A 144179-nucleotide genomic window follows, 5' to 3' on the forward strand; every position below is an offset into this window, starting at 1 on the left:
CAGAGAGGCCTCGGAAACAGATCGTGTCAGCAATTTCAAAAGGAAATTAGATATTTGGGGAATTGAATCAAGAAGTCATAGTTTTTTTTAGTTATTTTCTCTTTGGGAACAGCCAGACATATTGCAATGATATTTCAAGTCTCGTACCCTGCAATGGCCAGGTAGACATTTAAAAAAGGAAGTTATTTGCTTGTGGCTGTTGCTGCATGGCTGTTATGTTGCTTTATAGTAAACTGACAAAATCCCTTAACTGTTGCAGCACACAGTGTACATTTGAGAGGGCGTGCTTTGTGCATAAACAATACACTGGCTGTTGTTCTTATCCTATTGTGAAACCTGTATACACATTTGTCACATCAATGTCTGTATCCATAAGTACCGGATGTGTTGGTCACAGAACAAAGTTACCGGAGGACAATTGTTGGGAGGGAGCAAATGTACCTCTTTGGGAGGTGCCTGCAATAACCACACTGGCCAGTACTACACTGGGTACCTTGTGATACCTCAGACAGGCATGTCTTGTACCTCATTCGGAGCACACTGACTGATCAGCGGACTCTGTGAACCTGTCTGAAAACTGAAATTATATGCAGTTACATTTGGAGAATAGCTACTTGTAAGCATTTTGACTGGATTTGACGCAGTGACCTTACTTCACCAGTTATTGTGAAATTGGAAGTTTGATATATTGGTGTGAATTTTGTTAATAACAAGAGCAGATATACAATTGAGTGGTAACCATTTGTGGTTTCACTGATTGGGAACAAACTTCCGCTGAGTTATTCCTTCAAATGGACTTGCTAGTTGGACTGCTAAGCAGTCCCAGTTCATGTAGAAATCCTGCCGTGTGTTTACAGTGATAAAATCCTTCCAGCATTGGCTATATGTAGGAGCAGGATTAGATTAACCCACTCTTAGAGTATATGGTATTCACTTTCTCTCTCTCTTCATCACACCAATGCTGCTCATCTCAGATAACAGTGACAGGTCACTTTTATTATTATTATTGCAATCCTTTGATTTCATATACAACAACTTGCATTTATAATAGTGCACTTCTCGCGGGATAGCACCCTGGAGCGCTTGACAGTGGCGGAATTTGACGCCAAGACAGGAGGAGAGTGGGGAGGTGACCGTAAGCACAATCAAAAAGGAAGGTCTTTAGGTGGGATTTGAAGGTGGGGAGGGAGGGGGCAAGGCGGTGGTTTTGAGGGAGAGAGTTCCAGAGTTTTGGGGCGTAGTGCCTGAAGGCATGGCCACCGATGGTGGACCGGAGGGGACAAGGGACAAACAGGAAGTCAGAACCAGCCAAGCGGAGGCAGTGGTTGGTGGATTGGGGTGGGGGGGTAACCAGGTCAATAGGTAATGAGATGCGAGAGGCTGAAGGGATTTGAAAATGAGTGAGAAGATCTTGAAATCAATCTGTTCGGTAATTGGGAGCCAGTGGACCCTGGCAAGGACTGGTGAGATGCGGATACAGAGTTTTATGCGGGTGAGTATCCGGATGCCGGGTTTTGGATTTGTCAAATTTTGTATATGGTGGAACTGGGGAGACGAGCGAGGAGGGCATTGGAATAGTCCAACTAGGAAGTGACTAAGGTGTGGATGAGGGTTTCACCTGTATTGGTAGTGAGACATGGACGGAGGCAGACAATGTGGCAGAGGTGAAAAAAANTTGTCCTGGTCAGGGATTGGAATGTGTGGTAGAAAGGAATGGTAGTGATCAAACCTGATGCCTAAGTTGTGCACAGGTTCAGAGAGTCTGAGGGTGAGCCGGGGGAAGTTGAGGAGTTTAGACCCACAGGAGAGAAGACGTTGACGGGAGCCAAAGAGTATAGTTTATGTCTTGCTAACATTCAGTTACAGGAAATTTGCACTCATCCAGACTTTGGTGTCTGTGAAACAAGCTGACAGGACATCAGCAGACTGGGAATCGCAGCTGGAGGAGGAGAAGTAGATTTGGGTGTTATCAAGTTGACCCCATATCTGTGGATGACATCTCCGAGAGGCAGCATGTAGATGAGAAAAAGAAGGGGGCCAAGGATGAAGCTTTGGGGTTCTCTGCAGGTGATTGGGTGAGGGAGGGAAGAAAAAACATTTGCCGAGATGTAGGTGCTTTGTTAAGTAGAACTCGAACCATATGAGTGCGGTCCCACTAAGGTGATTGAGTTAGGAAAGGTGGGGGAGGAGGATGGGGTGATTGACTGTGTCAAATGCGGCGGAGAGCTCCAGGAGAATAAGGAGGCAGAAAGAGCCCAAGTCACAGAGAGAGAGGGCGTCATTTGTTACTTTGACGAGCACTGTGGGCAGGGCGACTGGAGTGGTTCGAGTAGGGAGTGGAGGGAGAGGGGTGAATGAAGTTGGTTTGCAATTACATGTTCCAAAACTTTGGCCAGGAAGGGCAGGTTTGAGATGGGTCTGAAGTCTGTGAGGTTGGAGGAATTGTGGGTGGGCAGAAGAGGGGGAGTTGAGTGACCAGAAGCTGGATGGGGAGGGGCTTGAGGCAGCAGCCGGTGGGCTCCATATGGGTGATGGTGGGGGAAAGGAAGGAGGGAGAGATGACTGCAAAGGAGTGTAGGATGGGGGCCATGGTGGGAGCTGTGGTAGGCGGTGAGGATGATGAGGAGGCTTGGGGAAGGGTGGGAGGGAGGGTGCAGTAGGAGACATGAGGGAAAGAAGAAGGCAGCCAGGTGGATGTTATCTATCTTAGAGATAAAGAAGTTTGGGACCTCTTCGCACTTAGCATCAGTTATAGCCCCTTTTCACATTGTTGATACGTCTCAAAGCACTTCACAGGATTTATTGTAAAGTGCGATAGAGTATAAGGCCCACATTGCCTTCAGGGTTTAAGAGACTGATGTGTTAGGCAAACTTCCCAATATTTTATCTGGAGGATTCTTGGCCTCACCAAGAGTGGGGTCTTGCATAAACAGTCAAGTTCCTCTGCTGCACTGAAGGTTACAGGTTGCAATAAACACAATGTTTACAATCAGGGAGTTAGAGAGGGGTCGGATAATGGTGCGAAGGGAGCTATAATAATTAATCTGAGCAAGAGGCAAAACTAGCTATCCACACTTAATTAGAGGGGAGAGGATTGCATGTGAGAGACGGACCATTGACTGTGTATTACTCTTAGTATTTTCACAATCAGCCTTTCAAAAAAACAAAATTTTGCTTTATGAACCATGGTAATATTAATACAATAAAGACCAACCACCAGAGTGCTTATATAACAATCTGCTTGCTATTCAGGTCTAAAGAAACAATATTACCTCTTCACCCAGGCTCAGTTGGTAGCATTCTTGCCTCATGGTCAGAAGCTAGGTGTTCAAGACGCACATTGAGTTCCAAGAGTGCTACCACTGATCCAGGCTAATAAGTGTCCCATGCTGCACCCTGGCCTACTAAATCTCCCTCAATCTGAGTTTGGATTGGCTTTTCTGATAGAGAAATGAGAAGTCTTTGTGACTTTAATCTGCTCAATTGTGAGAGCTAAAGAGGGTGTTTTATGGTTCATTTGCAAGCTGGAGTGTGGCCACTGTGGAGTCTAGCCAGACTCAGAGAGATCCAGATTCACCCTCCAGCAAATGGCCTCTGTAAGATCCCTCCAGGCAGTCAATTGTTCCAGCATGAAAGGAACTTGTTTCCAGACAGAGTTAAAAAGTAATCAGATATGGGTCCTTCTGACCTCCCAGGTGCAAGAAGAACCAGCAGGGGAGGGGGTCTTTGGTACTAAACTATGTTTTATTTTGAGCTGCTAGGGGAGGATGTGCTGGCTTTCCATAACTACAACAACAACAAGATTCCATTTATAAAGCGCCTTTCACGTCAGGAGGACGTCCCAAGGCGCTGCGCAGTTGGGTCATGACCCGAGCAGGGGGGAAATGGTCAGGGTGAGGGGAGGGAAGGGAGGGAGCGAGGAGGGGGGAAATGGTCAGGGTGAGGGGAGGGAAGGGAGGGAGCGAGGAGGGGGAAATGGTCAGGGTGAGGGGAGGGAAGGGAGGGAGCGAGGAGGGGGAAGAGAGTCGAGAGGGGAGCTGAAGGCTCGGTCAAAGAGAAAGGTTTTGAGACCGGCCTTGAAGGAGGAAAGGGAGGAGGCGGTGAAGGCACTGGGGATAGAGTTCCAGAGCCTCGGGGCTGAGAGGCTGAAGGCCCGGCCACCGATGGTAGGGCGATTGGGGCGGGGGACGTGGAGCAGACCGGAGCCGGAGGAACGGAGGGTACGGGCAGGTAGGTAGGGGGATAGTAGGTTGGAGAGGTAGGAGGGAACAAGGCCGTGAATGCCTTGTAGGTGAGGATGAGGATCTTGAAATCAATCCTCTGGGGGATGGGGAGCCAGTGGAGGGGAGCGAGGGTGGGAGTGATGTGGTCGCGGTGTCTGGTGCGGGACAGTACATGAGCTGCAGCGTTCTGAATGACCTGCAGCTTGTGGAGGGAGGTGGCGGGAAGGCCGGCGAGGAGAGAGTTCCCATAGTCCAGCCTTGAGGTGACAAAGGCGTGAACCAGGGTTTCAGCAGCGTGAGGGGTGAGGTAGTGCCGTATTCTGGCGATGTTCCGGAGATGATGGAAGGCGGTGCCAGTTGTGGTGCGGATGTGAGGGAGAAAGGACAACTCAGGGTCGAACAAAACGCCAAGGTTCCTGACTGGCTTTGAGAGGTGGAGAGTGCAGCCTTGGATGCTGATGCTGTCAGTGCCTGAGGTGCGGAGGCGCTGACGTGAACCAATCAGGAGGGCCTCGGTTTTTCGCACGTTGAGCTGAAGAAAGTTGTCTCTCGTCCAGGACTCGATGTCGGACAGGCAGACTGTCAGGACATCGGTGGTCGTGGAGTTGAGAGTAGAGGAGGAAAGGTAGAGTTGGGTGTCACCCGCATACATGTGGAAGTTAACTCCATGTCTGCGGATGATGTCACCGAGGGGGAGCATATAGAGGGTGAAGAGGAGGGGACCGAGGACAGAGCCCTGAGGGACACCACATGAGACAGTACGGGGGGTGGAGAAGCCATTCGTCGAGACAAAGTGAAGACAGTGCCTTGAAGGTTGAGGTGGGAGGACAAGCGGTGGAGTAAGATATCGTGGTCGACCGTATCGAATGCTGCCGATAGGTCGAGGAGGACGAGGAGGCAGAGGGAGCCCTGGTCACAGATGGTCAGGATATCATTGGTGACCTTGACCAGGGCAGTTTCTGTGCTATGGGCAGCACGGAAACCTGACTGAAGGGGTTCTAGCTTTACTAGTAAACTAGCTTTACATTTAGAGGTATGGTTGGTTGTGTGTGCGTCCACAGGGGGAGGGGAGTATTTGTCAGCTCTCAGGGCAAGTGCAATGCTCCAGCTATGTTTCAGTTGGACCACAGATTCTGCACATATGAGGAATGAGGAAAGAACTTGTACTTTTATAGCACCGTCTCATGTCAAAACAATTCAAATGCAATGACCATTTTGTAGTTAAATCTGGCAACCATTTAATAATAATTATTATTATTGTGATTATTATTAATATTAATCCTTGCTTTTGGTGTTGTGCCTTTTTTGTTGCGAAGATGTCTCGAAATATTCAGCCCATGTGCGCACAGCAATGCTCTACAAGCAGAACACAACAAAATAACCAAAGACATTGAAAAAAATAGAGTAGACTGACGTGACATAATAATTGTAAAATTGTTTGATAGTCTAATCTGGAGTAGACCCACATGTATCATGCAACAGTTAGACTGCAATGTCAAATTCCTGTTATTTGCTTTTCGTGTCTTTGGTCTTGTCTAGTAAAACCAGTAAAATGTTCATTACAATATACCGTAATGACTACAGTAAACTGATTACAGATTTGGACGTGGGCCAAAGCTCCCTTTGCTAATGAACTGGAGGAGGAATTCGGGAATTATGCTGTTGGGTTTTGCCCAAATTCCTGTGGAGTTGATGGGAAACTTTTTGATATAATTTCCCCGAGAATAAGTCCGAGAATAAGTGTATGATTTCAAAGAGTAAACTGGCAGCAACGTGTCATTCTGAGAATTGGAAGTGGCTGCAGGACCGTGTAACCTGTGCCATTGCCAAAGCCCGGGCTAGTCAGGTCTCCCCAGTGGATCCAGTGACAAATTTAAGGATTACAGATGTTCCTAGTCTCAGGTAAATTGATCTCGGCTTTATCAATTATTGGCATCTTCAAATCTTCAGTGGCAATTCATATGAATGCGACAATTGTGACAATTGATAAGAATGAATGTCTGTTCGTTAGTCTGCTCTCGAATACTCTTTTGTTGGTTTCTGCTTATGACTGTTTGACCGGGACAAGCTTAACATCAAAATAAACAGAAATGATTACTCTTTAAACACACATAACATCGGAAGACAGGTTCCAACGGGTCTTCTTTCTTCCTGTAATTGATGTGGCATTGTCCAGACTCACAAACTGTTTAGTCGGGTTGACAGTTTCTACACTTTCTTTGGTTCTCTGTATACCAATGGAGAAAGCTATCAAACAAAGTACCCTAAAAGAGTGATTCAATTATCTAACATTCACTATGGAAGATATTGTCTGTTGTGGCACTTAAAATTTGTGCAGCCATTGACACTATTCTGGTAAAGCTTTCCTCAACACCACTTAATATGCTTGTCATACAGCTCATATATTGAGGTCACGTAACATCAATGTTTCAAGATCTTTATAATCATTCTACTACCTTTATTTTCTTTTTATCTATCGCTTATTATTTTGCATTTTCATATTACCTATTGCAAACATGCCTTTTTGCAATTAAGTGTGCATGGATTTGACACCAGATTAAGTAGGTGGTATTTAGTATCATAGTAAAATATAAGTGCCACAAACCGAACCTTTACAAGGCAATCGCAACTTGGGAAGAACTTTTTTCAGAATAGTTTTCTGTAGTCCCTGATTTTCTAGCCATTGAAACGTTTAGAGTCTCAAGATTGAAGTGGTCTAAATGGCCCTTCAGAGAGTTCATGACAAGATACATGAATATGATTTAACATCCTAACTTATGGTGTAATGGTAACGCAATGGTTGACATCTCAGCATCATCTTCTCAATGATGTGATAAGGCGCTATATTAAATATATTATATATATTATATGATGAACGCTATAAATGGGTCCTGAGCCTCACAACATGGAAGCTAAAAAGTTAACAAAAAAAACAGAAGGTTCAGATATTTTCTGGTAAAGCAGGAGTTGTAACTTACAATTAAATGATACTCTAAAACATTCAAAAATGTTTTGGGGAGCTTTTGTATGATTTTGAAGGTTTTGTATGTTATTGTTTATTTTTCAAAATGTTTGAAGCAAAACATGTAGCCTTATGTCTCCTAATTCTTCAGAATTCTTGTTTTCTACAATTGCTGTGAAATCTGGTACGTTTTTGCTTGCACCAGATTTTCCATTTGAAATGATGAGTTTGAAAAGCTCCATGTTTGATTGATAGCACATGATGGCACCACTTTAACAGCAAAAAGATGCCAAATATACGGATCAATCTTCATCAAATTAACTGGAAGTGGTTGGTTGACACTGTACAAGGCGTACACAAACTGTAGCTGATCAGAAATATAGGATGAACTGGAGAAATAAAAATCCCTCTAATATTTGGGAGCACCAGCAATGTTCAGGAATCTTCACCCTTCACCTTACTGACTTTTTCTGAGTTGTGTGGAGGGAGGTGGCAGGAAGGCCGGCGAGGAGAGAGTTCCCATAGTCCAGCCTTGAGGTGACAAAGGCGTGGACCAGGGTTTCAGCAGCGTGAGGGGTGAGGTAGTGCGCTCTATAAATGCAATCTTGTTGTTGTTGTTGACTTCACCTATGGCTTGAAGAGATGTCTTTCCCAACCGTCTATTTGCAATTTGTTAGGAAGTGGTCTATCTGTGTGCTGCTTGAGGCTGGGTTCAGGTTCAAGATTATTATGTGATGATGTATTTGGTAATGATGTGTTTTTTTTGTTGCCTCATTACAAAGAACCCAAAACCATTCGTGGTAAACTAATGAGCAAGTCCACGTCACATCTCAGACATGGCTGCGTCAGTCAGCTTGTGAAAGTCAGTACGGATAATGGGGTGATTGAAAGTTCAGGAACATTAGGTTTATTGCAACAAAAAATATCTCATCACTTTACGCCTAGAAACATAGTATATTTATTATATACTAGTCCTGTAGCTCAGTGGTTAGAGCACTCGCTTTGCAAGCGAGAGACCTGAGTTCAATTCCAGGCAGAGGGCGAAACCTTGGGCAAGTTTCCTTACTCCACACAGAGCCTAATAATAATCCCTCCAAAAAAAACAATAATAAATTGGTCATTTTCAATCCATGACTGTTTGTGGGACATTGCTGTGCGCAATTGGCTGCCACGTTTGCCCACAAATATACAGTCAATTCACTTTACAGTGTGTTCTGTGAAGCGTTTTGGGACGTCCTCCCGACGTGAAAAGCGCTATATCAAAATGCAAGGATTATTATTATTATTATGGTACTAATATGTCTTCCCTCCCTCATCCACTTTTTAAAACAACAACAACAAAATTACATTTGTATAGCGCCTTTCACGTCGGGAGAACGTCCCAGGGTGCTGGACAGTCAGAGTTTGGACCGAAGCTGGGGGTCAGGATTGGGGAGGGTGAAGGGCTGGAGGGTGATCGAAAGCATGGTTGAATGGGAATGTCTTGACGAAGATGGGTCTTGAAGGAGGCAGGGGAGGGGGCGAGGCGGAGGACTGTGGGATGGAGTTCCAGAGGGTGGGGACAGAGTGGCAGAAGGTACACCTACCAATGGTGCGCCAAGCGGGGCACATGAAGCAGGCCAGAGCCCACTGAGCGGAGGGAGTGGGCAGGATGGTAGGGAGTTAGGTGGTTGCAGAGGTAGAGGGGAGCAAGACCATGGAGGGCTTTGAAGATGAGGACCAGGATCTTGAACTATATCCTCTGTGTGATGGGAAGCCAGTAGAGTCAGGCGAGGATAGGGGGTGATAGTGTCATGGAACCTGGTGCGGGAGAGGACATGGGCTGCAGAGTTCTTGATGTTCTGCAGCCTATAGAGGGAGGAGTTGGGGAAGCTGACAAGCAAGGAGTTTGAATAATCAAGCCTCGATGTAATGAAAGCATGTTTGAGGGTTTTGGCGGCCTGCGGTGTGAGTGGCGGAGCCGGGAGATATTGCGGAGGTGGGGGAAGGCAGAGTGGGTCATGGCACAAGGAAAATCTGGAAATACTGTCAAATGTTGAGAATTGCGTGAAACCTATTCCTCATATTGCTATTTATTGGAAGCTACTTGCATTCAGCCCCGTTCTTGCAGAAGAGGATGTGAATCATAGCTCTATAATCGATTCCATATACCGATTCTTGAATCAACTCTCCATTAAAGTGTTTTCATTTGTAACGATGCTCTGAGCTGTCAGAAAAATGCATTGTTAACAGGAATTCACGTGGTTAATAGGAATGGGGTTCTGTTGCAATCAGGATAAGCAAAATGTAAGAGATCCTCATATGGTCATGAGGATCTGATGATGCTGATGATCTGATGCTCCTGTTAGATCCACTGTAAACAAACCCACTATATCTCCTCCCCATTGAGCAGTGAGTGGTGAATTTTCAAAAGTCACATCTTTTGTACATATAGACTTTCATATTTGTTTACTGGACCTTTTCATCAAACCGCTTGACCTAACCGCTGTGGTGGTGGGGTGGCTCTCATCACCCGGTCCCCGCTTGGCCTATCCCCTTACTACTTTGGAGCCTTCCCCTCCTTTGAGCACCTTACCCTTTATCACCCCTCCAACATTCATTCCCGACATCTCCACCCTCCTATCTTTCCTTTGTCTTTGTTCTGAACTCCTCATCCTCAGCAACCTCAACCTTCACTTCACCCTCTCCTGCTCTACCTCTACATTTTGTCCATCTGTGACCAGGGCTCCCTCTGCCTCCTCGTCCTCCTTGACCTCTCTGCTGCCTTTGATACCATTGACATCTTTTGTACGTATTCTCCTTCATCGCCTCTCCTCTCACCTCAACCTTCATGGTACTGTTCTTTAACGGTTCAGATCGTACCTCTCACACCGTCTCTACTTAGTCTCCATAAAATGTTTCTCCTCTAGCCCCCGCACCGGCGTTCCTCAGGCCTCTGTCCTTGTTCCCTTCCTCTTCAATATCTTTATGCTCCCTCTTCGTGACTTCATTCACAGGCATGGGGTCAACTTCCACATGTATGCGAATGACACCCAACTCTATTCTCTCTGCCTCCACCCTTGACCACTGTTGTCCTGACAGAAAGGTTGTCAGACATCAATCCTGGATGAGAACTAACTTTCTTCAGTTAAACGTCAACAAGACTGAGGCCCTCTTGATTGGCTCCCGTCAGCACCTGCACACCTCAGGCGCTGACAGCATCACCATCCAAGGATGCACACTCACTCCACCTCACTGAGCCAGTAGGAACTTTGGCATTTTGTTTGACCCTCAACTGTCCTTTCTACCCTACATCTGTGCCATGACCCACTCTGCCTTCCCCCACCTCCGCAACATTGCCCGGCTCTGCCACTGCCTCACCCCTCAGGCTGCCAAAACCTTCATCCATGCATTCATCACATTTAGGCTCATTTATGCCAACTCCCTGCTTGTCAGCCTTCTCAACTCTTCCTTCCACATCCAGAACTCTGCAGCTCATGTCCTCTCCTGCACCAGGCTCCGTGACCCCATCACCCACACCCTCGCCCAGCTCCACTGGCTCCCCATCCCCCAGAAGACAGAGTTCAAAATCCTCATCCTCGCCTTCAAGGCCCGCCACAGCCTTGCCGCTCCCTAACTCTGCGACCTATCAACTTGTCCGCTCCCTTGCTCAGCAGGCTGCAATCTGCTCCACATCCACTCCACCAATGGTGGCCAGGCCTTCAGTCTTTCTGCCCCCACTGTATGGAACTCCATCCCACATTCCCTTTGTCTGAGCCTGAGGCTGAATGCCCGACAGCCAATGAGCGGAGGAAATGGACAAGTCAATACAGTGTTAGCAGGTCACAGAGGTAGGAAGGATAAAGACCTTGAAGAGGAGGATGAGGATTTTGAATTCTATCCTCTGGGGGATGGTGAGCCAGTGTTCTGAATGATCTGCAGCTTGTGGAGGGTTGAGTTCTGGAAGGCCGACAAGCAGGGAGTTGGCATGAGGGGAGAGGCAGTGGTGGAGTCGGGTGATGTTGCAGAGGTGGGGGAAGGCAGAATCGGTCATCATATGGATGTGGGGTAGAAAGGACAGTTGAGGGTCAAACAAGACGCTAAGGTTACGGATTGGCTCAGTGAGGTAGGGTGTGCATGCCAGCTTTAGATGTGGAGGTGCTGAACAGAGCCAATCAGGAGAGCCTCTTGTTGACATTCAACTGGAGAAAGTTAGCTCTTATCCAGGACTTGATGTCTGACAGACATTCTATAATAATAATAATAATAATAATAATAATAATCCTTGCATTTGATATAGCGCTTTTCACGTCGGGAGGACGTCCCAAAGCGCTTCACAGAACACACTGTAAAGTGAATTGACTGTATATTTGTGGGCGAACGCGGCAGCCAATTGCGCACAGCAATGTCCCACAAACAGTCGTAGATTGAAAATGACCAATTTAATTATTGTTTTTAGTTTTGGAGGGATTATTATTAGGCGTGTGGAGTAAGGAAACTTGCCCAAGGTTTCGCCCTCTGACTGGAATTGAACTCAGGTCTCTCACTTGCAAAGCGAGTGCTCTAACCACTGAGCTACAGGACTCCACAGCAGTGGTCCTGGAGTCGAGGGCGGAGGCAGAGAGATAGAGTTGGGTGTGATCTGCATACATAACACATACATAACTACAGTGGAGTTCTGTAGCTCAGTGGTTAGAGCGCTCACCTTGTAAGCAAGAGACCTGGGTTCAATTCCCGCCAAGGCAAAACCTTGGGCGAGTTTCCTTACTCCACACGCCTGATAATAATCACTCAAGAAAAAAACCCAATAATAAATTGGTCACTTCAATCCACGTCTGTTTGTGGGACACTTCTGTGTGCAATTGTCTGCTGCGTTTCGCCCATAAATATACAGTCAATTCACTTTACAGTATATTCTGTGAATCACTTTGAGACATCTAGAATGTAAGGATTATTATTATTTTTTATATTACATGTGGAAGTTGACCCAATGTCTGCAGATCATGTCATCAAGATGGAGCATGTAGATGTTGGGAAAGGATAAAGGACAGAGCCCTGAGGAATGCCGCACGAGACAATGCAGGTGCTGAAGACAAAGTGGAGTCAATGCAAAAGTAGGAAATGAACCAGTACAGTACTTTATTTTAATGATCAAAAACAATCACTATTTTTCCTGCAACCATTGTTTTATTCACCTTAAATTGATTGTATAAACGGTTAGCAGATTTGTTCTGGACTCCTCATGAACTTAATGGGAACATAGGAGAGCCGTAACATAAAAGTGATAATGGTGGCCTCATGGAGTGGAACTGAAGGCATGAATGGGAACTGACAGACTCGTTTCTCAAGTCCTCAATCAAGGCAGTAGGTGGGGCTATTTCCCATCTGAAAATAAAAGTTAGAAATTTTAACCATTTGGCTACAAGTGGTAATATGTGACATTAATAAGTGGTATTCCTATAGAAGTTTTATATATAAGGAGTTACTTTTCAATAACTGAATCAGAATCAAAACACTGTGAATGCTATCCTATGTGGAGGGCGCTAGATAAACACAAGTTGTTGTGACTGTAATACATTCTAACTTCTTGGGTGACAATATCTTCACAGCCACATACACACTTTACAGCAGGATCTTTAAATAGAGATCAGAAGCAGGAATCGTAGCTGATTTTCACCCCTCTAATCCAGGGCTACTAAGACCAATTGTGCTCCAAGTACAGGCATGGGTCTATGATACATTGACTGTTCTTGGGCTGATTATAAAATGATTTTTGATGAAGTTTGAAATTGGAGACAGTCCGGGTCGCCCTGATGGTGTAGACAAAAGTGTAGCAACTTGTGGACCTAGAGCTCACTGGTTCGAATCCTGGTCTGTGCTGAGTTTGCTGGTCTTAGCCAAAGTTGCACTGAGGAGACTAAATTAACCCCAGCCTTTCCCCAGGGTTTGGAAGGGAAAACCGAGCTGCATTACTCGTTCTAACCCCTCTTCTGGTAGTTTTTGTGTGTAGCGGTTGGGTGAAGAGAGAGGCTTGGTTGTGATGTCATCTACGATCAAGTGACTTGTTGACATTCACTGCCAACGTTTACATTTGAACAATGGGCACTTGGGGACAGTATTGAATGACAACCAACCAGGGCCTGTGGAACAGCATTCTGGCATAAAGAGGCTGGTCCCTGGCAGCACAGGCATATGCCAATGGGGGAAAGATTAGAAAAATAATTGGACACAATAATTTTGAAGAATCACTTCCTATATGCTCCCTCTGGGTGATGTCATCTGCAGACATGGGGTAAACTTCCACATGTATGCAGATGACACACAAATCTACTTTGCCTCCTCTAGCTTCAACTCCAGGTCCGCTGATGTTCTATCAACTTGTCTGGCAGACATCAGGGCCTAGATGAGAGTAAACTTCCTGCAGCTGAATGTAGACAAGACGGATGTCATACTTCTCGTCTACTATCAATGTCTTCACTCCTGCGGATCTAAACTTCTCAACCTCCCTGGGGTCTCCCTCAGACTCACTGAACCAGTGAACAACCTAGGCGTCCGGTTCTATCATTCCTTCCTCACATCCAGTCCCTGACCAGGACAACCTTCTTCCACCGCCATCACATTGCCCGCTTCCGACTGTACCTCACCCCAAATGCAGTCAAAACCTTTGTGCATGCTTTTGTCATCTTTCGCTTGGATTACTCCAGTGCACTCCTTGCTGGTCTCCCCAGCTCTACCATTCAATAGATCCAGCTCATTCAAAGCTCTGCTGCCCGCATACTGACCCGGACCAAACTCTGTACCCACATCTCACCAGTTCTGGCTCCCCATCACCGAACGAATTGACTTCAAGATCCTCACGCTTGTGTTCAAATCCATTCACTCCCTGGCACCTCCGTACCTCTCTAACTCCATCACTCCCCAATCCACCACCCAGTGTCTCCACTCGACTGGCACCAGCCTCCTGCTCGTCCCTCGGAGATTACGCTTTCTGCCACTATGCCCCCAAACTCTGGAACACTCTCCCTCAATCCCTCCGCCTTGCCCCCTCGCGCTTCTCTTTCAAGTCCCACCTGAAAACCTTACTTTTAACCATGTTTACGGCCACCTCCCCACTCCCCCCAATTCGGAGTCAGGCTTCACCATTGTTAAGTGCTCTGAGATGCTACCCTGTGTGGAGGGTGCTATATAAGTGCAAGTTATTGTTGTTCTTGTTTTTGGACTTTATTAGTTATCAGATCAACCTCACATTCAGTCATGATAAATCACCTAACTCTGACCTGAACACACTGGTAATAACCAGCAGGAAACAATCATTCCCTGGCAACCAAACTACTACAAATGAGCAGGTGACTCAAACCAACCAACCAATTAGAATAAGCCCTGCACTTCATAGCCTGATGACAACTATGGATCCAATGGTTTTGTTTACTGCTATGAGATACCATCAGGACTTCACTGCTCACCCGTGTGTCTTTAACACATGGTAAGTCAGGCTCTCACTTAGTCTTAGTTTCTAATCGATTCTGAGCTGTGAGATTCATTGTTTGTATAAATATCAATTTACATTCAGAGTCTAAATATCAGAGAGCCATTGAATGTAATATTTACAGTCACCCAAGGTTTAGTGAAGTCCTAACAAAGAGTTGGTGGTTTTTTTGTGGTGGGGGGAGGAGAGAAAACTGACAACAGAAGCAAGACCATGATATTTGTCCAATTCCATTATTGATGCACCTCCATGGCTCAGGTGCCCATTCAGCAGTGTAAACCTCTTTGACATGTCCTTCCAACATGAAAGGGGTTATTTGAATGTAAATTGTATTGCTTTTATTTCCTTGCATCGACTGGTAAATATTACATCCAGTAGATCCAAGGTATGTATAAAAATAAAAAAATTAGGTCCAAAATATACAGTCAATTAACTTTACAGTATATTCTGTGAAGCGCTTTGAGACCTCTAGAAGACATGATAAGGTGGTATATCAAACGCAGGGATTATTTATTATTATTAAATGATATTTCACATGTCCCAAAGTAGATTTATTAAAAAACAACTAATCTTAGTTAAAGCCCTTGCACAAGTTAAGAGAATAGAAGTCACAATAGTCATGAATCAGGATGACTAATTCCTAGCTATAACTTGTTTGCTACTAATTTGCTTGTCCAGTGTAATTGCTGGTTTGTGATGTGTTCTCTATTTTACAGAAATACTGTGAAACAATTTATGCTGACTGTGCCAAGGTTTGCAAGACATGACATCTTCTGCAGTGGGTAAATAACATTTACAAGGTTCACACACAGAAGCTACCCTTGCAATGCATAGACTAGTTCTTAGTAGTAGTGTTACCTGGTGTCTTATGTATGAGTGATGGTGCTGAGGCACACAAAATGCATAACACAAAATAGGTTGACACCGCCTCCCCCATTACCTAGGAATAGATTAACAATGTACAGGGGCTAATGATGAGGAATGAGTTATATAACACCAGATAGGAGTGAGTTTTTAACCCAATGTGTAAATAGGTCTGCATGAGCTGACACCAACACACTAACCCAGGTGTCAGCCTGGCTCAGGTAGATGTTTAAGATCCCATGACACAATTTGAAAAAAGAAGGGAGTTTCTCCCAGTGTTCTGGCCAAAAGTTGTCTCTAGATAAATTGATTATTCATTTCATGTCTCTTTGTGGACCTTGCTGTTTTCAAACTGACTGCCACATTTATCTTTGGAAATAATGTCTAACAAAACAGTAATTAGCAAAATAGTGCTTTGAAATGTTCACCTGATGTTCTCAATTCACCATCCAAGCCCATCCACTTTTTACCATTGATTAAACTCAACATTTATTGAAGTTCTTTCTAAACTATCATCTCCTTTTGACTGAGCAATGCTCAATTTGTTGCTTTCTATTCCTCAAAGGCAGAGTTTCTTCATGTCTTTTGTCTAAACAACTGCTAAACACCATTAAGGTTCAACAGTTCCACTCAATCCTTTTTTGGTTACCGATGTTCTTATCTCAGCAGCCAATCTGATCTCAAATAGAAATCTCACATCCTCTCCTTTACTAAAGCATGTTCCCAGAAGCTTCCTTTTCTCTTTCTATTCAATAGCAATTATTTCCACACACAGCCAAGTTTGTCAAAGACTTCAATCTGGGTATCATATCTGAAGAGACTGTTCCAGATGTTTTTGCACTCTTGGTTAGATAACAAAAAATGCTTGCTCTTATTTATGCCCTCCACCTTTAAACACTCTCTCTGTTTTAACACTAATATGCTCATTGTTTAAATGCTCTGAGATGCCAGCCCACATGAACAGCGCTATATAAATGCAAATTTATAAATAAATTACTTGTTCCCTAAACCTTAGGGTCAGTCACTCTGTACAATCTTTCTCCTTGCTGCACTCTCACTGTATTGAAACCAAGACCCATGACACAATCTCCTAAATCTTGTTTCTAATAATACTAATCCTTGCATTTAATATAGTGCCTTATCACATTGTTGAGATGTCTTAAAATGCTTCACAGAATATACTGTACAGTGAATTGACTGCAAATTTTGTGGGCAAAATGCAATTATTTGATTAATTCCAATATTAATATATTAAACAAATATAATTTTGTTAAGCTAAATAATGTTACTGATGCCTTAGTTATGTCTTTCACCACAGGTTTGCTTAAAATTATTCATTTATTTTATTATTGGATGGGGAGTGGAATAGATAATCAAAATACTCTCACCTTGTTTCAAATCACAACACTCAATATCATTAATTTTCTACGTGCACCACATTCCTAATAAATTGATGCACAACAGTGATCAGCAGGGAGTTCTGCAGCTGCTGGCTTTGGTGTAGCCAACACCTGCTAAGATTATGGTTAATTATCTGGAGAGCTCAGGCACAGATCAGGAACTCAATAAAGTGAAGCTGGAAGTGGTCAATTATCGCCCGTCTCCCACAGCCCATTGAAATCATTCATTCAAGGAACACCATCTGAACAAAACCCAGACTGAAAAGTAATCTGACTTTGAACGTGTGCTTCTGTCTCAGGGGGAATTTAGCACAGGGTTGATTATATTTCAGGCAATTAATAAAAGATAAATGGAAATGGTTTATGTTCATTTCACCAATACTGTACAATGGGCAAGAATGAGAATGGTTATTTTGAAATTTGGAAATGTTTAAAATTTGAGGTTGAATTTTCCGCCTGCAAAGGGAAATATGTCAGTGCTGGGAATAGAGGGATATGATCAGAAGCTGAAAGTTACCAATCAGAGCATTTCCCAATGAATTAAAAAAGTAACTTGGATTTATTAAGTATTTTTCTTTTATTTCCGTGTTTCCTGCAGGGGCAGGATCTAACAGTGACAGCACCAGTCTATCAGAAGGTCTTGTGTCTAGCAACAGCAGCACTAGACTAACAGGAGATCCCAAACTGATCAGTGACGGTACCCAACTAGCAGGAGATCTTGGAGTCATAGTACCAGACTAACTAGCAGTCTCACAAATAGCAGTGTCACTTTCATTCCAACAGGAGATCTCACATCTACCAGGGATAGTACTACTCTAACAGTAGATTTTGCATCTAGCTGTGGCAGCAACAATATTACAGGAGGTCTCAAGTCTAGCAATAACAGTACCTTTCGGATACAAGCTCTTGTGTCTAGTAGTGAAAGTGCCTGACTAACAAAAGTTCTTGCGTCTGGTAGTGATTGCACCTATCTGGCAGTAGATCTCATATCTAGCAGATACTGTCCTAGTCCAACATCAGATCTCACATCTCATAATGATAGCACTAATGTTACAGAAGATCTCAAATCTAGCAGTGGCACCATCAGTCTAACAGGAGGTGTCACATCTGGCAGTGACAGTACCAGTCTAGCAGGTCTCACAGCTCAATGTAGCAGGACGGCCTTGAATCTACCAGTGACTGTACCAATCTTGGGGCCAGCAGTAACCATACCTATCTAACCGGAGGATCTGTATCCAACAGTGCTATTGGTCAGTGACATTTCTAAGAGTGGATGTTGGTTAATTCTCAGTCAAAACAAGAAATCCTAATTTGGTCAGTGAATATTGGAAGTCTGTAATGCTATGTTATGTAAGTTAATAACAATCTAATCTAACAGTGTCCACTGTTGGTTAGTGACAATCCCAGCAAAGTAGCAGATCAAACATTAATCAGTCACAATCATTGTCTAACAGAGGTGCAATATTGAAAGGGACAATTCCAGAACATTGGAGTCAGTCAGTCACAGCTCCAACATACCAGAACCTTGATTCTATCTCAATAATAACCTACAACAAATTACATTTGTATAGTGCCTTTCATGTCAGGAGAACTCCCAACTAATAACCTGATCAGAACAGAAGATCCAGTATTAGAGTAACAGTACATCCAATGTCGATCAATGATAAATCTACCGTAAAAGGCCACTACACAGCGAATCCCTGTAAAAAAGGATTTCAATTGTTGGGTAATGATAAATCTACCCAAACGAAGAGTAAAACATCAATCACTTTAAATCCCAATGCAACAGAACACCGATTGACGATCAGTAATAATCCCAGTTTAAAAGAAGAAACGGCTGTTCATGACGGTCCCAAAGTAACACAAGATCAAACGTCAGTCAGTGACAAACTCATTGAAATAGAGCATCGATTGTCAGCTCGTGGTAAATACACCCAAACCAAAATAAAGACATCATTTAGGGAGAATTCCAATGTAACAGAACATCGATTGCTAATCGATGACAATTCTAATCTAAAACAACACCAAACTTCAGTCAGTGATAATCCCAATGAGACAGAACATCGATCTTTAGTTTGTGGTAAATATATAGGAAACAAAAAAAAGACATCATTCAGTGATAATCCCAATCTAACGGAACATCCATTGTCAATTGATGATAATTCCAGTCTAAAACAAAACCAGACTTCAGTCGACAATAATCCCAATAAAACAGAACATCGATCACCAGTTAGTAATAAATATACTGGAGCAAAAAAAAAGATATCATTCAGTGAGAATTCCAATGCAACACAATATCGTTTGTCACTCAGTGATGACCCAAATGTGAAACATCGTCTGTCAATCAGTGAGAATCCCAACGTGACACATCGATTGTCAGTCAGTGGTAAGTACAGTGGAGCAAAAAAACAAACTTTAGTCAGTGACCATGTCAATGTGACAGAGCATCGATTGTCAGCCAGTGGTAATCCGAGTGCAAAACATCGAACATCGGTCAGTGAGAATCCCAATGTATCAGAAAGCCGATTGTCTGCCAGTCATAACTACACCACATCAACAAGAGAGTCGTCAATTACTGACAATCACAACATAACAGAACGAAAACATCAATTGTTAGTTAGTCATAATTCGAAAATAAAACCAGATCGGACGTCAATCAGTGACAAGCTTAAGTTAACAGAACATCTAGTTGATGATGAAAAAAACATGGTGGAAAATACATATCAAAAGTGGATCAGCAAAAAATTTCATCGAATAAAAGGTCAAATGACAGTCAGAGAGAATCCTGTTCCAATATCACCTAAAAGCACATCAAACTATAATCCCTGCGAACAAGAAAGTCCAACTTTGATTATGGACAGTGCTAGTTTTTCAGAAGATATGCTTCAAAACATTGATTGTAACGTAGCAAAAAGTAAAAGTGTCAATCCCAATCCAGTAGGAAGTCAGATTTCCATTCAAAACAAACCTGCAGTGATGACAAGTGGTGCTCACACTCAATCACAAGGTCCACAGTTAGCAACTGTAAATCGCAGTTCAACAAGAATGTTGAAGAGTTTAAATCACCCTCCAACGAAAAAACAAATGTCAGTCAGCAAAAGCCTCAATGTACAAGATGAAGTAATGTTCAAAAGCAAACATTCCTCCCCACTGCAACATGTATCACAGGTCAATCTGCGTTCAACCCAAAATGAATTGTACAGTTCCAGTTCATCAGAAAATACATTGCAAACACTGGTTAGCAGTCCCCATGTATTGGAACGTGATAATAGCTGTAACACTTTACAGTCAGCAAGTTGCAGCACCAAATCCATTCTAAAAAAACAGAAATCATCATCCAGTCCCAATTTCACTCTAGAAGGACATCAAATATCAATCAGAGACAATCCTGGTCTAATTGGACGTTTAATGCTGCTTAGTAAAAATTGCAGTTCATCAGAATCTCCAAAATTCAGGTATAGTTTTGATGAAACAGAGAGTAAATATTCAGCTAGTTCTGATAGTTTACTAGGAGGTATAAGAGCAATCAGTGCTAGTCCCAGTCTATTTGAAGATCTATCTTCATCAGACAGCAACAATTATTCAATGTTTTCCAGCAAAAATCGTGATGGAAGTCTATCATCAGTTAGTGTCAGTCCCAGTCTATTGAGAGGTCTAACACCAATCATGTCTGATTCTGAAATACCTGATGACCAACCACTAAGAACCAGTCTCAATACTAGCCTCATTCAAGAATTGACCCCAGTAGGTGACAGTCCTAATCTATTACAAAAGCAAATGCCCATCAGTGAAAATTCTAAGCTTATTACAGAAGATAAAATGTCAGTCAGTGGCAATCGTAAACAAAGGTCAAATACCCAGTAAAAATCATCTAATGTCAGTCGTTGAACAAGCTTGGAATAGTCACATTCCAACAAAACTAATTTAGGTCAGATCGTGACATGATACAATACAATACAAATTTACATTGATAGAGCACATTGGGAGGACATCCCAGGCATTGGAGCAGTCCAAGGTTTGCAGCTGAGATGGGTTGCAGGATGAGGGGGTGATGTGTTGAACTGGTTTCATGCCAAACATTGACAAGTTGGATTAGAAATGTGTATATTGTCATTGGTTGGAAAGCTCGTCAGAAAACATTGAGTTACAAAACATTGTAATCACATGCCTAGCATCAGTTTTCCTCCAATTATGAGGCTTATATGGTTCAATGCAATATTGTTGTCTCTAAAACTGATTGATAAAACCCCTTTTTAAAATCTATATCACTCTTGTTACCAGTTTTTGATCTTACTGATAGCGTCTTTTAGGAAAAATAAATTGTAAATTTAAGTACTGTTCCTTTAATTTTTGTAAAACGAAAGCATTTTGATAAGGATGATATTTCAGATGGTAGATTTGTTTTTACTCGTATTCAGCCATAGTAATCATAGGCCAGTCCTGGCAGAGGTGGGAGTTAATATTGCAAGTGGCTCATTTCCTTGCTCATGTGGCAGCTCATTATGATATCATCGTAAGTGTAACAATCAGAGCCGGATAACCCTCACCCCCCCACAGTTATGGCTTTAGTGACTGGACTTACCAGTGCAGAAGGAGCAAAACATTCATTCAGATCCCCCCCCCCCCCCACCACCTTTGTAACGTTTCAAAACGTGTCACTTCTCTCAACTAGTTACACGTCATTGTGTGGTTTATTTTGGAATATGATCAAAATGATGGCCACTCCTGCAGTGATTATTGACAATGGATCTGGGCTCTGCAAATCTGGAATAGTTGGTGATAGCATCCCTACATCAGTCATACCATCTGTTGTTGGCTGCTCTAAAGTCACAAAGGGGTCACGGAGCACCAACCTAAAAGACTATTATGTTGGTAAAGCTGCCCAAGCCAGAAGAGAAGTTCTGTCTTTGAAGTACCCAATTGAGCGTGGCATTGTGATTTGTTGGGAAGAGATGGAGATGATCTGGAGATACATATATGGCTTCGAACTGCATGTGAAATCCAAAGAAAGGCCAGTTTTGCTGACTGCTGCTCCATTAACTCCCTTTTTTAACAGGGAAAGAATGGCTGAGATCATGTTTGAAGGCTTTTCTGTACCAGCCATGTATATAGCCATTCCCGCAACTTTGGCACTTTATACATCAGGGCGCACTCGGGGAATCGTCTTGGATAGTGGGTATGGAGTGACTGATGCTGTGCCCATCTATGAGGGATACTATCTACCTGACGCTGTCAAAAGACTTAACGTGGCAGGTGGGGACATCACTGAAAATATTTGGAGGCTCATGTTGGAGAATGGGCATATCTTTGCTGAGAAAATAGAAACCGAGATCATGCAGGACATTAAAGAGAAACTGTGCTACATCTCCCTGGATCCCAAGTTGGAGAGCAAGAAACCAGTTGAAGAGATCCAAAGGGAGTACAGATTGCCAGATGGAACTCACATTACGATTGAAAACGAGCTCTACGCAGCTCCTGAAATGCTCTTTACTCCAGAGACTATGAGTTCCAAAGAACTTGGAGTGCACCGATTGATGCTGAGCAGTATCACAAAATGTGAACAACGACTACACAAGGAATTGTACAGCAACATGTTGCTGTCTGGCGGCTCCACGCTCTTCCCGGGAATGGAGGAACGGTTGCTTAAGGAGATCAAGTTGCAGACTCCCAGCGGCATACAAGTCAAAGTCATTGCCCCACCAGAAAGAAACTACTCCGTTTGGATGGGGGCCTCCATCTTAACCAGCTTGGCATCCTTCAAGCACATGTGGATCACAGTGAACGATTACAACGACTTTGGGCCATCTGTGGTCAACAAGAGGTGTTTCTAAGAACTGTTTGTCCCAAAGTGTGACTATAGTGATCAAATTTTAAATTGTATGTGATCAAATACTACTTCATAGCTCACAATGTTTTGAGTGGTCAAATCAACAAAAGATTTGAAATTAATATTTCTTGCTGTTAATTCTGATTTAGGTGTTGTATTTCTTGTCCGTCCCGTCTTACAAATGGAGCAAATTTAAGACAGTAGCTGTGGTATGTCTTCCTGGATACTTCTGAGTGACTATCCACTATGATAAAAATAATAATAATACTTGTATTTGGTATAGTGTCTTACCACGTCTACTAGACGTCTTAAAGCACTTCACAGAATTTACTGTAAAGTGAATTGACTATGTTTTGGGGCAAAACGCAGCAGCTAATTGTGCACAGCAGTGTCCTACAGACAATCATGGATTAAATGATCAAATTATTTTTTTTNAAGGGATTATTACCCCCAGAAATGCGATCTGCCAATCGAATAACAACCAGGTTCCTACTTTCTACTAGATAAACAGACGATGTGGAGTAAGGAAACTTGCCCAATGTTTCGCCCTGCCTGAGAAACGAACCTAGGTCCTCTCACTTGTGAGTCGAGTGCTCTAACCACTGAGCTATAGCACTCCACAAAAAGCATAAGATCTCCTTATAACTCACTTAATGAAACATACCACTTAATATGGCACTGATCAATATAAACCATATTTGATTCCTGGTCTGTGTTGAATTAGTACATCTCAATCAAGTTGGTAATAGAAGCATCACAATTTGCCACACTATCTTTGAAGGGGTAAATATTGGGGGTTTCTGATCAACTGCTGGAAAATATGGGGATATTAGGTTAGGACAGAATTGGCTTGGCTATGATGTCTTACCCTTAGGCAATTAGCCTGTTGACATCTTATGGTTTTACACATTGAAATGCACCAGTACTGAGCAAATTAAGGTCAACATGGAGAAAGGCAAGAAATTAATAATAATAATAATAATAAATTGCATGTTGCAAGTGAATGTTGAAGAACTGTATTTTCCATGAATGGGTTAAAACGTATCTAGCAGGAACTTGAAAGAATGGTATAGTTTAATTATCACTCACCATTTCCAAATATTGGTAAGAAAAGTGAACGGGATGCTATATTGCCGTATCTATAATAATAATAATAATAATAATTCTTGCATTTGATATAGCGCTTTTCACGTCGGGAGGACGTCCTGAAGCACTTCACAGAAGACACTGTAAAGTGAATTGACTGTATATTTGTGGGCGAACGCGGCAGCCAATTGCGCACAGCAATGTCCCACAAACAGTCGTAGATTGAAAGTGACCAATTTATTATTGTTTTTGGTTTTTGGAGGGATTATTATTAGATGTGTGGAGTAAGGAAACTTGCCCAAGGGTTCGCCCTCTGCCTGGAATTGAACTCAGGTCTCTCACTTGCAAAGCGAGTGCTCTAACCACTGAGCTACAGGACTCCACAGATTGTACAGATTGTATCTGTTATTGTACAGGTCAAAGCTACGTTATTGTACAGGTCAGATGCTTCGGGAAAAGACCAATACATTTGAAACTTAACTTCTATCCACAATAAACATCTTGATGTGCTAGCATCAAGCTGAAGATGACTCATTTTATTTCTTGTAAAATAACGGATTGGTAGAACACAGGTTTCCAGCAACATGAGTTAGGTGATTGATTAACTCCTTTAACAATGTGCTGGACATATATAAGAGGCTGGAAAGATTATTGGTCCCAAAGTAAGCTTAAGATAAGCGTTTTCAATGCAGGGGGTTCCAGCAATACTAAAAGATTATAAAGTTTGTTATCATCTGAGCTTATTACTAGGTGCAATAAAAAAATCATGCTTAGGAAAATTGTAACTGTATTGTTGTCTTTCTCTCTCTCACACACACACACACACACACAACACACATTCTTCTGTATCCTATAACCCTTGCATTTGATATAGCACCTTGTTATGTCATCGACATCTCAACGGATTTGTTGTGTATTTGTAGACGAACGTGGTAGTACGTTTGTGCACAGCAATTTACCACAAACAGCCACAGAGTTACTGACTTATTTTCTGTAGGATTGTTGACGCTGTTAGAAACTCTTCTCTTATTGAATTGTGCCATAGGATCTTTATCTTTACCCCTCTCTGGTTGTTGGTCCTGTTCTTTAGGAGGGATGCTGCTGACAGTATGAAAGGTCAGACTCACAATGGATGATGGAGAGGAAAGTTCAGACCTCAGTGTGGAGCAGTGATCATTTCTGTAGTGCACTTCTCAAACTCTTCTTCCTGATCATTTTCTTCACTTGTAAATCTATAATGGAGACTATGGTAGAACAGAGAACATCCCTGGAAAGTCTTCAAATGTTTATTTGAGAGACATATTCTAGACTCCTCGATGATTGAGACATATAGACTCCAGAGGTTGTAGATTCAAATCCCTGTCCTTAGTGCAAAGTTAGCTAATCTCACCAGGGGACTCTACAACTGACAACATTTGACTTCAGCATTTTGAGTTAGGTAAATAAAAATCATAGTTCTCCCTAATCACTAACTGTAACTGTAAACACTCTCCTTGCCCCCGCCCCCATTAGAAAATACAAGGATCACCAGGATTGTACAATCATGTTTTATTTACCCCTATGAAAGTGTGTGTAATATTATTTTTTGCCCATTATTCAGAGATATTGTGCTGGAGATTGATTGGGAATGTAGGCATTTGGTGATTCAAAACCCAGAATTTGGAGCCATAATGGAGCTGAATAGAAGCACATAACAACGGGCTGTTAAAGTGCTGCTGTCTCCCATGGGGGGTGGGGGCGAGGAATCGCTCTGTGCTCCAGTCTTGTGGAGAAGCACCCCCCTTGGGTGGTTGGTATTCGTGGCCTTGTTTGTCTACCGGAATTTCGATCCTTCCGTTTTTAACTACATCCATGGAGAATGGTCATAGGAAGTGCCATTCAGGTCATAGAAAATGCCCTGAATGGTATAAGGATGTGATAAGACACTATATCAAATGCAAGGATTATTATTTTAAATTAAAAATGAATTTAGGGGTGAATTTCTTTACACAGATGGGTAATTTATGCCGAGAACAGGTCACCAGGAAAGATAATGTGAGAATGAACCACCTGCCTGTTTAAATGTTTTGCGTACTTTGTTTATCCAAGCTGAAGGACAGACTTGTTTGGTTGCCGACGTGGAACAACTATAAACACAATGATGTATTCATAAAACTAAACAACAGTTTTGCTCAAATTACTTTTAGTTAGCAGGGATCAGACAAATTCATCACCAGCACAAGACAAGCTGAGAGATGCCGTAGGGTAGTTGGCAGCTGCTGAGCTTTGCTCTGGCTTGAGTCATTGCCTTTGAAAGAGGAGTGAATATGTGTGAGAGGGTGGCAATGCAAGAAAATACCTGAGACACCCAAAGCCTTACTTGGACAATACTTTTAATCGCAAGAGATGTTCGGAGGAAAAAGGTCATTCAGTTCATTACATCAGAATACCAACCCTCTCATCTTACAGTAGCCTCTCTAGTTTAGATTACTGCTAACTCAGTCCACTGAGCACTCTGGGACTCTACCCTATGTGAGAGCACTATACGAATGCAAGTTGTTGTCCATATCATCCCAATAAAGTAGCTTCCCTTCCCTATTAAACTGCCAGTGATCAAATGGACACATCTCCAGAAGACCACTCACTCCCTATATAGTAAAGCATTTGACTTGTACCCCCACCAAGACCAATGGAAGTTCACGTGATGAAATGGGCAACAAGCAAACTGGAATCAAAAAANGTACACAGGAAGCAATGAACTGGAAGTAATGGGAATTCGTTGAGAGCAAAAAATAAGTAACATAAGACGCATATGGAGTTTGAGCTATTGTGATGTTATTTCGCTTAGCAACCAATGAGGGCTCCCTTTCTGCTGGCTCTGGTCCAGGTTCAATACAAAGTGATGGAAGATGCAGTTCAAAGGCTTTGTCCCTCAGGTTGAACAAGCTCAAATTTTCTCCACGTAACTTAATCTACCTCCCTCTCTGTTTGCTTCCCTACCTTTCTAATTGTTTTTTTTTTGGCTGCCATATTGTCCTCTGGGACCTGACAGTGATCTGACAGTGTTACACTGAATCCCTTACAATGTTGTTAGAAATACTTCCATAGCCTGCATCCAGAAAACAGCTGTATCACAACATGCTATCTCAAATCACTTAAATTATTTATTTTGCAGCTAAATCTAATCAATGCATAGTTTAATATCTTTATCTTTGAGTTTTAGGTGGGTTCCTCGTCAACATAACGCTACACTTGATTGTTTTGAGCACCTTATACAAAATACAATTTACAATACAATTAAAGTTTACATAGTGCTTTTCAAGTCAGAAGGACATCACAAAAAACATTTTCACACAACCGGAGCAGTGACAGCTAAAGAGCATAGGGGGAGAAAGATGACTGAAAACGGTAAGCCCTCAGACCGGCTTTGAAAGTGAGGGGATAGGTCAGAAAGACTCTGGGACTGAGTTCTAGAGAGCATTGACTCTGATCATTTAAAACAGAATTTTAAAATTGACTAAAACTTATTCATAATTCATACACAGTGATACCTTGTCACTCCAAGGGAAAATAGCTCTGTGACTACTTTGAGGAGTTTCAATAAATACCTAAATAAATATGGCCAGGATATCGATAGCATATTGACTCAATGGTTAGAGCTCTCGCCTCGCAAGCAAGAGACCTGGATTTGATTCCTGGCAGGGCGAATCCTTGGGCAAATTTCCTTACTCCATGCCTGATAATAATCCTTCAAGAAAAAACCCAATAATAATAAAATTGGTCACTTCAATTCACGACTGTTTGTGGGACATTGCTGTGCGTAATTGGCTGCAGGGTTTTGCCCACAAATATACAGTCAATTCACTTTACAGTATATTCTGTGAAGCGCTTTGAGATGTCTAGAAGGCATGAAAAGTGCTATATCAAATGCAAGGATTATTATTATATTAAAAGAATATTATTATATTAAAACAATGAGACTGTTGGCCTGGGACTAAGCCATTAAGACCAGAATGTTTGACTGTTTTGAATCTGGGTCTGTGCTGAGTTAGCTGATCTCAGCCATAATGATTTGTGTTCCATTATTGGATTGGCCACAATGACAATGAAATGTGAAAGTTACTACACCCGCAGAATCTACCTGCTATCTCAGTTGTCTCTTAATACATAAGCAATGTTAATCAATTTGAGATGCAACTTGGAACAGAAATTGGTCAAAATTAAGATTTGGAAACCAGCACTAATCCTACTGAATCTGCATGAGTTCCTGATCTCCAAAGGCTTGATTCAGTGGAAGTTGGGTAGGGTAAGGGGGAAGAATGGACATTTCCATTCCTTAAGCATCGTCATTCTTTACTTTGATGATCACATTACAGGGGCAAAAAATAAACTGCTAACAGTGCCTCCCAGACAGGAGTGATATTGTGCATATCCTTTCTTCTTCAGTCCTGATTATTTGAATAACATTGGCTTATTCAGTGACAATGTGAACAGGGAGCTCTATTCTCAACAGTATGAATCTCTGCCTGCTGCCCTTGAACATCACTGTCTGAACAGATTTCCTCATTACGGAGACAATTTCATTGAATAGGCTAAACTAATCCAATTTTGTGGTGGGTTGAGACTTGCCTGATTTTTTCCAAGATATAAAGACACACACATATTCAGACACACACACACACGCACAAAATGTAAACGCTTACAATGGATGTCAATCTGTGACTTGGGTTTTTGAGGTTTGAATGGATGCCACTTTCTTATACAGACCCTCGAGGGTCCATCTGCCTGTGTCTCTTTGAAAAGACAATCAGCCAAACTGTGTTTCCTGCATGAATGAAATGTGGCCAAGTGTTTGATTAGAATGAGGATTAAAGCTTATTGTACATGAAACAAAAACAGAAAACACTATAAATCCACAGTAGATTCATCCATCAGCATCTGAAAGAGAAAAATAGCTTAACATTTTAGGTGAAACCTGCTGTCTGATAAAGGTTTACAAGTGAAATGTTAATTTAATCAAAAGTGATTAATGCACCTTGCTATGTTGCAGTACAGGAAGACCGACTGGCTTTGCGTTGATCAATCAAATGGTTCATTTTCTGCCGCAACATTCGTTTCGAGGCTGATTTCTCTGCTGTGGATTTTCAGTGTTTCCTGGGTTTATTTCAGATTTCCAACTCACAGTTTCCTGAGGTTCTCCTGATTGGCTCCCGTCCGCGCCTCCTCACCTCAGGCACTGACAGCATCACCATCCATGGTTGCTCACCACCCCTTGCTAAGCCAGTCCGGAATCTTGGGATCTTGTTTGATCCTCAACTATCCTTTCTATCCCATATCTACACCATGATCCACTCTGCCTTCCCCCACTTCTGCAATTTGCCCGGCTCTGCCATTGTCTCACTCAGCAGGCCGCTGAAACCCTTATACATCGAGGCTCGACTATGCAAACTCCTTGCTTGTTGGCCTCCCCAACTCCTCCCTCCACAGGCTGCAGATCATCCAGAACTCTGTAGCCCATGTCTTCTCTCACACAAGGCTTTGTGACCCTATCACCCCCATCCTCACCCAACTCCACTGGCTTCCCATCACACAGAGGATACAGTTCAAGATCCTCGTCCTCACCTTCAAAGCCCTCCACGGTCTTGCTAGCCCTACCTCTGCAACCTCCTATCCCCCTACCATCCTGCTTGCTTCTTCTGCTCAGCGGGCTCTAGCCTCCTTCATGTCCCCCGCCTCGCTCGCCCCACTATTAGCCTTCCGCCACTCTGCCCCCACCCTCTGGAATGCCATCCCACAGTCCCTCCGCATTGCCCCCTCCCTTGCCACCTTCAAGACCCATCTCAAGACCTCCTCTTCGACTGTGCTTTCGATCTCCCTGCTTCACCCCCTGCCCTTCATCCTCCCCGACCCCCAGCTCAGGTCCAGAACTCTAGTCTGTCCAGCGCATTGGGACGTCCTCCCAACATAAAAGGCACTGAGATCTGAAAATAGGAAGAGAGGGGGCGAGGTGAAGGGAGTGACGAGGGGAGTTTCAGAGCCTCGGGGCATAGTGGCTGAAGGCACGGCTGGCGAGAGTGGAGCGGAGGACTTGGGGGACGAGAAGGAGGCCAGACCCGGTGGAATGAAGGCAACAGGCACTGTTTTGAAGAGAGAGGAGGTCAGAAAGGTAGTGGCGTGCAGAGGATTGGAGGGATTTGAAGACAAGGGTGGGTATCTTGAAGTCGATCTTCTCTGGGACAGGCAACCAGTGCAGTCTGGCAAGGACTGGGGTAATCGGGGAGCGGAGTTTGGTTACCAACTGGATCAGGCTGACACATTATCCAATTGCAATCTGAGATTAATGTTCCTTTAAAATCAATGGCAGAAAAATAAATCTATGCTTTCAAACTGCCGGCAGCAAAAATCAATGGGATCAGGTGCAAGTCAACCCTGCTTTAATGTTTCACTTTGTTTAATGTCTTACGAGAAAGATGGCACCCGCAACAATGCAATACTCTGCATTACTGTACTAATATTATTAATATTACCAGTGTTATTATTAACTCTACAATAATTCAAGTATCAGCCTGGACTATGAACTCAAGTCTTGAACCTTCAACAGTTTGATGCTAAGGCAAGATTGCAACTGAAGCAAGTCGGTACGATTGAGCATGGTGGGTTTAATACGGAACTGTTGGAATGGAAAGTGTAGACATTAGGAGTTTACTTTAAAGAAGCTGTATCCTCTTGACAAAATATCTCAATACAAGAGCTCAGCAAGATTGATTGCCAAGGATACCCAGTAATCCTGGTGAGTTCATTGGAATTAAATTTGATGTGTATGAACAGTGACAGAGGCGCAGTATCTTACACACTGATTATGAGACATACAGATTTTTGCCTCCAGTTCTATTAGATTCCATCTGATAGTTTCTAATCCCTTGAGAATGAGGATCAACCAGAATGCAAGATGCAGCCCAGAGTGAAGAACTATTGCTATGGCAACGACAACTCTTAAACTACAGAAGAGAAGAGTGAGATAAAAATATCAAGATAGAATCATAGGATTATACAGCACAGAAGGAGCCCATTCAGCCCATCATGCCTGTGCCGGCTCTTTGAAAAGACTATCCAAATCAATCCCACTCCCCCGCTCTCTCCCCATAGCCCTGCAAACTTGTCCTCCCCAAATAATTATCTATTTCTCTCTTAAAAGTTGTTATCGAATCACCCTTTCAGGCATTGTGTTCCAGACCTGAAAAACTCGCTGTGTGAAAAAATTTCTCCTCACCTTGACTCTGTTTCTTTTAACAACTATTTTAAATCGGTGTCCTCGGGTTACCGACCCACTCGCCAGTGGAAACAGTTTCTCCTTGTTTACCCTATCGAGTCCCCTCATAATTTTGAAAACTTCTATTAAGTCTCCTCTTAACCTTCTCTGCTCCAAGCAGAATAATCATAGCTTCTCTCGCCTCTCCTCATAACTGAAGTCCCTCATTCCTGGTACCATCCTGGTAAATCTCCTTTGCACCCTCTCCAATGCCTTGACATCCTTATTATTATCCTATTATTATTTTTATATTATCCGTCCTAAAGTGTGGGGCCCAGAACTAAACACAGTCTCTCGCTGAGGCCTAACCAGTGTTTTATAAAAGTTCATCATAACTTCCTGACTTTTTGTATTCTATGCCCCTATTTATAAAGCCTAGTATCCCGTATGCTTTTTTAACAGCTCTATCTACCTGTCCTGCCACGTTCACAGATTTGCTTATATGAACTCCCAGGTCTCTCTGTTCCTTCACCCCCTTTAAGATTGTACCATCAGCTTATATTGCCTCTCCTCATTCTTCCTTCCAAAATGCATCACTTCGCATTTCTCCACATTAAACTTCATCTGCCACGTGTTTGCCCATTTTACCAGTCTGTCTATGTCCATTTGCAGTCTGCTACTATCCTCCTCACTGTTTACTACTTTTCCTAGCTTAGTATCATCTGCAAACTTGGAAATTGTACTCCCTGTACCCAAGTCCAGGCCATTTATATACATTCAAAAACAGCAGTGGTCCCAATACCGACCCCTGGGGGACACCACTGCACACTTGCCCCCGGTCAGAAAAACAACCGTTCACCACCACTCTCTGCTTTCTGTCTCCCAGCCAGTTCTGTGTCCATGCTGCCCTGTCCCTTCAATACTGTGGGTTTCTATTCTGCTTACAAGTCTCTTATGTGGCACTTTATCAAATGCCTTTTGAAAATCCATATAAACCACAGCAACTGCATTACCTTCATCCATCCTCTCTGTTACTTCATCAAAAAACTCTATCAGGTTTGTTGAACATGATTTGCCTTTAACAAATCCGTGTTGACTGTCCTTTATTAACCCATATTTTCCTAAGTGAAAATTTATTTTGTCCCGGATTATAGTCTGTAGAAGTTTCCCCACTACTGATGTTAGCCTGACTGGCCTGTAGTTCCCGGGTTTATCCTCCGATACTGTGGCTTTGGCTGCATCCTCTTCTTTTGTGAAGACAGATGCAATTCAATATGTCAGCCATGCCCTCTGCCTCCACAAGAAGATTTCCTCTTTGGTTCCTAATTGGACCCACCCTACCTTGGCCTAACCTTTTATTCTTTATATGCTTATAAAATACCTCAGGTTCCCTTTTACGTTACCTGCTAATGTTTTCTCCTACAATCCCTTTGCCCCTCTTATTTCCTTTTTTAGTTCTCCTCTGTACTTTCTATATTCTATTTGATTATCAACCCTGAACATAGGTCACCAATATAATTGCATCCTCTTCCAATACCAATGTATTAAACATCCTTGAAAGTTATTTTATTACATTTCTTGTAAATACCGAACTCTACAAGGAAGGTTCCAGGTTCATAGAAGGTGTCATCCCATATATTCATAGTGCTAATTTGTTTTATCTCTCCCTTTACACAGCAAACAAGAATTTGTCAAACAATTCCAGGGATAACACACCAATTACACAAACTATAGAGTTTTCAATTGATTATTATATTGGTGAACTGATTAGAGATGATACTTGGAGAAATAACAGAACGATACTTTAGAATCCACCAACACAGTACAAGTGAACACAGGTTTAAAGTTGTGAAGAGCAATTTCAGGACAGAAACTGGGAAGTGTTTCTTCACCCAGAGGGTAATTAACGACTGGAACAGGTTGCCAAGAATGATGGTTGAAGCCAGGATGATGGACTGATTTAAAAAAAGATCCAGACATCCTTGAGGTCCCAGCAGGGATGGGCTGAAGAGACCTCTGCAACACAGCGAGTAATTCTTACCCGAATGAATAAACAGTAGCTTTGTGCACTTGCCCAGTGCAATCCTTAGCCTGCTGAATACACAGTATTAGTACAGTTACATGGTGACTGTAACTGTACAGTCAACACCCTGTTGAATAAGCAGGAACTTCACATAGTAACACCTTGCAGTCCGCACTTTAATAATAAAAATAATCTTTGTATTTGATATAACACCTTATCGGGTCTTTGAGTTGTCTCAAAGCACTTGACAGAATATACTGCAAAGTGAATTGATTGTATATTTTGTGAGCGAAATGCGGCAGCCAATTGTGCACAGCAGTGGATTGTTGTGATTGTGGATTGAATGACCAAATTATTATTTTTTTAAAAAAAAATTTGAGGTGATTATTACCCTTGGAAAAGCTGTCCGCCAATGAAATATCAACCAGATTTCTACTTACAGCAGGTAAACAGAGGCGTGGGGAGTCCAAAACTCCCCTGAGGTTTGGCCCTGTCCAGGAGTCCAACCCAGGTCCTCCTGCTGGAGAGACAAGCGCGTGAGGCTCTGCCCACCACCAGTCTGTATAGATGTGCCACAGGACTGTAGAGATTTCATTGAAGATTAGTAGGTATCCTGTACACTGTGGATGAAGAAGGCATTCCCCTCAAACTGGAGGCTGAGTATTTTACTTCAACAGTGCACCAGAAACAGAGAAACCATTTCCAACTCTCAATTCCTCAAATGCCCAAACTGACCTCCAGCGGCGATACCCCCCGAGGACAGGACAGGGCCTCATCGTCAGACTCTTTTTCTGGAGCAGATGCCACGTTTGTAGGTAAAGCAGCGTTTTGTTGTTTTGTTTTGACACATTTTCTACTTATTGTAAATGATGGAATGGATGTTATTCACTCTCACCTCTACACTACTAATGTGGCGGTAGTGATGAGGGATTATAATAAATATTGATCCTTTCATAACTCAGCCATTGAACCTCCAGTCACCTCTTCAGCCGTAGTTGGGATACCCAGTGTTATCAGCATCGCTACCCCCGGGCAAGGCGTGTGGGGGCAATAACCATTTTTTAAAATATATTCATATTCCAGCGCTTCCTCCCCCCACCCTGACCCTCCCCCCCTCCCCCCACCCTGACCCTCCCCCCTCCCCCCACCCTGACCCTCCCCCCCTCCCCCCACCCTGACCCTCCCCCCTCCCCCACCCTGACCCTCCCCCCCCTCCCCCCACCCTGACCCTCCCCTACCCCCCTCCCCCACCCTGACCCTCCCCTCCCCCCTCCCCCCACCCTGACCCTCCCCCCCTCCCGACCCTACCCTCCCCTCCCCCCTCCCCCCACCCTGACCCTCCCCCCTCCCTGACCCTCCCCCCCCTCCCCCACCCTGACCCTCCCCTCCCCCCTCCCCCACCCTGACCCTCCCCTCCCCCTCCCCCCACCCTGACCCTCCCCCCTCCCGACCCTACCCTCCCCTCCCCCCCTCCCCCACCCTGACCCTCCCCCCCTCCCTGACCCTCCCCTCCCCCCCTCCCCCACCCTGACCCTCCCCTCCCCCCCACCCCCTGAGCTCTGCTGCGCCTCATCTCAACTCTCTGACAGCAGTTGATGGGAAATACATTTCTGCAAAATTGTAAAGTCAGGATTGGAGAATTCAGCAACAAATGTCATGGGATTTCTTCCCCCCCCCCACCAAAAAAATTATATTCAGAGATAAATAGAAAACCTTTGAGATTCCAGTCTACTTCAGGCAATGTTAGGCTAACGGGATTGTCCATTATAACTGTCCATCCATATCGTCGCTGAATATAACAGATATACTGGAATGGCACTCGGGGAGAAGGTGGGAAAAGAGAGCAGAGGGTGGGGGGTGGGGTGGGGGGGTGGGGGGGAGGTGGGGTGGGGGTGGGGTGGGGTGAGGTGGGGTGAGGTGGGGGTGAGGTGGGGGTGGGGTGAGGTGGGGGTGGGGGTGAGGTGGGGTGGGGTGAGGTGGGGTGGGGTGAGGTGGGGGTGGGGTGGGGTGAGGTGGGGGTGGGGGTGAGGTGGGGTGGGGGTGAGGTGGGGTGGGGTGAGGTGGGGGTGGGGTGGGGTGAGGTGGGGGTGAGGTGGGGTGAGTGGGGGTGAGGTGGGGGTGGGGGTGAGGTGGGGTGGGGGTGAGGTGGGGGTGAGGTGGGGGTGGGGTGGGGGTGGGGTGGGGGTGGGGGTGGGGTGTGTGGGGTGGGGGGGGTGGGGGGGGTGGGGTGGGGGTGGGGTGGGGGGGGTGGGGGGGGGTGGGGGGGGGTGGGGGGAGGTGGGGTGGGGGGTGGGGTGGGGTGGGGTGAGGTGGGGTTGGGGTGGGGGGTGGGAGTGGGGTGGAGGTGGGGGTGGGGGTGAGGTGGGGTGGGGGTGGGGTGGGGGTGGGGTGAGGTGGGGGTGGGGGTGGGGTGGGGGTGGGAGTGGGGATCCAGCGATGAAATAATTGTCTCAATGAAGTGATGGTAATACCAGGGTTTGTCGCTCTGGTTATGAAATGTGTGTGAACCGGTGGATTCGGCGTTGCTATTCCGGAGCAGCTGTTCGGTGGGGGTTATATTGTGTAATGTATCAGTTATACTTTACACCGAGAGTCCGATGAATGACACTGAATGTGTCTCGTTAATAGCAGTGGGGGAGTGGGGGGGACTGAGGAGTCCCAAAGGGGCGGTGGGGGAGGAGGGACCTCAGTGTCGGGACAGCGATCAGCAAATGGCAGAGTGTCAGACGGTGCCGCTGCCCCGCACATGCTCAGTGTGTCGGCGCTGTGCTGCTGTGCGGTTGTGTGCGGTTGTGTGCGGGGTCCGCTCGGGGTCCGCTCGGTGTGGTCATGCTGCCCTGCCCCGCCAGCCCGGCCCGCACACAGGAGCGGGGGGAGGCCGAGCCGACACCCACAGGGGAAATGAAAGAGGAGGTGAGCGGACATCAACATCACGACGTTGACTAAACCAACTCCAATTAGGGAGGCGGCTTTGTCTGATCTGAAACCTTCAAGTCCCTGTTTAAATATGCATCAAACATTGTATTCTGTGTACCATTGAAGCTAAAGCCATTGTTCAGTTACGATGTTAATATTGAATCTGTTATGTGTTAAATACAGTGTATTCGTTTCTCGTGTATTGGCTGAAAACTCCTATTCTCACCTGAGCCGCTTGAGGTTAAAATATGATTTTTTAGCGGTGTGCACATTGCAACCCGCGTATTCGTTCTTTAAAATGTTAATATTTTCTTGCATTGAGCTTTGTGTGTCTGCAATAGTGCAGAACATTGACCCCCCTCGGAAATACTGTATAGTAGGGAGTTGTCTGGCAAGTGCTGAATGCAGTGTTTTAATCAGGACCGGAGGACTTGTGTGAAATAAATACCCCGGGACACAATAAACAGGACATGAATCAAGGAGTATGTATGGATGGAGGGGGTAATAAATGGTGGGGGTGGGAGTGAGACAGAGAGGAGAGGATTGCAGCTGAAGAAAAGACGCCCTTTATTCTCCACTAAAAGCAGAGTGTGGATCTGAGAGGTGAATCCTGTTCAGACTGAATTGCGTTTTGCTCACACATTAAAAAAAACACACATACAGCAAAAATAATTGCACTCTGAAATAAAAAAATGGTTTCATTCAATTTGAAAGAAATCTCTCTTCACTTCTGTCCCACTGCTCTGCAGCAACAGCAGAAGAGAGATAATGTAACTGGCATCCATTTAAATTACATATCAAATGTATTCAATGAGAAGAGCAGCTTTATACATATAGACACAAAAAGAAGCAGAGAAGTGTTCTGCCTTTTAATCAAATTCCAGAGAAGGTAAATAATACGTATTATGGTTGTGCCCTACATTGATTTTAATAAATGTGCCTCTTCAAGACAGTCTCGCAGATTACAATACAAAGGAAGGAGCATTAATTCCAGCTGGTAGATTGGCTTGGAGGCCGAGGAGCAGCTTTGTAAATCAGGCGGTGTGCAGCCTTTTGGTTCAAATGCTGTGTGTGATGGGGTCTACCTTTCTTTTCCTGTCATTTTTGCTTGGTTTCCTCTCCCACCACAACAAAAATGGGTTTGCGAAGGAGACTATAAACATTTTTGTGTTTTCAATCTTGTATGTCATGCTGGGGAAGGTTTGGAAAAAATAATAATCCTTGCATTTAATTTAGCACCTTATCAAGTCTTCAAGATGTCTCAAAGCGCTTCACAGAATATATTGTAGAGAATTGATTGTATATTTTGTGGGCGAAAAAAAAAGTAAAATTGATGAACAGACAGCTGGAGACCTTTCCCTTCTCAGACCTCTGGGTTTTGGGCGTGGTTCTGTGAGGTTATATTATATTTTCAAGTTAATCTTTAAATAAAAGCACGAATGAAACGCTGGACAGTGTACAGCATTTCAGACCCGAGCTGGGATCGGGGGGGGGGGGGGGGGGAGAAGGGAGGGGAGGGGGGTGACCGATGGCATGGTCAAAGAGGAGGGTTTTGAGGTGGGACTTGAAGGAGTCTAAGGAGGGGGGCGAGGCGGAGTGATTAGGGGATGGAATTCTAGAGGTTGGGGGCCGAGTGGCTGAAGGCTCTCCCGCCGATGGTGGGTCGGGGGGCGTGGAGCAGGCCAGAGCCGGCTAAGCGGAGGGAGTGGGCAGGTTGGTAGGGGGTTAGGAGGTCGCAGAGCTAGGGTGGTGCGAGACCATGGAGGGCTTTGTAGGTGAGGACCAGGATCTGGAACTGGATCCTCTGAAGGATAGGGAGCCAATGGAGTCGGGCGAGAGTGGGGGAGATGGGGTCACAGAGTTTGGTGTGGGAGAGGACACGGACTGCAGAATTCTGCATTATCTGCAGCCTGTGGAGGGAGGAGTTGGGAAGGCCAACAAGCAGTCGAGCCTGAAGGTGACGAAGGCATGAACAAGAATTTCAGTGGCCTGAGGGGTGAGGTAGTGGTGGAGTCAGACGAGGTTTTGACTCAGCCCAAGCTACCATGACTTCTCTCTAATGTCATCATTGGTTCCATGTGAATTGAGAATGGGGAGTGACAACCTGCTTTTAAGGATGGATGGTGCAATATGTATTTTAAAACTGGTACATTCAGATAGAATTCTACCTTGTATTTAACCCTTGCTGTCCCTGGTACGGGAATACAGTATTGTACTTCACTGACAAGGACAAAGGGAACTTTATGAGTCCTTTACTGTGAGAAATTAGAAAATTCTGAATTCCTCAACACCAACATTCTTCAACTTGATGTACAGTAACAAAAGGACAGCTTGCCTGCTTGTAAGTTTATCCAATGCGTGATTGAAGCATCGGTGGCCAATGACCTATTATCAAATAAGAAATAAATATTTAAGCTATATTAATTATTATATTTGCAAGTTAAATTTTCAATAAAGACATCAATGAAATGCTCTTTGAAGGGCCTGGTTTTATTGTTGTCTTAAAGTATTGTGGCTTAAAACGTTAATTACTTAAATTCATTTAATATGTATTTCTACATTTTACTCATTAGGCGCCGTGCAAATCCGCTCATGTCAACTTGTCTGTAACTCTTGCGGTTAATGTAACTACTTGGATGTTCCTTAGCTTTTATGTTGCTTGTGCTGGTACCATGTCAGTCGCAATAGCTTATCAGGATATTTCACATTAAAAAGTAAATTGGGCAATTCTTGATTTTTCTCCAGATTTCTCCCCCTTCCTCTTCTGAACTTACTGACCCATGTTGTGGGAGAGGTGGCTTCCCTCTGATATCTCACTAAAGTGGCGATTCTTCAGTCAGTTAGTCTAGATTGTGTGCATTTACGGGTTACCTGACCGTGAAAGATAATAGTCGGGGCAAAAGACATCACTTGATGATCCAGTCGTGACCTGGTGTACATACACATTCACTTTCCATGACTGAATAGAGATCAGAAGCTCACATTCTCATGCTTTTGGTCTTAAAACCATTGCCTTAAAATTGAAGATTGTGTCGAATTAAGCATAAATTCAGTCTTTATTTAGAGGCCAGTTTTCCAGTTTAGTCAATCTCTAGTTGAGCACTGACCAGTTAATTATATGCAGGGAGTAAATGTAGGGAGACTTTCAGGCCGAGAGGACAATATGAATTGAAAACCCCCTTGTTGTTTTGTCCTATGAGGAGGTACCTTCATTGTTATTCTAAATATTGACTTCACTGAGTTTTACTCCAGTGGGAGTCGGGCTGCACAATTACTCTGCTCAAACCTTGCAGGAAGGCTTTGCGAGCAGAAGTGACTGCCTGACTGGTGAGCTCAATGAAGCAAGTTTGTTAAGCTTGTTGTGTGAATTCTGATGGCAGTTATTGGAACCTCTCTGGGGAGAAACTGTAGGGATGGATTATAAAGGAGGGGTGGATGGGGTAGGGGAGGATGAATGTTGACAATCATTTTAATAACTTGTACAATCCTGTAGCGTAGTGGTTAGAGCACTCGCTTCGCAAGCTAGGGGACCGGGGTTGGATTCCCAGATAGGGGGAAACGTTGGGCAAGGTTCCTTCCTCCAAACCCTATGTTTATCTAGCAGTAAGTTGGAACCCGGTTGTTAGTCGATTGGTGGATCGCTTTTCTGGGGGGAGTAATAATCCCTTTAAAAAAAATGTTTTAAAATAATAATCTGGTCACTCAATCCATGACTGTTTGTGGAGCACTGCTGTGTACAATTGGCTGCTGCGTTTTGGCCCTCAAAATACACAGTCAATTCACTTTACAGTATAGAGCACTCACCTCGCAAGCAAGAGACCTGGGTTCGATTCCCTGCAGGGCGAAATGTTGGGCAAGTTTCCTTACTTCACATGCCTCTGTTTACCGAACATGACTATTTGTGGGACATTGCTGTGTGCAATTGTCTGCCGTGTTTCGCCCACAAAGAATAAAGCATTGCACAGATACAGTCTCTCACGCAAGGTACAATGGAGAGCTCCACATCCCTTTCCCACACTCATTTACATATAGACAGAACGGAGAACTCCATAGAACCTCTGCACACACAAATATACACAGGACACACACACATTATATATATATATATATACACACACAGGAGTCATGTAGCTCAGTGGTTAGAGCACTCACCTTGCAAGCGAGACACCTGGGTTCAATTCCAGGCAGGGCAAAACCTTGGGCAAGTTTCCTTACTCCACACAGAGCCTAATAATAATCCCTCCAAAACAAAACAATAATAAATTGGTCATTTTCAATCCACGACTGTTTGTGGGACACTGCTGTGCGCAATTGGCTGCCGCGTTTCTCCCACAAATGTACGGTCGATTCACTTTACAGTCTATTCTGTGAAGTGCTTTGAGACGTCGAGCAGATTTATAAAGCGTTATATCAAATGCAAGGATTATTATTTATATATACATACACACACACACACATTCACACACACTATATACACTCACAACACACACACACCTACACAAAGGGGATCAAATGGACAACATTGGAAGCTGGCATACACACTTATGTATGCCTACAAATACACATAAATTACACTTAACAGTAATTTATTGTGAAGCACTGTGAGACATTTCGATGCGATAGGAAACTATATCAAATCCAAGGAATAGTATTATGATGTATACACAGATGTTTTCATAGTACTGAAACACACAAAGAGATCATATGTACCAGTGAGTAGTCAGGCTTAAATAAGAGCCTGGATGAATGAAGCAGACCTGCGGTGTCTCTGTTGGAAAGATTACGATTTGTCTTACCTTTCCCCACCCCCCCGTCTGTGCTTCAGCAGAGTCATCTTCAATGTCAAACTGGGGTCTGTCAGGGTGAGCCAGTGCTGTAGGAAGGATCTCACTATCATTTTAATTAGCTAATGTATGGCTTGGTTACTGAAGCACAAACTCATTTGCTTTTTTTTAGTGTCAGCGACTTGTTCGTGAGCGGGATGAGGCCGAGTGTCGCCTGAAACAGATCAAGCGAGGTAGGTCCATTTTTTCATCTCACCACGAGATCCATCATTTCTTAATCTGCAGTGGCTGAAGACATAGCACTGAACAGTCACTGTGCTCTGGTTAAAAATAATAGCATTTGAACATTCAGGGGTGCTATACTGAGTTGGAAATTCAACCAAAGACTCACTTTCTGAGACTAAAGACATTACAATACAGTATTACTTTGCAATTTGCTGCTCTCTTTCATTCTACATTTCTAAAGTGCTAAAACTCTGTCTCTCTTTTTATTTGGTATTATTTGTGAGTCATTGTAAATTGTACAATTTCAAAATAAACATGTGGAAATAAGAAGACCCGAACAAGGCTAGCAAAGCTCAGAAATTGACCAGAGCCTCATTCCTGTGAGGTACGAAGAAGAGGCTGGAGCAGGTTACTGCAGTGATGACATTGACTTGGCTGTTGGTTGCATTTTGCCATTCTTGACATCACAGGGTTACTATTGATGCTTAAACATGGCATTGCATGTAATCGCTGCTTTTGTAAACCAACCAGGGTGTTAAGCATTGAATTAAACAATAGCCTAGTGAGTACAGACACCACTCTTCCTCAAACATGGAAACTAGAAAATCTGGAACTCTCTCCTTCAAAAGGAAGTGGACGCTGGATCCATTCAAATTTTCAAGACCGAGGTGGATAGATTTTTGTTAGGTGTTGTACCACGAATATGGGGCAAATGTGGCTAATTGGAGATGAGGTATAGATCAGCCATGATCTAATAGAATGGCAGAACAGGCTTGAGGGGCTGAATGGCCTATTCCTGTTTTTATGTACCTATTGTAGGTTGGAATCCCAGTCTGTGCTGAATAGAGCAGCAGGTAAGATGCTACACTTAGTCTTAGTGACCCCAGGGTAATGAGGGGATAGGTCAGCCAGCAGTTCTTGCTCCTATCCAGGGATCCTCTGCTGCAAGGTGTCCATGTACATAATCAAATGAAGGCAGGAGTGGGGTTGCAATGGGAACTCTGAAGTCCTGGCTGGCCAACATTCAATGTGAAGACTCGCACATGAGCAATAGTCTGTTGAAGGAAAAATGTGTTCAAGAAAGCGAAAGAGGCAATTGCAGTCAATTCCTAACTAAATCACTTTGGAAAAACCCAATCACAAACAATAGCTTACTTATTAAATAATGGTTTGGCCATGGTTTGAAATATCTGAATCCTTCAATATTATCAATTGTTTGTTGCCCTCACTGACAGTTCTTTGACCATCTTATAGGTTAAATTGGTTTATTCAGCCACACTTTCTCATCCAGCCTTGTCTCTGTGCATATTATCTGCACTCCAGACATGAGTTGCCGATGGATAGTGCAAGAAACATAATGGAAAATCATTATAAAATAAGTAATAAGAAAACTGCTAACTTTAGAAATCAGAGTGTGATAGTTTCCACAGTCTTCATAGCTTGCTGAGAGTCCATTCTATTTAATGGTTCAGTGAGAAAAGGAATGTTGCTCTAAACTGCACCAAGGCTGATTGTAAAATGGGTCATGGAAATATTCTGCACCGTAACTTGCATAAATTGTGCCAAAGTGCTGTTTGCACATAGTAGTAATGTGCCGAGATTAAGGTAGAGACTAAATTTACTAAACTGGCTCCTCAGGCATTTTATTAATACTCTCTGTCCCCCCACCCCCCCGTCCCATACAAACACTCACACACACTAATAACACGAGGTGTCTCTAATGTAAGCAATAGAATAAGTAGCATTGTTTCATTCAGTACAATTTTCACTCATGTCACGATGCATATCCTAGGCATAACCACACTGTATTGAGAAGAGATCTGAGATAGCACGAAAGAGACCAGATAAACAGCAAGTTGCAATCACAAGCAGCCGTTACCCTGTCATAAAAAGACTGAAACTGATATTACCATTTAATTGTATTCACTAACTGAAGTTGTATTAGATCAGATTCAGACTCCTTGCTTCATATATAAATAATCTCAGTGGCTTTTGACAAAACCATGCAAGTGTATTAAAGAAGGGAGTCTTTCATTATTCTGCTGAATAATTTAGCTCCCTATTTCAATACTTCAGTTCTGGGTTGGATGAGAGGAGTATCTTGTATTACACAGCAGCCTATCTGTTGGATTCCATGTAATTATTTAAGAATTGACATGCACTGTTTTGTTTTGCTGCTCCCATTTTAGGTTAAATTCCGCCATTCTGACCCAGTTGTTGTCCCCTCTCTGTTACACACCTGCTGGTTGGAATGGTGAGCAGATGATACCCACCCTAATGAGGGAGAACATAAGAATTGCTAGGCGAAAGAAGACCGAGGTCCATTCAGTTCGCCTTCCACCATCCTGGCAGTCACATGCACATGTCATGTCCCAAACTATACACTGTATCCCAAGATATTATTTCCTAACAGAAATCTATCTAATTTGTTCTTGAAAGAATCAATACTTGCTGCTTCCACCGTCTATCTGGAGAGCCTGTTCCTTACAGTTACTACTCCACAGTATTCTAGGACACTGCTGATGACAGCACAGCCAGCCTGGCTCATCGGCTCCCTGCTTTTGGCTACTTCACAGTGGAAGCTCTATTTAATAATAAACCTTGCATTTGATATAGCGCCTTATCATGTCTTTGAGACACCTCATAGCGTTTCACAGAATATACTGTAAAGAGAATTGACTATATTTTGTAGGCGAAATGGGTCAGCAGTGTCCCACAAACAGTCATGGACTGAGTGACCAATTCATTATTATTTTTTGAAAGAATTATTACCCCGGAAAAGCGATCCGCCAATCAAGTATTTAACCCCCATTCTTCATGGTAATACGGCTAAGATTGCTCACTCATCAAACAGAGACTCAAAGCCATGAACAGCACCTTCTTACCCTGATAATCCATTAAACTCTGACCTATCCTTGACAACCCCCTGCATTTTGCCAGGTTACCTTGCGGACATGATTAGCAGAAGGTTGGGAAAGGAAAGTAGAGAGAAGAGGTGATTTACAGTAAAGTAAACTAAGGAGAGACAAGCTAAGTGCAGTGCATTAAGCATAATCCAATTCTAATTCAGGCTGCATTAATTCAATTAAATGAAATCACATTTATTATAAATGATCACGTGGTTTACATTTCAACCTCTCATTGGAACTGGGCATCAAACAGTGCTGGCCAAGATGTTAGCACATAATATGCTTTATAAATCACAGCAAATGAAAAGTACACCAGCAAATGGAATGTCACCAGACATTATAACAAATGAACTGTTTTAACAAGTTAACAAAATGAAAACCACAAAATACAATTTATTTTGACTTAAAACATTGCTGTATTTGTCCATTGCTTTAATAATATAGTGGGAAAATGTGACATGGTGGTGTGACACCATATTTTTTCCACCCATAGATCTTTAGTTTCTGGGCACTAATCAACAAAATTAATAATAATAAACCTTGTATTTGATGTAGCTCCTTATCACATCTTTGAGATGTCTCAAAACGCTTCGCATAATTTATTGTAAAGTGAATTGACCGCCTTTTCTCCCTCTTCCTTCGCCCATGACAATGCATTGATCAAGCAGTATTGAAAGACATCTGAACTGTCAGAGCTATTATCCTTCAGGTGAGATGTTAAAGTGTGTTCCTGTCCTTTTCTTAGTGGTTCAGGTGACCATTGAATATTTCAAAGAACAGGCTACTTATACTCCTTTGATTTGACCTTATAATGACATTTTTCCACTGACACCCCCAAGTTATTTGGCTGTTTCCTCCTGATCAGCAATTAGGGCAATTCTTCATTAAACTCTCTTGATTGGACACACTAGAAGGACAGGAAACCTTTTGCCTGTTTAATGAGAGAATTGGTAAGCTCCAGTGAGTTGGAAAATTACTGTCAGTAAAAATGGAGATGTATTAGAAAGGTACTGAAACTGTTAGCAGCGTGAATTTATTCACAGTGTTGAAAGTAGATATAAATTAATACAGAATTTTGAAGTACTTAGTTGTTGCTGAAGCTGCATTCTAATTCTTGGTTCAACGTGGTTTTTCGAGACTATATGGTTTACTCCTACTGATGCAACCTCTGCTGTCTGTTTTGGTCAGATGGTGTCTGGTACATGTGGAAACTCAGCACCATGCTTAAGAGTATACTAAAACCACACTGAGAGAACCATATATGTGTGCCACCAATGGATAGAAATTTACTTTATCTGGAATGGAGTGCACACTCTCTCCCCAGAGGGATGCATTCTGAATACCTAATCACAACAACTTGCATTTATATAGTGCCTTTCAAGCAGGGCAGTGTCCCAGAGAGCTCAAATAGAATTAGGCACAGGTTGCAAGAGTCAAAGCATAGGGACTTGGGATTGTGTAACTGGGGTATTGTTTCCATTTAACCACCTAAAACTGCATAGCTTGCCATTGCGAACACTATCTGGTAAGCCTTCAGCTGCTTGTGCAGATGGGACTACACTGCTTGTTCAAGTGATGGCTGGCAGGGTTAGCAGGAGCTCAGTGGGAAGAATCCCACTGAGCCCTTTCAAGTCTTGCTGATGAAACATGCTGGCTGATCTGTCATCACCTGGCTCAGGAACCTTTTCTCTCTGACTACATGTTGGACTTTAGGTTGACAGCTGCTAGCAGGCTCTCTGGTACAAGTGGGCATTCTTCAGATTGAAAGGAAGTGTTGGCAGGCTGTCCAACTGTGGATGTCTTCTCCATCCAGCTCAATCCATGTTTTCTCACCTGAATGAGACAGTTTAGAGTGGATTTTACAGATAAATGTAAGATTTTAAATGAGATTGAGAAGGTAAATCCACAAGAGTACTTTCGGAAGTACTGAAACAGAAAAAGGGGGCAATGGTCCATGGTTACAAAGGGCAACTTCAGGATAGACATCAGGAAGAATTTCTTTACCCAGAGGTAATTACTGATTGGAACAGGAAGGTTGGTTGAGGCCTGGATGCTGGAGTAATTCATAAAACAGCTTTGTGCTGTGATGAGAAGACAGTAGTGTGAAAGCCTGGGTATCGTGAAAGAATAAGATCCAATGGGCCGAAGGGACTTCTTCATCTAAACCTTTCTTGTGTAAGTCTGCAAATGGGTATTTTCCAGTAGGGGTCTCGTGGACAGTGACCAAGAGCAGGAACCTTGCCTGTTCATTTCTCATCACCTTCTCCTACCTACCGAGAGCCACAAGACCAATTGTATCACTCCTATTGCTGCCCCAACTGAGACTGTCAAACTTATGATCAATCTTAAGTAGTGCTTTGTACTAAAATGGATTGAATTGTGTTTGTACTCACTAGACTAGGTCATTGAGGGAAAGAATCTATTAATTACATTAATCACAGTACAAGGAGCATATGAAAGTAATCAGTCAATGTGCAGATATATTGCTTTATGATGATTGGGGTTTTGCAGCAGTTCATTGGAAGGTACCTCTACTTTGAGAGCTTTACATTAGCTCATGGGTAACTCGTTGGTATCAGCTTATATGTGTCAGTCTGGCTCAGTTTGTAGCATTCTTGCTTCTGAGTCAGAAGGTTGTGGGTTCAAGCCCCATGTCGGTACATTGAACTCACATAGTTCAGGCTAATGCTTCAATGTCCTGCTGGAGGTGTGCTGTGTTGAAGGTGCTGACCTTCAGATGAGTTGTTAAACCTTGTATTTGATGTAGCAGCTTATCAATGACTTGATAAAGTCTATATCAAAGCCAAGGATTATAATTATGAACCGAGGTCTTGTCTACCTATTCATTCGTGGACATTAAAGATCCCATGGCACTATTCAAAAAAAAAAGGGATTTTCTTCGAGTGACCTGGCCAACACGCCCCAAATACAACAGGTTATTCACTTCATGGCTGTGTGTGGAACGTTGTTATGCGCTGCCACAGTCACCTACGAAACACACAGTCATTACAATTTACAGTAAATCCTGCAGTGTGCTTTGAGACATCCTGCTGAAAGGCGTTACATCAAATTGCAAGGATTATTATTTTCTTCACCATGCCTGCTGGAGGTTGCTCAGAATTCTGACTGAGTTAATAATAATAATAATCCTTGCATTTGATATGGCACTTTTCACGTCTTCTAGATGTCCCAAAGCGCTTCACAGAATACACTGTAAAGTGAATTGACTGTATATTTGTTGGCGAACGCGGCAGCCAATTGCGCACAGCAGTGTCCCACAAACAGTCGTAGATTGAAAATGACCAATTTATTATTGTTTTTGATTTTGGAGGGATTATTATTAGGTGTGTGGAGTAAGGAAACTTGCCCAATGTTTCGCCCTCTGCCTGGAATTGAACTCAGGTCTCTCGCTTGCAAGGTGAGTGCTCTAACCACTGAGCTACAGGACTCCACTGGAGTTGGCACTGGATAGCAATGGGCGGTGTCTGGCTAGAAGCCAAAAGCAAAATCAGATGAAATGGAAACGGTAAAATGTTTGTCAGCAACTTTAACTAATTACAGCCTCTGGCAATGAAGCAGAACGGCAGGCTGATCGTGGATGAATGTCTGCCAGTGCTTCTTGCCTGCAATCCTGGAAGCAGGCCCAGTTCAATCCACCAAATAAATTGCCCAGCACCAGTGTCTCCAAAAAGGAAAATATTAAAGTCAAGTTTAGATTAATGATGGATGAACGAGGAAGATATAGCTCGTCACTTTCGGCCAGGGCTGCCTGACAATGAATCGAGCTGCAAATCCAAATTTTCTCAATCCTTACTGTAATGGTCCATTGGGATCTGTTGCAAACAAGATTCATGCTTTGCTTTCTGTTTAGTCACACACTCACTTTACATTGCATGGCAATGTTCCTTAAACACGTATTCTTTCAATTGACTCAGCATCGCTTCTTTGAAGGGCTCTGTAATGAATGTTGAATCATTGTGGAGCTCTCGGGGGTTCTCATAGGTGGGTTCCTGGCTCGGTGGAGCACGTAGACAAATGTGCATCACTTAGACAAATAATTGTCGGCTCTACCTTAAACTTTGATTATAATAATAACCTTTGCAGTTGATATAGCACCTTATCACATCTTTGAGATGTCTCAAAGTACTTCACTGAATATACTATAGTGAATTGACTGTATATTTTTTGGGTGAAACATGGTAGCTAATTGTGCACAGCAGTGTCCCACAAACAGGCTTGGAATGAGTGACTAAATAATTATTTTAAAATTTTTTTTGAAGGGTTAGTACCCCCCGAAAAGCAATCCGCCAATTGAACAACTGTGTTCCTACTTACCTCTAGGTAAACAAAAATGTGTGGGGAAAGGAAACTTGCCTAATGAGAGCAAACTTTCTATATCTTCACAACGAAATGGATGCCCCAAATGCCGCAGTATTGGATGAGAGGGTAGAGGACATAGATCAGATTACTATAGACAGAGAGGAAGTTCTGAAAAGATTGACTGGGCTCAAAATTTATAAGTCACCAGGACCAGATGGGTTTGACCCAAGGTTGCTGTGGGAGATACGGGTTCAAATAGCAGAGGCTTTGGCCATTATATTTCAATCTTCATTGGACACAGGAGTGGTGCCGAGAGACTGGAGAGTGGCTAATGTTACCCCACTCTACAAAAAGGGGCAGAAAGACGAGCCCGGAAATTACAGGCCATTCAGCCTAACTTTGGTAATAGGAAAACTACTGGAGACCGTAATCCGGGACAGAATAAATCTCTACTTAGAGGAACACAAGGTGATTAGAGACAGCCAACATGGATTTGTTAAAGGCAAATCTTGCCTAACAAATCTAATAGAATTTTTTGAAGAGGTGACTGCGAGGGTTGATGAGGGAAATGCAGTGGACGTTATTTACATGGTTTTCAAAAAGGCTTTTGACACAGTACCGCATAAGAAATTAATACAAAAATTAGAGGCCCACGGTATTAAGGGGACAGTGGCAGTTTGGATTAGGAACTGGCTGAGTGACAGAAAGCAGAGGGTGGTGGTTAATGGGTGTTTCTCGGAATGGAAGGAGGTGTGCAGCGGTGTCCCCCAGGGATCGGTATTGGGCCACTGTTCTTTCTAATATATATTACTGATCTGAACTTGGGCGTAGAGAGCACTATTTCCAAGTTTGCAGATGATGCAAAGTTAGGTAGGGTAGTAAATAGTGAAGAGACTGTAACCAACTGCAAGCAGTTATACACAGAATGGTGGAATGGGCTGACATGTGGCAGATGGATTTCAATGTGGATAAGTGTGAGGTCAAACACTTAGGTAGGAAAAATGATAGGAGGCAATATAGACTTGGTAGCTCAATCTTAAGGGGGGTGAACGTACAGAGAGATCTGGGTGTTCAAGTAAGCAAATCATTAAAGGTAGCGGGGCAGGTAGATAAGGCAATAAAAAAGGCATTTGGTGTACTGAGCTTTATTAGTAGGGGCATAGAGTGTAAGAGTAGGGAGGTTATGGTTAATCTGTACAAAACACTGTTTAGGCCTCAGCTGGAGTCCAATTCTGGGCACCTTACTTCAGGAAGGACATTAAGGCACTGGAAAGGGTGCAGAGGAGATTCACGAGAATGATACCAGGAATGGGGAACCTTAGCGATGAGGACAGGCTGGAGAAGTTAGGACTTTTCCCATTAGAGCAGAGAAGGTTACGCGGGGACCTGATAGAGGTCTTCAAGATCATGAAAGGTTTCGACAGGCGAGATAGGGAAAAGCTGTTTCCGCTGGTAGGTGTGTCTGTGACTCGTGGTCACAGTCTTAAGATATCTACCAAAAGAAGCAGAGGGAAGGTTAGAAGAAATGTTTTCACTCAGTGAGTTGTTCGAATTTTGAATGATCTGCCCGAAAGGGTAGTGAAGTCCGATTCGATAACAGTTTTTAAGAGAGAACTGGATAGGTATCTGGGGAAGACGGGTTTGCGGGGTTATGGGGAGAAAGCTGGTGATTGGTGTTAGTGAAAGTGATTTGCTCTGTCAATGAGCCTGCACAGACTCGATGGGCCGAATGGCCTCCTTCTGTGCCTTAACATTCTATGAATCTATGAATCTGAATGTCAACACGACTGAGGCCCTCCTAATTGGCACCCATCAGTGCCTCCACACCTCAGGCTCTGAGAGTATCACCATCCAAGGATGCACATTCCACCTCACCGAGCCAGTGCGGAACCTTGGCATCTTTTTGACCTTCAACTATCCTTTCTACCCCACATCCGTACCATGACCCATTCCACCTTACCCCCACCTCTGCAACATCGACCGTCTCTGCCACTGTCTCACACTGCAGGCCACCGAGACCCTCATACAGGCATTCATAACATCCAGGCTCGATTACACAAACTCCCTGCTTGTCAGCCCCCCCAATTCCTCCTTCCATAGGATGCAGATCATCCACAACTCTGCAGCCCATGTCCTCTCCCGCACCAGGTTCTGCGACCCCAGCACCCCATCCTCCCCAACTCCACTGGCTTCCCATCACACAGAGGATGCAGTTCAATATCCTGGTCCTCACTTTCAAAGCCCTCCATGGCCTTTCTCCCCACTACCTCTAAGAACTCCTAACCCCCTACCAACCTACCCGCTTCCTCCGTTCAGCGGGCTCCGGCCTGCTTCACATCCCCCGTCTTGCCTGCCCCACCATTGGTGGCCAGGCCTTCAGCCACACTGCCCCCATCCTCTGGAACTTCATCCTGCAGTCCCTCCTCCTCGCCTCTCCCTTGTCTCCTTCAAGACGTGTCTCAAGACCCTACTCTTCGACCATGCTTTCAATCACCCTCCTGCTCATCACCCTCCTGCTCTCCACCCTCCCCGATCCCAACCCTCAGCTCAGGTCCGAAGCACTGATTGTCCAGCGCCTTGGGACGTCCTCCCGATGTGAAAGGCACCATTCAAATGTAATTTTGTGGTTGTTGTTATGTTTCGACTTGCCCAGGATTCGAACCCAGGTCCTCTCGCTTGTGAGGTGAGTGCTCTAACCATTACGTTACAGGACCCCACAGAGGGCAGTTTCTCCTTGTGTCCTGGACTGATAAAATTGATCATTTACTTCATGGGTATTTGTGGGACATTGCTGTGTGCTGACACATTCGCCGACAAAATTCACAGTCACTTTATAGTAGATTCTACAAAATGCTTTGAGATGTCCTCCTGATGTGAAAAGCACTATATCAAATGCAAGAATAAACATTATTAAGGCATTAAAACTTTCAATTTGGTCGTATGCTAATACCATATTGCCCTCATTACATAAAAGCACAGTGAACTAAGCTGATACATAATGGTATCAAATTCCAAATGGTAAATTTTTCTTGCGTTTAGTGCTGGATTGCTTCTGTGGTGTTGAACCAAATGAAGCTTAAGAACTATACTAGCAAATTCCAAAAATGATTTTGACATCATGTGTATAATTAGAGCTTAATTGTTGGGATTGATTTCAATGTTTTGGAACAAAAAGGCAATTTGATTTCCTTTTCACAAGCATTTCAGCTGGTGCCTTACAGATAAAACCCCACCAGCGAGTATAGAATATCCTGTCAGTTCTATTCGGACTTTGAGCTGGTCGATATATTGGAGAAGCAAATTGTTTTATCCATTGGTGTCCACAAGGTATATGATCCTAAATTACATTATTGGATTGTTCTGAAATGGAAATGGGAATGGTCCAGGATCCGATATCAGGAGTTTCTACTCCATAATCAAATTGAACATTCAGAGAGAGCCATAATGCAGATGTCCAGATCCACTCCTGGAGCCTGAGCTTTGGACAATCTGGGCACTTGTCTGCAGCCCCATGTCTGTAAAAATCAGTACCTGTTTCAGTGAGTCTCCCCGAATCCTTGGCCTGGAGCCATGGAGGTTTTTGGAGCCATTGAGGTAATTGTTTTAATGATCTCTATGGTTGTGATTGGAAGCATCAGAAATTGACATGATTTCCCTGCCTTTACCCATGTATCGTACTCATGTTTGGATCTGAACTTAGAGGAAGATAGCCTCCTCCACCTTGGATATCTCTAGGTTCTTATGCCAGGAGTGTGTTCAGAGCTTCCTGAGAAAACTCTTTGCTGGATGGATATTCTCTGAGCATCGTCGACCACTTGAGAGCAAATGCTTTTCTGTTTTTTAAATAAAAAGATTTCAAATTGCCCTTTTGTTCCAAAACATTGAAATCGGCCCGGACAATTAAGGTTTAATTATATACATGCTGCCAAAATTAATTTTTAAAATAAGGGACCACATTGAAGGCACATCACCACATTTGCATATGATAATAATAATACTTGCATCTCTTATGGTGCCTTACCTCTGCTTTCCTTCTGAGATTTACACTCAGACTTTCATATTTTACAGTGAGATATTCTATTCCACAATTTGATTTATTGGCTTTGCTTGATGTGAAATCCCAGTTTGCACTGTAAGTAATTTTAATATAAACTCTGACCCGTGTATCAGATGAAAAAGAAAATGAGAAACCAAAGAGCAGCTTTGATTGGAGGTGATTTTATTTCCTGCCAGGTGCAGTAAATCAAAGTAGCAAACTTCTCTCCTACAGTCAGATTTGCAGGCTCCACACCACAATGAGCATGTATACATCGTGTGCAGGTGATTGCGAGCGTGGACTGGGACTTGTCGCATTGCAAATGCCCAGTAAATGCCTTGAATGGTGGGTAATTAAACTCCTAGTCAGAGAATGCTTACACACTCTTCTAGGTATCTTGTCCGATTTACAGCACAGATGTGGTTGAATTTCTCAGAGAGTTTAAAAAAACGTTTTACAAGCAAGAGCTGGGGTTTAAGCTTCGAGGAAGTCAACATTTGTGCTGTTATAGTCTGGGAGAGTGAGAAGCAGGCAATTCACTGAAAGTAGTCAGTGCGAAAACAAAAGGCAATATTGAACTCTTAAGAATTTCTTTCATACGAGTCAGATTAAGGCTTGTTAAACTGAAGCAAGCATGAAACCCACCACCTGCTCCCTCAATCCCATCACTAACCCTCTCCTTATTTCCCAGCTCCACCTAGTTGCCCCTCTACTCACTAACATCATCAACATCTCCTTGTCCATCCCCTTAAAAACAGTCATCATCACCCCTCTCCTCAAAAATCCTTCCCTGGACCTATCCCTGCTCTCCAACTACCGCCTCATCTCCAACCTCCCTTTCCAAGAACCTGGAACTAGTCATTGTTTCCCAGCTTCATGCCTTCCTCTCCCACCACTCCAATCGGGTTTCCGTGCTGCCAACAGTACCAAGACAGTCTTGGTCAAAGTGACAAATCACATTTTGTCCATCTGTGACCAGGGCTCACTCTGTCTTCCTCGACCGCCTCTTCTCTCACCTCAACCTTCATGGTTCTGTCCTTGACTGGTTCAGATCCTACCTTTCACACCATCTCCACTTTGTCTCCACAAACACCATTCGTGCAGCGTTCCTCAGAGCTCTGTTCTTGGTCCCCTCCTCTTCAATATCTACATGCTCCCTCTTGGTGAAATCATCCAGAGGCATGGGGTCAACTTCCACATGTATGCGGATGACACCCAACTCTACCTCTCTGCCTCCAGCCTCGACTCCAGGAACACTTCTGTTTTGACAGAATGTCTGTTAGACATCAAGTCCTGGATTAGAGATAACTTGTTCCAGTTGAAAGTCAACAAGACCGAAGTCCTCCTGATTGACTTCTGTTAGCGCCTTCACACCTCAGGCGCTGACAGCAGCACCATCCATGATGCAACTTCCATCTCACTGAGTAGGTCCGGAACCTTGGCATCTTGTTTGACCCTCAACTGTCGTTTCTATCCCACATCTGTGCCATGACCCGCTCTGCCTTCTCCCATCTTCGCAATATCGCCCCGTTCCCCTCAGGTCGCTGAAACCCTCATTCACGCATTCATCACATCTAGGCTCGACCATGCTAACTCCCTGCTTGTTAGCCTTCCCATCTCTTCCCTCCACAAGCTGCAGATCATCCAGAATGCTGCAGCTCGTTTCCTCTCCCATACCGGGCTCCATGACCCTATCACCCCCATCCTCACCCGGCTCCACTGCCTCCCCATCCCCCAGAGGATAGAGTTCAGAATCCTCTTTCTTGCCTTCAAGACCCTCCACGACCTTGCTCCTTCCTTCTTCTGTGACCGGCTAACCCCATATCCACCTGTCCACTCCCTCCGCTAAGCAGGCTCCAGCCTGTTTCAAGTAATAATAATCCCTCCAAAACCAAAAACAATAATAAATTGGTCATTTTCAATCTACGACTGTTTGTGGGACATTGCTGTGCGCAATTGGCTGCCGCGTTTGCCCACAAATATACAGTCAATTCACTTTACAGTGTGTTCTGTGAAGCGCTTTGGGACGTCCTCCTGACGTGAAAAGCGCTATATCAAATGCAAGGATTAAAGTCCCCACCCAGCCCATCTACCATCGGTGGTCAGGCCTTCAGCTTCTCTGCCCCCATCCTTTCGAACTCTATCCCCCATTCCCTTTGTCTTGCCTCATTCAAAGCATGTCTCAAGACCCTCCGCTTTGACTGCGGATTCGGCCACCCTCCTACCCCTATCTTCCTTGCCCTCCACCCCACCGATAGCAATCCCCTGCTCAGGTCCAAATCCCTGACTGTCCAGCCCCTTTGGATGTCCTCCCAATGCGAAAGGCACTATACAAAAGTGATTTGCTGTTGTTGTAAAGTGAGCAATGTCTCACAAGCAGCCGTGGCCATATAATTTAATTTTGGAGGGATTATTACACTCTGTAAATTGTAGACTAGCTGTAAACCAAGTGCAGTGTATAGTATGAGACTGACAGTGAATTGTGTGGTCAAAAAAGGTTTTCTTCCTAGGAGTAGAGAGCGAAATTGATTTAGTCTAAGTGAAAACATTGTGTATGCGTTCAGAATTGACCTGTCTGGAGATCCTCCATGAGTGCAGTACTGTGGGACCATGTGTATGCATTTTTGGGCACTGCTTTCAGAGCTGTTGTGTTGGTAGCTGATGGGCCTCCGAATCTGTAACGTGCTGTGGTGAAATGATATCAATAACTGAAGAGCTCCACATTCTGTTTGCGAGACAACACTTTGTATGTGAAGTCAGTGGTGGGACACAGGGAAATGCGGTCTGACAGGAACAAAAAATGATAGCAATTGTTTTTTTTAAAAAATGGCTCTTCTATAGCATCTTCACTTAGTAGTGCACATTTGTGGTAGTTGGGTGAGGAGAGGTGAATCTCGCCCGTGATGCCCTCTGCAGTAAAATGGCCTGTTAAAGCTCACACAAGAACAATGGATTAGAGACGAGGAAGCAGAGATATTTAGTAAAGATAACTAGAAAAATAATTGGATGCTAAATATTTTAAATAAAAAGCTGCTTTCACATTAAGACTGAATTTAAGAATTAAGTATTTTCCACAATTCTGGAGTCCTGAAGTAAACTGATCCGAGCACTCACCTTGCAAGCGAGAAGACCTGGTTTTGATTCCTGTGTAGGGCGAAACCTCAGGCAAGTTTCCTTATTCCTCACATCTCTGTTTAGCTGAAGATAATTATGAACCCAGTTGTTAGTCGACTGGCAGATTGCAATCCAGGGGTAGTAATGCCTTCAAAAAAGTAAACAAAAATAATAATCATCATTTGATAACTCAATCCATGACTGTTTGTGGAACAATTGGCCGGCACGTTTTGCCCACAAAATCTACAATCGATTCCCTTTACAGTATTTTCTTTGAAGCGCTTTGAGATGTTGTAACGATGCGATAAGTTGCTATATCAAATGCAAGGATTATTATTATAATTCTACTTGATGTTAAATATTAATACAACAGGGTCTGACTGGATAGAATTACAGGTCTCCAGTTACCACAGGGGAGGGAGGAAGTCTGACAGGGGTGGGTGTATCAAGCTTCTGTTTCCAGACCTCTTCTGCAATCCTTTGTTCATTTTGTTACTTAAAATCACTGACTCTGCTAACTGGAAGGGAGCAACCTCAACAACAACAAAATTACATTTATAGAGCGCCTTTCACGTCGGGAGGATATCCCAAAGCGCTGAATAGTCAGATGTCGGGACCCGAGCATGGGGGAGGAGTGGTGTAGGGGTGAGGGAAGGCAGAGATGGGAGGGAGACCAAAGGCACGGTCGAAGAGAAGGGTCTTGAGACCGGCCTTGAAGGAGGCAAGTGAGGAAGCGAGGCGAAGGGTACCATGGGATGGAGTTCCAGAGTGCGGGGGCAGAGAGGCTGAAAGCCCGGCCACCGATGGTAGGGTGGGTCGGGTGGGAGACATGGAGGGAGCGGGCAGGTTGGTAGGGAGTCAGCAGGTCAGAGAGGCAGGAGGGGGCAAGGCCATGGATGGCCTTAAAGGTGGGGACGAGGATCTTGAACTCAATCCTCTGGGGAATGGAGTCAGTGGAGTCGGGTGAGGGTGGGAGTGATGGGGTCACAGAGTGAGTGAGAGTACACGAGCTGCAGAGTTTTGGATGATCTGCAACTTGTGAAGTGAAGAGTTGGAAAGGCCAATGAGGAGGGAGTTCCTGTAATCGAGCCTTGACGTGACAAATTCGTGGATGAGGGTTTTGGCAGCCTGAGGGGTGAGGCATTGTCGGAGTCTGGTAATGTTGCGGAGTTGGTGGTAGGCAGTGCCGGTCATGGCACGGATGTGGGGGAGAAAGGACAGTTCAGGGTCAAACAAGACACCCAGGTTCCTGACTGGCTTAGTGAGGTTTAGTGTGCAACCGTGGAAGCTGATGCTGCCAGCGCCTGAGGTGCAGAGGCGTTGGCACGAGCCAATCAGGAGGGTCTTGGTCTTGCTGACGTTGAGTTGGAGAAAGTTGGCCTTTGTCCAGGACTTGATGTCGGACAGGCAGTCGGTCAGGACGCCAGTAGTCCTGGAGTTCAGGGTGGAGGCAGAGAGGTAGAATTGGGTGTCATACACATACATGTGGAAATTTACCCCATGACTGCGGAGACATCACCAAGGGGGAGCCTGTAGAGGGAGAAGAGGAGGGGACCGAGGACAGAGCCCTGAGGAACACCGCACGAGACAGTGCAGGGGCTGGAGGAGAAACCGTTTGCTGCGATGAAGTGGAGGCGGTGTGAAAGGTAGGACCTGAACTAGTCAAGGATAGAACCTTGAAGGTGGGAGGAGAGGCGGTGGAGGAGGATTGAGTAGTCCTCGGTGTCAAAGGTGGTGGAGAGGTCGAGGAGGACGAGGAGGCAGATGGAGCCCTGGTCACACATGGTCAGGATGTCGTTTGTGACCTTGACCAGAGCAGTTTCCGTGCTCCGATTGGAGGGGTTCCTGGAGGGAGTGAGAGGAGAGGAAAGAGCAAAGCTGGGAGGCATCGGCTCTCTCAAGGACCTTGGATAGGAAAGGGAGATTTGAGATGGGCCAGTAGCTGGGTAGCTGTGATGGTTCAAGGGAAGGTTTTTTCAGGGTGAGGGTGATAGTGGCTGTTTTGAGGGGGGAAGGAACAGTGCCAGATGACATGGAGAGGTTAATGATGTCGGCAAGTAGTGGGGCAAGGAGGTGGAGCTGAGATTTAAAGAGACGGATGAGGTCGAGGGAGCAGGTGGTGGACTTCATGGAGATTACCGTGTTGAAGACAGAGGAGGGGATGACAGGTTCAAAGGTGTGGAAGGAGGGATGAGTAATTGTCGGATGGGTAGTTGTGTGGGGTGGGGGTAGGGAGGGGTTGGAAGTTGGGAGGGCAGTGGCAGCTGAGCAGATTCCCTCGATTTTGGACTCAAGAAAGTCCAGCATTTTCTCGCAGTGAGAATCGAGGAAAGTATCTGCGAGGGGTGTCGAGGAGGGCGGAGGAGCCGGTTGATGGTGGAGAACAGCAGCCTGGGGTTGCCCTTCGCCTCCAGGATTAACCTGAAATAGAAGAATGATTTGGCCGAGGCGAGAGCGGAGCGGTAGTTCTTGATGAGGTCCAGCCAGATGTGCCGGTGGACCATTAGGCCGGATTTGAGCCAAGTGCGTTCGGCAACCCACATCTGGTCCTTGAGCGAGCGGAGGTGGCTGGTGAACCAAGATGAGGATCGGGAAATAGGAGGCAGTTCGGGAGGTGAGGGGGGCAAGGACGTCGAGTGTGGTGGAGAGGGTGCTGTGGAGAAGAGTGAGTGCAGTGAGTGGATTGTTGCGAGAGGTGGGCCAGAGCGGGAGGAGATGAGAGGACTCCAGGGCAGCAGAGAGGGATTGCGGGGAGATCTTCTTTCACGGGCGGCAGAAGATGGTGGTAGCTGACCTGGTTTCCATGGTGATTATAACACGTGAACAAGTAACTAGCTGTTCGCCTCGAAAATACACAGTCGCTACGCTTTGATGTGAAAGGTGCTGTATCAAATGTAAGTTAATCACTAAGAGGACAGAACCCTTATAATCATGAGTAAGTTGAAAGATCGCACACAATCATGAAGAATAATGGTTGGGTTCAAAAATCATAGTGTCCAGCTTCATATAACATTATCTACGTTACACTACGTTTCAGCTCCAGTGAATAATCAATCATTCTGCCTGTTCATTCATCCATGAAAATAGTAACCTATTATCTGAATCATTAGCGCCTTTAATGTTTTTTTTATTTGTGAAAGGTTTTAATTTTAAATGTAATTTTTAGGTCTTTTCTTCCCTCATTTCAGCTACGGCTGTTTTGCACAGTTCCTGACCCAGGCTGGTAAGCCACTCCTGAATCTCTAACTGTGCCACTCATTAATTAGTTGACAAGAGGCCAATCAGATTGGCCAGGACTTAACTCTCACTCAGTTTACATTTGGCACTTCTCCTTGATGACCAGGCTGAGATTTGTTGAAGGAAATGCAAACTTGGGTTCCAACCATTTCATACAGAGTCATAGAAATTTACTGTGTAGTAAATAGGAGCACGCCTCTGTTTACCTAGCAGTAAGTACAAACCCGGTTGTTAATCAATTGGCAGATCGTTTTCCGAGGGTAATAATCCCTTAAAAAATACTAATAATAACAGCAGTGCCCCACAAACTAGACTGTTTGTGGGACATGGGACACTGCTGTGCACATTTGGCTGCTGCGTTTTGCCCACAAAATACAGTCAATCTACTTCACAGTATATTCTGTGAATCGCTTTGAGACGTCTCAACGACATGATAAGGCGCCATATCAAATGCAGGGATTATTATATCATATTTGACCCATTGTGTCTGTGCCATTACTAACTATTTTTATAATCCCACTTTCCCACACCTCAGTGTGTTGACACCACTGTCCTGCGTTTTACATACAGCTACCCTTATTTATAAAATCCAATTTCAGAGCTGTCTCCCAACTCCATGAAACAACAACACTCAGTGAATTTTGAACATATTTTGAATATGCAAGCGCAAAGCAAGAATTATCAGTGCCTGGGGTTATTGAAGGTATTATTTTGCAATGGATTTATAACTAGGCAATGCAGTCATAAGGTTATACCCCATTGAGTAAAGCAGCGGTCAGACAGTGCTGATAATAACCAGAAGCTAATATAAAACCAATACTTTTAGTATTAGATGGTCTTTAATTGTTTCCTTTTCTGTTATTCAATAATCCATCCACTGTGCACACATCGTCCACATCGTTCATACACTTTAACATTTATCCATCTGATATTCCATCCTCATCTCTTTTGTTCATGTTCTCGCTTTGAGTGCTCCCACCTGTCACCCGATAACAAAGGTCAAATTCATTAGTAAATATCCTATTTCCTAAGACTTGTGTTCCAAACATACTTTACTGAATGGTAGCTGGAGTACGAGAGCACACAATTTGGTTTGCATTTCCACCTTAGGGCAAGCACAAGGGAGGTTCTGGCTGATAATCAGCGTCACACTGAGATACTCAACAGTTCTGTAATGAGTACAAGGCAGCTTTGCTGTATCACATGTAAGAGTATTCAATATATAATAATAATCCTTGCATTTAATATAGCGCCTTATCACGTCTTCGAGATCTCAAAGAGCTTCACAGAATATGCTGTAAAGTGAATCTTGAGCACAATATCTTTACAAAGATGTCTGAGTGCTTTGGAACCTAGGCAATCTGGCAACTGAACTGTACTTGCACAAGCAGGACAGGATGACTAAACATTATGGATTCGTCATTTATTTTGTGGACCTATTCGAAAAAAACTTTTATTAAGAAACTGCACCCTCACTATTATGTAATAAATTGATCTGGACATCTGCACCTCTGGTGGACAGTATCCGTGTTGTACGTAGCAAATGCTTTGAAATGTGCCTTAGTTAGGAAACAACAGCTTGCATTTATATAGCGCCCTTCACGCAGGGTAGCATCCCGGAGCGCTTCACAGTGGTGGAGTCTGACCCCAAGCCAGGGGGAGAGTTCCAGAGTTTTGGCGGTAGTGGCTGAAGGCACAGCCACCGATAATGGAGGGGACGAGGGATGAACAGGAGGCCGGAGCCAGCTGGGCGGAGACAGCGGGTAGGGGAATGGGGGGTAAGCAAATTGGAGGAGAAAACCATGCAGATGTCTGGAAGATAAAGAAGTCCAGGACCTCTTCGCACGGCATTAAAAGTGAGGATTGGGGGTGCTTGAGAGGGGGCGTGGAGGAAGAGGTGGGTAGTGGAGAACAAGATTTAGGGGTTATTTTTGGCCTCGAGGATGACTTGTGAATAGAAGGTGGTTTTGGCTTGAGAGAGGGTGCGGCAGTTGATGCTCAACCCACAGTGGCCAGTGAAGCCGGTTTGGTGCCATCTGTGCTCGAGCAACCGGGTTTGGAATTTGAGGGAGGGGAGATATCTATTGTACTGGGGGGAGCAGGTAGGTTTGGAGATGGTTCTGGATTTCAGGGAGACAAGGGAATTAAAGGTGGAGGAGAGGCGATCATTCATCCTGTATCAGGATCGCTGCAGGTCCTGAGGGAGAGAAGGTCAGAGGATGAGAGAGCGTTTGTGAGGGACTCGAACGGAAGCGTTTTCCATGGGTGGAAAAAGATGGTGGAGGGTTTGGAGGAGGTGGATAGTGGAGGAGGGGGAGATGAAGAAGTGGTCAGAGATGGTCTTGTCCGTGATGGACAGACCAGAGATGTCTAATCCATGGGTGATGACGAGGTCAAGGGAGTGGCCACACTTCTGGGTCACGGAATTAATATGGAGAGTGTGGTTTAGGGTGGAGAGGAGAGCAGTGAAGTTAGAGGAGATGGGGCAGGAGGAGTTGAGGTGAAGGTTGAAGTTGCTCATGATGAACAGGCGTTCAGTGCAGAGGGGCAGGAATGAGGGGAGACCGGAGGTATCCTTGAGGAAGGAGCCAGTAGGTTTGGGGGAGTGGTAGACTAGGAGAATTTTGAGGGAGAGAGAGGAGTCATGTTCAGGGTGAGGTGCTCAAATGTGGGGAAACAGCCAGAGGAGTAGGGGGATAGACCAAGTGAGGTTTGAGAGATACCCCAGTGCCGCGACGGTGGGGTCAGGGGATGTGGTGGAAAGTATATCCGGAGGGGCGGTGGCTTTGATAAGGTGGACGGGATCGTTGGTTTCTGTGAGCCTTAGGATGTCAATATGCTCATCCAGGATGAGGTCGTGGATAGCGAGGGCTTTGTTTGAGAGACACCCTATCCAGAGATCTGGTGCTAGTTGAAGTTGACTGCTCAGTGCTATTCAGTTGCTGATTCGATGTTGCAACATTGATTAAAATGTCATCTCCAGAGAATGTATTCTTTGTGTCTGTCAGCACAATGCTCACAGGCTGCCGAGGTATTCGAGGGCAAACAATGTGATTAGCTTCCTGCCTCATATTTCATCTCTTACCACTGGTCACCTCGGGACTGAAGCACTTAGACCACTGAAGGGAAACAATGGACAAATTCAAGTGGTGAGGGGCCACTTGCTGGATCTTAACTTACTCATTGAACATCATAATTATCTGACATTCAGATTGTAGTCACTTAAACTACTCTCTTTACATTCTTTATTGCCTTCCAGTGTTAATGTTCAGCTTGCTTATTCTGGGGTCCTCACTAACCCTAATGCATGGAACAGATAAAGATGCATATCAGTGGGAACCTAGATGTAATAGAAACGAAGGGAGACAACAACAACAACAACAACAACAAGATTCCATTTATTGAGCGCCTTTCACGTCGGGAGGACGGCCCAAGAGACCAAGAGAAGACTGGCTGCTTCAGTGTACTTGCACATTGACCTTGAGGCCCTGCCCCGAGTTCCAATCTAGCCGATGGGAAGAAAGTGTCTGCCACTTGTACGGAAATTATCTTTGTGAAATATTAAGTCTACATGGTTCCTCTGGTCCACAGAGCAAAAATGTCCACAATTCAAGACCAAGCTATTGGATTGCATTCAGATAAGCCACAAAGATGTTGTGAAATGGAAATGCCATGCTGTGCATCAGGTGTGGATTAAGTTGCATTAGGCATTACAGTGGGAGCTTCACTCTACCTCTAATTTACTCACCTTTATACATCCTGGCAGTGAGTAGCCTCTTGGACACTCCTCTCCTTTACTTGTGGTGCTCAGTGGATTTTCTTCTATAAGTGCCTCCAGGCTTGTGGTGGGGTGGTGATGGAGCTGAAATTCAATGTTCTTCCGTTTTCTACTCTTTTTCATCCATAAAAGGATTACTAATAAAAGAGCCCATTAAAATAGAATAATTTGTCCCATAATCTTTTTCCTCTTCCCATGGATCAGTGACCACCTTCCAGTTGGGAAATGCCCATACTGACATAATAATAATCCTTGTATTTGATATAGCGCCGCTTTGACCCGAGCCCCCTCACCCCCTCCCTCCCTCTCCCCTCCTCTCCTCGCTCCCTCCCTTCGCTCCCCTCACCCTGACCATTTCCCCCCTCCTCTCTCCCTCCCTCCCTTCCCTCCCCTCACCCTGACCATTTCCCCCTGCTCGGGTCATGACCCAACTGTGCAGCGCCTTGGGACGTCCTCCTGACGTGAAAGGCGCTTTATAAATGGAATCTTGTTGTTGTTGTTGTAGCGCCTTATCATGTCTTCTAGACGTCTCAAAGTGCTTCACTCAATATACTGTAAAGTGAGTTGACTATATTTGTGGGCGAAACGCAGCAGTGTACAGCAGTTTCCCACAAGCAGTCATGGATTGAAGGGACCAATTTATTATTGTTTTTTTTCTTGAGGGATTTTTATCAGGCATGTGGAAAACTTGCCCAAGGTTTCGACCTGCCGGGAGTCTACTGACTATGGAATCGCAGGTGAAGTCCTTTGTGCCCATCAGTCCATGGAAGTGCCATCTGGATATTGTTTGTACCACGAACACTGAAGCCAATTATGTTATCCCCAAAGCTGCTCTTACCGGGATCAGCTGCTCTTACCGGGATCAGCTGCTCTTACCTAGACCAGCTCAGGGAACCTTACCATATAGCGTATTTAGTCACTGAGCTGTCAAGGGAATCTTCCTTTTATGTTATGAAAAAATAATTTGGTTTGTTCAGTGTTTTCCGTTAGTGGTGGCTGAATGAATAATTTTAATTCTTTGTAATTCAAGCATAATTGTCTGTGACATAGTGGCTGTTTGATCTTTGGACTACTTATTTCAGCCAAAAGACAGACTGGAAAATCACAAGAGGACACACATTCAGAAATGTTACAAACTCTAAGCATGTGGAATCATCCATTAATCGAGTGCCATGGCGTGTTCAAAATTAAGAGGGGTTTGGTTAAGTTAACTAGAGAGAAACTATTTCTGGTCAGTGATTCCCAGGCAGGGCGAAACCTTAGGCAAGTTTCCTTACTCCACACACCACTGTTTACCTAGAGGTAAGTAGAACCACGGTTGTTAGTCGATTGCCGAATTGCTTTCTGGGGGTAATAATCCCACAAAAAAAATAATAATTTGGTCACGCAATTCACGACTGTTTGTGAGACACTACTATGCTACCGTGTTTCGCCGACAAAATATACAGTCACTTTACAGTATATTCTGTGAAGTGCTTTGCAATCTCTCGATGACATGATAAGGCGCTGTATGAAATGCTAGGAATATTATTATTTGTTACTAGAGGAAATCAATTTAAGATCACCACAAAATGAACAAAGGGAGATATTAGTAGATTTTCTTTTTACACAGAGGGTTATTGTGTGCCGAATGTCCTACCAAACGCAACTGTTGAACCATAATCCAGAGGAGCTTTTAGAAAGGGAATTGAACAAATATTTGGTAAAGAAAAACAGAATTGGGGAAAGGGAAGCATAGGGTTGGGCTGAATTATGTGACTACAGATATTGCGATGTCTTGTTTTTTGTCACAAAGTGAGCTTACAGTAGCCTTCATTAACACTTTGAATGCCAACAGGTCACTGGAAACTCCATCTTAGGCACAGATCCTCCAGTTTTGTCTCCTATTTTTCTCACTCCATTCCCCTGTATGACATCAAGTTTTCCTATTTCTCTTCCTGGATCTCTGGAAGTGATTTTTTTTCTCTCTTTTCAATACAGGAATTCTTGTAGATATCAGAAGATATCATTCAAACGTTCGGGGCATCTTTTAGTTTTCAGTCATTTTTCCAAAAATGTAAGCGTTGTAAAGACTGGGTACAATACCGAAGCGTGAACATACCTAACATTGCCTGACCTGTGACTATTCAGGGAAGGTGGCCATTAGATATCGATCACTTGGGGATCCTGGCTCAGTGTTTTCTTTCTCTAACCCACTGACCATTGAGATCAATTTTAGCATCAACATTGGCTGAGATCAGCTCACCAAATCACTTCAATATTTATTCTGATGAAGAAAAGTGCCATGCCACATGGTGCAGTTACCCACTGAGATGTTAGGGGAGCCATTTGTTACTGACAGAGAAGCAGATTCCCCCCCCCCCCCCCCCAGTAATTGATGCCCCAAATGTAGTTTCATAATTGATGAACTTTGATACAGGTGTCCTTAATCTTTGAATTATTGATGGTGTCTGAATTTCAAGTACGAGCTGTTATAAAAATCGATCCCAAGAACTGAGACATTTATTATCAAGTCATTAATGGTACTCATACCTTGTGTGACGACCACATTCACCCTGGGGGGGTGGGGGAGTGCCTCTATGTCAGTTCCTGTAATTCCTTGCTTCGCTGTGATGTTGTACAGTGCAGCCTGAATCTACTGTGTGGCAATTTCTCCCAATGTGATACATTCTGAATTGTGCTACACAACTCTAAAGCAATTTACAGCCTTCTCTGCACTTTTGTGTCCTGCCAGGTAAAAAGAAAGACACCTCCATCGATATTCATATTTTATTGAGTTTTTATTACCTAGACACTTAGGAAGTATAAATATTAATAGATTGTGTGAGAAAGGGGTAAATGGGATTAGAGGAATTGCAGAGTGCTATGGAATGGTCTGTGGTGGAGTAGGCTTGTTGAGCTGAATGACCTTCTATATATTATCTTATCAACATACTTTCAAGATTGATGAATTGGCTCCAAGGAGACTTGCTTGTTGAAGCCAAGCATTTATCCATTAATCTAAGGCAGAGTTGAAGACTGATTAGCCAATATGGCTCATCCATGAGAGTTAGAGGTAGACATTTCTTTAACCTTGCGAGCCAAAGCCCTGGTAGGTTGGGTAATGTTAGCTAGACATGTATCAGGAATCTTACTAGTGCTTGTTAACAATAAACTATGAGATTGCCATTATTAATCTGAGCCAAAGCATTCTGATATAATCCTAACAATTCTTTCTTCGTCTTGCATGTTTATTTCAACCTTCTTATATTTTAGATATTATTATATTTTTCTGGTTGATCTTTGCTTTTTGAGTTGAATATTCTCAAATCACCATCGGTTTGAATAATTGGTCTTCAAGTCCCAATGACTTGTGAAATCGGAATAAACTTTTACTCCTTACCATAGTTAAATATAAACTTTTAAATATATACTGTATTATAAATAGCCAATCTATAGTGAGACACATATTGCTACACAGGCAATATCATCCTGAATGAAATTTGCTGTTGGATGATATTCCATATTGCTAACCAAAATCATCCCACTCATCCCGCGTTTCAGTTTACCCTGACTCTGCCTGAGAAGGTCGTAACTGAAAAATGCTGGCAATCCACAGGATGATTTGATTGTCCCAGAGAAAGGATTCAACAAAATGTCAGGGCTGAATTATTTTATGGAACACTTTCTCACCATTGAAACATAGTGGTATGATTCACATCGTGGTCTTGTTTTTCATACCAATGAAACCTGCTTGTGACGTGCTGTTGCATTATTTCCCAGGCAGGGTCACCGTAAAAGATAGACGCATCCCTCTTCCCACCTCCCATCAGCAGCTGTAGCGCTTTTAAAACTACCATCAATAAAATTCAAATTCAAAAGTACGCCAAAATGATACCAAATAATCAACCATTCAGAAATGTCAATGGCTTGTTATTTTGATTGTTCTGCTGTTTTTTGTAATTCTCATCATTTTCCTTGTGTGTGCCTTTCATTTTTCTCTTGTCTCTTTCATATCTGACACATTGCCATTTCATTATCTCCTGCTCACCTATCCTCTTTCTTTTCATGTCTATCATGTTTCTTCTTTCTTTGACTGCCTCGCTACGTTTGTATACAGTGCAGTAATGAAAAGTGATTGGCCATAATAATTACTTTCTGTCTGCGGAGAGCCCCTCATTATTGGGTGAACACTGCCACTAACACAAAGCGATTGGAATCCTGCGGTTTCAACAAGTGTTCACAGTATTATGTGAGCTGAGTAAACTATAAGATGGGCCAATAGAAAAGTGCGACTACAATGTTTCCACAGAATCTGCTAAACATCACCCCGGTTATACTCCCCACCCCCCCACCCCGCCCGCTACAAACAGCTCCCTCTGCTACAAACACCCCCAAACAGCCCACTCCTCTACCCCTCGTCGCCCTTCGCTGCCACCCTCCGCTACCCCTCCACCCACTTCCGCTAACCCCCCACCCACCTCCGCTACCCCCTACCCACCTCCGCTACCCCCTACCCACCTCCGCTACCCCCAACCCCTCCACTACCCCCCCAACCCCTCCGCTACCCCTCACCGCTATCCTCTGCCCCCCTCCGCAATGTGTGAATGGTTCCACTGATGTGACTGTGACCTCTTGCAGTTTCTCAGATGGTCTTAGAAGAAGTTAATGCTCTGCACACCCAGCTGGAAATCGAGAAATCCTGTCGAGAGAATGCTGAAGTCTTAGCCACAAAGGTAATGATTTTCCTCAGTTCTTCTGGATAGAGAAGATAGTTGTATGATTTGCTCCTAAAAATGCTCCCGCCATATTGGTGAGTTTGAGAGCTAACTGCCACTCAGATCCACTGGGAAGATTTACTGTGAAGCTTGGAATGCCAAACACTAAACACCGAAATAATAATAATAATAATCCTTGCATTTGGTATAGCTCTTTTCACGTCATCTAGACGTCTCAAAGTGCTCCACAGAATAGACTGTAAAGTGAATTGACCGTATATTTGTGGGCGAAATGCGGCAGCCAATTGCGCACAGCAGTGTCCCACAAACAGTCGTGGATTGAAAATGACCAATTTATTATTATTTGTTTTGGAGAGATTATTATTAGGCGTGTGGAGTAAGGAAACTTGCCCAAAGTTTCGCCCTGCCACTAGAATGGCAGAGCAGGCTGAACCAGGCTGAACGGCATCCTGCTTCCCTATCTTCCTAAAATTGGAGAAATGCTTATGCACAAACAGTGATGGACGCACTTCTCAAGATCGCACAAATCTTTCGGCTGTTTCCGTACAGACGATCTTTGAATCTTCTCATCATTTACAGCTCAGTCATGAAAACAAGAAGCTGAAGTACCTGAGCCTGTCGCGGCCATGCCTCGATGAGCTTCTTCCCAGTATTTCTGACTGCACTGCCACAGAGGAGGAGCCGCAGGACATCAGTCCTGACCCGTACAGTCAGTATCAGCAGCAGGTCAAAGGTGAATATTGGTGTTACATCTGCAGTAATCAGAGGGGAAGTGAAGATTAAAGGAAATTCAGAACTGAAGTACATATATTTTCAGCCACCTGCTTGTATGTCTTATAAATTTGGGATTTTTGAGCATCACAAAGTACTTCATTATAAGTGAAGCGATGGTGAATGGTTGTTTTTCTGACTGGAGGGAAGTGTGCAGTGGTGTCCCCCAGGAGTCGGTATTGGGACCACTGTTGTTTTTGATCTATATAAATGGCCTGGACTTGGGTACAGGGAGTACAATTTTCAAGTTTGCAGATGAGACTAAACTAGGAAAAGTAGTAAACAGTGAGGAGGATAGTAGCAGACTGCAAATGGACATAGACAAACTGGTAAAATGGGCCGACACGTGGCAGATGAAGTTTAATGTGGAGAAATGCAAAGTGATGCATTTTGGGAGGAAGAATGAGGAGAGGCCATATAAGCTGATGGTACAATCTTAAAGGGGGGGAAGGGACAGAGAGACCTGGGGGTTCATATAAGCAAATCTGTGAAGGTGGCAGAACAGGTAGATAAAGCTGTTAAAAAAGCATACAGGATACTAGGCTTTATAAATAGGGGCATAGAATACAAAACTCAGGAATTTATGATGAACCTTTATAGAGCACTGGTTAGGCCTCAGTTAGAGACTGTGTTTGGTTCTGGGCACCACACTTTAGGAAGGATGTCAAGGCATTGGAGAGGGTGCAAAGGAGATTTACCAGGATGGTACCAGGAAGGATGGTACTTCAGTTATGAGGAGAGGCGAGAGAAGCTGGGATTATTCTGCTTGGAGCAGAGAAGGTTAAGAAGAGACTTAATAGAAGTTTTCAAAATTATGAAGGGACTCGATAGGGTAAACAAGGAGAAACTATTTCCACTGGCGGGTGGGTCAGTAACCCGAGGGCACTGATTTAAAATAGTTGTTAAAAGAAACAGAGGGGAGGTGGGGAGAACTGTTTTCATGCATCGAGTTGTTCGGATCTGGAATGCATTGCCTGAAAGGCTGGTGAAAGCCAATTCGATAACAACTTTTAAGAGGAGTAGATAGATATTTGGGGAAGACAAGTTTGCAAAGCTATGAGGAGAGATTGGAGGAATGAGATTGATTTGGATAGCTCTTTTCAAAGAGTCGGCACAGACACAATTGGCCGATGGCCTCCTTCTGCGCTGTAATAATTCTATAATTCTATGAAGTCCATTATATGTGAGAAATTATCTGGAAGCTATAGGCTAGCAGGTTTAACATTCATTGCAAATGATCCAGTGAGCAAAGTCTTGGAATAACCTAATCTATTAAACAACAAGGCAGCGTGGATTCAGATTTTTCCATCATATAGTTGATGGAAAATGCCTCAGGATATTAATATTATTAGTTAGCTGTTGCTAGTCCAAGAGTTTGGCCACTGGATAAACTAGGGAAAAGTGGTGAGCTTGCAAAGGATGCATGGAGTTTGGGATAAGGGGAAGTGTTCTTGCTTCTACCGTCCAATCATTTTGTTCACAGATCTGCAGGAGACTGTCACACAACTGTTGGAGGAAAAGAAACAGCTGACTGGCCAATTACAGGAGCTGCAGAGCAACATCGAAGAACTGACTGCCAGAGTAAGTGTCAGCTCAATCAATGTGTTGGAGACGGTGTCAATACAGAAAGTGCTACTGTGACTGATAGGTTTCTGTAATTGCCAATTTAAGATAATGAAGACTTGCTGATAGGTGATCCTTCTCTCACCTTTGGTTTCCAAACTCTTCTCTATTGCAAGTTTTCTTGTTTTCCTCTATTTTATCGATACTATTATTGTCTTTGCTTCTCCAACCTTTATTATCTTGTGATTGCATAACTGCAAATACATAGTTCTGTATGCGTTTCCTCCTCCCTGGATTCTCACTGTGTTAGAAACATAAAAATATAGAAATTTGCTGCACAGGACAGGCCATTGGCCCTTTTAAATTACGTCGCCTTTCTCCTTAACTCCTTCTTTGAATGTAAAGATTGTGGAACTCCTTACTCCCCTCAGTCCCTTCATCTTGCAATCTACATGAATTTAATAATAATAATGCTTCCATTTGATATAGCGCTTTTCACATCTTCTAGACGCCTCAAAGCGCTTCACAGAATAGACTGTAAAGTGAATTGACTGTATATTTGTGGGCGAAACACAGCAGCCAATTGCGCACAGCAGTGTCCCACAAACAGTCGTGGATTGAAAATGACCAATTTATTATTGTTTTTGGTTTTGGAGGGATTATTATTAGGCGTGTGGAGTAAGGAAACTTGCCCTAAGTTTCGCCCTCTGCCTGGAATTGAACCAGGTTTCTCGCTTCCAAGGCGAGTGCTCTAACCACTGAGCTACAGGACTCCTTATCTAATTTAATGCCAGGCTTGGCATCTGTACCAGATTCAGGAGGAGACCTACGGTTTGTAATAGCCCAAAGTTTATTAAGCAAACCATACAAATAGTCAGGACATCGAACAGATTAGCCTAACTGAGACAATAGTTACAATAAAATTGATATTACCCGATTCCCTTGAGAAGCAAGTTGACCCTCTATGACGACTCTGCTTTTCCAAACATGACTTCAAGGATACTCTTCTGACATAACACTCAAAGCGGGATTGATTACATTGTATGTATATGTCAATCACTGGTAAAGATTGGAGGTTGCGCTTTCAGCCACCATGCCCTGAAACTCTGGAACACCCTCCTTCAATCCCTCCGCCTTGCTCCCTCTCTCCCCTTTTTCAAGTCCCACCTGAAAACCATCCTTTTCGACCGTGCTTACTGTCACCTTCCCACCCAACCCCCCACCGGCTCAGAGTCAAGCTCCGCCACTGTTAAGTGCTCTGATATGCTACCCTGCGTGGAGGCTGCTATACATGTGCAAGTTGTTGTTGTTCACCTGACGATTAAAGTCTCGGTATTGATAGCGCTGTGTTCCTTTGGGTTTTTGCAATGTTTTCAGCTGGAGAAAGAACAGGCTGAGATGACAGAGCTGCGAAATGTGTTGGAAAAACAAACCAAAACCATAAAAAGTATCAACAGAGGTAAGTTCAATTGCACCTGCCACTATTGTACACTAATTATCTGCAGTTATTTGAATTCACTTTGTAATCCACTCCATGAGAAATACATATTCTCCAACTCAGGGGTCTACAACTCTCTAGCATTATTACAAAAATACAAGAGGAAGTATGCTTACTTCATCTCAAAATAAAATATAAACTGTATTGTGTAAAATGAGGTAAACATCGCTCCTTTCTCTTGTTTTTATTGAGCATGCGCGAGGCCCCTGCTCAAGATCAACCATCTGAACCTCCCAATTAGATTCCAGCCTCTAGGTCCCTCTTGGGTTTCTATTTTGTATATAAATTGGCCATTATATATAACATGTATAATATATATATATTACTATAATTATATTCAAATTATTTTTCCCTGGCTCCTACCCTCCAAATGCTCCAAATCATACAAAACTCTGCAGCTATATTCTCTCCTTCACCAGATTCTGTAAGCCCATCGCTCCCATTCTCACCCTAGTGGGAGATAAAACTTTATGATTCCTGTCCTTATCTTTCATTCCTTCAAGATCTTGACCCCTTCTGATCAATTCAATCACGTCCAACCTAATATTTCTGATTCTGAGCTATTGCTCTGTCCACGCTTCCTCTGTACCACAATTGATCAACAAACCTTCAGTCATCTTGCCCCTACCCTCTAGACTAGTGATGGATGACATTTTTGGTTGGCCAACAAAATAAATTTTCTCGATTGAATGTTTCTTGATTTTTGCCGAAGACTCTTGAAAATATTCAGGAACCCACTTCTTGATGGCTCCGCAGGCCACTCTCGGCCTGCGGTCTGTGGGTTGGCCACCACTGGTCTAGACCTATCTGTTAATTCTATTGCCTCTCTGTCTTAAAAACATACCAAAACATATAGTGAAAAGCGCTATATCAAATGCAAGGATTATTATTATTATAACCTGTGTAAGAGGGCACAGAACAAGCAAAGGATGAGAAACGGTCAGAGCTGTAACAGATTCTGTTCACTGTCAGGGGGATTCAGAGGGTTCTTGATATCTGCAAGTTTATGACTTGTGACAGTCCACTGGGATTAGCTGCTTGTTTTCCCCTGCCCGGCTTCCGTGTAGAATTTACTAAAACCCCATGAGGTGGACGCGATAGCATTAACCTATCTGTGTGATATTTTCTGGCCTAGTTTCTGTGATGGCTACACAGGAGTACGAGGAGCTTAGACAGCAGCTGGAGCTGGAGCAGAACCTGAGGCAAAAAGCCGAAGCCTTTGCCCATGAGGTGCGTACATACATGCACAGGAGAAGCAGCAGCAGGAGGTCGGCTTCAGGACAGGGGGTGGAAATTAATTGCATTTAATGAAACATTGTTGGTGTTATTTCTTATTAAGCGTGGTTAACTGAACACATAAGAACATAAGAAATGGTAGACGAGAAAAGACCAAGGTCCATCTAGTTCGCCTTCCACCTTCCTGGCGGTCGCAGGCACACATGTCCCAAATCACCTACGTACTATATCCCACAATGTTATTTGCTAAAAGAAAACTATCTGTGTTTGAAAGAATCAACACTTCCTGCTTCAACTGTCTCCCAAGGGAGTCTGTTCCACAGTTTCACTATTTGCTCATTGAAATAGTGTTTGCATAGATTTGTTCTGAATTTACCCCCTTCAATCGCAGGCTGTATCCTCTGGTTTTATTATTCTGAACAAGTTGAAACACTGTCATGATCTATATTGTGACAGTAATATAGATCATTTGTCCCACTTTTCTCTGCGACATCCTTGAGTTCTCTTTCCAGATCAGATAGGTTACCCCTTTCCTCCTTGGTAAAGACTGATGTAAAAAAATTATTTAGCACCATTATTAAATGCTGCACAGGCTGCAATAGTGCTAAACAACACACTTAAAGATGAAATATTTATCACAAATCTAGTTGGAAAATATGAAAGTTGCTATCTCATGGAAAGGCAGCCCTTTCATAAACCAAATATAATGCTGCTATCAGTGATCAGAGACATCAGCAACCCTCCAGACACAAAGTAAATGAAGAGTTGTGACCCTCTCCGGATTCACAATAGAAATTCAGACAATTCAAATCAAGCACATGCCTGTAAAATGATTATAAGACATTCCTCCACGCTCTGCCAGTTTCTGAAGGGGTATTATCCTGTGGATGATAACTTGCTGACCTTAGGGAAGAACTTATAATGGGATCTATATAGGCGTGTGCAACTGAGATTGGTAAATTTACCAACAAGTGAAATCTCTCTTCCTGAGAATAGGATTCTTTATATATCATATCCTCTCCCACACTCACTGAAGTAACTGTATTGTGTGAAAAACAAAAGGCAATGTGCACAGCAAGGCTGTGGAGGGATTTGAAGATAAGGATCAGGAACTTGATATGTATCCTCTGAGTGATGGGGAGCCAGTGGAGTCGGGCGAGGATGGGGAAGATGGGGTCGCGGAGCCTGGTGTGGGAGAGGACAAGGGCTGCAGAGTTCTGGATGATCTGCAGCCTGTGGAGGGAGGAGGGAAGCTGACAAGCAGGCAGTTTGCGTAGTCGAGCCTGGATTGATGAATGGGTGGATGACGATCTCGGCGGCCTGGGGGAGAGATAGTAGCAGAGCCAGCAATGTTGCGGAGGTAGAGAAAGGTGGAAAGGGTCATGGCACAGATGTGGGGGATGAAGGACATTGAGGATCGAACAGGATCCCAAGGTTCTGTATTGGCTTTGTGAGGTCTAGAATGCATCCATGAAGGGTGATGCTGTCAGGGCCAAGGTATGGAGGCGCTGACAGGAGCCAAGCAGGAGAGCCGAGGTCTTGTTGATATTCAACTGGTGGAAGTTTGCTCTCATCCAGGACTTGGTGTCTGACAGGCAGTCGTCTGCCTTAAGTCACTTGGCCTAGCCAAACACTGCAATGGATCATGTGACCAGACCCGACCAGGCTACAAGGGAATAAACAACAGCATCTTAAGTTAGTTACATGGTACTAGATAGAAACAGTTCTTTAAATACAACAACAACAAAATTACATTTATAGAACGCCTTTCACGTCGGGAGGACGTCTCAAAGTGCTGAACAGTCAGGTGTCGGGGCCCGAGCATGGGGGAGGGGTGGTGTAGGGGTGAGGGAAGGCAGAGAGGTGAGAGGGAGACCAAACGCACGGTCGAAGAGAAGGGTCTTGAGACCGGCCTTGAAGGAGGGGAGGAAGCGAAGCCAAGGGACCGTGGGATGGAGTTCCAGAGTGTGGGAGCAGAGAGGCTGAAAGCCCGGCCACCGATGGTAGAGCAGGTCAGGCGGGAGACATGGAGCAGGCCGGAGCCCAATGAATGGAGGGAGTGGGCAGGTTGGTAGGGAGTCAGCAGGTCAGAGAGGTAGGAGGGGGAAGGCCCTGGATGGCCTTTTAATAGACATTTGAACAGACATTTCACTGGTTGCTATAAGTTTTCATCCCTTCACAGATGCTGATTAAGCAAAAGGAAGCAAATCGCCAAAGTGCAATCCTTCTGCACCAGGCAGACCCCAGCATTCAGCTGTTGAAGGCACTGGAGGAAGTAGCCAATATCACTAAGATGTTGGAGGAAGAACGACTCCAGCATCAGAAGCAGGTAATGATTATGATATGATTTTGCACGCAAATAGTGTCTGGGGGAGAGAAAGTGTGTGTGCGCGGTGGGTGGGGGGGTTGCACATGTGACATAAAAGCTAACAGTCTGAATCAGCCTGAGTGGCTCTCACCGTTTGAGACCCAGCTATTATTCGCATCATATTTTTTCTTCAGGTTTCAGTAGGATTCTCACGAGTTTGCAATTCACCTCAAGGGGCTTTGTGATCCTAATTGTTGAATGAGGGGAATAGGAATTACCTGAAATTGTTTAGTAACGTATTGGTTTGTGTCACAACAAAACAAAATCAATTGGAAGCAGCACCAGGAGAATTCACTGGGGTAAGCCACATAGGGCACCAAAACAGGCAGGCAGACCTTGGTTGAACATCTCACCTGAAGGTTACTTATAGCAATGAAGTACAAGCTCAGTAGTTCACTAGAGTGCCAGACAGATTATGACTTGAAATACAGCTTTGGGGCTTGAACCCACAATTTCTAATCCTGAGGTGAGAGTGACACCAATTGACACCCCTTTCTCTCATCCCTATTCTTGTTGGCTTCTTGGGCTTTGCCATGACTTAGTATTAATAATAATAATAATCCTTGCCTTTGATATAGCGCCTTATCACATCTTAAAGACATCTCAAAGCGCTTCACAGAATATACATAAAGTGAATTCACTGTATATTTTGTGGCAAAATGTGGCAGCCAATTGTGCACAGCTGTGTCCCACAAATAGTTACGGATTGAAGTGACCAATTTTTTTTTTTTTTGGAAGGAATTATTACATCTGGAAAAGGCCAATTGACTAAACAACTGGGTTCTTACTTACTGCTAGTAAACAGAGACATGTGGAGTAAGGAAACTTACCCAACATTTCACCCTGCTGGGAATCGAACCCAGATTTCTTGCTTGCGAGGCGAGTGCTCCAACCACTAGTCTACAGGACTCTACTGAGCTCCCTGAGCTATTAGATATTATCACTGAATCTCATCCTTAAATCCACTGGAAGTCCTTAGTTTCCGAATTTCTCACAGGAGCCTTCTTCATCCATACATTTCTTGTGACCTTATTAAATACAGGAATATATTTTTTATAGTGAATAATTTAGGAAAAGATTGTTCTGAAGATCTCAGCCTGTTGAGAGAGGGTTGAAAGAGCAAACTAACTTCTCACCATTCTGGTGCAGTGTATCTTGTATATTTTAATCCAGAATCAGACCCAGGTTGTTACAGCATCACTAAGTCAGAAAGCAATTAAGTTTTTTGCCACAGTGGAGCATTATAAGCTGGTGATTAACACAGGAGGAGGAGTTGGCAGTATGCTTCTGTGTTTGCAGAACTGAATGATGGCTAAGTGCTTCATTTACAGATTAAGGAGCTGGAGTCTCACCTGGATGAGACGGCCCTGCAGAAGGAATTGGGCACTGTACAGAGACAACTGGAGTTAGTGGAAGAAGAGAGAAGAGAGACTGAGCAGCGTGTACAACACATGGAACAGAGAAACTTTGAGCTGGAGAACAAAGGTTTGAAATTAATGCATTTGTATTAACCTATAATCACGCCCACGATAGACTTCCTATCTGAAAATTACCTTCCAAATGGAATGATCATTTTTGAGTCAAGACGGTTTCCATCCTCTATAAGCTTATGGAATTAGTGCGTGTGTCTTCTGCAGAATAGTTCACTACCATCATTGGTGAGATGCATTAATTTTTTTCCCAAACTGTTATGAACTAATTGATTTCATTACAGCTCTTCTGTCTTGAGAGTAGACATCTCAGAGGGGACTTTGTAGAAGTGAATAACATTTCAAATGGGATTAAAAAGTAGATCCCGAGCATTACTTTAGGAAGCACCAAGACAGTAGAACAAGAGGACACAGGTTTATAGTTGCAAAGAGCAATTTCAGAACAGACATCAGGAAATGTTTATTTTCTCAGAGGATAAGTAACAGCTGGAATGGATTGCCAGGTGTGTGGTTGAGGCCAGAGTACTGGATTCATTAAAAAAAATAGCTTGAAGCTGTGATGGGAAAACAGTAGGATTGGTGGTCAGGAAGGATGAGACCAAATGGGCTAAAGGGCCTTCTTCATCCATACCATTAATAATAACAATCCTTGCATTTGATATAGAGCCTTATCACATTGTTAAGATGTCCCAAAGCGCTTCACAGAATATATTGTATAATGGATTGACTATATTTTGTGGGTGAAAAACTGCAGCCAGTTGTGCACTGCAGTGCTCAACAACAGTCGTGGATTGAGTGACCAATTTTTTTTTCGATCTTGTGAAATAAGTTCTGCAATTTGAAGTTTAGTGTAGATCCTTAAGTTTAATTTCTTTAAACTTCACCCTGTAAAACTTTAATTTAGAAAATATTTTGCTGTGAGTATATTGACAGACGTGTCATATCTTTCACACAGTGCAAGAACTGGAGAAACTGAAACTTCAGATGGCTGAGTTGGCTCCCTCGACAGCTCCCCCTCCCCCTCCTCCGCCAACCCCTCCCCCTCCTCCTCCACCTCCTCCCCCACCACCCCCGCCTCCCCTCCCAGCCACACGTTGCAATCCTATAAGGTGCGTACTGAAGAATATGAATGGGGAGACTGACTAATGGGAGGGTCCTTAGTAATAGAGAAGAGATGGGGCTGATGAGACACTGACTGAACACGGTGACATACCATCCTCAGCCAGACATTACACTTCCTGAGAGAAACAGAATGAGAGGGAGAGGTAAAAGTTTAAGATGTAAGCCTGCCTGCTGCTCTTGCTACTACCTAAGGGCTAAATAAATAATAATGATTGCATTTGATATAGTGCCTTTTCGCGTTATTGAGACGTCTCAAAGATTTTCAAAGGATGTACTATAAAGTGGATTGACTGTCTTATTTTGTGGGCAAAATGCGGCAGCCAGTTTGCACACAGCAATATCCTACAAACAGCCATGGAGTGAGTGATGAATTTTATTTGGTGGATTTGTTGGCCTGGACACCACTCTTTTTGAATAGTGCCATGAGATTTTTAACACTCACCTGAACAGGCAGACGGGACCTTGACGTCTCATCCAAAATATAAGAGAAAGTTGGGTTTGCAAAATTGAAAAAGCCCATCTACCTACAGCCAGGATATTGAGACTCTTATTGGTGTATGGGTGCCCCCTGCTGTCAGGGTGTCAAAGACCTATGGCTTTGAAGCCCTGAGAGGTAGTAGACACAGGTCAGCACCCACCATTCCCGAACAATGGTTCAGAGATTACAATCTTACTATTCACCATTGAACGTTTGGGTGTTTTTTCCCAAAGTGGAGACAAGAGGTTTTCTCAGGAGGGCCGAAAGAAGGGAGAGAAATTCAAACGAGAAAAAAAACAATAATAAATTGGTCACTTCAATCCACGATGGTTTGTGGGACACTGCTGTGCACAATTGGCTGACACGTTTCGCCACAAAATATACAGTCAATTCACTTTACAGTATATTATGTGAAGCACTTTGAGATGTCTAGAAGTGAAAAGCGCTATATCAAATGCAAGGATTATTATTTTGTTATTATAACTTCTGAGGATGAGTCAAAGAAAGCTTTCTAATCAATCACAGTCTACTCACTATTGACAGGTTCTGGTCAGTATGTGACATGGGGTGGGCTTGAGAACAACATAGGTAGATCCATCTTGTGAAGTGCATTTATGGTGTGAAGTACATTTTCTGTACTCCTAGTAATGGTCAGTTACTGTCCTCTGCATTGCTTGCAGTTCCCTTATTGCTATAGTGCGCAGATCATCCAAGAACTCTAAGATGCCACCAAAACATGAACCCAGCAAAGGTAAGTAACCAATCGTACAGCAAGCTGGATCCAGGCTTCATACTCAGTCTATCGGGAGGAGCATGCAATTATTGCCTCACTGAAAATCCTCAGCAGTGAGTACTTTTGAGAACTAAGTGTACTGTCGTGTATATGAGTAAATCTTTGCAAGTATTTAATTTATTGGAGGTGCACATAGGGACTGGTTTACAGTAAATAAACCATTGGCTGACACTCAGGATTTTCCAATAATCCACCAACTTCTTATATATGTAATGCAGTCAGTCAGCCTGCTGAGCCGGAAACATTGGTGCATTCCACACAGCAGAGTATGTGTCCAGTTAGGATCACCCAATCGGTTAGAGCTCTGGCTTATACGATCGGGCACATGTATTCACCTGCAAGGCTCATTGATGGTGCCTCAGATTACTAACTTTACCAACTGGTAAATAACTACATCAGAGTTCATTACCAAGGTGACAACCATTTTGTCTTCCCTACTTAAAAGTGTTAAGAGCAAGAATACAGGAATAGAAGTAGACCATTTAAGCTAATGAGCCTATTTCATCAATTATTAATGAGATACCATATATGGTCTTGATGTCCGCCAATCTGGTGGATGCACGGTTTAGGCATATGAAGTTTTACTCTTTCACAAAGTTTGGAAGGACAGTGAAGAGCCTACTTCATAGTGAGTAGGCAATAGTGAGCAGAGTGAAGTTAAGCCACCCCCGATCACTGTTCTTGACTGAATGAAAGAGAATCTTAATTTACTAATAGGAGGGCTGGCTGGTATCCACGGTGGGGAAGAATACAGTGAAATTAAATTGAGAGTCCTGCATGTTCCAAATGATTGATTGGGGGAGGGGTTGCATGTACATTGGAATAATGAGAGCTGGTGAATCCAAACTTGGGCTGCGGTTATTCTCGCTGAAATTTTTTTCTCTGTCCTTCACTCCAGACCAGCCTGGCATTGATGATGTGAAGGTGAAAGCAGTCAACGAAATGATGGAGCGGATTAAGCATGGGGTCATGCTGCGGCCAGTGACCCAGATTTCAAAGGTAGTGTAGACTGAGAGCTCAATACACTGTCCCACCCAAACCCACCATTTATTGGACCTGCTTATGAAGTGCAAAGATTGTGTTGTCCCCTGGTCCCTTGCCCATTATGATCTAGGTTGATATTGGTTGAATATGTTTCAGTTGGGACACCTAACAGCATAACTGAGGGCCTCTTTGGTTGAGCTGGATTTAAATTTGGGTCCAAGGGATGAAAGAGCAATGGCTACCCCAATACAATGCCAACTTCCCCACGAGAGATTTTGGTGAATCTATGTCTAGGTCCCCACTGCTCCACATGGAGGAGAACAACAATTAAATGTACATCCTCCAAATCCGCTCTATACTGGAACAGTTAAACAAATTTACTGTAGCAAAGTCTGTTAGGAATCTACATCTGGGCATCTCCATTTCTTACTCTAGAAAGCTAACTTTTTTGGTCCATGCCAGAAGTGTGCTCGCAGGTTGGGTAGCTGTGGGTCCACAAACACCCATGTTAAGAGGCACTTAGTAATAAGGTTGCCTTATATTAACAGATTATGTGGAATGGTTTCTTAAATGCAACTGAATTTTACTATCCGAATACAATATATTATGCAGGGACATTTAGTTGTTCCTTGCCCTTTAGGAGTGCTGGTTAAATGCTACCTGAAACAAATGTAACTGTGTAGAACTATCCTGATGTGAAATTTGTTGGGCTCTACTGTTGTCTTACGAGCAATAGTAGCATTTGGTCCCACTTTCCAAAAATAACTATTTCACAAGAGTGACAAGAAAGATTCAGGTAATCCGAGTTATCAGAGTTCTGCTCTGTACCTGACCTCGGGCTGGTCACAGTGAATCATTTGATCTCAAATTTTCCCATTTACAATTTGAGCTGTTTCTTAAATTAGTCCAATCCCTGGTGTCAACCATCCTTCCTGGTATACCATTTCCTGATACCTGTCCTAAACTTGCTATTCAAAATATTACACCTATACATACACTTTAACTGTTTCATGAAAGGTGGTTTGTAAGTGAGAATTCCAGTTAACAGTAATTACTTTTAAAGTGATTCAAGCCATTTCAAGATAATGAGGTTCTGTAAAAACGCATATTCTTTTTTCTGCTACTTTGGGTTTCTGATATAAATTGTTCTGGAATTATGTTCTCTCTTCTATTTACCATCATATGTAGCTCTACGTCCACACTGAGCTGGCTCTTTTCAAGGATGAAGAGCCCCAGCTTTGCCCTAGTTTCTTCCTCTAACTCTGATGACCAGTCTTGTTGCTGTCTTCTGTACTGCCTGTAGAGTGCAACATTTGATTCTATCATATCAGGAAGAGCTTTCTGCACAAGGTGTCTGTTCTGACTACAGGAAGGGGCCAATGAGAGAGATCAGTGCTTGCATATGTATCTCTTTGTAACACTTGTGGGCCAATTTTGTAGAACAGTAATAATTTGGTCATTCAACCCATGACTGTTTGTGGGACATTGCTGTGCGCCATTGGCTACCGTGTTTCACCTACAAAATATACAGTCACTCCACTTTACAGTGTGTCCTGTGCAACGCTTTGAGATATCTCAATGACGTTAAAAGCAAAATATCAAATATTAATATTAATATTAATATCAAAAGCAATTCTTATTATTAACTACTTTCACTTTAAGAAAATTGTAACAAGCAGATTGGTTCAACAATTCATGAGAATCACAAGCAGCATGAAAACCCTATCTCTGGGTTATGATGTGAGAATGTTGAATCACTTTTAAAGTTTCTCTCCTGTTTCCTCCTGCTGGCTCTTTGATGAATTCCATTCGAAAGAGGAAAATTAGCATCAAGGTAGGAATTCCCCTCCCTCCCTTCCCTACCCAGCACCCAGTTTGAAGCTCATGTAAACAGAAGGCAAAGATTAAATGGTTTAGCGGTTTTGTCTTGTCTAGAATATAAATATAGACTGTTAATTATTTGCTTAGGGTTATAGTCAGCACTGCATTGTTGTTGGAGGTGTTAATCCAAGACGTTAATCCGAGTTCCCGTCTGCCTCTTCAGCTGGACGTTAAAGATACCAAGGCACGATTCAATAAGAGAAAGTAGGTTCTCTACAGTGTCCTGGCCTACAAATAAAATTGGTCATTCACTTCATAGTGAAATTGGTGACATTTCCTGAGAGATTCAATCCTTGGGTTCTGTGTCAGTGGATGTGTCGCAGTTGAGCTGAATGCTGGTCGCTTTGCCACTCTATGACATACAAAACACGCAGTCAGTTCACTTTACAGTATATTCTGTGAAGCGCTTTGAGACGTCTCGAAGACGTGATAAGGCGCTATATCAAATTGCAAGGCTTATTATAATATTATTGTATTATAATATAACATTATTATCTTCCCATCAAATCAGTTATGAAATTTTGCCCCATAATGGGTTAACGTTTGAGATGGGACTCCCTGTGGCTTGGTGTGACAGGGGTCACAACCTTTGACTGCACAATTTCAGTGAGGAGAGGGATACACGTGCAATGCCAGTTTGACTCAGCTCCGTACCTGGCATTGGGCTGGTCACAGTGAACCAGTTATGTAAAAAGTTGCTGCTTTGAGGAGCTGTTATTAATACGATGCAACTGAGGGAAGTGACCTTTGATGTTCCCCAAATTTCACATTGTTTCCATGGTTACATAAGTTCCAAACCAATGAAAAAGACAGGCGGGAGACAGTCAGTTGAGCTTGAATTTTAAGGATTGTTGTTGCAGTGCACAATAAGCACATACAGAGGTTTCCAATCACTGAAAATCATAAACATATTCCATGGTTCCATTCAAAAAGAGAAGGGAGTTTCTCCTGGTGTCCTAGCCAACAATCCCCCAAATAAATTTGTCATTCAGCTAACTGCACCTAACAGTGATTACTGTCATGTGTTTTGAGACATTTCAACCTGATAAGGTGCTATCTTTCCTTTTAAAGAGCTTGAGAAACTTTTCCATTTAAAATTTCTTGCAGATCCGGGAACAATTCTAACTATGGATTTAGCTGTGGCTTGTTACACAGAAGACCTTGCAAGACCACAAGAATGTCCCTGCAAAGTCTGAAATCCTGAAAACAGATTCACTTAATTATTCAGCCCAGCCTGGTTTAACCTGTCCCAAAGACTATACAAGTGCTCAGCACATCCAGCAGTGTATCAGACAGAAGCTATTATTAAAACCCGTTGTCCCATGGAAAGGCTGGCGCTCTCACCCTCTGTCAGGCTGTCACTTATACTATCTGTATCAAACTGTCATTCATTACCCACTGTGTCCAACTGTTACTTCTACTCTCAGTGTCAGGCTGTCACTTATACACGTTGTGTGTTTTCCCCCCAACAGCCCCCACCATTGGAGGAGAAGACACAGGAAAGCGCCATGGAAGAACTGAAGGGCATCCTGGTAATGTAGAGATGAAGTTAACCCTTTCATGATCTCCTGACTAATATTTATAGGAATAAATATTAATTAATAAGAATCAACAATTGACAATGTTGCTCCTGGGTTTTATATCAGTGACTGTGTTGCAGTTGAGCTGAATGCTGATCGCTTTGCCACTCTGTGACATTGGTGTCCTGCTGTCTGGCCACAGGATTCCATGAAGAAGAGCCCAAGTCGAGGGTTTCCTGACATAAGTCACAACAAGACAGAGAACGAGCTGGAGGCTGTTCTGAGAAGGAGACGGAAGCAAACCTCGGATTACCATTCAAGAGGTAATGGTATATTTACTACCTCCTGAACAGTGTGTTTGTACATATGTGTGGAAGCGTGTGATATGTTAGATTGTTGGTTCAAGCTTTCGTTTGCACTGTGTCGCCAACTGCCTGTTTGCAAGGATATACTGGTTGATTCTGTTATATTGCAGTTAGTTTGTTTCATAAATTTAGACCTTGCATTATGTATCTATTGAAGTATGTCAATCATAATCTGCCTCAGTACCCTCAATATCAACCCTCTCTTATTCCATATGCAAGCAAAAGGGACCAACATAGGACTCCAGCTACCTAATTTAACATGGTTCATATTCAGTCAGTGATATCACACTGTGAGCCCTCAGAGTCTCTGTGCTTCACTGATCCAATTCTCTAGTGATTGATTGGAACAGACCCTCTATGTAATGGAAGGCCTTGTCCAGCTCCACTTACACATGGAAACTTTGTAGAAACAATGCTCAGCCATTGGTTACTTTGCTTCCTACTTCTAGAAAAATCCATGTCCTGAGGGGAGAAGGAATCCCATGACATTTACATGAGTTGCAAACACTGGTTGCACTAATAGGCGAGTCACATCTCTAGCTTCACACCATGAGATCCTCTGTGAAGCTGTGACTTGCGCACAGCATTTCAAAGTATTTCTGAGCAGTGCTACGTTAAGGATTTTGAAAGGTTAACGATCACCAATGTTAACCTTAGATTCTGTGTCAGTGGATGTGTTTGAGTTGAGCTGAATGCTGAGTGGGACTTTGAGATTTTACTCCTCTAACCTTGTCTCATTTAAATAGCCCAAAAATTGCCTTCCAGGTTTATACATAAAAAAGTGGACCCTCCTAAACTAAGTTTCCCCCCCCACTCAGCATGTTATTAGCATCATGATTATATGGACTTTTGCACTTTGTATATTAGAATAAGGGGACCTAGATTTAATAAAATAATAATAATCCTTGCATTTGATATAGTGCCTCATCAGGTCATTGAGATGTCTCAAAATGCCTCTGTAAAGCGAATTGAATGTATATTTTGGGGGGTGAAAATTATATGTTATTTTAGAGGTGTAATGGGCAATTTCAGGATAGGCACCAGGAAGATTTTATTTCCCGGTAGCGTAATGAGAAGGATAGTTGAGGCCAGGGTGCTGGGACTCATTTAAAAACAGCTTTATGATTTGATAAGAGGATGCCGATGGGTGTTCTGGAAGAATGAGATCGGATGACCAAAGGACTTTCTTTATCAAACCAATCATGTGATGTTGTGAAATATAGTTACTCTGCAGGAGTGGCCTAAAATTTCTATCCTTTCCCCTGTTAAATACTGCGTGAATAAAGGGGGATTGTGCATTCTTCTCTCTTGAACAGATGGATATGAAGCTGAGGCCAGTGAGGTTAACTCTTCCAAATCCCTCAGCCTGAAGGACAGTGATGAGCAAGGAAGTGAAAACCTGGAGCCCAGCCCCGTGGGACTGCAAAAGGCTTTAGCCATGGAAGAGGCCCAGAAAGAACAGGGTAGCAAGTCCCCCAGAAGGTAAAGTCAAGGGACCCACATGGGCTGCAATAGAAATTTCTTTTAACTAAATGGAGCCTTGACACACCAAGAGGAGTCCAATATTAAACCTTCACTGCCAAGAAGTGACATTTTATCCAATTTATCATGTCCTCTGTCCAAACTATTTAATCTCCTGCATAATAGTTCTCTCTATGTTTCACCCCCACCACTACCCAAAATAAATGAGAATGATGTATATCCAGCCAATCATACAGCTTAGAATATAGTTACCAAAGAGCTGTAACTTGGTTGAGATATGGTTTAAGAGGAAATAATTTATTTCAGCTCACAGAATGAAATAAGCAAACAGTCCATTTTATATTTGGTGAGAAGTAAAGAATGGACCGAAAGTATGTTTCTAAATGACTATGGAAAGAAAAAATGCATTTTATAGCACCTTACCTAATTCAAACATCAAAGCATTTTATAAGTATTTACATTGGTTTTGTAGGCAAATGTGGCAGGCATTCGCACCAGCAAGGTCTCACAAACAGCCATGAGGTGAATAACCAATTCATCTTGAGGATTATTTACCCTTTTCTCTGGTACTGTCATGGGAATGCTAGCCTAGATCATGGACTCAAATCCTGATCTGTGGCATATTTCATCCACGTAACAAAATTTTCTGTGCCTTGGCTTAATTCAAGCTAAAGTTGCTGAAGTAGAAGGATAGTGCATTACTTAAGTTCCCCTTCAAACTACCTATATGTAGTCTAGGTTAAGGTCTAGGGCAAAGGGGAAAGGATTTAGCTTCTAACTATCCTCTGAAGCCTATTCCCCTTCTCCATCAATGCAAACTCAGAGCAGTTCAGTTTTGAACCTCTCCTTTTCCAGGAATTGATGTCACTTTCTCTTTCTATGAAACCCCTTGTGCATATGAAGATTATTTGGTCCTTGCTTTGCACCAACCTACTTACTGTTATTACTATTGCTTCTTTACAGCTCCAAGGAAATGAAGAGGAAGTCTTCAGCAAAGGAGGAGAATGGTCAACCCCAAGGCATTCTTATCACCATAAGCACCCCGTCAGATTTGCCTGACCAAAGAACAGCACCTGCTCAGAACCATAACAAATCTGAGAGTCAAAGCACAATTCATGAATGCACCGATGCAGACTGTTAACGGTAGTAGAGAGATGGTGATGTCAAGGTGTTGGATGAAAATGTCAGCGATCTCGCTTTTCCCTCCCATTTAACAAATGGGGTTTAACTCAAAATGTTGGAAAGTGTGTCCAATGGTTAGGACTGAACCAAAAGGCTCAGTCCTCCAATCCAACTCAAAGATGTTGGAAGCTTTATCAGGTGGAAACTGACCTCTCACAGCCTCAGGGTTTGACCTTCCTGTTGCTGATGCACTTGACATCACTGTCTCATTTGAGAAAGATTTTTAAAAAAATGCATTTGGAAAAAAAAATCTATATAAGGGTCTCAGTAGAGGTCTGTTAATGTCTTGTGGTCCTCACACAAAAAAGTTTTATTTCTGTTCAATAATAATTTTGTTTAATTTCTTCACATTTCCTGCCCAGATGTGGTCAGCAAACAACTTCCTTAGCACCTACCTGCACAAGTCCTGAATAGAGCAGCAGCAACTCAGGCTTAGTTGGTAAATTCACTGGCCATTGGAAAATTAAGTCAAACAAAGTAGAAAAGTTCCAGATTCAGTCTATACCTAGTTAGCTGAGAATTGGAGTTCCAGTTGGAAAATTCTAATTATTTACTACCGAGACCGCAATAGACGGCTGGCTTGCTTCCGACATTCCATTGCTAGGGATTAATGGGCAGGATAATAATAATAATAATAATAATCCTTGCATTTGATATAGCGCTTTTCACGTCGGGAGGACGTCCCAAAGCGCTTCACAGAATAGACTGTAAAGTGAATTGACTGTATATTTGTGGGTGAACGCGGCAGCCAATTGCGCACAGCAATGTCCCACAAACAGTCGTAGATTGAAAATGACCAATTTATTATTGCTTTGTTTTTTGGAGGGATTATTATTAGGCGTGTGGAGTAAGGAAACTTGCCCAAGGATAGAAGGGATAAGAGAGAATGAGACTCGATTTTTACTCCTGGATTGCTATCCACTGATCCCCTGATGAAACGTGTGCTTGGACATCAAGTGAGGTTAGGATGAGATTTTCCAATCATCGGCATAGATCCTCATAAAGTTACTGCACTTGGTGGCAAGCAAAGTGTTTCAGCCTGTGTGCTAACTTCCTAGCTGCCACTAATTTATGCAGCACATGTGGGAAAGCCTTCTTTCTTCTTTCCCAACAGTCTTGCTTTGTCATTTAAGAGAACATTCCTGTCTTTCCATTCTCTCTCTCGAACACCCCATTGGTTTTCATTCAGACTGAATCTGGAGCTGTTATTATCCGAAGATGTTTGTATTGCACTCGAATGATTTTGGAGGGCAAATTAGTTGAGCTTGATGTGTTGTGAGGGAGATTACCTGGTTCTCTCTCTGCACACCGTCTTTGTAATACAATGATGGGGGAGGAGGAGACAACACTGTTGATGGCAAACACGATAGTTCAGGGTGTTCACAAAGTCTTGTTTAAGCCCATTTTGATTTCTAACTGACCAACAACTGAAACGTGGAAGAATGGTGATAATTGTATTTAGAAGTACCTAATAGTATTCAGTACAAGTGTTTAACGGTATTTAGACATCCAGAGGATCAGAGTGAGGCACCATCATTTTCATGGCAGATAAATGATCCGTCACCATGTTCGGTGCGACACCTTCCGTAACCTGGATGGAGTGATGAGGAAGTTACTGGTATCAGACATTGTTACACTTGTTGACTCATCTGCAACAGAAAATAAAAATTCATTTTAAGAAAAAAAACACGGGGTTGTGGGGGTAACTGGACCAGGCCTCGCAATACTGTCTAAAATGCACAAAGCACACGTTCATTTACTCACAATGCTGTCTGGTGAGATACTTATGAACATGCATTCAGTTCTAAGTACATTTTCTTATTTAAAGTACAATACACACCTACTCTTCACAATTACAATCTCTGGCCAAGGCTTTGAGCAGACCTCCGCTAGCGCCACTCTGAAATCATTTCTGTGAAAGGGAGGCGGATGAGTTACCTTCCCTCTGCGGAGAATCATAGGCCTCTGATTGTGATTCCCCAAAGTCGCATTACGACAATGAGGATCAGCGTGGGGCACAACCTTGGACATTAACCTATGTCCCACTCAGCAGCATGGTACTTTGAGTTTCAGTGCACTGCTTCATTGCACCATTAATCAGTAAACCTCGGGCTCTCTTACAGTACTGCTGTTATTCTTTGGAGGCAAAGCATGCTGTTGATTTAATAAAATGTTTTTTGCTGTTTTTTTTGAACAAGTGTTCATGAATAAAAGAGAAAAAAACAAACTGTTGTTACTTAGCCTGCTTCTAGCTGCACGCTTACCCCAACTCTACCCTCACATTTCAAGGAACCAAATGTAAGCAGTTATGGGCACCTCAATGTAGAAAGGAAATCAGAGTCATTGAAAGCACAGAATAGAACTACAAGACAATACTAAGGATGAGATATATAGCTTTTAATAAACAAGTTTAAAAAAATTGGATGTTTTTCAGTAGACAGAAAGATAAGAGGGGATGTAATGGAGGGCTTTCAAAATTATGAAAAAGTGAGTGAAAGGAAATTTTTGTTGACCAGCTGGCGAATAGACAACAAGGTGCGATATATAAACTCAAGGTTACTGGAAGCACAAAGGGGAATTTAGAATATTATTTACATGAGGATTATTAGGATGTAGAAGCCACTAATGAAGCCGTCAATTACTGTATGACATTTGAAAGGGAAATGAAAAACTCTTGATAAATGAAAGCGTAAAGCGTTTGGGGGAAGAGTTGCAAGTTATAGGCTGTATTTACAATGTGTTTCAGTCTTCAGCTTTGCATGCTGTGAAATATAGAGTGGCAAATGTTGATGATGACATGTGTTTGTGCACTATGACAAGCAACACAGACTGAATTTCACTCCAATTGGCAGATCTCTTTATGATTCGTAACTATGCCCTTTGCTGATTGACACTTGCAAGAAACCTGTGACATGAATGACATTTTCTTTTAAGTCATGCAGCAGAATTCCTGCATTGCAAGTTTGAATTATAAAAGTGACTTCTACATCTTCTGAAGATGGAACACAACTGAAATACGTCATCCACTGCAAACGTGACACTTAACTAAATTGCAACCCCGTCGACAAAACATACCACTCCATTGCTAACTTTCCCACAATTCATAGAGCCCTTTTGTGGTTACATCATGTTTCCTGGGGCTCAGGGTCTCTCTCTCGCACTATATTTTTCTTGTCTTCAAGGGCTCTCTTTTCTCTCTGTCTCTTTCTGGGCCTCAGGGCTGCAAATTTTGGGCAACGCGTGATATCCTCCGAGTTTCACATTATGAAAATAATATTTCGGGATATAATATATAGTCCGGGATATGACATGTCAGCTGACTGCCAGGATAGTGAAAGGCAAACTGGATGGACCTTGGTCTTCTTTCACCTAGCAAATTTTTATGTTCTTATGATGTTCTTGGGGAGGACAAGTTTGCAGGGTGATGGGGAGAGAGCGGGGGAGTGAGATTGATTTGGATAGTCTTTTCAAAGAGCCGGCACAGACCCGATGGGCCGAATGGCCTCCTTCTGTGCTGTATTATTAATTCTATGATGTCACTGACCCATAGCAGTGTCATGACAGAAAACCCACCTCAGTGGTCGACAGAGATTTCTGTTGAAGTGCTGGAGCTCAGCTGTTCTTGATTTCAGGTGCAGGACCATTCCGACAGCACTGCTCAAAGCACCTCAAAGCGCTATATCAAATGCAAGGATTATTATTATTATTACTTCACAGGATTTACTGCAAAGTGTAATGACTGTATTTTTGTAGGCGAACGCGGTAGTCAGTGTTGCTCACAGCACTGCCTCACAAACAGCAATAAAGTGAATGACCAATTTTATCTGGACAAATAACAATAATCCTTGCATTTGGTGTAATGGCTTTCAGGTCAGGAGGACATCTCAAAAAAGCTTCATAGGATTTAAAGTTAAGTGGAGTGACTATGTATTTGTGGGCGGACACGGGTATCAAAACAGGTACATTTTCCCATCAAAACAATAATAAATTGGTCATTTTCAATCCATGACTGTTTGTGGGACATTGCTGTGCGCAATTGGCTGCCGCGTTCGCCCACAAATATACAGTCCATTCACTTTTCAGTATGTTCTGTGAAGCGCTTTGGGACGTCCTCCCGACGTGAAAAGCGCTATTTCAAATGCAAGGATTATTATTATTATTATCATAATTAAACAGAATGTATTGATTGATTAATTTATTAAGGAGTTGAACAGCATTTATTTTCTGCAAAAATTGGTGCATGACCACCACCGAATTCAAGATCCTCACCCTCACCTACAAGGCCATTCACGGCCTCGCTCCCTCCTACCTCTCCGACCTACTATCCCCCTACCTACCTGCCCGTACCCTCCGTTCCTCTGGCTCCGGTCTGCTCCACGTCCCCCGCCCCAACCGCCCTACCATCGGTGGTCGGGCCTTCAGCCTCTCAGCCCCCAGGCTCTGGAACTCCATCCCCCAGTGCCTTCGCCGCCTCCTCCCTTTCCTCCTTCAAGGCCGGTCTCAAAACCTTTCTCTTTGACCGTGGCTTCAGCTCCCCTCTCGACTCTCTTCCCCTCCTCGCTCCCTCCCTTCCCTCCCCTCACCCTGACCATTTCCCCCCTCCTCGCTCCCTCCCTTCCCTCCCCTCACCCTGACCATTTCCCCCCAATGCTCGGGTCCCGACCCAACTGTCCAGCGCCTTGGGACGTCCTCCCGACGTGAAAGGCGCTCAATAAATGGAATCTTGTTGTTGTTGTTGTGAGAGTCTGTGTTGGTTTCACATTCAGGAGAGCTCAGAGGGCTGTACTGATTGACATGTGGGGCGGACCAATCAGATCGTCATGTGCAATAAAACCCCGCCCTAAACAGATTCCCGCAGCGATTGGTTAAGACACGGGCGGCCTTTCCCATTGCTCTCACTTCTTGTCAATCACAAACAAACGCCATTACACATGGATGACTGGAGGCTTCGTGAAAGGTTGCGTGTCGGGGGATTAGCTCAAATGGTAGAGCGCTCGCTTAGCATGCGAGAGGTAGCGGGATCGATGCCCGCATCCTCCAGCGATTGTTTTCTGAAAGTGCTTTTGTCATATTAGGATTGCAATTCCTATTACAGTAAATTTATCATTTTATTTTGCTTCACCCACAAAATACGCAGTCAATCCACTTTACAGTATATCCTGTGAAATGCTTTATTGTAATAATTAAAACCCCAAATTTAACACATCTGTCTGCTTAGTTGATAAAACATTTACGATAATAGAACTGAGCCGCAGTTGGTTTTATTGTCAGTTTATCAGTTGGTCCGAGATTCAGTTCCATTTTATGGTAAGGAAACAATAAAGACAAAAACCTAATTCAAGGATGTGAATGGCCTCGCCCTGGAATGTCTGCGTGTTTGGACAGTGGGACAGACATGAAAAGATGAGGAAACAGAAGGGAAAGGTGACAACTGAAACAAACGCCCTTCTTAAAAATAACTTGAAGATTGGAAATCAGATCAGTATCCAGTTAGGGAGAGCTCAAATCTGCATTGGATGTAGAATAATCAACCAGTGTCTATCCTTAATAATCCTTAATAATCCACCAGTGTCTATCCTTAGGATCTCCTTGGGACTGAACTAACTACATGGTGACTGACGTGGCTGACAACAAATTCTTTTTCTGATTATTCTTTACCCAATTGTTTTGGCACCAAAAAATCAGTTCTTATTTTGTGTATAAAATATGACCGTGATTGATTTGTTCATTCAAGACTTCAAGAATCCACTGTGCATCAATTAGCCACTGCATTATCTACAAATAAACAGTCACTGCATATTTTATTAATTCCTGTGAAGTGTTCCTGATGTGAAAGGCGCTATAGCAATTTTTTTAGTATTATTTAAGTGCTTTGAGATGGTACCCTGCATTACATAAATGGCAAGCTATTGCTTTGACAATGTGTTAAGAGGCTATATCGAAAGCAAGGATTTTTCTATAACAGAAACTATTTCCTCTGGTGGGGAATCCAGAACAAGTGGGCATAATCTTAAAATTAAAGCTGGGCCATTTAGGAGTGAAATTAAGAGGCAGTTTTTCACCCAGAGGGTAGTGTAAATCTGGAACTCTCTTCCCCAAAAGGCTGTGGATGCTGGATCCATTCACATGTTGAAGACTGAAGTCCTTAGATATTTGCTCAGGGTATTAAGGGATTCAGGACAAGGGTGGGTAATTGGACCTGAGGTACAGATCAGCCATCATCTTATAGAATGGTGGAACAGGCTTGAGGGGCTGAATAGCCTACTCCCGTTTTTATAACAGTCAATACATTTACCAACAGTTCACTGTGAAATTCTTTGAGGTGTTTGATCTCAGGTTGAAAGCGTTTCAGGGCAGCGAAAAATGTACACGCTGGCATCTGTGGCTGCCGGCAGGGAGGCCGCAAATTAAAATACATTTGTAGCCTAAAGTCCACTAAATACCAGCGCAAAAGTAGCCCAATATTGAGTTGCCTACTATGGTTAGCAGATTGGCCAATTTAGAGAAGTGCTTTTCAAACTGTGTAAAAAAGGCCCTAAAAAAAAGTTTTGCAGATTTAAATTTCAAAAAAATAAAATTAGGCTCACGCCCAAAGCCATGTTTTAATGCCCAGTGAAACAAAACCCACCCAACCTGGCAAGGTGAGCTGTGGGATTGCCTTGCCAGCATCAAACATGGCAACGTTTCAAATCGACACAGCGGCAATCTGCGCATGCGGTAGGGGGCGGGTACCTCAAGGGACTCTGGTAATTGGCTGCTGTAGGCGGGAGCGCTTTGTTTGAAAAAACAGTCAGTTAGAGAGGAGCGCGAGGCTCAGAGCGGAGCTCATTGATACAGCGCGGCCGCCGCTTCCAGGTAACGCGAGCTGGGCCTGGGCCTGGGCGAGAGGCCGTCTGCTGAAGTGATTGCTGCCGCGTCTGGGCTTCACCCGACCCAGGAGGCTCTCTTCGGTATTCTGTCTCTTGGGTCTCCGCTTTCCCCGCGGCTCCCGTGTGGCGCTCGGGCTCAGTGCTTCATCTCGAGCGGCTGGTGGTCGCGGCCTCGCGGAGCTGGGCCTGGGCGGCCTGCGGTGCCGGTTTAACGTGGGGAACAGTATCCGCGACTATATATCTCGGGAAAAGCGGGGAGTTAGGGTATTAAATGATCTGTCAGGAAGAGTGGGTGCGGGGATGTGATGATCTGGTATGAAGAGTGCGGTGGAATAATGATTTGCCATAAAAGAGAGGTGTAATGTAATCCACTTTTATTGTTCTATTCCTTTGTCCTGATCCCGACTGTTCAGCGCCTTGAGACGTCTTCCCGACATGAAAGGCTCTTTAACAAATGTAACTTTGTTGTTTTCACTTTTCCAATATCATTCCTTTTATTGCCCCAAAACAAATATCCAAACTCTTGCAGGAGACCAACCTCACAGCGGGCGATCCGGAAACTGCCAGAGGAGAGGGCACAACTGCAAACAGTGGTGGAAGTAAACTTTGAAACTAACATCCGCTTAACAAGTGCTGATTAATCCCATACCAGAACTGCCCGGGAACAGTTCTTTTATTCACTCTGAAATCAATGTTTGGTGCTTGAGAGAGATGTGTGTTAGAAATCTTTTATTGTCTTGCCACTCAGTATAATCCTTGTGCAGTATTTGATTTAGCAACTACAGTATAATGTTAAAACCTTAGAAATGCTTTACTGGTAATTGCTTTGTAAGTGTAATGATTGCATTTTGTAGGTAAACTTGGTAGGCAGTTTGAGCACTGCAAGGTCCCATAAACATACAACAACAATAACAACTTTCATTTACATAGCACCCTTCACGCCGGACGGCATCTCAGAGTGCATAAAAGTGGCGGAGCCTGATACCTAGCCAGGGGAAGGGGACCGTAGGCACTGTCAAAGAGGAAGGTATAGACCAGTTAGTTTGACATCAGTAGTAGCAAGAATTCTTGAGTCCTTAATTAAGGATGTCGTTATGGGATTCCTGGAAGACCATAACAAGATTAGGCAGAGTCAACATTTACAAAAGGGAAGTCATGCTTAACAAGCAACTAAGAAGGTGAACAGCATGTTAGCGTTCATTGCAAAAGTAGAGTACAAGAGTAGGGAAGTCTTGCTGCAACTGTATAGGGCTTTGGTGAGACCGCACCGAGAGTATTGTGTCTCCTTATTTAAAAAAGGACATACTTGCCCTAGAGGGGGTGCAGCGTAGATTCATTCGGTTAGTTCCTGGGATGAGGGGACTGACCTATGAGGATAGGCTGAATAAACTAGGGCTGTATTCTCTAGGGTACAGAAGAATTAGGGGAGATCTTATTGAAACATATAAGATTCTTAAAGGGCTGATAAAGTAGACACTGAGGGTCTGTTTCCCCGGTAGGAGAATCTATAACCAGGGATCACAGTCTGAAAATTAAGGGTCAGCCTTTTAGAACAGAGTTGAGGAAACATTTCTTCACTCAGAGGATAGTGAATTTATGGAATTCACTACCCCAGAAGGCTGTAGATGCTCAGTCCTTGAACATTTTCAAGGCTGAGACTGATAAGTTTTTTAAAAATAGAGGGATTCAGGAATATGGGTATAGGGCAGGTAATTAGAGTTAGATCAGAAGATCAGCCATGATCTTATAGAATGGCGGGGCAGGCTCGAGGGGCTGAATGACCTACACCTGCTCCTAATTCTTATGCTCTTATGTCTTCACGCGTGACTTGAAAATGGGATAGAGGGGGCAAGGATTGAGGGAGAGAATTCCCAAACTTTGGGGTTGTAGTGACTGCAAGCACAGCCGCCAATGGTGGGGCGGAGGATTCGGGGCACAAGAAGGAGGCCGGAACCAGTCGAGCGGAAGCAGCGGGTAGTATTTAGGGATACAGCAGGTTGGAAAGATGGGAGATGCCAGGGTGTGAAGGGATTTAAATATAAGAGTGAGGGTCTTGAAATCTATCTGCTATGTCACAGGGAGGCAATGGAGTTTGGCAGGAACTGCTTTACAATATAATGCAAAATTACATTTGTATTGCGCCTTTCACGTCAGGAGGACGTCCCAAGGTGCTGGACAGTCAGGAATTTGGATCCGAGCCGGGAGTGTGGGGAGGATTTGGGATCAGGGAGGTTAGGAGGGTTGCAGAAGGCACAGTCGAAGAGGAGAGTGTTGGATATCGGAAGGGAGCAGATAATGACAAGCAGAGAAGGGGGCGGGGAAAGAAAGACAAAGGAAAAATTTAGGTAGGGGACTGAAGATGATGTTGATGGTGTAAGGCGAAAGAAGACAATAATGGGAGATTGCAGAAAGAAAAGATGTGTCTAAAACTCAGAATGAGCGAATAGTTATATAAGAGGGGGAGAAGGGAGGCAAGGCTGAGAGAAGATGGGAGCTGTGTTTAAGGTTTAAAGTGGTTAAAATCAATGTTGAGGCTTTAAAGTGGCTAGGAAGTAGATGAAGTGTTGTTCTTCGAGTTTGCATTGTGCTTTGTTCGAACAGGACAGGAGGCCATGGACAGAGGGAGTGGAAGGAGAGTTAAAGTGGCAAGCGACTGGAAGCTCATGGTTGCACTTGAGAAAGGAGTGGAGGTGTTCGTCAAAGTGATCACCAATGTGTGTTTGGTCTCCCCGATGTAGAGGACCAAATCGTGAGCAGTGAATACAATATACTACGTTGGTGGACTTGCATGTAAATCGTTGTCTTTCCACAAAGCAGTATTTTGGGCCCTGGACAGTGGTATGGGAGGAGGTGAACGGGCAGATGTTGCTGCATCTGCGCTGGCATGGCAAGGTGCCGGGGGAAGGAGAGCAGATATTAGTGGTGATGGAGGAATGGATCAGGAAGTCATGTAGGGAGTGGTCACTTTGGAATGCTGAGAGGGAGGGGATTGAAAAATGTGTTTGGTGGTGGGATCACACTGGAGGTGGCGGAAATGGCGAAGGATTATACGTTGAATGTGGAGGCTGGTGGGGTGGAAAGTAAGAACTATCACAGTTCTCTGAGGACTATCACAGTAATCTCTGTCTCTTCCCTCCCCACCCCCCTGCTCCCACACTATCACAGTACCGGGTAGTATTTAAGGATAGTTCATTAATCCTTTTCTGCAGTGTTAATCCCTCATTAATCCTTTTCTGCAGTGTTAATCCCTCATGCTTAAGCCAAAAGTTGTGAATGTGCTTAAGACAAAAGTTACATTAATTGTAGTTGTGAGTTTAGCTGAAAACCTTGCCCTTACAAAGAATGTTGAGTGTCATGACATAGAGAATCTATTGTTTTTACCCTCAAATTAAAAATGTTTTGGAAAGTGTTTATTAAAAGCACCCAGGAAATGCTCTGCATAGTTGTTCAGAAGTGGGTGAGCACGACTACGTACCTGAGCCGAATAGAGAAGAATTTTCAGAATGTGCTTTATGATGACTGCTTTATGAAAACTATGATGACTGATCAAGTTTCATGTGATCATAGAATTATACAGCACTGAAGGAGGCCATTCGGCCCATCATGTCTGTGCTGGCTCTTTTAAAAGAGCTATCCAAATCAAACCCACTCCCCTGCGCTCTCCCCATAGCCCTGCAAACGTGTTCTCCCCAAATAATTATCCAATACCTGAAAAATATGAAAGAAGAAACACGAATTACCATATTTAGTCATGAAACTTTATAAAACACTGGTTAGGCCTCAGCTAGAGGACTGTTCAGTTCTGGGCACCACACTTTAGGAAGGATGTCAAGGCATTGGAGAGGGTGCAAAGGAGATTTACCAGGATGGTACCAGGAATGAGGGACTTTGGTTATCAGGAAAGGCTAGAGAAGCTGGGATTATTCTCCTTGGAGCAGAGAAGGTTAAGAGGAGATTTAATAGAAGTTTTCAAAATTGTGAGGGGACTCGATAAGGTGAACAAGGAGAAACTATTTCCACTGGCGGGTGGGTTGGTAACCCAAGGGCACCGATTTAAAATAGTTGTTAAAAGAAACAGGAGGTGAGGAGAATTTTTTTTATGCAGAGTTGTTTAGATCTGGAATGCATTGCCTGAAAAGGTGGTGGAAGCTGATTCTACACCAGTTTTTAAGAGAGAAGTAGATAATTATTTGGAGAGGATAGGCTTACAAGGTTATGGGGAAGTGGGATTGATTTGGAAAAGCTCTTTTCAAAGAGCCAGCACAGACTCGATGGGCCGAATGGCCTCCTTCTGTGCTGTATAATTCTATGATTATGTGTGCTGTGTATTCTCTGCAATATTGATAAACTTACAATTAGTTTATCCAATAGGTACCTTCTCATGCATAAAAATTGAATTTTATCTGAAAAGTATTTCAAGCATTAAGAATGAAAGTGAAGCCAGTGTTGATAGTTGAGTTGGCGGGGAATTTGAAAGCTCTCCAGGAGTGTTTGGTAATTAGAGGTTAAACTCAGGAATTGGTTAGTTACCTTACTGCTGTTGGGAGCACTGTTAGCACCTATATTTTGCTATAATTTTTCTCTGTGACAGTTGCTAAGTGTCAAGTAATTCTTTGAGCGACATGTATTACCAGAACTGCTTTTTTCACCTCGCTACATTGCCTACCTCCATCCGTATCTCACAACCAACGCAGCCGAAAACCTCAGCCACGTCTTCCCGGTTGGACTACTCCAATGCCCTACTCACTGGTGTCCCCAGCTCCACCATTCACAAAATTCAACTAATTCAAGACTCTGCCACCCGATACTTCACTTGCACAAAACTCCGTACCCACATCACACCAGTCCTTGCCAGGCTCACTGGCTCCCAATTACCAAATGGATCGATTTCAAGCTCCTCACACTTGTTTTCAAATCCCTTCATGCCCTGGCACCTCCCTACCTATCCGACGTGCTTAACCTCTACCCCACCAGCCTCTGCCTCTGCTTTGCTCTCTCTGGCCTCCTTCTTGTCCCTCCACTCCACCGTTGGTGGCTGTGCCTTCAGCCACTACGCCCCGAAACTCTGGAACCCTCTCCCTCAAACCCTCTGCATTGACCCATCCCTCCCCACTTTCAAATCCTGTGTAAAGGCCTTCCTTTTTGATTGTGCTTCTTGGTCACCTCCCCCCCCCCCCCTCTCTCCCCCTGGCTCGGCGTCAGACTCCACCACTGTCAAGCGCTCTGGGACGCTACCTGCACAAAGGGCGCTATATAAATGCAAGTTGTTATTATGTATTAGATGTTTTTTATGTGATGGTTGCTGTTTCATTTGCAAAGATTATTTGATTTTGGTTTATCCTCATAAATTTCTTGCCGCTAGATTTCATAGCAGAAATAAAATTCTATCTTGCTATATAAGGACTCATTTGTCATAGCATTTATATTATTAAGTGTTTCAAAAGTACTTTCCATGTGTAAAATATTACACGTTTCAGTTTTGAGGCATTGGTATGTGCAGAGTTGTTAGTAGCCACCTAAAGACCTAGTTTTCTTGATTTTTTGGAAGGTCACCACTTTCTCTGCCTCTTAGAGGGCTGAGCTTGAAGCCTGCCCACACAGGCTAGCCAAGAACTTTCTGTGTTTGTCTTATACATCAATCTCAGATATTGTGGAATGTCCAGCAGTCAGAAAACTGTTATAAACTTGACTTTCAAGAAGCTGCAAAGTTATGGGTTTGAAGTAGTTCTGTTATAAACATGAGCGAAACCAATAATAATAAATAAACAATGTGCTTGTTCATGGTTTTCCTGCATCACCCAGGGGGGAGTTAAACTCTCCAAGCTCTGATTTCCACACAATTACAGCAAGCAGCACCAAGTTACTTTTGGTGATCAATGTCTGCTAATGGTCTCTCTGAGGCAATAAATTGCTGTTCCTAGTTATATGGGGAATATTAACTTTGAAACTTTTATTAAAACGTAACTGATGCCAGGTTCATTGTGCTGGGGGAGTACTTTCTTTATCTGGCCGCTTGGAGCCTGGGTTTGCTTTTTGAATTGTCCAATCATTGAACGAATCCAACTGGCATCTGGTTTTACTCCACTTATAGCGTGACTGCTGGCTGGCTGTACACTATTTAGTGCTGGGTAACTCCAAATGTTCCTGATGCATTATATTTGCTTACAAAAAGTTCTGTTCATTAGTGCCAGATGGATTAGTTTCCTTTTTAAAATGAATTACAAGCAGTTATATAAAAGCTAAAATCTTATGAAGCGCCTTGAAATGTTGTGAAAGAGGTGCTATAATAAATGCAAAGAGGATAATTTCTATTAATATAACTTTTATTCATTGTAAAAAAAAAAATCAGAAACTGCCTTCTCTTTTGAATAATGATGTGGAATCTTTTACATCCACCTGGTCAGGCAGACAGTTCCTCATTCAAAGGACAGTACCACTGACAATGCAGCACTCCCCCAGTATTGGACTGAAATGTCATCTTGAATGATCAGATAAAGCCCCATCATGGGACTTGAAATTGCAACCTTTAATATAAATATCAGCGCTGCTTTTACTGGTTGGAATTGCAGTAGTATTGCAGTGGTCAAAGGAGGCCCCTGGTAGGAGATTGATGTCCGAGCTGAGTTGTACTTTAGTCCTCCCTCATAACACATGGAGTGAGTTGTTGTTTGACTGCATTGTAACTGTTTGTGTTTCCTTCAGGTGCAGTGGCTGAGAGAAAATGACTGCAACATTTGTGTCCCCAAATATTTTCTCTGATGATGATGAGCTCCTTGTTTTGGAATCGACCGCAGCTGAAATGTTGAATGGTGCTGTAGTGACCAAGCAGTTGCTCCCTGAATTCTCCGTCATCTCACCAGGGAGTGATGCACATCAGGCTCCAGATCATGGGTGTACCCTCATGGAGACATCTCCAGATGACAGAGTAAAGGTTTATCTTCGAGTTAGACCTTTCACAGAGTCTGAGCTTGAGAAAGGGGAATCACAGGTTAGTAGCGGTGGGATACAATTTTAAAAACCTCATTAGTTAAGGGAGTAATACATTTGGGGATTAGAATTGCTTGTGTTCTTAAAATTTAAGATGGTGCAGAAAATGTTTTTTTTATATACTGTAGAAATTGACTTCCAAACAAAGAGTGAATTTAAAACTGTTTTCCAAAATTCTCTGTGATTAAATTTTTAGACCGTGGATTTGAGCCTATGAATGCATCACAAGTCACTCCTTACCCTCCTTAGCTCTAGGGAACTTAACCAATCTTTACCTAACTTCTCATCTTAGCTAAATGATTGCAGACATAACACTGTTGAATTATCACTGAACTTGCTGTAAGGTCAGTATTATTTGTATCCATAATTGAACACAATATGCTAGATTAAATCTAACCAGTGAATTGTGAATAATTGTCATTTAATTTCCTCCGGACTACTGAGATCTTCATCACGTCCAAGCTAGCTTAACCAAATTAACCAATGCTCTGCTCACTGGACTCCCCAGATCATCCTTGCACAAGCTTAGACCACTCAGAACTCTTCAAACCCAAAGTCCTCCATCCTTGTGGCTCTGTTGGTTCCCAATTCCTCCCCCCACCTCCCCCGAGCAAATTGAATTCAAGATCCTCACCTTGTTTTCAAATTCTGCATAGCTGGACTCACTGCCAACTCTTTGTGGAGTCCTGTAGCTCAGTGGTTAGAGCACTCGCTTTGCAAGTGAGAGACCTGAGTTCAATTCCAGGCAGAGGGCGAAACCTTGGGCAAGTTTCCTTACTCCACACAGAGCCTAATAATAATCCCTCCAAAACCAAAAACAATAATAAATTGGTCATTTTCAATCTACGACTGTTTGTGGGACATTGCTGTGCGCAATTGGCTGCTGTGTTCGCCCACAAATATGCAGTCAATTCACTTTACAGTGTGTTCTGTGAAGCGCTTTGGGACGTCCTCCCGACGTGAAAAGCGCTATATCAAATGCAAGGTTTATTATTATTATTCTTTTTCTTTCTCTTCCCCCCACTTCCAGTTCAGGGTCCCAATCATCTTTGTGAAGGGAATTCAGGTGTCTTCCCAACATGGAAGGTGCTGTATAAATATGAATGTTGATTGTAATTTCTCCTCAGGGCTGTGTTACGATCGAAACCTCTGAAACTCTGATGCTGCGAGCACCAAAGGATTCATTTGCAATGAAGAGTACTGAACGGGGTATTGGCCAGGCTATGCACAAGTTCTCCTTCACTCAGGTCTGAGATGAAAAATTAATGACTCCATTGAAAAGAGATGACAAGCTGCAAATAAATAAATGAACTTGTGTTTAACGTAGAATATTATATTGACAAACCTGACAGTCAATCTGTACAACTAATTTCACAAGGCAGCTCCTTTTAACTTTTATTACGTCACACAGTAATGGAATGGGTACTCACACCTCCCTACCTCCAATCTGTTTACACTGCCCCCCACTATCCGCCTTCTCCTCAGCTGGCTCCGGCCATCAACATAACATAGTCACAAATAGATCAAATAGGGAAATTAGAAGAAATGTTTTCATGCAGAGAGTAACGGAAATGTGGAACATGCTGCCACAGGGAGTTGTTGAGGCAAACAGCATAGATGTATTTAAGGGAAAGCTGGATAGGTACATGAGGGAGAAAGGAATAGAAGGTTATGGTTGAAGACTTAGTTGAGGAAGGGCAGGAGGAGGCTCATATGAAGCATAAACACCGGCATAGACCGATTGGGCCGAACGGCCTGTTTCTATGCTGTATATTCTAATGTATGTCCTTCATCCTCTCTGCTATACCATCAGTGCTTTCAGTCACTGCACCGAAACTCTGGAATTCTCTACCTCAGTCCCTCTGCCTTGCCTCTCGTTGACTGTCTTTTGAGCACACCTGGGAGAACTTCCTTTTTGACTGTAATCTCCGCTCTCCCTGTGGCTTGGCATCAAGCTTCTCACTGTTAAGCGCTCTAAGACGCACCCCATATGAAGAACTCTATAAATGCAAGTTGTAGTGTTTTATGAGTCTCTGCCAGGCCTTCAAATAATTGCCTTTAAGAATTGTTTTGAGCTCAACTAATTGTGGGAGACAAATTTTTAATAGCCTTGGGAGATGTGTTCTTCATAAGCCATGGCATTTTAATGAATTGGTTCCTTTGCTTGTATACAAATAATTTACAACATACACTAGAAAGCATTTGCGTATGCTGAGGGTAAGCAACAGCTGGAACTGGTTACGAGAAGTCGTGTGGTTGAGGCTGAACACTGGGTTCATTCAAAATACAGCTTCAGGCTGGTATAGAGGAAGGATGAGATTAAATGAGCGAAAATACCTTTGTCTGAACATCTTTTATGAATGCTCTCTTTAATCCTGTTTTCCTGTCTTCTACCCAAGTTACTTCCCACATATACAAATGGATAGACACTCCACTTTACAGAAAAAGAGCTTTCAGATGTTTTGATGTGATAATGTGCTATGTTAAGCGCAAGGATTGTCTATTATTTAAGTATTGGGGAGCCCTGTTAAAGTGTCCTTCAATGTAATGTTGCCCTGCTTACTCATTTGTGGTGCACGACAAGTGACGTTGACTGCAGACATGTGCAACATGCAGAAGGTGGCTGTTGGGAGTAGTCTGACAATCCTAAAGTTGGTCATTATTCAGTGCATCCCTTATAATGGCGACTGCTGAGACATAGGACCCAGCCAACTGCACTATACCAAGGTTTCCCTTTTAAACAGCCCAGATGATTCTACCTCTACAGCTACTAGGGCAGTGCATTCCATGTTTTCACAAAATGTTGTTGTTTGTTATCTAGCCTTGGCTGTTCTTAACACAACAGGCAGCTTGTTTTGATACTTCATCACTGTGTAACCTCTAGATTGTTTTTGTTTGTTTACTACAGATATTTAGCCCCGAAGTGTCACAAAAGGTGTTCTTTGATGTGGTCATGAAAGGGCTGGTGAAGGAGGTGCTGGGCGGCCACAACCGCTTGGTTTATACCTATGGTGTGTCAAACTCAGGAAAGACCTACACCATTCAAGGTGAAATATAACTTGTCTGCCTCATGCCATTGAGATTCCACTATTTTGACTTGGGGCTGAGGGTGTGGGTTCTTTGAACATAACAACAACTTGCATTTATATAACGCCCTTATGATTTATTGGTTGCTATTTTGTTTGTAGGAAGTAATCGTGATAATGGGATCCTTCCTCGATCACTGGCGGTCATTTTCAACAGTCTCCAGGGCAAGTTGTATCCCAGGATGGATCTGAAGCCGACCTTGTGCAGTGATGTTCTCCAACTGGATAGCAAGCTGGTCAGACAGGAGGAGCTGAAGAAACTCTCTTTAATGGGTGTAATGCGAGAGGTCAGTCACCTAGATAAGTCCAAGTTGTTACTACTGCTGCTGTTGTTGTTGCTGCTGCTGTTGTTGCTGCTGCCACTGCTGTTGTTGCTTCTGCTGTGGTAACTGAATGAAACTGGGCATGTGCTGATCAGGCTCCTGGAGCCAGCTGGTTGTTTTGAGTGCTGCACACTGACATACGCTTGGATTCTGTTCCATGGTGGCAATATGCTTTGCTTGAAACTTAAAGAAGCTCAAGTTTACAAAGGCAGCGGTTATAGTGAAGTCTCAGTCTATCCTTGTGTACATTGCAAGGACTAGTTTATAGTAACATTAGGAGAGTCCTGGAGCAGCTCAACTAATGTGTGGCCCAAATAAAGGGATGTAGATCAATCGGAATGCTCCTCATTCCGATCACTATTGATGTGATTAGGTTTCACTGTTTAAACAGCACTGGGTCAGAACTCAGTGTGGTTGCAATCACTTTATATCCCCTAGTGTAAAAGGATTTCAGAGCCCATTTTTGTGTGATAGTGATATGTGTTTTCTGCTTTTGACTTGTAGGAGGATCTGGAAACTCCAGTGAAGAAGAATCTCAGCACAGAGTGGAGACAACGGGGCGCGGGTATCAGCTGTGATTCTGATAGTGGTATCGCGGGTATGTCCTGCACCAGTCAGTTGGAAGGTAGGACAGTGTGCGAAATGTAATCCATGAGCAATGTTCCATTCTGGTGCAATTCTGATTGCCTTTGTAAATGTTTGGGGTCTAATTGGGGCCAAGTTGACTCCAGTGTTTACAAAAGGCAGCAATTTACCTAAAACTCTGGAGCTTGCAAATGCAGCATTTAATGAACCATGAAGTAAAAAGGCTACTTCCTCTCCCTGGGCATTCATCAGTGTTGGCATGAACTTGTCTCTTACGTAGACTCAACACAAAAAATAATAGCAAACATCACCTGGCAGAATTGTTGACTTCTCTATTCACATTTATTCAGCATGCAGCATTCAGAAATTTGGTGATGAAACAGCACAGTAGAATGAGATCCAGTGACAGTCCTGTCGCGGATGCTTAAATTTCTTTTTTTAATTTTCCAGCTTCAGAATTTACATCACGCTGGGCTGATCAGCATACAGTTGTCCTTGTTCAGGGACAACATGTGCAATATTCCATCTGGGTTTCTTTCTTTGAGATTTACAATGAGATGACGTATGACTTGCTGGAGATGGTTCCTGTGAACTCTAACCGGAAGCGACAAACCTTGAAACTGTGCGAGGATAAAAATGGAAACACCTATATAAAAGGTACTGGCCTGCGCCGGCTTGTAAATGTGATCCTTCTTGGAAAAGTGGTCTTTGCATACTGTGGCCCTCTGTGTTCTTACTGGGACCATTGAAACTGGCAAGCCTACAAACATTTCGTTTTAATTTTCAGCACTAGTAATGGAGAGAGGTTGTCTGACGAAGAACATACCTTTATTTTCAAATGATTGCCACACTTTAATAACCATAAACTGGATCAATGGCCAATTCTGATGCATGTACTCTTATAATAATCCTTGCATTTGATATAGCGCGTTTCTTATGAGAAACTTATGAAAATTGACTGAGGAATTTAGATCTAAGAAATCTTTCTCTATTGCAATTTAATACTAAGCTCATTCCAGCTGCTCTCTGCTGAATTGAAGCCGCTGTAAAGGTTTACTTGAATAAATCAGTTATTTGTTTTGATCAGATTTGACTTGGATCAATGTCAACAATGCAGAGGAAGCCTGGAAAATTCTGAAAATTGGCAGGAAGAACCAAAGTATGGCCAGCACACACTTGAATCAGAATTCCAGCAGGAGGTAATCCAGCTTCATAACAATTCTTTGAATCCATTAGAGGGTTCATTTCACGGAGCATTACGTAGCCATTTGACCCAGATAGTTTGTGGCAGTGGAAGGCTATCAATTAGGATCTTCAGAGAAATAGTTACTGATGTTGCTCAAGTTGATTGGGCAGCCAACTGTTTAAAAGCAGTAAACAACTAATGGATTTTGGTATTTCAGATGTTGAAATGTTCTTGAAAGAAGGTTAAAAATTCTATTTCTCGCTTCACATTACTGTAGTGCTCCAAACTCCTGGCATTGCAGGAGTGACGAGCAGTACAGTGATGTGCAACAAGAAATACAACTCAGCATATAATAAACCTTGCATTTGATATAGCGCCTTATCATGTCTTTGAGATGTCTCAGAGCGCTTCACAGAATGTAGTGTAGAATATACTGTATATTTTGTGGGTGAAACGTGGCAGCCAATTGCACACAACAGTCATTGATTGAGTGACCAAATTTTTTTTATTTTGAAGGAATTATTACTCCCGGAAAAGCGATCTGCCAATTGACTAACAGGGTTCCTACTTACTGCTAGGTAAACAGGTGTGTGGAAGCTCGGAATCGAACCCAGATTCTCTCGCTTGTGAGGCGAGTGCTCCAACTAACTGACTACTAAGCTACAGGACAAAAAAAATAGAAATATTGCGTAGTTTATTAAGTGGATCAATATAGGGCCTTATAATAATATATTAATAATAATATTAATATATTATAATATAGGGCCTTGAAGTTTGTAAGACACAGAATTGCTGTCATTTATACTTGGTGAAATAAAATCTTTTTTTCTTGCTGGTCTTTTCCAATTAACATCTTTTCATAATGTTTTAAAGTGTTGGTAATTTCATGATTTGTCTTTTTCAGTCACAGCATCTTCTCCATCCGAGTGCTGCATGTATCTGAGGACTGGAAGTCTGTTCTCCAGACCAGTGAGTAAGTGTTTCTCCTGAGGGAGTTCTGATGCCTTTATGTAATTTATTCTCTCTGAAGCACTACTTTTTGTGCTTGAGCTTACAAAAGACAGCTACTTTATTTTCTGCAGAAGTTACATTCTCCATCTCTTGACTCAGTGTTAAACGGCTCCACCATGTGGTAACTGCATAGAAGGAAAAGAACATACAGACGGACTTTTCTCTGACTATGGTCATTGCTTCTTCAAACTTTACATTTACAAGCTTCAAATGAGGGATCTTCATGCTCTTCCTTCCTGTATGCTAATCAAATCAGTATCCATTCCATCTTCTAGCCCACAATGGCCTAAACTTTTGGCTGCTGTGGGCTGAATTCCCTGTTGGAGGCTCTCCCCATCCCTGCTCTCTCCCCCTCCCCGCTCTCTCCCCCTCCCCCTGCTCTCTCCCCCTCCCCCCGCTCTCTCCCCCTCCCCCCGCTCTCTCCCCCCCGCGCCCTCTCTCCCCCCCCGCGCGCCCTCTCCCCCTCCCGCCGCCCTCTCCCCCCCCCGCCCGCCCTCTCCCCCCCCCGCCCTCTCCCCCCCCCGCCCGCCCTCTCCCCCCCCGCCCGCCCTCTCCCCCCCCCGCCCGCCTCTCCCCCCCCGCCCGCCCTCTCCCCCTCCCCGCCCGCCCTCTCCCCCTCCCCGCCCGCCCTCTCCCCCTCCCCGCCCGCCCTCTCCCCCTCCCCGCCCGCCCTCTCCCCTCCCCGCCCGCCCTCTCCCCCTCCCGCCCGCCTCTCCCCCTCCCCGCCCGCCCTCTCCCCCTCCCCGCCCGCCCTCTCCCCCTCCCCGCCCGCCCTCTCCCCCTCCCCGCCCGCCCTCTCCCCCTCCCCGCCCGCCCCCTCCCGCCCGCCCTCTCCCCCTCCCCGCCCGCCCTCTCCCCCTCCCCGCCCGCCCTCTCCCCCCCCCCCCCCCTCCCCGCCCGCCCTCTCCCCTCCCCGCCCGCCCTCTCCCCCTCCCCGCCCGCCCTCTCCCCCTCCCCGCCCGCCCTCTCCCCCTCCCCGCCCGCCCTCTCCCCCTCCCCGCCCGCCCTCCCCCTCCCCCCCTCTCCCCCTCCCCGCCCGCCCTCTCCCCTTTTTCTCTCTGCTCTCTTCTGCCCACCCCAGCTCTCTCCCTGCCGCGTGCTTTCCTCTCTTCTCCGCCCTTCGTCTTTTCCTCCCCCCATCCCCATTTCCTTCCCTCCCTCCGCTTCCTCTCCTCTTCCCCCGCTTCCTCTCTTCCCCCCTCCCACTTCTCTCTCCCCACCCCCTCCTCTCTGCTCTCTTCCGCCCACCCCAGCTCTCTCCCCCCACACGCTCCCTACTCCGTGCCCACTTCACTCCCCTTCCCCCCGCGCGCTCCCTACTCCGTGTTCTCTCCCCCACTGCCCACGCTCTCTCTCTCCCCCGCCCCCACCAGCGCTCTCCCCCACTGCGCGCTTTCTCCCCCTGCACTCTCCACTCCTGCGCTCGCTTCCCCACTGTGCTCTCTCCTCACCCTGGGCTCTTTCCCCCTCTCTCTCCCCCACCCCCTCTCTCTTCATCCCCCCCTCTTTCTTCATCCCCCCTCTCTCTTCATTTCCCCTCATTTTACCCCCGCCCTCGCTCCCACCCGTTGTCTTCCCCCCCCCCTCACTGAGCTCTCCCCTCCACGCCCCCACAAGCTCTCTCCCATCCAGCTCTTTCTGCTCCCTGCTCCCCAGCCCGCTCCCCCCAACTCCTTTCTGAACTCCATTTTATGAAGAAGTTTATAGTTTGGTAAATGCTTAAACCGTGTTGCTAGTATTATGGAATGACCTTGGAGGAGTTACTCAGTTGAACACCCTTGTGTTGGTATCCAAAGAGGAGTCTGCAGCTTGTCGAATGGCTTGTTTAGTACAACTACCATCCATTGTGAAACTGAATCATGGAAGGTCTGGATACATTCCCCTTTATATTTTGCTACAAATTTCACAGTTCCTATGCTTTGTATTCAATTTTGTAAAATGCTTTGTGATGTCCTTTTGATATAAAAGGCAAGCGCTGATGGTGAGAATTTCTGTTCTCATTAATTTTATCCAAGGTGCGTGTTCTGTTGTCAAACTCCTTTTTCTTATTGCAGACTATCTCTCTGTGACCTGGCGGGGTCTGAGCGCTGCAAGGAACAGAAGCGTGGAGACAGGATGAAAGAAGCGACTAACATTAACACTTCTCTGCACTCGCTGGGAAGATGCATCAGTGCTCTGCGACAGAACCAACAGATCAGGTAGGCAACCTGGGAGCTAGATCAGTTGCTATGCTTCCTCCTCCCACTTCTTTTATACTTGTCATCACTTTAATGTCATCAATAAAGTACAATATTGTATACAACAATAATTTGAGGGATTTGTAAATATCTAATCCTGCTTTATCTGCGTGAGTTTCATGCCAATCTGTCGAAAATTCTGCTCAAACAGCTATCTCATTCCCAATCTGTGAAATCCCAATCCCAATCTCAGCTAAAGAAGGCTCCTTTAGAGGATATTAACTCCAAAGGAGTTCTTGTTTGCATAATGAGTGAGCTGTTCAGGTAGTAGCTTGGGCTGAAATTTAGCTATGATGAAAGCCTGGATAGACTGTGGTTGTTTGTATTCCTTGGAGCAGAGAGTGATTTGATTAGGTATTTAAAATAATGGATGGAATTGAAAGGTTAGATGGTAGAAACTTTCTTCTGGCAGTAGGATCTATTATGGCCTTAAAATAGAACTAAGACAGTTAAAACTGATGACAGCAAGTATTTCTTCCCGCAGAGGGTTGTGAAATACTCTGTCCTAGAAAGTTGTAGCGACAAACTATAGCGATGGTTGAAAGAGAAATAGACTGATATTTGGATATTAGAAGTATTAAAGGCAAAAGAACATGGCATTGGGATTTTAAAAAATTGCCAGGTCCAATAAATAGAATAAGGTCCAATAGATCTGATGAACTGAAGGGCCTCTTCCTTCATGTTCCTGTTTTCCTCTTCCTGTGTCCTGTATGTGAGTGTAACAACTTTGTAAAGAAAACTGCTGAGCAAGAAGCACATTTTTATTTCGCCTAAATTTCTCTGATTGTGGTTTAAATGCTGTTCTGGCCTGATCGGGTGAATCTGGGGCCCAGGCCGCTGTGGGAATTGCTTAACCTTCCCTCCCTAGGAACTTTACGTTGCTTTGATAGGCCTGATTGATCTTTCCACCCTGTGCTTCCAGGTCCAAGCCTAATGTGGTTCCATTCCGGGACAGCAAACTGACTCGAGTGTTCCAGGGCTTTTTCACCAGCCGTGGGAAGTCCTGCATGATCGTCAACATCAACCAGTGTGCGTCCACATATGATGAAACATTGCAGGTTATGAAATTCTCTGCTATCGCCAGCCAGGTAAGGGATCTGTTATGCACTCAATGCTGGAATCAACCAAAGTCAATAATTTGAGCATCATCTTTTAGCATGAATATGAGTATCTTTATATGTTTTATTAAGATAGAAACTGTTTTTTAACTACGACCCATCTATATGATTGCCTGATAACAATAACAAATTGCATTTATATAGTGGCTTTCACGTTGGCAGGACACTGTACAGGTTCAGGGAAATGAGGGAAAACCACAAATTCTCCAATTTCCAAGAACTTATCTAGTCCCTTTTTGGATTACTGATTCCATCCCAAGTAATTTGTTCCATGTGCTCATCAACTCCTTTACTAGTAATGTTTATTCTGCCCCAACAAGTGAGTTATCAAGTTTTCCTGAGTCCTGTAGCAAGCCAGGTATTTTATTCATCTCCATTCAGTCCCTCAAGTGTTTTGTTTTAATATTCCCTCTTCTCTGAGTTTTTTCAGATGTGGATGCCATCTTTTTCAAAGAAGGAATTGAGTATCTATTTAGTGAAGAAATCAATTTTGAATTGTACGAGAGGCAATGTAGTTTTTCTTTAAATTGACTTTGATTCAAGTCAATTTAAAGATGGCCAGATGGACTAGAGTCTTTTCTGCTCTTATAACTTTCCTACTATGGTTCCAATTGTATTGAAAGGCAAAATGTTAAATTCACCTTTATGAGATTTGCTGATTTGTTAAAGTAAGCGGTGTATGTGTACCATCAGCATCCTCTGGGTGGATGGGGTTCAAAGATGATTGATTGGATTTTTTTTTGTAATCACTCACCTTTTGTTCCAGTTGATCCAGGCACCTCCTATGAAGCTGGGGCTGCCCTCTATCCGCTCGCTGATCCGAGAGCACAATGGATGGAACAGCTGCAATGCCCAGGAAACGCTAGAGGAAAATGAAGAGGACGAGGATAATCAGGAGGAAGATGGTGATGAAGAAGAGACCGATATCAGTACGCTGGATAAGGAGGTGGGCGCTTGCTGCATGTTGACCTGTGCTACAGGAAAGTGCTGCAGATTAACTTGTTGGTGGGGAAAACATGATCAAGGGCCAAGCAATGTGTGCCACCAGGTGCCAGTGTTAGCTACTTAAAGAACTACATAGGGTTTTAGTTTGAAAGCATTGCAAAAGGAATATAACTAATAAATGATGTAGGTATCTGGACATGTTTGAGGGTGTCCATAGGAACCAATCTTGGTTCCAATTTAAAGGAAGTCAGATTGCAGCCAAACAAGGTTCCTGGCAGGAGTTTGAAAGCCGAGTAGGGTTTTAATGGGATAGTCTGTGCCTCTGGCACGCTAGAAACAAGGTTAGTGCCAGTGGCAACCCTCAATCTAAAAGTTGTGATAATTTAAAATTGTTAAAATTTCAGCATTATTTTGTCCCTGGTTGATGGGAATTTCTGAATTGGGTTCTTATCTATTTTTCTTTATGATCTGAGCCAATTTCTTTTAACATCTGATTGACTGATGTTATATTCACTCCAGTCGTTACAGAAAGTTATCGAGGTCCTGCAGGAGTACGTGGTTAAGGAGAAACGGGAGAAATTGTTGATGGAGTACGAGATCCGGGAAAACGTGGTCAATGAGATGAGCGAGCAGTACAGCAGCATGGAGAAGCACTGGAGGTAGAACACTGACTGGCAGCTCAGCACAAACTTTTATTTTTCATGTAAATCCTGTCAAAACGTACCCAAAGACTAAATAAGGCACAAAATTATACTGAGATAATGACTGAGGCTTCATAGTTCTATAAGGTCCCATAATGTGCAGTGTTACTTGGTCCTTTTCGCCCACAAAAAAAATGCAGTCCAAACCACTTTACAGTATGTCCTGTGAAGTCCTTTGAGACATCTCAACGACATAAGGTGCTATATAAGATGCAAGAATTATTATCTTTGGCGTAAATGAAAGAAGAGCCAAGCCCCCTATTTCTAAACAGTTTAGTTTAGACTTGTGGAGGCTGCAACCCGTAAAGTGATTGTTTTTATAGCTATTGACGGTTCAAATGTAAGTTTGTAAATCTGCCTTCTATCGTGTGTCACAATTTTTAAAAATATACATGCAAGTGAAGCTATGAGGATGACTGGATTGAACATTTTGGGGAGATTTATACACTGGTTGGCATATTTGTGATAGTTCAGTTAGGCTTTGAATCCAGTCTCTCTTGGCAATTCACCCTTTCAGAGTTTAAAAGAGAAATCCTCTTAGTTCTGGGTGGGTGTCACTTACTGTGAGAAGGGGTTTAGTTAGCAGGTTGTGAATAGTTTGTACTTGTTCTTCCAGAGAGCAACTTGTAGAACAAAAAGAACAACTGGAAGATTTCTATGAAGCAAAGATGAAAAACTTCCAGGAGTATGTTAAGCTCTATTATCAGTCATCCGCTGCTGATGAGGATGAGAATTACTCTGATTCTGATCATGACTCAGATGGTGAAACGAGTACCGATAAACTCGAGGTAAGAAACTAACTCACAAGTGACGCAGCTGGATTTCAGGAATCATGCCTTTTGAATATCTTCCTAGACATTACTATGTGCTGTTTCACTTGTTTTTTTTAAAAAAAACAAAGGTCTGGGTCCACTCGTGGTTCAGATTCTAGCAAAACCTTGTCTTTAAACTGCATTTTTTTTAAAAGGAGTCAAATAAAATGGCTGAACTGGAGGCTACTATTCAACATCTGAAGTCTGAGCGAAAGTCTACTAGGGAGCCAGCAAGGCAGTCTGCCCGCCTGGCCTCCGTGGGCCTCCACAGGGAGCTGCAGAAGCTGCAACTGGAGCTGGCAAATGTGACGGCCGAGCTGGAACAATACAAAGTGCAAGCGGCTCACAGTGCAGAGGGTCAGTGCTTTACTGGAGAAGCTTAGGCTAACCGGGGTGGTCCAACCTTTGGCTGCTGAGGTGCCCTATTTGAGAAACTTCTGTGGGCCACGTAAATAATATTTTTGTGTTTCCGTTCCAGGGAGGGAGTGGGTGGGCCAGATGAAATGGAGGGGGGAGCGGATCAAATCTGCCTGTGGGCTGGATGCAGCCGCCGGTTAGACCATCCTAGCCTTAAAGACTAATCGTATTCTTCTGCGAAACCATGACTTGTCATTGGTGAACATGAACTATCTCTATCTTGTTCCAGAACTGGCCCGATACAAGGCGATAGTCGAGCCACCACCTGCAACCAGACGCCTAACTATGGACGCGGACCGCAAACTTGAAGAGGGACATAAGGTGAGATGTTTTTTTTAAACCTTCCTCTGCTCTTCTGTAGAATGTGAGAGGTACTCCCTTAACCTTTGCTGACCAGCTAAGCTGCTTACATTTCCTGATGACTTTGTGTTAGTGGTTCAGTGAGATCTGCTTCTCAAAGAACAGCTATGCAGTGAAGCAGTTGTGGGGTAGATAGCATTATAGTTGAGGCTCTTGATGTGTTTCTCAATATCGCTGCACAATTAATTAGGACAAATACCTTGGGAGCGAAGTGCTGCCGAGTTGAGGTTGCTAGTGTTTTGCCTCTGGGACAACAATGACCCATGATCCAGCTTCACTAGTACAGCTTGGTCTGATTCCTACTGACGGTGTGAGGCAGCATTTATTGTTAGTATGGCGTTGTATTCAAAAAAAAAAGATTTTATGAAGAAGGCCCTTCATAAAATTATAGTATTACAGTCTTCCTAATAATCCATTCCAGCTGCTCATTCCTTTTTGTGTGAAGTAATACAGTGGAACCTCAATTCAAATTTGGGGTTAATAAAATCCAATGTGAATGATGTTACTCATTGCTTGACTGGTCATGTAACTGTATGTGCACATAGAAAGCCATCATTATCAATATGGGGTTAGAAGTCATCTTCAAAATTCGTCTCGTGCTTTCAGCACACTGTTGCTCTCTTCAAGTCGGGCCTGGGGAGCCCCCTTGTGTGCAATGACCAGAATTAGATGGACCAGGCAGAGTACCTGAGGACAATTTCTAGGCAATTTGAACGGATGTATTTGAGAATCTAGCCCAACAACCTTGTTCATTGCTGTTTTTACACAGTCTGGACATGATTCAACTAACATACAACACTTTTCCAACTTCGACTTTTCTGTCTTGAAGCTGTTTGTTTGTACTGTTATCTTGAAAGAATAACTGAGCAACCTGTAATCCCCAAGTAATGTTTTGCTGGGATCTGTATTGTGTTTGAAAGGTAGATCACAATTGTACAAGATGCAAATTGGAGCAACCTTTGCAAAATTGATTGGGAATTTGTACTCCAATTGCCCTGCCTCTAACTAACGATCCTGTCTTGACGCGAAAGTTGATGCATAAATACAATTTGTTGTTTTTAAAAAATCCTTCTCGATTTTGCAGAATGCGAAAGCTCTACAGAGGGAGCTTCAGAAATTGGGCCAAGCACTGCAGACATCAGAGAGAGCGTGCTGCCACCGCACCGGAGCTGCGAAACTGCAAGGGACTCTAACCAAATGTGAAGAGATTGTGGTTAAGCAGGTACTCTCTAGTCGAGACTGCTTTCCTGAGGTCACGCAATTCCAGGCCTGCTCAAAACCTGGTTCATGATCCCCCTGGCCTGTTCAAGTGCAGGAAACGACTGCAGTGCAACCATCACATCTCCAAAGCATTAGTTACTGAAATGGTGCCAGTAATTGTTTTGTGGAGTCCTGTAACTCAGTGGTTAGAGCACTCGCTTTGCAAGCGAGAGACCTGGGTTCAATTCCAGGCAGAGGGCGAACCCTTGGGCAAGTTTCCTTACTCCACACAGAGCCTAATAATAATCCCTCCAAAACCACAAACAATAATAAATTGGTCATTTTCAATCCTGTTTGTGGGACACTGCTGTGCCCAATTGGCTGCCGCGTTCGCCCACAAATATACAGTCAATTCACTTTACAGTAAATTCTATGAAGCGCTTTGCGATGTCTAGAAGACGTGAAATGCGCTGTATCAAATGCAAGGATTATTATTATCTGTAAGAATCCTGGCAGTAGAATAGACATTATTTTTACATATATATATATATATATATATACACACACACATATACACAGGCAGTACAGCTTTTCCAGTTTAAGATTTTCACTAGAGCTGATATTCAGCTTGTATGATGGTAATACCTGAACGATGGATAAAGTGTTAAGCAAACTTCTTGTATCTGACAGGATCACACCTTGGCTGAGCTTCAGAAGTTGATGATTGTGATTAAACTGGACCTGAAGAAGAAGACTGCATGTATTGCGGAACAATACCACACTGTTCGCCAGCTCCAGGATGCCTCTGGCTGCAACAAGCGCCGCTGTGTGGCAAACGTGGAAAACCAGCCACCCCCACACAAAAGGCCTTTCCTGACTGGCATCCTATCCAAAACCCCTCTGAGAAGTGCCCGTCAGATGGGCGATAACAGCCCCTACAGCTACATCCTAAGATCCCGAGCGGGCCTGAACACCCCATTGCGAATGGCAGCCTCAAACTATGGAGGGAAGTATTAGCAGCTTCAGTCCCCCCTTTTAAATAGAAAGTGTTTTATTTTGGTAATTTCATCTATTCACACATGTATTAAGGTGACTAAGAATCTGGGATATGGTGCAATGTAGGCATTTGTTCCACATTGTTTGGAATGAATTGTAACTGCAAATAGGTGCGGATGTGAGCGAGTGGAACAGTTTGTTGAGGTTTGTACTTGAGTATCTGATCATCAAGTTCTGATTGTTTCCTTGTCTGTCTGCTGCTAAGAGAATCCATTCTTGTTCAGACAGGTGTTTTGATTATTAAAAATGTATTTCAGTAAAATAAGGCATTATTGCTGCTGTATTTGAGTTAGCCTTCGATTATCAACAAAAATCATTTAACCTTTTTTAGTAATGGAAACTATCTTGTTAAAATATATATATGTATGTGTGTAAAACCTGGATAACTCCCATTCTTGTTGGTTTGGGTCACCTAAAATATCAGCTCAGCTGAATATTTTTGTTATAGTAAAAAAAATCTTGGTTTTGAGCTGGAAAAAAATACTCATTTTGGTGACGTGATAATCCAGAGTAGCCATTGTTTGTTACATTGAGTGGTTTGTTTTGAGCAAAGTGTTAGATCCTGGATATTTTTATGATCGCATTGTATTTTTAGTCTATTAGGTAAAGCATGACTTCTATTTAAACATCAGTTATCATTTATGTTTGTCTATCACTAACCTTGGGTGTGTATGTATACATATACATACTGACCGTCTACATTTAGAGATTAGAGTACTATACTTTCTGAACATCTGAATATATTTCTAAATATACCGCATTGCCAAGAATAAAATAAATGCAGTGGGAATTTTCAACTTTGGTTGGTGAGAGAACCAGCATGTGTATTCTTTTCAATAAACCTAATCAATTTAATATTTGCACTCAAAACCTAGGTTATGTTCCATATTTTATATGAATCTTTACATGAAATATAAAATCCAAGTGTTGTTTCTTTGCAGAAATACAAGACTAAAGGTTCCAATATTCTAACACTAACTAATGCTGTCAAAGTGACTTGTTCTGTCAAAGAGCTGGCACAGACTCGATGGGCCGAATGGCCTCCTTCTGTGCTGTAACATTCTATGAATCTAATCACTGTCTTACAAAAAAAAAGTTCTGATAAGTGTCAATGCAGTTTTCTGAGGATTAATCATGCTTCTGATCACAATACATGTGAGTGTAGATTCATCTATCACCTTCCTGGAAAGTTGCATTTAAAATGGGTGCAGTGCCAAAGTGAAATCTAAACATTCTTCATATCCAGTCCCAGGTGTTATCTGTGACATAAGTCAGCCACAATTAGGTTAATTGGAGTCCTGTAGCTCAGTGGTTAGAGCACTCGCTTTGCAAGTGAGAGACCTGAGTTCAATTCCCGGCAGGGCGAAACCTTGGGCAAGTTTCCTTACTCCACACGCCTAATAATAATCCCTCCAAAAAACCAAAAACAATAATTAAATTGGTCATTTTCAATCTACGACTGTTTGTGGGACATTGCTGTGCGCAATTGGCTGCCGCGTTCGCCCACAAATATACAGTCAATTCACTTTACAGTGTGTTCTGTGAAGCGCTTTGGGACGTCCTCCTGACGTGAAAAGCGCTATATCAAATGCAAGGATTATTATTATTATTATTATTAATTCCCCAGAAGACTGCTTGGTAAAGTTCATTGCTGAGATAAACAGGGGAGGGAGAATAAAGGCAAACGCATGTTGAGTTATGAAAATATTTAGAAGCTGGAATCACCAACCCTTCAGTTTAAGATTTCCAGAAGATTAAGAGAAAGCAACAATCCTTCACTGCTGTTAGCATTAATCATACAGTTGGCAACACAGATGAACCAAGAGAATAAGGATCCATTGGGGAACAGGCAGAGTAGGATTTTGGCAGGAGATTGTTTTCAGAAACAATTTTCATGGTGTGATGGAAGACAGGTTGAGAGGGGGGACTTTTACAGATGGGGTGTTGGTTGTAGAATGCGATGCTGAAGGGGTAAACGATGTCCGTGATCCATCTCCAGAGATGGCAGCCGGTGATGCCTCATTCTGACTACGAAGCTGGGATATCTGTCGCAGAAGTGCCTTCCCTTCCTCTCGTGTCTGGAACAAGAATGGAGAACATATTTCCATATGTAAACTCCCAAGTTACAATACAAACCAACAATATTCTCTATAAACACAGCAAACCAAATGATTCCCAGTCAGGAAAGATGTTTTAAAGACTTACGTCATTGTAATCACAACACTTCTGTGCACAGACTGAGGCCTCATCCCACCGCTTACATTTGAAATAGTACTGCGCTAAGGCTCGGAATGCAGTGCTCATTTCATGATGCTCCAGAATTTCCTAAAGATTTAAACAGAAAAGTTATTCAGTCCAGTTTTTGTGACCATTTGCTGGAGAAAGCTAAAAATCTTTCATTTATGTTTAAGCAACTAATTACACTTTCCAGGGAACCATTAAAGTGGAACGCAATGTTTTGGCTTGGCTCTCTGGAACACTTTCGCCTCTCAGTCAGAAGGTTGTTGGTTTAAGTCCCACATTGGGACTTGGAATCACATAGTCTCAACTGACAACCCATTGAAGCGCTGGGGGTAAGCTGCATTGTCAGTGGTGTCGTCCTTCACATGAGTCATTAATAAATTGGTCAAACACTGCTATGTGCAAATGGGCTGCTGCCTACAAAATATATAGTGAAGCACTTTGAGACTCTCTTTTGATATGATAAGGCGCAATACCAAATACAAGGGTTACTATTATAATTTTAAAACACGGTTAAGCATGGTATTTAGCACGCACCATGGCACTAGTCCCATGGCAGTGTTAACTACAGGGAATGGCACATGCTTATCCTGACAAAACTACTCCATGATAAATCTAAAACTGGAATTGGGAAATCACAAATGTTTTATAGTTCAATTAGTTATACAAATGTAACTTGGTTGTTGTTAGAATTCTGTGATCATCTCAAAAGTATGATCAAATCATAGAAGGAACGGACGGATAGGTGAAAATATTTATTGGCAATAGTCAAATAGGAAGGATGAACAGCTTGAATAAGTAATAATCCTTGAATTAATATTACTCCTTGCCAAGTCTGAGACGTTTCAAAGTGCTTCACAGAATATATTGTAAAGTGAATTGACTATATAGTTTGTGGGTGAAACATAGAAGAGTAGAAAAGGAAAAGGATATTCCTTGTGCCAGGAAGAACAATTAAATAGAAACAAGTCCACCGATGAGTAAAATGGAAAAATAAACATGTAAAATGGGTCCTTTTAAAGCAACAGTTTAAAACAGTTTTTAAATCTCCCTCCTGAAGATGCTCAGATATGATCTGGTTGGACTGCTATCCTGCAAGTCCCTATCTAAATGGCCACATCTACCCACAAAGACCTCAAACGCATGATGGTAAAGACCCTCCAACTACGCTTGTCTTAGTAGAGAACTTCTGCAACTGTACCAAATGTACAACTTTAGAAACAGATAATCTTGCCGTTTCCCAGCCAACTCCCCTGTGATGCAAGAAAGTCCTGGGATTATATTACCATAGAATTATATAGCACAGAAGGAGGCCATTGGGCCCATCATGTCTGTGCCGGCTTTTTGAATATTGCTATCCAATTCACTTCCCCTCTCTCTCCCCACAGCCCTGCAAACTTGTCCTCCCCAAATAATGATCTACTTCTCTCTTTAAAAGTTGTTATCAAATTGGCTTCCACCACGCTTTCAGGCAATGCATTCCCAGTCCGAACAACAACAAAATTACATTTGTATAGCACCTTTCACGTCAGGAGGATGTCCCAAGGTGCTGGACAATCAGCGTTTCGGACCTGAGCTGGGGGTTGGGATCGGGGAGGTTGGGAGGCAGGAGGGGGACCGAAGGCACGATCGAAGAAGAGGGTCTTGACACAGGTCTTGAAGAAGGCAAGGGAGGTGGTGAGGCTGAGGGACTGCTGGATGGAGTTCTAGAGGGTGGGGCACAGTGGCTGAAGGCCTGCCCGCCAATGGTGGGGCATGCGAGGTGGGGACCGTGAAGCAGGCCAGAGCCTCCTGAGTGGAGGGAATGGGCGGTTGGTAAGGGGGTTAGGAGGTCACAGAAGTAGGGGGGGAGCAAGGCCACGGAGGGCCTTGAAAGTGAGGACCAGGATCTTGAACTGTATTCTCTGTGTGATGGGAAGCCAGTGGAGTCGGGCGAGGATGGGGCGATAGGGTCACGGAGCCTGTGCGGGAGAGGACATGGGCTGCAGAGTTCTGGGTGATTTATGGAGGGAGGAGTTGAGGATGCCGATAAGCAGGAAGTTTGCGTAGCTAAGCCTGGATGTTATGAATGCCTGTATGAGGGGATCGGAGGCCTGCGGAGGGTAGGAGGGCTTCGGTCTTGTTGACATTTAACTGCAGGAAATTAGCTCTTATCCAGGACTTGATGTCCAACGATGTGAGGACAGCAGTGGTCCTGGAGTCAAGGGTGAAGGCAGAGAGGTACAGTTGGGTGTCATCCACATACATGTGGAAGTTGACACCATGTCTGCGGATGATGCCATCCAGGGGAACCATATACATATTGAAAAGGAGAGGGCCAAGGACAGCCCTGAGGAACATCGGATGTGATGGTGCGGGGGCTGGAGGAGAAGCCGTTAGTGGAGATGGTGGGAGAGGTGGGAGACCAGGCAAGGGCAGGTCCATGGAGATTGAACTGAGAGGAGAGGCGGTGTAGGAGGATAGAGTGGTCAACAGTGTCAAAGGCAGCAGAGAGGCTGAGGAGGCAGAGAGTCCTGGTTGCAGATGTTCAGAATGTTGTTAGTGATTTTGACCAGGGTTGTTTCCGTGCTGTGGGTATCCAGGTAAGTTTTTTGAGGATGGGGTGATGACAACTATTTTTAGCCCATCTTCTCTCCCGCACCAGGCTCTGCGACCCTATCACCCCCATCCTCGCCGGTCTCCACTGGTTTCCCATCACACAGAGAATACAGTTCAATATCCTAGTCCTCACTTTCAAGGCCCTCCACAATGCCAGTGGATAAGGAGAGGTCGATAATGTCACAAAGGTTGATAGTGAACAACTCGCCTTGTGAAAAGATATCTCCTCATCTCCCCATTGTTCCTTTTAACAACTGTTTTAAATCGGTGTCCTCGGGTTACCGACCCACCCGCCAGTGGAAATAATTTTTCCTTGTTCACCCTATTGAATCCCCTCATAATTTTGAAAACTTCTATTAAGTTCCCTCTTAACCTTCTCTGCTCCACGGAGAATAATCCCAGCTTCTCTCGCCTCTCCTTATAACCGAAGTCCCTCATTCCTGGTACCATCCTGGTAAATCTCCTTTGCATCCTCCAATGCCCTTATATCCTTCCTAAAGTGTGGTGCCCAGAACTGAACACAGTCTCTCGCTGAGGCCTAACCAATGTTTTATAAAGTTCATCATAACTTCCCGACTTTTGTATTCTATGCCCCTATTTATAAAGCCTAGTATCCCGTACGATTTTTTTAACAGCTTTATCAACCTGTCCTTCAAAGATTTACTTATATGAACCCCCAGGTCTCTCTATTCCTTCACCTCCTTTAAGATTGTACCATCGGCTTATATTGCCTCTCCTCATTCTTCCTTCCAAAATGCATCACTTCGCATTTCTCCACATTAAAGTTCATCTGCCACGTGTCTGCCCATTTTACCAGTCTGCAAACTTGGAAATTGTACTCCCTATACCCAAGTCCAGGTCATTTATACAGATCAAAAACAGCAGTGGTCCCAATACCGACCCATGGGGGACACCACTGCACACTTGCCCCCAGTCAGAAAAACAACCGTTCACCACTGCTCTCTGCTTTCTGTCTCCCAGCTAGTTCTGTATCCATGCTGCCAGTTGCAATGCCACAAAACACAGGTAAGTTTAAAACAAAGCAACTCAAAGATTTGAGGATGAAGTGATTGCAGCACCTTTTCCCAGAGTTAAAACATCTACGAATAATACAAAATTTGAAAAGCTGCCCAAGAATTTAGCATAACTGCAACTTATGTATGACTCCAACTCCATCACTGACATCTTCAGGCACAGACTCTGAGAGAAGACTTACCCCACAGGTACAGATGTCCTGGACGTATTTGATGTAGCATTGAGCCGCCTGATCTGATTCACTTAATTGCTCGTGAATCCTGAAAGTGAAGAAAAAAAACAGAATTAAATGGGGTTTCAGCATGGGTGCTGTTGGAAAGCTTGCACAGAGTACTAAAGTCTTAGAGTGCTCTTTTTCAGCATGCAAATTATTGCATTTGATTCCCCTTTTTATTTCTGAGAAGAAATGACTGTAGATTGTAAAGATTTGTTGATTTTCAAGACACTGAGTCTAAACATACAAATTCTATTATAGGAACATAAGAAATGCTGGACGAAAAAAGACCAAGGTCCATCTAGTTTACCTTCCTGGCGGTCAAATGCACATATGTCCCAAACTACCTATGTATTATATCCCATAATGTTATTTTCTAAAACTAAAACTGTTCCACAAGTTCACTATTCGCTCACCAAAATAGTAGATTGTTCTGAATTTACCTCTCCTTCAATCGCAGGCCATGTCTCTGGTACTACTATTCTGGACAAGTTGAAACAGCCTGTCATGATCTATATTGTTTAGCCCCTTTAGAATCTTAAAGACTGCAATCATGTTGCCTCTCAATCTTCTCTTTTCCAGCGTGAACATGCCCAATTTACTTAGTCTCTCCTCATAGTCCAATCCTTCCATTCCCTCAATCATTTTAGTTACCCTCCTCTGTATCTTCTCGATTTCTCCAATATCCTTTTTGTACTGCGGAAACCACAACAGTACTCTCAGTACGCTCTCACCTATGATTTATACGGTAGCAGGATTGCCCCACTATTTTGGATTGCTATTGATCTTTTGATACATCCCAACATCTGGTTTGTTTATTCACTGACACAGAGCGTTGTTGAGAGCTCCAATTTATTGTCAATCAGGACCCCCAGGTCCTTTTCATTTTCCGTACATATTATTTTCCTTCCATTCAAATAATAGTTCCTTCCAGGATTTTTGTTCCCATGTGAAGTACTTTACATTTCTCCTCATTGAATTTCATCTGCCACCAATCTGGCGAATTCCCAACTATGTTCAAATCCTCCTGTAACATATCTTGGTCAGATTCGCAATCTACCACCTTCATTAGTTTGTTGTTATGTGCAAGCGTAGACACTGTGCTTGTGACTCCTAGTTCCAGATCATTTATAAAAATATTAAACAAAAGAGATCCCAAAACAGATCCTTGTGGAACTCCACTGGTAACATTTTCCCAGTTTGATGACATTCCCTATACCACCATTCTCTGGGTTCTTCTGGTCAACCATCATCATCATGAAATAAATGTATTATTGATTGACGCATGATAAGTCTCTATTGTCTGCCTTTCAGATGAAAAACAGGACAACATTAAGGCAACAAAATTACCAAAATACAACAAAATATGTTTAATATATAATAATAATAATCCTTGCATTTGATATAGCGCTTTTCACGTCTTATAGATAGGAACATAGGAACAAGAGAAGCCACTCAGCCCCTCAAGCCTGTTCTGCCATTCTATTAGATCATGGCTGATCTGTACCTCAACTCCAATTAACTAATTCAAAGTAGTTTGATCAAAAACAGGCTCAGCAAATCAACACATCAAATAATGTAATGCTATGTAATTATGAGTGGCAGAAGGCCCGCCCACCAATAGTGGGCCGAGCGAGGCAGGGAACTTGAAGGAGGCCAAAGCCCGCTGAGTGGAGGAAGCAAACAGGTTGGTAGGGGATTAGGAGGATGAAGAGGTGGGGGGGGGGGGAGCAAGACCTTGGAGGGCTTTGAAGGTGAGGACCAGGATCTTGAACTGTATCCTCTGTAATAGGAAGAACATAACAATTAGGAGCAGGAGTAGGACATTCGGCCCCTCTAGCCTGCCCCGCCATTCAATAAGATCATGGCTGATCTAACTCCACCTATCCTCCTTATCCCCATATCTCTTAATCCCTTTATCCACAAGAAATCTATCAATCTCAGTTCAAGGACTGAGCATCTACAGCCCTTTGGGGTAGAGAATTCTATAAATTCACTACCCTCTGAGTGAAGAATTTTTTCCTCAACTCAGTGCGAAAGGGCTTACCCCTAATTTTAAGACTGTAACCCCTGGTTATAGTTTCTCCAACCAGGGGAAAAAGTCTCCCACTATCTATTCTGTCATGCCCCTTAATAACCTTATAGGTTTCTATATGATCACCTCTCATTCTTCTATATTCTAGAGAATATAGGCCTAAATTGCTCAACCTATCCTCATAACTCACCCCCCTCATCCCTGGTACCAACCTAGTGAATCTACGTTGTACCCCCTCCAAGGCGAGTACATCCTTTCTTAAATAAGGAGACCAAAACAGCACACAATACTCTAGGTGCAATCTCACCAGGGCCCTATACAGTTGCAGCAATACTTCCCTACTCTTACATTCTAACCCTTTTGTAACAAATGCCAACATACCGTTCGCCTTCCTAATTGTTTGCTGTACCTGCAAACTAACTTTTTGTGACTGGTGTACAAGGACACCCAAGTCCCTCTGAACGCTAACACTATCTAGTTTCTCCCCTTCTAAAAAATAATCTGCTCTACTGTTTTTGCCACCTAGGTCGATGACTTCACACTTCCCTACATTATACTTCATCTGCCACCTATTTGCCCACTCACCAAGCCTATTGCACTTTTTAATGAAGCCAGTGGAGTTGGGTAAAGCCTGGTGCGGGAGAGGACACGGGCTGCTGGATTCAAAGGTAACTTCCCTTTGAATATCAACTATAAAAGATGGCATTGTGGTTAAAGTTTATTTCAAGGATTTTGTTCGTTGCTCAAAATTGGGGAGGAAAAGACGATAAGAAGAACATTGAGCGAAGCGCAGTGGAGCGAGACTGGTGTAATTTTCACCCATCACATTTATACTGCAGAGGCTGTGAAGGTCATCAATCCACACTTCATTTAGGGATCCAGTGTTATTTGTGCCATGTCAAAAGTTTCTGCTGTGTGTTTGGAAGCAAATCATGCTAATTTAACATGCTAATTTAAACATTCAAAATCTCTTCTCTAAGATTGTAAATTATCAATTTCAAACATGTAGCATGTTTAAAGAGTTAAGGCTTTTCCAAACAATCCCATGGAGACAAATTTTTCTTAAAGTATATAGTAGTGGATTTGTCAGAGCACAGATCAATACTTACTTTGCAAGCTTTACTAAAGCCATTTTCTCTACATCACCAACGGAAAAGGCCCTTGAGTAACACTGGCAAAGAAAGAAAGAGAAGGAAATAAGGAAATGTAACTGCACTTTGGCTTTAATAAAAGTAAATTCACTTTCTGAAAAGAAATATTGCGAAAGGTACCTTCTTAGCATCAGTCAGTTGATTCAACTTTTCAAAGCATTCACCCAAAGCAATGAGCATTCGAGAGTCATTAGGTCTGCAGGAGGGAAAACAAGACATCAGCAATTAAATAGTGTTGACCTGTTGGGAAGGGCACAAAACGATAATAAATTGGGGAAATTCTAAGAATAATTAAAATTTTGACAGAATTTTTTATCCAAAGGAGATTTCCTCCATATAATTACAGCCAATCTATTCTCACGACCCCTTTGAACTAACCACTAAGAAAGCAATTGAAAGCAGCTTGGTGTGTTATAATAATAATAATAATAATAATAATAATCCTTGCATTTGATATAGCGCTTTTCACGTCGGGAGGACGTCCCAAAGCGCTTCACAGAACACACTGTAAAGTGAATTGACTGTATATTTGTGGGCGAACGCGGCAGCCAATTGCGCACAGCAATGTCCCACAAACAGTCGTAGATTGAAAATGACCAATTTATTATTGTTTTGTTTTGGAGGGATTATTATTAGGCTCTGTGTGGAGTAAGGAAACTTGCCCAAGGTTTCGCCCTCTGCCTGGAATTGAACTCAGGTCTCTCACTTGCAAAGCGAGTGCTCTAACCACTGAGCTACACGACATACTGCAAGACCTCAGTCACTCTGAAATGAGGGAGCTTCACCATCTGAAGAAGGTAATCACTCCCATCTTCTGCAACAGATTATGAACAATCAATAGCCTATTTATGCCTTGAAATTGTTTTCTTTAAACATACAGGAAAAAAATCACTAGTTTTTCATGTCTGCAAAACTGTACCTGAGCTGATGAGCTCGCCTGTAATAATAAAGGCAGTAAAAAGGCATCTTGAGAATCTCATATGTTTGTCCCAATCCATACCAGGCCCTGTAATCTCGCTTGTTCACCTCAATGGCATGTCTGGAAAGATGTTAAAGGGAGAGATGAAATAAATGAAACAGGGAACAATTGATCCAGGCTGTTCTAATCCACTGAATCATGTCACTACATTAATGACATTTTCACCAGATACAGTATAAAAAACAGTAAAGATCATTCACAGAGTGGGCAATAGGGAGGTGTGCTTAACTGTGCTAACAATGAAGGTCATAATGAAAGCTGTTCATAGTGAGCAAAACTATATTTTTTTATGAACGATTCTTGGTCTCCAATCTGTCTCCTTGTGTCTCTCTGTTTTCTTTCTCTTATTCACTTCCTACCTCAAGACCTTCCTCTTTGACTGCCTTCAGTCATCTTCCCACCCCCCTTAATCCACCCCCAGCTTGGGTGCACACCAGCGACTTGGAACGTCCTCCCGACGTGAAAGGGTCTATGTAAATGCAAAAAAAAATGCAATTTGTTTTTGCCCACTGAGTCATCAACGCATCTCAAAGAAGGTTGTGTTGCCATTGAATTATTCTGTGTACCTGTAAGCCTGGATAGCTGCTGATGTGTTCTTCATCTCCATATACTCGTGCCCCATTAATGTCCAAGCACCGAGGTAGCGAGGATTTAACTTCAAGGCCCGCTGGAAGTACAGGGCAGCTTTCTCATGTTGCGACCTTAAACTGTAATAATTACCTTGATTGGAAAGAGTAATATCAGAAGTCAAACAACAGCAACAACAAGTTGCATTTATATAGTACCATACATTTAGCTGAACCGTAAATAATGACAGCATACCTATCAGCATTGATTTATCTGGTATAAAAGACTATTGCAACTATTTAAAATAGTTGTTAAAAGAAACAGAGGGGAGGTGAGGAGAATTTTTTTCACACAGCAAGTTGTTCGGATCTGGAATGCATTGCCTGAAAGAGTGTTGGAAGCCGATTCGATAACAACTTTTAAGAGAGAAGTAGGTAATTATTTGGAAAGTTTACAGGACTATGGGGAGACAGCAGGGAAGTGGGATTAATTTGGATAGCTCTTTTCAAAGAACTGGCACAGACACGATGGGCTGAATGGCCTCTTTCTGTGCTGTATAATTCTATGATTGGCTTTCATTGTAAACATTGCAGTATTGCTTTAGTCGGGTGTGCATCGACAGATCAGATTGCTACTCCACAGAATGTAGAACATCCATTTGTACCTGCAATTTTATCCGTGGCAAATTTCTTTGCCTCTGCTAGGGTTAGGATGGAAAAGCAATTTTCTACAAGCCATTAGTTAGTGTCCCTGCATATACCCCAGAAGCTCTCAGGGACTGGTTTCTGACTTTGGTCTCTTCTGTATAACTGCAATGCTATCTTTTACTGTGCACTCCTTTTTCACTGCGGGATTGATTTTCTCTGCGGTATTAGCTAGTCTTGCGTCTGGATTTCTGGGGTGGAAAGTATCAACTTCTTTTGCTGGGAATGCATACGATGATTTAGTCTCAGGGAGTGAACAGAAACAGATTTGATCGGCTTTTGATTTGTAGCTTGGCATCAACTACACTCACCGATCACACAGCAGGTTTCCACTCGATACTTGTCAATTTCACACAGATTGTGGGCCAGGTAGCTCAGCTCAGGTTTCATATTCTAACAAAACAAGAAGCAAATATAAGATTCTGAAATACAGAACAATTTAGAACTCTTGCAAAAGAATGTGTCAGTAGCAATAATACATCTTGTTAGTTACAATTTAACGTGCAACAATTTGGTGTATTAGAGTTAGGAAAAAAATCTTCGAAAGGTATTTTTTTCTCTCTCGCATCAACTTTCTCCCTTCCCTCATAGGTATTGGAGTAAATTCAGTTCTGAGATTCTTACGTGTCCATTAAGATGGAATAACAATTCCACTAGCCACGACAGTAAATGAACTTACCCGGACGTACAGTAGGTTAGATAAAGTGTCCATGTTCTCTATTCTATATGGATCCTGATTCCGCAACTCATTGAAAAGGGTTAACGCTCGATCGATATCTAAAGGGAGGAGAAAGAAAATAGTTCAGCATTTCTAGAAGAGGAAATGATAGCATCACAAATAAATGCACTGAATATGTTTGAATCAAAAGTGTCTTTTATCTAACAAAAGCACAAATTTAATGATTGCTATACAGACTGTCTCCAATAGCTGACCTCTAACATTGTGGTAGGCCACAGCAATCTGGGAGATGATGTAAGTACTTTTGGAGAAACCAGCGTCGATTAGATTCTGATACTTCTGCAATGCTTCCTCGATCAGCTGAAGCTCTGTGTAAATGTGAGCCAGGAAAAACTCTTTCATCCACGTGCTGGGCAGCAGCATAGGCTTCAACTAGAAGAGAACAGCGAGTCCACTGAATCCATCATGCTATCAGAACGCACGAGAGCTAAAATTCACTGAAATCACAAAGCTTCTATGTCTAAGTATATGAGCAGGCTGGAAAAACTATATAGTGTGTGGGCCAGTGAAGTGTATGCAAACGTGTGGTAGTATTTCAAGGCTTCCCTAGCACTGATGCACTGACACAAGTCTTGAGTGCAAATCTTTGAAATAAATTACTAATCAACAAAACTACATTTGTATAACACCTACCTTTCACATCGGGAGGCCAATCAGGATTTCAGATCCGAGCAGAGGGTCGGGATTGGGGAGGGTGGGGGCAGGGGAGGAAAAAGGGTGACCAAAGGCACAGTCGAAGAAGAGGGTCTTAAGATGGATCTTGAAGGAGGCAAGGGAAGGGGTGAGGCAGAACGACTCTAGGATGGAATTCTAGAGCATGGTTGCAGAATGGCTGAAAGCCCAATGGTGGGGCGGGAGAGGCGGGGGACGTGAAGCTAGCTGCAGCCTGCTAGCGGAGGGAGTGGGCAGGTTGGTAGGAGGTTGCAGAGGTAGGGGGAAGCGAGGCCATGGAAGGCTTTGAAAGTGAGGACCAGGACCTTGAACTGTATCCTCTGTGTGATGGGAAGCCAGTGGAGTCGGGTGAGGATGACAGTGATGGGTTCACGGAGCCTGGTGTGGGGGTACACTGGCTGCAGAGTTCTGGATGATCTGCAGCCCATGATCTGCAGCCCATAGGGAGGAGTTTGGGGAGGCCGATAAGCAAGGAGTTTGCATAGTCAAACTTGGATGTTATGAAAGGTTGTTATTTGGTTGATTGATGCTTATAGAAATTTACCATATGATATAAAAAGGGTCTTCAGAAATAGGTAACTGCACACATCACATAGAGTCATAGTTATGGGAAACAGAAGTGGTAATTTGATGACCTAGCAATTAACTGTTTTAGTGCAGGAAGTCAGAGGGCTTTCTGCATGCACAGTAATTCCACCCTGTTAGAACGGTGTTGTGTCTGCTTAAGAAGCACTGCATGCAATAATTTAAGAGGGCATATGTTTAGGGTTTCAAAGAACAATTTCAGAATAGATACCAGAAAATATATCTTTACCCAGAAGGTAATTAGCCACCGGAATAGGTTAATGGATAGGGTGTATATTCTGGAAGGCTGAGATTAACTAGGCTGAAGGGGCTTCTTTATCTGAGTGACCATGCAATACGAATGCAAAAAGCCTACAAGTTACAAGTTGTAGAATTTGCCAGGACAGGAACTAGCTACGATCATTTACCATCTCCTTGTCAGTGATAAGGTTGCAGAGTTCAAGCCAGGCTCCCCAGTGCAGAGGCAGACTGTGCATGGCTTCCACAAACACATCGATAGCTTCTTTAGTCAGGTCCAGTTTCCGCAGCACTACCCCATACCTAAACAGAAGTTTAACTGAACTGAAACTTCATGGAAAGATACGTTCTTAACAATAAATTCTACGTAGAATATAGTTTATGGCTCAATACTGGTCCACATTGAGAACAAGAGATACCCGGTTTAAGTTACTTGGCAAAACAGTAGAACATCATTGTAATGAGCTTCAACATTCTCTTATCTAAAAATCCCAAATCCCACCCATCAACGCACTTCAAAATGCACTTGAAATCTCATTGTCGTGTTTCAAAATGTGTCAGAGCAACAGGCTTTCAAGCGCAATGCATGCCAGTGGAGCCAATCAGGTTTCTGTGCACATGTGCAGTAATGACACCAGTTATGGGTTCTACCGCACCAGGAAAGCTCAAGTCATTAATACAGCTACTAGATCCCCAAGAGGAGACAACAGCCTTGTTTACTGAAATGAATAAACACTTTTTTTTGTGGACGATTTTCTCTCCCCACTTCTCCACAAGTCGCTGATTTGTGCTGAGATAGTGTACCACTGGAGCTAGTTGCCCTGCTGGATCTCTCCCTAATGATTATTCTTCACCTGTGAATCCAGACAGTGAATCCTAGCAAACAGAGTTGAGAAAATCACTGCCCAGCTGACTCACTTTCCCACCCATGTCCACATGCTCAGATGTTCTGTCAAGATTCACTAAACAATTAGAAGACAGGGCCCTGATTTTTTTGCCTCCTTCCTAATGGTTAATAACAAAGGTTAACATACAGATATAGTCCAAATCCATCCAGTTCCCTTGCTTTATGCTTTTTGCTCAGCTCTACTCGTAGTTCTCTCAGGGACTCGTTCTTCACCTGTCCTTTCTCCAAGGGGCCTGTCAAGCACAGATTATAAAATACATCAAGTGTGATCTAGAAATGTACTTAAGTAATATGAAAATCAGTATCATAGAATCATAGAATATCACAGCACAGAAGAGGACATTCGGCTCATCGTACCTGTGCAGACTCTTTGGAAGAGCTACACAATCAGTCCCACTCCCCCGCTTCTTTCCCATATGCTTGCAGGTTTTTTCCTATTCAGGTACCTAGCCAATTCCGTTTTGAAAGTTGTTATTGAATCTGTTTCCACCACCCTTTCAGGCAATGCATTCCAGACTGTACAACTTCCTGTATAAAAAAAAATTCTCCTCATTTCCCCTCTGGTTCTTTTGTCAATTATCTTAAGTCTATTGTCCCCTGGTTGGAGAGGCTGCAATCTCCTCTACACCCTCTCCAAGGCCTTGATATCCCTCTAGCTAACCAGTGACTTATAAAAGTTTAGCAGAAATTCCTTGTTGTTGTACTCTATGCCACTTATAAAGCCAAGAATCCCATATGCTTTTTTAACAGCTCTATCAACCTGTCCCACCACCTTCAAAGACCTGTCATGTGAACCTTCAGGTCTCTCTGCTCCTGAACCCCCTTTAAAACTGTACCATTTAGTGTATATTGCCTCTCCTCATTCTTCCTCTCAAAATGCATCACCACACACTTCTCTGCATTAAATTTCATCTGCTATGTGTCCGTCCATTTCACCAGTCTGTCTATGTCCTCCTGCAGTCTGCTACCATCCTCCTCACTGTTTACTACGTTCCCAAGTTTTATGTCATCTGTAAACTTTAAAATGTTGCTCTCTATAACCAAGCCCAAGTTATTTATGAATATCAAAAAAGGTTGTCCACCTAATACCAACCCCTGGGGGACACCACCATATACTTCCCTCCAGTCTGAAAACAAACATTCACCACTACCCTCTGCTTTCTGTCTCCCAGCCAATTTCACATCCAGTCTGCCACTGTCCCTTTTATCCCATGGGCTTCAATTTTACTAACTAATCTATTATGTGGCACCTTATCAAACACATTCTGAAACTCCATATACACTGAATCAACTCTATCCATTATTTCATCAAAGAATTCAATTAAGTTTGTCAGACACAATTTGCCTTTAACAAACCCATGTTGACTGTCATTAATTAACTTTTGTTTTTCCAAGTGAAAATTAATTTTGTCCTGGTCTCTAGACGTTTCCCCACCACCAATGTTAGGCTGACTGACCTGCAGTTACCAGGTTTATCCCTCTCCCCTTTTTTGTACAGGGGTGTAATATTTGCAACCCTCCAGTCCTCAAGCACCACTCCCATACCCAAGGAAGATTGAACGATTGTGGCCAGAGCCTCCGCTATTTCTATCCTAACTTCCCTCAGCAACCTAGGATGCATCCTTGGTGACTTTTCTACTTTGAGCACTGCTAACCTTTTAAGTATCTCCTCTCTATCTATTTTTATCCTATGCAATTTCTCTACTGTGACATTGGCAGCATCTTTTGTGAAGATAGACGTAAAGTCCTCACTCAGTACCTCAGCCATGCCCTCTGTCTCCACAAGAAGTCTTCCTTTTTGGTCCTTAATCTCTTCCTTTCTTTGATCATCCTTTTACTCTTTATATGTTTATAGAAGACTTTAGTATTCCCTTTTATGTTACCCACTATTTTCTTCTCATACTCTCTATTTGCCCCTCTTCAGTTCTCCTCTAGTATTTTGAACCTGACATTTATCATAAGCCTCCTTTTCTTGTTTCATTTTAATCCCAATTTCCTTAGTCATCCGGGGAACTCTAGCTTTGTATTATAACAAAAAGTGTGTTTGGGTTTTAATGTATCCTTACTCTCACCACTATCCTTTTCCTACACGCAAAACATTAAAAGACATCACAAATTGTTGATATCTTCATTAACAATACACCTTAGAGCCTTCTAAAAATTCAAGTGAATTTAAAAGTAGTCAGGAGTCTTTAACACAAAATACTCTACAATACTGATCTTCAGTGGTTCTGAGACCTCTGAAAACTTCAGAGATATTTGAAATACGATGTACGTTTCTGCACATTTAATATTTAAAGAAAAGGACAAAGAAAAGATTATTGATGAATCTATGTAACTACACCCACGCTCTGGAATAACAGTATTACTGATGTCATCAATAACTGTATTACTGACTAAGAGCAGACTTCAGGAAAATAAAAATGAAGGTTAAATTAGGGATATGTTCTACTGCTGTACTATGTATATAATTACATGTTGAGCACCATTGTATTTTATCAAGATTAATTTACTAATATTGTTGCCATAGATAAATCCATATTAAACTCCAGGAGTATAATCAGAGATCATTGCTATGGTGACCCGGCAATGCTGCCAGAGTACAGTTGTCCTTACCCAGACTGTCCACGGTTTCATCATCCTTCTTCTTCTCTCCAGACTAGGGCAGTGCCAAAAAACAAAAACATTTAGTGAATTCAGTGAATTTAGTGAATTTGTTTCTATCAGAGCTGCACACAAGTGACACACTATTTGGATGCCCAATACAGTATAAATATTCAATGTGGCGAGCAAGTTATTTCCACAAAGAAACCTTCTTTCTGATCATGGTCATGTTAGGGAGTGGGGGGATGTGGTAGAAAAGTAATGAGGAGAAGGCACCTTAGCATATTCATGTAGACGTTCATGCAAATCATATCAAGAGACACACAACCAGGATCTGGCTCATCTGACTTTCCTTATGTTCAGAGAGAATACATGTGGCATGCATTATGAAATTTGGACCAAATAAGAAAGGAATAAACTTAATTTATTATATAAAAGTTTAATTAAGTATAAAAATGTATACAGCAGCTTGTAATATCTGAGCTCTGCCCACATGTACATGTTTTTACTTATCAATTTACTAACAATTGAGTTTTCAAAGAAAACTCCAAAGAAACAAGTTTTAAGGGTAGATTGCAATTAAATAAAGCACACAAAAATGGTATTGTAAGGTTCTTGCAAACTTATCAGCGATTGCCTTTCCTCCCCATTCCTTGAGCAGTGATTCTCTTCTGTCCCCCTCCCCTATCTACAATATAAGTGTGTCCTTACCAGATATCTAGAATACATATAGAGGAAGTAAGCCTTCTGACTCCGACAACCTTTGAGAAAGTATGCTGCTCTATCATACTCCTTCAGGTCAAAGTATGATTTAGCCAAAGTGTAGGCATCAAAATCCACAAGGTCATCCTGGAGCAAAAGAAACACTTTTTTAAAAAAAAGTAGTAATGTAGAAAAACCTCACAGAGCAAATACAGGGATGGGAGTAGGTCACATCGAGCCTGCTCTGGTATTTTAGCTTTGTCTTTCTTAACTCATTTCTCCATCTTTTCCTTTTCAAAATAATCAACTGTCCTCTAAAATAACTTGATCAATTTTGCATCTATTGCTTTCAGAACAAGTCAGCCCATTCCTCATAACTGTTTATGTAAAAAAATCCCTGTTCTTCTTCTCGGCTGGACTACTCTAACGGCCTCCTTGCTGGTCTCCCAACCACTACCATCCATAAAATCCAAATCATTCAAAATTCTGCCGCCCGCATTCTCACCCGCACCAAACTCCGCTCCCTGATCACCCCAGTCCTTGCCAGACTGCACTGGCTGCCTATCCCAGAGAGGATCGATTTCAAGATCCTCACCCTTGTATTCAAGTCCCTGCACTCCTCTGCACCCCCCGACCTCTCTGACCTCCTCTCTCCTCAAAACAGTACCCATTGCTTTCGTTCCTCCGGGTCTGGCCTCCTCCTCGTCTCCCCGAGTCCTCCGCTCCACCCTCGGCGTCCGTGCCTTCAGCCACTATGCCCCGAGGCTCTGGAACTGCCTTCCTCACTCCCTTTGCCTCGCCACCCCCGTTTCCCATTTTCAGGTCTCTGCTAAAAACCTTTCTTTTCGACCGCACCTTTGATCACCATCCCCCCCCTCCCCCTGGGATCCATTACTGTAAAGCACTCTGAGACGCCGTCCGACGTGGAGGGGCTATATAAATCCAAGTTGTTGTTCTTGCCCGGCTTCCATCCCTCAGAGAATCAAGTACAAAACTCTGGTTCTCACCTTCAAAGCCCTCCACGGTCTTGCTCCCCCCTACCTCCTAAACCCATATCGGCCTGTCCACTCCCTCCGCTCGATGGATTTTAGGTCTTCCTGCCCCACCATTGGTGGCTGGATATTCAGCATCTCTGCCCCCACACTCTGGAACTTTATCCTGCAATCTCTCCGCCTCACCCCCTCTTTTTCCTCCTTCAAGTCCTGTCTAAAGATCTTCCTCTTTAACCATGCCTTCGGCCACCCTCCCACCCACACCATCCCTGGCCTCCACCCCTCCTAACCCCAACTCCCATCTCGGGTCCAAAAACTCCTGGCTGGCCAGCGACCTGGGACGTCTTTCTGACATGAAGGGCTCTACGGTATATTCTGTGATGCGCTTTGAAACGTCTCGAAGACGTGATAAGGCGTTAATCAAATGCAAGGATTATCATTATACAAGTGAAATTTGTTGTCGTTTAACCTAGATAAAATGAATTGTAATCGAAAATTCTATCAAATACTTAATGCTAAAACACAGCAACAATCAGAATGAAATATTCCTGAGAGAGTACAATTTCTTCTTTAAAAATCTCCTTTCTCTGATTCCCTTAATCTCCACATGGATCAGTTAGAACTAAAACAAGACAACTGCTTACAGATTTCTGACACTGCACTCTGAACTATAACTGGGTGGTACTCATGTATGGCCAGGGATAACTGATGTCTACGGAGTAATATATGACCTCCAATCTCAAAGTAGCATGATAAGGATGGACACCATGCTCTCATCAGGCTTTCCTTTTCTCCTCAAGGCACTTGTTAACACGCTGAACAGAACACGCTGCCTGGTCTTGTGCTATTTCTGTCCACTAGCACAAGCACGAGACCCACTTTAGCCTCCAATATTTTCCCTGTTTCCCAAAAAGGCACAAAACAGATAACAAATCTGCAAGTTTCTATTATCACCACTAGAATGTGGATAATGAGATTCAAACTGTGATATACAACAAACCCAATATCCAGCAACGGGTGTTTAAAATGTTAATTCCAAAAATGCAACCTTTGTAGAGTGCTCAAAAATTACAGAACTGATTTACCTCTGTGACTGGAGGAACAGGAGGCACCTCATCCTTTGGAAGTGGATCCAGAGAGAAGGCCAATTCAGAAGCCCTGTGGAAGAAAGAAAACGACGAACATTTTTAAAGAAGTAAAGACCAAGAAAAAAAAATGAGCAAAAGTAGATCAGAAGGAGAGTTCATTGAGTGTATGAGAGATAACTTTCTAGAGCAGCATGCCGAGGAACCAACTAGGGAACAGGCCATCCTAGACCTTGTTTTGTGTAACAAAACAGGGCTAGTTGGCAGTGTAGGTATTAAGAATAGGACAGAGTGATCACAATATGATTGAATTCTGCATTAAGTTAGAAAGGGATATAGTTAAATCCGAGGCAAGTATTCTGAATTTAAATAGGGGTAATTTTGTAGGTATGAGGAAAGATTTAGGTAAAATAGACTGGAGAATAAGATTAAGACGTAAAAATGTAGACCAACAGTGGCAAATATTTAAGGATGTAGTGCAAAATTCTCAGCGGTCGCATATTCCCTTGCGGAATAAGAGTACCACATTCATCCGTGGCTAACTAGAGCAGTTAGGGAAAGCATCAAATTAAAAGAAAAGGCTTATAAAACTGCCAAGAAAAGCAGCAAATCTGAAGATTGGGAGAGTTTTAGAAACCAGCAAAATAAAACTGAAAAGCTCATTAAGAGCGAGAAAAAGGAGTATGAGGGTAAGCTCGCTAGGAACATTCAGTCTGATTGTAAAGGTTTTTACAAATATATTAAGAGGAATAGGCTAGTGAGGGTAAATGTAGGTCCACTTCAGTCAGAGAAGGGAGAAGTTGTAATGGGGGATAAGGACATGGCAGAGTCCCTAAATGGGTACTTTGCATCTGCCTTCACCCTAGAAGACTTGTTGGCAAGTCTGCCAACAACAAAGATGCACCAAAGGGATAAGGACAGGGAGCAACTTAGGGAAATTTTCATTAGTAGAGAATTGGTGCTGGGGAAACTGTTAGCACTAAAAAGTGACAAATCCCCTGGTCCGGATGGCTTGCATCCCAGGGTTTTAAAAGAGGTAGCTTATGAGATAGTGGAGGCCTTATGTCTGATCTTCCAAAATTCCTTGGATTCTGGAACAGTCCCCATGGATTGGAAGATCGCAAATGTCACACCACTATTTAAAAAAGGTGGAAAGGAAAAGATGGGGAACTATAGGCCAGTTAGTCTCACATCAGTGATAGGAAAAATTTTAGAATCGTTGATTAAGGATGTGGTAGTGCGGTATTTAGAGGAGCACAATATAATTAGGCCAAGTCAACATGGCTTTACAAAAGGGAAGTCATGTTTGACAAATCTCATAGAGTTTTTTGAGGATATTTCCAGTAAACTAGATAAGGGTGAATCAGTGGATGTGGTCTATTTGGACTTCCAGAAGGCATTCGATAAGGTGCCGCATAAAAGGTTAGTCCAAAAGATAAGGGCCCATGGAATTGGGGGGAGCATATTAACGTGGATTGGGGAATGGTTAACGGTAGGAAACAAAGAGTAGGGATAAACGGGTCCTTTTCAGATTGGTGGGATGTGACTAGTGGAGTGCCACAAGGATCAGTCCTTGGGCCTCAGCTATTTACCATCTACATCAACGATCTAGATGAGGACATCGAAGTTAATATATCTAAATTCGCGGATGACACAAAACTAGGAGGAAGTGTCAACACAGAGGACGACATTAAAAAATGCAGCGAGACATAGATAGGTTAGGTGATTGGGCAGGTAGGTGGTCGATGAAGTATAATGTAGGGAAGTGCGAAGTCATTCACCTAGATAGCAAAAACAGTAGAGTGGGTTATTTTTTAGGAGAGATTGAAATGTGTTAGCGTCCAGAGGGATTTGGGTGACCTTGTACACCAATCACAGAAAGTTAGTCTGCAGGTGCAGCAGCAATTAGGAAGGTGAACGGTATGTTAGCATTCATTATGAAAGGATTAGAGTATAAGAGTAGGGAAGTCTTGCTGCAACTGTATAAGGCCCTGGTGAGACCACACCTGGAATACTGTGTGCAGTTTTGGTCTCCTTATTTAAGGAAGGATGTACTTGCCTTGGAGGGAGTGCAGCGTAGATTTACTAGGTTAGTACCAGGGATGAAGAGGAAGAGTTACGAGGATAGGCTGACCAATTTGGGCCTATATTCTCTGGAATATAGAAGAATTAGAGGGGATCTTATAGAAACCTATAAGATCATCAAAGGGCATGATAGAGTAGATAGTGGGAGATTGTTTCTCCTGATTGGAGAAACTAAAACCAGGGATCACAACCTTAAAATCAGAGGTCAGCCCTCTTGCACTGAGTTGAGGAAGAACTTCTTCACTCAAAGGGTAGTGAATGTATGGAACTCACTACCCCAAAGGGCCTTGAACATATTCAAGACTGAGATAGATTTCTTATTGCAAAAGGGATTAAGGGATATGGGGATAAGGTAGGGTTAGGTTATTAGCTGGAGTTAGATTAGAAGATCAGCCATGATTGAATGGCGGGGCAGGCTCGAATGGCCGAATGGCCTACTCCTGCTCCTACATGTTATGTTATGCATTTGTCAACAAAGACCCTAGATCACAAATAACCTGCGCTTTTCATAGCATAACCCATTTGATAGCTAAAGTTGTGCATAAATCCAGCCTCTGTGCCCCCGGTGTCAGGGCTGGTACTGAGCTCTGTGCCCCCGGTGTCAGGGCTGGTACTGAGCTCAGTGCCCCCGGTGTCAGGGCTGGTACTGAGCTCTGTGCCCCCGGTGTCAGGGCTGGTACTGAGCTCAGTGCCCCCGGTGTCAGGGCTGGTACTGAGCTCTGTGCCCCCGGTGTCAGGGCTGGTACTGAGCTCAGTGCCCCCGGTGTCAGGGCTGGTACTGAGCTCAGTGCCCCCGGTGTCAGGGCTGGTACTGAGCTCAGTGCCCCCGGTGTCAGGGCTGGTACCGGCCTCTGTGGCTTGATTCCCAGGCGCTGCTCAGGGCTTTCCCGCCGCCAGGTTTGCAGGCCTCGGCCTCATGCGCCCACTTTCTCTCTCTCTCTCTCTCTCTCTCTCACCACTTGGCGCTCTGCATGAGGCCGCGCTCCCGGCACAGGCCGATCACCGCCATCAGCCCTTTCTTCACCTCCTTCAGGTCAGGAAACTCGCTGGGCGCCGCCGCCATCTTGCACCGGTGCGCGCTCTCGCCGCTTCCTCCCTTAGCAACCGCACCCCGCAACATGCCCGCATCCCATTGGTGCACCTCCAGCCCCGCCCCGCCCCGCCCCGCCTGACTGACAGCTGTCCAGATAGTATGATTGACAGCCGTCATTCAAGGCTGAACTGACCGGAGTTATTAAACTTCAGTAATAATAATAATCCTTGCATTTGATGTAGCATCTTATCACTTTGGTGAGACATCTCAAATAGCTTCACAGAATATACTGTAAAGTGTGTGTGAACCACGGCAGCCAATCGCGCACAGCGGTGTCCCACAAACCGTCATGGATTGAGTGACCAAGTTACTATTATTATTTGAAGGGATTATTATTACCCCCTTCTCATTGTAATCAAACAGTGTAATCTAAGGAATATTTAATTACAATGAGAAAGAAATGGTTTATTTAAATCAGAAATTGAATAAAAAAACACTTGGCTGATTGGTAAATTATAAATCATAGAATCATAGAATTATACAGCACAGAAGGAGGCCATTCGGCCCATCGTGTCTGTGTCGGCTCTCTGACAATAGCGTCCAAATCAACCCCACTCCCCCGCTCTCTCCCCATAGCCCTGCAAACTTGTCCTCCCCAAATAATTATCTACTCCTCCCTTAAAAGTTGTTAACGAATCAGCTTCCACCACCCGTTCAGGCAATGCATTCCAGATCCAAACAACTTGCTTGTGTGAAAAAAATTCTCCTCACCTCCCCTCTGTTCCTTTTAACAACTAATTTAAACTATTTTAAAATATTATACCAAAGAAATCAACCCCACTCTCTCCCCATAGCCCTGCAAACTTGTCCTCTCCTAATACATAATGGAAGTAAAAAATTGTTCATTTGTTTAATGTCAGTTTCATGCAATGATTTTCAGGTGATATTGCAACAAATTCCATCAACCAGAATTTGTTTTCAAACAAATCTTTTAAGACTTTTTTAGAAATGTTCTAATCCTGAATTAAAACAAGCTTAAATTTCTTCAATACCTGGGCAAGAACTGATTTTGGAGCAAAAGGTCCAAAATTATTCTAAAAGGTTGGTGGATCATTGTCTATGAGATGGGCATCAGAGATTACTGATTGAGCAATTTATACTGGGAATTACATCTGCAACATTCTGGTCTTTATGGTTTAGTTCCATAATGAGCAACCTTTAAAAGTAGATAGACTAAAAGCTTAGTGTAACACATGAATATGATAACCTGAGGCAATGTCTGTCAGTGCCTCCGATTTCAGTGTTTCAAAGACTGAGCATGCCCCCAAATCCCTTAGTGAGGGATGGCATATTTTAATTTGTTTTCTACTGTCTTCTGTTGTCTGCTATTATGGTGCTCGGTGATGCCAAAATGTTCTGGCTCACACATCAACCAACAAATGCACATTCACTACACTACACAGTAAAGGAAAATTTGTTGAGGTGTTTTGAAACGTCTCAACATTAATAATGCTATACCATATGCAAGAATTATTATTTTTATCATTTCTTGAATGATTCCTTCTGCTGCGCTTCTTCAATAACCCCTCATTTCCTATTGCTCGCCAGCAGAGTGCACCAAATGACAGGTTTTGTGCTGCTCTTAGATCAACAGCTACACAAAAGTTGAAGTTAATATTTAATTAATAATAATTTTTACATTTAATACAGTGCCTTTATGTTGGGAGGGTGTCTCAAAGCTCTCACAGGTTATACATAAAGTATATAATATCTGCAATTTTGTAGGGGAATGTAGCAGCCAATTTGCACACAGTAACATCCCACAAACAGCCATGAAGTGAATGAACAATTTTATTTAGGGGATTGTTGGCCAGGACAGCGGGAGAAACTCCCTTGTTGTTACCTCGATTGCTCTGACAACTAATTAATTTAATGAAATACAAGGTTTTCTAGCGGAACTCGTGCTTTTTGCAACTTTTAGAAAGTGAATTGATATTTACATGCCACTGCGTTGAAAAATGAGGATTCAAGAAGTGATTTATACCTCTCTGTTAATGTACACATGGATGACATTTTATAGAATATATAGTAATTAAAACTTTAAAGAGCATATTGGAATCCTGAATTATTTTCCCCATCAATCACAATAGGAACCAAAGGAGAAAATAGCTGGAATTTTTAGACTGAACAAGCTCCAGAGCATATATGAAGGGTGGGGGTGAGAGTTGTATATTGAAACAGGATGTACTCAATATATCTTCATCTCAGCTGCAATCGAGAGATCACATTCATGTGTCAGTTTGGCTCAATTGGGATTTGAGCTCATAGTCCAGGCTGACATTGCAGTGCAGTAATGGTAAATGCTGCATTATTAAATGTGCTGTCTAGTGTTTCAGCCTGTCTCAGTGGGTAGACTCACCTCTGAGTCAGAAGGTATGGGTTCATTCCCTACGTCAGGACTTGGAACTGATATAGTCTAGACTGAAACTGGCTGTATGCTGCATTGTCGAGGTGCCATCTTCAGATGAGATGTTAAACCAAGGCCCGATCTGCTTGTTCAGGTGGATGTTAAATATCCAGGGCACTATATGAAAAAAAAGGGAGTTTTTTGCCCAATAATCTTCATGAATGCTGTGGTGCCTTGTGGTGCACAAATGACTGCTATATTTGCTTACCAAATGTCAAATCATTTGACAATAATTACCTGAGATGTGAAAAGGCGCTACGAAATCCAATTTCTTTCATTATATCCTAGAAGGGAAAAGCAGTCAAATACTTCAATGCTGCAAGAAAAACTCATACATACAATGAAAAATTGGACATTTAGTCCTTCAGAGCAGAACACCAATTCACTACATTTTAGCTCAGAGCCATTACATGTGGCTTCTGCTTTGGGAGTGCAGAAGGTATCTATTCTAAAGAGGGTATTAAGGAGACAGGGGGCATGCACATCTATTGCATGCACAAAAACCCAGACTTAGAAAGGGGGAAGAATAGATCTGCCCCTCCCCTTCACACGCAGTATTATAATCTTTTGTGCCAGGAGATTTGAGATCTCATTAACTGCATGAAAGCTGTCCTAAGTTGGGACATGCTGTGACTTGCACTTAGTGGAGTGACTTGTAATCCTGAAAGCCAATTAAATGCTCCCAGCGGTCCTTAATCAAAGGAATAACATTTGTGCTTGTAGCAAGTAAGCAAATGTAATTATTAATGTTCCTCCGATTAGTGCCTGCCTCTGTAAAAGGCTTTTCTGCAGTAAATATTCAGTCTCCTGTCTTAAAAAGCGTTTACATCTGAATGACGTTCCGAATGGATTTGTAATCATCCTCTACTTAAGTCTGATGAAAATATGTGAGCATTTGATGGGGAGAACCACCAGAGATAAGGTGAGACACAAAGGGTGACCTTTGAGCATCATCCAGTCCATAACTCTGAATTTCACATCTTTAAATGAAAGGTTTTATTTCGCTCAGCTAGGTATCTGAAACAGGTGGAAAACCAAGAGTTGGGTTTCCAAACCAGACTGAGTTCCACATATGCAATTCCACCTACTTATGAAAATTTCCATGTAACTGAAATGGAATGTGTACTCCCTATCTGGAGGGATGCACTCTGCTTACCTAATTCCTGCGTATTTGGGACAGGATGATGAGAGCCAAGGCTTGGGGACCCCAGAGTGTGTGTTGGGAGTACTGCTGGATTTTAACTGGCTAAAACTCAATTTACCATTGAGAATACTGTCAGGCAAAAGTGGAAGACACAGAGAAAATCTACTCTAAGTCCTGGAGAGAACTCCCAGAATCATGGGAGAGGATGTGATCAATGTCATATTTTTTTCCTCATAGTATGTTACAAGCACTGAAGCAAGCAAGGGGCTCATCAAGTCAGCACTGGTATATTTCACCGTATGAGCCACCTTGTCTAATTTCACTCTCCTGTTGAGCCACTCTGTCAATTTTCTAATTGGCAGCACAGGTGTGCTCTATACTGCTTCAATATAATGTGCTGTCAATGAATAATGGTGGCAAAGTGCTCTGTATTACTTCAATATAATGTGCTGTCAATGAATGATGGTGGTAAAGAATTGAGGAAGGGAGAAAAAATTTCCAAATTATCCCAACTAGTTGAATTGAGACAAAAATTGAATGGATCCAAGTTGTCCTAAGTACTAATTCAGACCCGTTGGGCTCATGTCATGCCAGCCAAGGGCAGGGATCACTCTCTATCAGCTGATCTCCCCAACGCTAACCTCTTATAATAATAATCCTTGCACTTGATATAGTGCTTTATCACTTCATTCAGACTTCTCAAAGCGTTTCACAAAATATACTATAAAGTGAATTGACTGCATATTTTGTGCGCAAACACAGCAGCTAATTGTGCACAGCAATGCCACACAAACAGTCGTGGATTGAATGGCCAAATTATTATTCTTTCTTTCATTCATTCATTCATTCATTCATTCATTGATGGGATTATTAACCCTGAAAAACAATCCACCAATCAACTAACAGCTGAGTTCCTACTCACTACTAGGTAAACGGAGGCATGTGGAGTAAGGAAACGCCTACGGTTTTGCCCTGCCCGGGAGTAAAACCCAGGTCTTCATGGTTGTGAGACCAATACTCTACATGACTAACACATGCTTGAAGCTTATCACTGTGTTTACAGTCTCGCAACTGCTCCAAGTGGGCCAACATGCGTCAACATAGCATAGAAATACTATGGGTTTATAAGCAGTAAAGATACGTTGACACAAGAAATCCACTAACTCATGCAAATAAAGTCATTGATATTGACAGGATATCGGGGCAGAGGCTGACGCACTAGAAAAGGTCATTAAAGGGAATATTGACTCCAGTGTTTCAATTTTACAATGTTTACAAAGGTTGACTGTTAGTGATTGTTTGCACTCTGTGCTGTTAATCGCAACCCACATTTAAAGGGGCCACGCCACAGAATTGGTTGTTTTTCCGGGTGTATGTGCTACCTGGGACAGCCTTCTCCACCACATTGTTCAGAGCCCAGTAGAGGAAATGACTGAAATTTCATCTTGTCTTAGGCTGTAAGGCTATTTTATGTTAAAATATAAGACTGCAAAATTGTGCAAAATTCTTAAATTGGAAGCCATTTCCTTCAATTAAATTATCCTCGGGATTAAGACTAAATCAAAACATTTTCCACAATTATGCTAAAACAAAGTCTAATTTAGATATGTAATTAATGAATAATATTACATCATGGACACAAAATTAAAATTGTATTACTATAGGAATACAAGGACAAAATGTATAAAACACCTTTCATATAGGATGAATGTCTCTTAGCGGACTCCATTCAGTACAGTATATATACAAGAGTGGCAGTATACATAAGAAATTGAATCTCTTTATGTGGCTGATTATGCTCAATGTTTTCTGTTTGTCTTTGGACTAATCGCTGACTGCCTGATTAATTGAATTGTTGTCAGGGATGTTTTAGGTTTTAGGTGACATTGACATGAAAGCCTGTTTCAAATGAAGCAGGGTATCTGTGGAGTGCTGTAGCATATTGGTTTTGAGCACTCGACTCACAAGCGAGAAGACTCAGGTTCGATTCCTGGGCAGAACAAAACCTTAGGCAAGTTTGCTTTCTCCACATGCATCTGTTTACCTAGCAGTAAGTAGGAATCTGATCACAAGACAATTGGTGAATCGCTTTCCAGGAGTAATAATCCCTTCAAAAAAAAATGTGATCACTTACTCCACGACTGTTTGTGAATACTGCTGTACGCAATTGGGTGCCTTGTTTAGCCCACAAAATATACAGTCAATTCACTTTACAGTATATTTTGTGAAGCACTTTGAGGTGGCTCAATGATGTGATAAGGTGCTATATCAAATGCAAGGATTATTATTATTTCTGGATAAGATGACTAGGTGAGAATGTGAAATACTCTGCTGCACACTGTTGGAATTCTCAATTTGGCTTGGCTATTCTCAAGCATAATGATGTTTCTTTTCGCAGGTGTCAGACACCTGGCTGACCAAAATAAATCTTTCAACACAGGTGCACCAGCACCTTTGGCTTATGCGAGTCGCACCACCAAGATCTAGGTTGTGGCCCTGAATCTCAGGAATCCTGGCCACTCAGATTTGATTGTTTCTCTGAAAAGTGGCTGTTGCCTTACGTTTAGTCTAACATTAGAGTGAGGTCAGGGTGTTTTGGCATTGGAAGGGGGGGGAAGTAGGAGAGAGAAAAGGCAATTTATACTATAGCCCAGGAAATCATAGAGTAACATTAGCATGAGGCATAAGCAGTCCCAGCCAAGGATTTGTTGCTGCCCATCCA

At 43.2% G+C, this 144179-nt stretch overlaps 4 protein-coding genes and 1 non-coding gene across 7 annotated transcripts; 4 read left to right on the forward strand and 1 right to left on the reverse strand.

Moving 5' to 3' along the window:
• The first annotated feature begins 20580 nt into the window (after positions 1–20580).
• Positions 20581–22745, forward strand: LOC103177267 (actin, clone 302-like). Its single transcript, XM_007891356.1, has 2 exons — positions 20581–20606; positions 21635–22745. Exons 1-2 carry the CDS (start codon positions 20581–20583, stop codon positions 22743–22745), a joined length of 1137 nt encoding a protein of 378 aa, XP_007889547.1.
• Positions 22746–35855: 13110 nt separating this feature from the next.
• shtn3 (shootin 3) lies at positions 35856–87252 on the forward strand. Of its 2 annotated transcripts, XM_042340168.1 has the most exons (17): positions 35856–35991; positions 40951–41011; positions 67018–67112; positions 67695–67848; positions 69370–69467; positions 70827–70908; positions 72083–72177; positions 74366–74512; positions 75883–76036; positions 76937–77090; positions 78262–78332; positions 79273–79373; positions 81175–81192; positions 82712–82771; positions 82962–83082; positions 84441–84606; positions 85570–87252. In XM_042340168.1, the coding sequence occupies exons 1-17, from the start codon at positions 35908–35910 to the stop codon at positions 85745–85747; spliced, it is 1839 nt and encodes a 612-aa protein (XP_042196102.1). In that variant the 5' UTR covers positions 35856–35907; the 3' UTR covers positions 85748–87252. The 2 variants fall into 2 exon arrangements, with proteins under 2 accessions (XP_042196102.1, XP_007889548.2); XM_007891357.2 differs by lacking the exon at positions 81175–81192.
• Positions 87253–90755: 3503 nt separating this feature from the next.
• Positions 90756–90828, forward strand: trnaa-agc. The gene has a single exon. It is a non-coding gene; the product is annotated as a tRNA-Ala (tRNA).
• Positions 90829–92584: 1756 nt separating this feature from the next.
• On the forward strand, positions 92585–115729 carry kif20a (kinesin family member 20A). 2 transcript variants are annotated; one of them, XM_007891359.2, is made up of 18 exons: positions 92585–92643; positions 99360–99645; positions 100772–100891; positions 102553–102691; positions 102833–103017; positions 103558–103678; positions 104089–104295; positions 104726–104837; positions 105729–105797; positions 107890–108033; positions 108995–109160; positions 109957–110136; positions 110655–110794; positions 111453–111624; positions 111804–112005; positions 112295–112386; positions 113510–113647; positions 114316–115729. In XM_007891359.2, exons 2-18 carry the CDS (start codon positions 99379–99381, stop codon positions 114640–114642), a joined length of 2781 nt encoding a protein of 926 aa, XP_007889550.2. In that variant the 5' UTR covers positions 92585–92643; positions 99360–99378; the 3' UTR covers positions 114643–115729. The 2 variants fall into 2 exon arrangements, with proteins under 2 accessions (XP_007889550.2, XP_042195822.1); XM_042339888.1 differs by lacking the exon at positions 92585–92643 and adding an exon at positions 93140–93256.
• Positions 115730–116372: 643 nt separating this feature from the next.
• cdc23 (CDC23 (cell division cycle 23, yeast, homolog)) lies at positions 116373–137961 on the reverse strand. Its single transcript, XM_007891361.2, has 16 exons — positions 137770–137961; positions 134729–134801; positions 132661–132798; positions 131962–132004; positions 129473–129578; positions 128609–128741; positions 127139–127316; positions 126885–126982; positions 126517–126598; positions 125501–125654; positions 124875–124994; positions 124076–124151; positions 123914–123975; positions 120737–120815; positions 116887–117006; positions 116373–116759 (listed from the first exon to the last, which is right to left on the reverse strand). The coding sequence occupies exons 1-16, from the start codon at positions 137931–137933 to the stop codon at positions 116574–116576; spliced, it is 1812 nt and encodes a 603-aa protein (XP_007889552.1). The 5' UTR covers positions 137934–137961; the 3' UTR covers positions 116373–116573.
• Between the last annotated feature and the right edge of the window lie 6218 nt (positions 137962–144179).

This window comes from Callorhinchus milii, unplaced genomic scaffold (assembly GCF_018977255.1).
Source record: "Callorhinchus milii isolate IMCB2004 unplaced genomic scaffold, IMCB_Cmil_1.0 Scaffold13, whole genome shotgun sequence".
Taxonomy (NCBI): domain Eukaryota; kingdom Metazoa; phylum Chordata; class Chondrichthyes; order Chimaeriformes; family Callorhinchidae; genus Callorhinchus; species Callorhinchus milii.

Bases quoted from the DNA above. Each gene is read 5' to 3' on its own strand.
- LOC103177267 (XM_007891356.1), top strand. From the start codon at position 20,581: ATGTCTGATTCTGAAATACCTGATGA. The intron at 20,607-21,634 runs CCAACCACTAAG...CAAAATGATGGC, and splicing joins GATTCTGAAATACCTGATGA to CACTCCTGCAGTGATTATTG.
- shtn3 (XM_042340168.1), top strand. From the start codon at position 35,908: ATGCTGCCCTGCCCCGCCAGCCCGGCCCGCACACAGGAGCGGGGGGAG. The intron at 82,772-82,961 runs GTAATGTAGAGA...GTCTGGCCACAG, and splicing joins AAGAACTGAAGGGCATCCTG to GATTCCATGAAGAAGAGCCC. The intron at 84,607-85,569 runs GTAAAGTCAAGG...GCTTCTTTACAG, and splicing joins GGTAGCAAGTCCCCCAGAAG to CTCCAAGGAAATGAAGAGGA.
- kif20a (XM_007891359.2), top strand. From the start codon at position 99,379: ATGACTGCAACATTTGTGTCCCCAAATATTTTCTCTGATGATGATGAG. The intron at 105,798-107,889 runs GTAAGTGTTTCT...TTCTTATTGCAG, and splicing joins TCTGTTCTCCAGACCAGTGA to ACTATCTCTCTGTGACCTGG. The intron at 112,006-112,294 runs GTCAGTGCTTTA...ATCTTGTTCCAG, and splicing joins AGCGGCTCACAGTGCAGAGG to AACTGGCCCGATACAAGGCG.
- cdc23 (XM_007891361.2), bottom strand. From the start codon at position 137,933: ATGTTGCGGGGTGCGGTTGCTAAGGGAGGAAGCGGCGAGAGCGCGCAC. The intron at 129,579-131,961 runs GTAAGGACAACT...TGTGCTTGACAG, and splicing joins TGAAACCGTGGACAGTCTGG to GCCCCTTGGAGAAAGGACAG. The intron at 116,760-116,886 runs GTAAGTCTTTAA...TTCTTGTTCCAG, and splicing joins AGTGTTGTGATTACAATGAC to ACACGAGAGGAAGGGAAGGC.